The sequence below is a fragment of the Podarcis pityusensis genome (assembly GCF_964106645.2).
Source record: "Podarcis pityusensis genome assembly, chromosome: 5".
In the NCBI taxonomy this organism is placed as follows: Eukaryota; Metazoa; Chordata; class Lepidosauria; order Squamata; family Lacertidae; genus Podarcis; species Podarcis pityusensis.
Genome location: NC_138032.1, coordinates 89,867,393 through 90,007,096, shown reverse-complemented (window position 1 = coordinate 90,007,096; position 139,704 = coordinate 89,867,393). Strand labels below are relative to the sequence as shown.

The following is a 139,704-nucleotide window of genomic DNA, read 5'->3' as shown; positions in this document are numbered from 1 at the left end:
GTCAGAAGATGCAAGTCAGACAACTGTTGATAAGTTTGGCTGTCTGTGTTTGGTCTAGACAGCTCGTTTTGCGTTGGAAAAAGCCTTGCTTGGACAGACGGCAACGACGGGCTGTTTTCGAAACGCGCAGCTAGAAAAGGAGGAAAAGGACGGACGAGCCTGCTCAGGGATCGCTTGCAAGACACGGTGCATTTTAAAGCAAGGCAGCAAGGCGAGAGAGGGATGGAGAGACGAATAGCACAGCTCAGCAACAAGGTTTCCCTCCCGTTAGGCGCCAGCTGAGTTGCACCGACGCGCTTTTACGCGACAAGCGGTTGGGGCAGCCGTTCTCCTCGGAGTCTCGCTGTCCCGTGCCAGGCAGGGTCTCCGAGAGAAAGCAGGCACGAGTCCGGCCACCTCCGCTCCGCCGAAATACGTCGAGTGCCAGAAAGTGGAAACCGGTTCTTTTCATATCCTGGTTGCCATCAGCTTTTCCGAAAGGGCGAATCGCGGGCAAGGAGAATCTGCGCTGGACTCCCCAGCCAGGCAAGCCATTTCGGGTTGGCTTTCCAGGGTCGGGGAACCGCCAGCCTGACTGTTAGGGTGGGGGAGTCGATCTAGTTTAGCTCAACAGAGACCCGAAAGCGGGTGGGAGTGACGAAGCCGCCGCCGCCGCTACCACGCTGCGTAATTCCGAAGGCTCCTATTTCTCAGGCATATCCAAGGCTATAAACTCCCCGGACGGGATTGGCACCGATGGCTCCCTGGTTTGGAAACAGATGCGGCTTTCCTTCCTTCTCTCTCTCTCTCTCTCTTGTCTGACACAGAGAGAGTAGATTTTATCCTAAGAACCCTAATAAAATAATCATAACTTCATTATGGCACTCTTCAGGCTTGCTTGTGTGTGTTTGCGTGTGTGTGTTTGTGTGAAGGTTGGATGCCTCGCTCTTCTGACTCCACGTCTCCCTCCTTCGCTTTTGCCCTTCGTTGCTGCTCGTAGTCTGCAAGTTCAGCGGATTCTGCCCAGGGGCTCCGAGTCCGCCCTGGATTCTGCGCGCCGAGAAACGAAAAAGGGCCCTCTCTAGGGTCCCATTCTAACCGGCTGGAGCTGCCTTTATGGCTTGCAGACGCGAGATAGAGAGCGCAGAGATGGCCTGTCATATAAAAGAGATCAACTTACTTACATTGCGCGTGAGATAATCGAGGGCTTGTTGCAAAGAAAGGGAAAACAAAGCACCCTTGGGAGAACAGGGCTTTAGAGAGCTTCACCCTCTGTCTGTCCCCCAGGGCCACCCCAGCGCCTCTTTCATTTGGGTATGAAACCGGACCCATCCCCTCCATCCACGAAAGCATGTTGCAGGTTCAGCACCAGGGACAGCGGCCTCGTCGGTTCACGATCGCCGGCTTTGAAGACGACTTATCTCCGCGCAATTCGGTGCATCCTGGCGTAGGAGCAAGTGCCACTGGCCTCAGTGAGGCTTACTTTCGAGTAAGCACAAATATGTCAAAGGCCTTCGCAGTTAGGTTTCCCCCACCCGCCGCCTACTACCCCGAGAAAAAGAGAGACCCGTCTTATCTGGCGCCTTGAGTGCCTTTCCAAGTTAAACGACGGCCAGGGAAACGGGTGGCTTGGATTTCACGAAGTTTGTCCTTCGGAGGGTCAATGCGACCCTCTGGTTTGGTCGAGAGAGGAGGTGGTTCGCCTCCGCGGCCCGTCTCGGCTCGTTTACATTGGAGCGGAATTGACAGCAGGCTGCCCCGGCCGCGGTTGCGCAGGCAAACCGAACTCCCCGTCTAAAAACAGAGAAGCGGGCGGCCAGGACTGTGTTCTGTGGAGCCCCCGCCCAAGTAAGTGTGCGTGGAGGGAAGAGAGGAAATGCTTCCATTCAGGACGCATTCTTAGTCGTATACCCTGGACTGGAGACTTTCCTAACTCCCTGAACCTGGTATAAAATCTGAGCCAGTATAAAAAGCATTACGCGTGTGTGTTTGTGTGTAGCAGGACAGCCGCTCTTGGATGGCAGAGAGCCGTGTGGCGGAGGTGCGGAGTGAGTCACCCATTTCATCCGGCGCTGGGACACCTGCTTTGTAGAAGAGGAAGAACCATTGGATTCAGTTTGGGTGTCCAGTTTGGGTGTCTCTGGGTCCAACGCCTGCATGACAGTTGTGCCTGCTCGCTCCAGCAGGTCTAGATTTCAAAAGACATTTCAGGCACAGATTTCAATCTTTGCCAACTTTGTCTGGACCAAGCGAATTTGACGCCAGTGCTGGGGGTTTGGGGGGGGGGGATTTGTTTCCTCTCTCCTTTCTTTCCTGATGATCTAGCAACCCGTCCTGACACCCAGTTGTCTCTGAGAACCAGCAGCGAAGAGGTTACATTTCATCTCAACCCATGTGCAGTAAAAGGCATTTTCCAATTAGTCAAATTTGCAGATTTGTCCCGGTTGGACTCTCTTATAATTTATAACGCAAAAGTGTTCTTTCTTTATCTAAAGACCAAGGTGACTGTTCTCCATTTCCTCTAACCTCTTTTACACTTGATGTTCGCCAGACTCATAATGTTAATTGGCTTCATGTACGGATCATCAGTTTAATGAAGGAATAAATCCTATGGTTTATTCTTTATGTCCCTCTGTTTTAACAGTGATTGCTTTAATGAAGGATGGGACAAGTTCGCCAATTAAAACGCGCGACAGTCGGTCTTGGGGACTCAACCGCAGATCTGGAAAGCGGAGACCCGGGAACCCGGGCAACTGCCTTCCCTTCCTGCAGGGAAATCGGGCCCAAGTTTTCGGCAAGCTGCAGACCCAGAGAGTGCCGGCAGTCCCAGCCACGCGACTCTTCCTTCTTCCCAGATCCGTGTTCCCACTCCTGAAGGTGACGCCTGAAACTCGGGCCCACCCGCAGCGCGTCACCACAAAGCCCAGGCCCTCTTGCCTTCAACAGACAACTTGGTGGTGCATTGCAGACGTTTATCGTTCTCCTTACCTATTGCTTATTGACAGCTGAGAACAGGAAAAGAGAACTGCGAGGAGCAATCGATGGATAGCTACAGTGAATCAATCTGCTCATCCCTTGCAAATTAACATGCAGGATTTTTTTATTTTAATCCCAATTCCGGCTTCGCTCCTGCAGGCACGCTGTATAAAAATATAGCAAACCAACAATCTGGTCATCGAGAGGAAAAATGGTTCCCTGCTTTCAGAAGATGCCCTGGCTCTGTCTGGCAAATCTCCAAGGCAAGGGAGGTCCTACACAGTCTGCAAGAAGGTTGCCCTCTGTGCTTCAAAATGGGCAGTGGATGGGAGCGTAAAGGCAGCTACTGCCGCAGCAAATCTATTTTAAAATGCTCTTGTAAGTGTGGCAGGGAGTTGTAGATATTGGTGGCCCCCTGAGGCATTCGCCCTGAGCTTCCGGGAGGAAGGGCGGGGTGTTTGTTTGTTTTTGTTTGAAGTCCAAACCAACAACAAAAATACTCAATAAAATCAGCAAAAGACCTTGCCTTATACAGGATTGGAATGTGTGTGCCCTGTGACGTGTAACATTTTCTTATTTATATAATGGGCCACAGCAGGCAAAGGAATCAATCCTTAGTTATCAGTACAAATCCACAGGAGGCACAAGGACATGTGGGAAAGGAGCAAGTGTATTTTTAAGGCAAAGTAAAGTGCTATCTGCTTTAAATTGCCAAAACAATTAATAAATCCCACTTTGCTGATATAATAGACTTATAAAACACCTAACACATGGGCGTAGCCAGGGGGCAATAAATAAATAAAATCAAGTAATAAATCAAGTAAATAAATAAAAATACTTAAAGTAGAAATCATCAGAATATTTGAAATTGAAATGCTCACCGCGGTTACTTGGATGATGCTGCGGCGTGTTCTAGTGATGCAACGGAGTGATAGGCGTGGCTTCCATGAACTGACCAAGCGCATCACAGGTAGCTCCATTCTGGAACAGGACAGGTGGGTGAACTGCCCCTCCAACATAAATCCTAGCTACGCCCATGACCTACCATTTTCTAAGTTCTGTATGCATACTGTATTAAAAGATAAGACACTCACTGTCCACAGGCTCACAATCTTATAGGCAGGATACAAAAGGAAATAGGAATGGGGAGGGAAGAGGAAAGCCACTGGCAGTTCTCAGAATGTGCTGTTCACTACGTCTGTTTGTGGACCACTTCGGCAGTGTTGGATGTCATAAAACAAAGCTTTACGGCTTGTTTTCACCAGAAGAGAATCTGATCCATTGCTTCTTTCAGAGACTTGCATAGCCTACAAAGATTTTCAGAGACTTATAAGACTTATGTTTATTTGGTTTGATGTTTTCAGGAGAATCTATCCAGAGTACATATTATGTGACTGTCAGAGATTTATAAGATTTCTGTTTATTTGGTTTTGCAGAGAGTGCATATTTCATATATTTCATACTGTTCAATGTTCTGTATAGATTATATAAAGTTTATACAGTGGTACCTCGGGTTAAGAACTTAATTCGTTCTGGAGGTCCATTCTTAACCTGAAACTGTTCTTAACCTGAGGTACCGCTTTAGCTAATGGGGCCTCCTGCTGCCGCTGTGCGATTTCTGTTCTCACCCTGAAGCAAAGTTCTTAACCCGAGGTACTATTTCTGGGTTAGCGGAGTCTGTAACCTGAAGCATCTGTAACCCGAGGTACCACTGTATTGACATCACATTGTTGTACTTGGTCATCGTGTTGCCTTGGATATCACTGATAATTGTTAGCAACACAGGGGTTTAACCGTTCTGGAACAGGACAGGTGCGTTAACTGCCCCTCCAACATAAATCCTGGCTACGCCCATGACCTACCATTTTCTAAGTTCTGTATGCATACTGTATTAAAAGATAAGACACTCGCTGTCCACAGGCTCACAATCTGATAGGCAGGATACAAAAGGAAATAGTTATGGGGAGGGAAGATGAAAGCCACTGAATGGTGGCAGCTCTCAGAATGTGTTTCTTTTTGTTTCTGAAGTCCCAGGAGGTATGCTATCCAGTCACTTGATTAATTGGTTAGACTGTTAAAAGGAAAAGCGTTGACTTATAGGGCTGCCATCCTATACAAAGCTCCATTGAGCACAGTGGTTAAACCTACAAAAGGCTGCAATGCACAGCCGAACTCTATGCACACTCAACTCCTGCTAAGACTACAGGCATTTACACCTGAGAAAACATGGATAGGATCAGACTCTGCTGCTGTAATTGTAAACACAGTTAATTGGAAGTAAGTCCCAATTAAATCAATAGGGAGGAATGGGCCACAAAATATTCAATAGGCTGTATAATCGGAGTTTCTAAAACTACTTGTTGATAGCACTGCATGAATCTTTAAATCAGTTAACTAAACATCTCACTGTTCGTCAAAGAATGTTAGCTATGAATTTCCCCCAAAAAAACCCTCACAAAACAATTGTTTCATCTCTGGGAAAAGGCCCAGAACTGTAGATTGTTGATTCTGCACTGAGCTCAGGGTAGATGCGAGTGTTATAGAAACAAAAGAGATTATGAAATCCTATTTACAACCATCACCAGAGGAGAGAGTCTTTCAGCTGCCAACACCTCCCTCTCTGCAGCACTTCCAAAGGGCTCACTGTGCTGCCGCAAACCATTTCATTATTCATATATATATTTGATACTGATGTTACTTTATTTTTCATATTATGAAACTCTTTACTGAATCACATTTTTATAAGGGGATATCAGAGGTGGTGGTTGCTGATTTATTTCCTTTTTGAGTCCATGCTTTTGCCATGTTTGTTTTACCAGGCTCTCTGAGGGTGAAGCTAGTTGCATCTCCTCCAACTCCAATTGCATAATATCCTAATGGAACATTTGGCAGCCGCTTGTTCTATTGTTCTGGATACTTTTCCACTTGTTCAGCCTGGGAATGCGGACGAGATCTCGGAAGTGTGAGACCAGCTATCTTTATTCTTGACGCTTGCCAATCCTTGAATATCAATGTAGCCTAGCAGTTGTAGGTAGACTTCTGTTTAATAAACTCTTGGGATGAAATCCCACTGTGTTGTAGAATCTCCAGCCAGTTTCATGTGGGAATGTTCAGGGATGCAGGAGAGGATATATTGTCTGATTATATCCTTATCCAACTTTTGTTAACAAGTTCCACAATTTCAGCAGAGTAACATTCCCCTTATTTTAAACTTTGCAACGAATGCATTTGTTCAGGCTTGCTAAAGCCTCTATAATAACTGTTCTGGTATTTTCCCCTTATTCCCTCATAAAATATAAGAGACGACACAATCTTTTACAAAAGTATAAAAAAGATCACAATCAGATCCCAGAAGGCAGACTTAGCTTAATGAAGTAACATACACTTGGAATCTATCTCATAAGAAGACAGTCCCTTTGTCCTCTCTTGGCTGGAAGCCAAGAGGGCATCTTTGGCTTAGTAGATGTTGTTTCTTCGATGCATGTGGAGAAACAGAGAGAGATGGCTGCCCTGCCCTGTGCTTTTGTCGTTACCTGCACAGGTGAGGCCACACCCACCTCCAGTCACATGCAGAGGAAGTCTGTCCCAGCCCAGAAGGAAATAGAAAGTTTACCTGCTGGCTGGACAAACATTCCTCCCCATGTGCAAACATGTTCACTCTAGGAATGTTGTACAGTACTTGACTGCTCTTGTGTTTCACATCCCACATTTCAAACATGCCAAGTGGTGATGACTTGACTCCAAGAGTTATTGGATAAAATTAATATCCAAGATCCATTTCAATCCAGCTTCAGACCTGGTTTCGGATAGACGCATCTTTGATTGGTTTGTCAAGTGACCTATGTCGGAAACTGGACTGCAACAGTGTGTCCATATTGGACCTCTTAGTTGTAATCAATACTCCAGGAGTGCCTCTACTTCGGACAAAGACTGAAACCCAAACTGAAGCAGGCTGCTTTGGAGCAAGTCAAGCTTTTGTCCAAGGAGAATCAAGGATTTTGCCAAAGCGGCTCCAAGTTGTGGGATGTAACATCACCGTAGCAGTCAAGTACAACATTTCATGTTTGCCCAGAGTGGACACGCAGGGGACTGCTACTCTAGCCAGGAGGACTTCCTGTGACACCTGGTTTGGAGCATCCTTCCCCTGCATGTGACCAGGTAGATGGGCGTGACCCTGGAGACCCCATAAAAGGTCTGGTCATGCAGTCATCTTCCTCTTGATCTTCTTCCTCCTCCTCCTTCTCCTCTTCTTTTTCTTTGCTTTATACTATCTTGATGCTTTTGCTGTCTTCTGGCTCTCATCCCATATGGGATGAACCCTCACTCTCTTCTGTAACTACAAGCTAAAAAGCCTGCCTTCAGGATCATACCATGAACTGAATGTAAATAAACTTCTTGTTACTTTTAAGAGAAGACTGCTGGGTCTTTATTCTTTTTAAGAGGGAATAAAAGGGGAATTTACCAGGAATAATCCAATCTGGGCAAGCCAGACTAGATTGCTTAACTCAAGAGATTCAAATGAATCTACCAACTACAGTGGAACCTCGAGTCGCGGATGTAATCCGTCTCAGAGGCATGCCCGCAACTCGAAGCATTTGCATCCAGAAGCCCCGCGTCTATGCACAGCACAATTTGGTGCTTCTGTGCATGCCGTTCCAGTATTTCCAGGTTGCCGCAGGACGCAACGTGAAAAGATGTAACCTGAAGCAGACGCTTCCTGCAATGTACAGGAGAATGTACGCTGCTACCAGCTCACTAGCATGAGTGAGGAAGAATAATATTGAATCAATATATCCTCTCCTACTATCCACAAAAGGGACGCGGGTGGCGCTGTGGGTTAAACCACAGAGCCTAGGACTTGCCAATCAGAAGCTCAGCGGTTCAAATCCCCGCCACGGGGTGAGCTCCTGTTGTTCGGTCCCTGCTCCTGCCAACCTAGCAGTTCGAAAGCATGTCAAAGTGCAAGTAGATAAATAGGTACCGCTCCGGCGGGAAGGTAAACGGCATTTCCCTGCGCTGCTCTGGTTCGCCAGAAGCAGCTTAGTCATGCTGGCCACATGACCCGGAAGCTGTACGCCGGCTCCCTCGGCCAATAAAGCGAGATGAGCGCCGCTACCCCAGAGTCAGTCATGACTGGACCTAATGGTCAGGGGTCCCTTTACCTTTACCTTACTATCCACAACATTCCCACAAAAGTGAATGGGACTGATCTCAAAGCTGCAGGTTTGTCTTTCTTATCAATAAAACAAAATTGGTGTGATGCAAGCAATTTATTATTATGGAAGTTTGGTCTAGAGAAAAAAGTTTGAGAACTGCTGCTCTAGCCCCTTGAACAATTTGTGTGGTTGTTCTCTGCCTCTTCTCCTGTACTTCAATAGCCTGCTAAGCTCCTACAGGTAACCAGACCTTCACAACTGCCCTGCTATAGCATCTGTATACAACGAGAGTACTAGCAACAAAAGTTGTCTCTTATTACTGCCTCCATCCCCAAAAAGCTGACTTTTGCTTAATTGTTATTCTAATTACAAGACCTAGAGTAGTTATTTTCTCCCCCTTCAGCAGTATTATGGACCTCATTTCCCTACACAGTCCAGGATAAACAATTCCAATATATTTTGTTTTAATTATTAGTGTTTAATGGGCCATAATGAGATGATGTTGAGTGGTGCAGGGGGAAAAAGAAAGTAATTTACAGTGTGCTGCTGATCCTTAGAACTTTGCCATGAATATTTCACCCATGGTGGGAGAGCAGAGGATGTCATTCTTGCTGTAGTGTCTGCTTTTACCGAAATAGGTGTATGCATCTTTCAAAATATGCATTTTGTCGCCCTCCCCGATTAAGCTTTAGTGTGTTATTTTTAAAAAAATAATATTTTATTCTTTTTTCCATGTAGAAAGTTATATTTGTTACTCAACAATTATATTCCAATTCAGCAAAATTAGTGATTTTCTGCTCACCTGACATCAATGTTTATAACCCAAATTACATACAATTGCATTTTAAGCTTCCTTCTTGTCTAATTTCATCCCCTCTAACATGTTTCCAAATATGTTCTGCTGTTTTCTTCCACTTCAAATCCCGCTGTGGTCTTCGCGTATGGGACATGACTTTTTATATAGACTAGAAAGGGTTTCCTGTCTTCTTTAAAAGATTCTAAATCGTCTCTCTTATCAGTGCCGTCAATTTTGCCATCTCTGCATATTCCAAGATTTTCACCAACCATTCTTCCTTTGAGGGTTGTTCGCTCCTCCTTCCATTTCTGTGTCTAGAGAAGTCTTGCTGCAGTAGTTACATCACAGCTGTCAACTTACAGATTTGAAAATAAGGGACCAGCAGCCTCGAAAATAAGGGATCAACAGCCAAAATAAGGGATTTTGTGAGCACAGGTATGTTTAACTTCTGAGCCCCTCTGAGCCAAAGGCAGAAAGCCCAGCCAGCAGCCAAACGAAGCCTCAAGCGGTGGTTCCCACAGCGCAGCAACCCGGCAAAGGGGATGCAGCAAGGAAAACCACTGTTACCTCTCCGCTGGGAAGCGCTGAGCAAAGGCGAGTCCCCAGGCAACGCGGCTGATTTGATCGGCACAAGGCATGCAAGCTCCACCCCCCAGTCGTTCTTAGACTCCTTTTTGGGTGAGCAACGCAGCCAAGCAACACAGTTGGAGCCTCCCTCCTCCCTGGCCGGCAGGGAGGGAGGGAGGGAGAGAAGCTGCTTCTTTTGAAACCCGGGAAATTTAAGGGACATCATCAATAAGGGACAGCAGCGGGACATGGCACTGGGATAAGGGACTTTCCCGCCAAATAAGGGACGGTTGACAGCTATGAGTTACATACATAAATACCATTGAGGCATTCTTTTTCATTTCGCTGTCTAGTATCCCCAGCAGGAAAAATTCTGACCTCTTGGGAAAGGCACTTAATTTCTCCCCTTAATTTCATTATAGCTAATGTCCCAAAAGTCCTTCTCCTTCCTGCAGTTCCACCACATATAATAGAATTACCTCTCACAGTCCTTATATTTCCAAAATTTGTTTGATACGTTTTTGTACATTTGAGCTAGCTTCCTTGGGGTTAAATACCATCGATGCATAATCTTGTAAGCTTTAGCATGTTATCTGCTAAAAGCATACAATATGAAGGGGCTGTAAGAGTGGTCCTATTCTTTTCCATGCTACCCTCAAATAATAGTAATAATAGTAATAATAATAATAATAATAATAATAGTAATAATAGTAATAATAGTAATAATAGTAATAATAATAGTAATAATTCCATATTCTGGCAGAAGGAAACTGAAATTCAGCATTCAAAAGACACTGTGCAAATCAACACAAACTGTGTGAATGTCTTCTGCATGCATTTGTTCTATTTTTGAGCATTATTCTGAACATGATCTTAGGTTTTCGCAACTGAGAAGGAACGATACCGTGGCACAAAAAGAGTGATCTGCTTTTCTAGATGATGTGATTTTTTGCAGGGAGATTGGGAACGGGATGAGACATTATTCCAGCCAGGGCTTCCGCTGAAGTGGATCAGAACTGAAAACCACTAAACTGAATTAGTGGGCAATGGGAGCTTTCTTCAGCGACGCTTCCATGGCATGTCAAAGCAACATGCGACATGGAGTGCCACAGGCTGGTGCCCACTAGATCTAGTGGATCTCTTAAGAAGTCACAGGGGTGTGGCCAAAGAGAGGTCACAGGGGCATGCAAAGTTCTGGGTTTCTCTGTATTCTCCTTCCTTGCAAAGATATTGGTGGACACTTTGCTGTTCTACAAAGCCAGTGTGGTGTAGTGGTTAAGAGTGGTAGACTCGTAATCTGGTGAACCGGGTTCACTTCCCCGCTCCTCCACATGCAGCTGCAGGGTGACCTTGGGCTAGTCCCACTTCTCTGAAGTCTCTCAGCCCCACTCACCTCACAGAGTGTTTGTTGTGGGGGAGGAAGGGAAAGGAGAATGTTAGCCGCTTTGAGACTCCTTCGGGTAGTGATAAAGCGGGATATCAAATCCAAACTCTTCTTCTTCTTCTTCTTCTTCTTCAAACTAGCATGCAACTAAACTGAAAAATATCAGGGATGCCTGCTGTTATAGCTGCTTCTTCACTGGGAGAAAAGAGTAGTCTCTACCTGTTGTTTCTCCCCCTATCCTCCTTCTTTGCAAAGAAACAATGGGCATTTAAACACTGCAGTTTTGTTAATACTTATCAATAAAGCGTCTTATCTTGGTTCAGGAGGGAGCCCTGCTGTCACAACTTTTAGTGTGGATTCATGACATAATTGGTCCACGTTTACCTTTATATCCCATCCATGGCCTCGGTCCAGTATACCTGAAGGAGCGTCTCCACCCCCAGCGTTCTACTCGGACACTGAGGTCCAGCTCCGAGGGCCTTCTGGCGGTTCCCTCACTGCAAGAAGCCAAGTTACAGGGAACCAGGCAGAGGGCCTTCTCAGTAGTGGTGCCTGCCCTGTAGAACGCCCTCCCATCAGAAGGTCGCGGTTCGAATCCCTGCGACGGGGTGAGCTCCCCTTGCTCAGTCCCTGCTCCTGCCCACCTAGCAGTTCGAAAGCACGTCAAAGTGCAAGTAGATAAATAGGTACCACTCTGGCGGGAAGGTAAACAGCGTTTCCGTGCGCTGCTCTGTTTCACCAGAAGCGGCTCAGTCATGCTGGACACATGACCTGGAAGCTGTACGCCGGCTCCCTCGGCCAATAAAGCGAGATGAGTGCCGCAACCCCAGAGTCGGTCACGACTGGACCTAATGGTCAGCGGTCCCTTTACCTTTATCTGTGGTTTTAATGTATCCATGTGGGGCTTTTGGTCTGTGTGTCTGGTTGGTTGTAAGTTGCTTTGGGTTGCCCTGGCCAACTAAGAAACTTAACAAATAATAATAATCCTTCAAAGAAGAAGAGGATGGAGTTTGTGCTCCCCTCTTTCCCCCCATTTGATTCCCAAAGCAACACTGGAAGGTGGATTAGGCTGAGAGATAGTGATTGGCTTCATGGCTGAGCAAAAAAATGTGTGTCTTCTTGGCCCAGTGCCAACCCTCAAATTAGTTTTCCACATTTGTTCTTTGATTTCAGATGTGCTATATGAAGGCATTTCTCCTCTTATCTTTCAGATTTCTTCTGTGATTCCCAAAATCCACCCACATCTTTCCCATACCAAAGCTTAGAGCTTGGGTAAGAAACTGTTAAATTTGATTACACATTTTATCTGGGTTGGCTTTGGATGGTGGCAGAGATTTCTACTTGATCCATCTAATCTTGCAAATTGTTTGTAATGATCTCCTTAATTCTTGCGATTTCTTGACTTTTCAGTCTCTTAAGAAATTATTGTTAGCCTTTATTAAGGTAAACCAACAAATTAACATCATGATGATGATGATAGTGTTAATATGATTAACATACATGTAAATAGAAGATGCAGCAATTGCCCTAAACTCGGATGGCTTTGTAATATAAATAGACAAATTCATGGATAGATTTGTGGAGGCTGCAGTTATGACTAAGTCCTTTCTCTGCCACTGGAGGAGAGCATGCCTCTGAATTTGCTGGAAATCACAAGCGCTGTTGCACTTATATCCTACTTATGAACTTCCCTTAGGCATCTGATTAGCTCCATTGAGAACAGGATGTTGGACTCAATGGGTCTTTGGTTTGACCCAGCAACACTCTTCTTACATTCGCATTGCAGCCAGTAATAATAATAATAATAATAAATTTTATTTATATCCCGCCCTCCCCAGCCGAAGCCGGGCTCAGGGCGGCTAACAACACTAAAATAGTGCAACATTATAAAAACATCAAAGAATTAATTAAAATCAAAATTGATGGCAACCATAAACTAAAGTATTGTAAAGATTGCCAAAGGAGGGAGTCAGGCTGCACCCTGACCAAAGGCCTGGTGGAACAGCTCTGTCTTGCAGGCCCTGCGGAAAGATGTCAAGTCCTGGAGGGCCCTTGTCTCTTGTGACAGAGCGTTCCACCAGGATGGAGCCGCAGCCGAAAAAGCCCTGGCTCTAGTTGAGGCCAGCCTAACCTCTCTGAGGCCTGGGACCTTCAAGATGTTTTTATTTGAAGACCGTAAGTTCCTCTGTGGGGCATACCAGGAGAGGCGGTCCCGTAGATACGAGGGTCCTAGGCCGTATAGGGCTTTGAAGGTAATATTATTGTAGCCGAGAACACAATGCCACAGACAGGAGACATTAATTGAGGATGGCAAACTTCATTCTAATCACCTGGTGCAAATTCCTTGGTACTACACTTTGGTGCTGTGGGTTAAACCACAGAGCCTAGGACTTGCCGATCAGAAGCTCGGCGGTTCCAATCCCCGCGACGGAGTGAGCTCCCGTTGCTCGGTCCCTGCTCCTGCCAACCTAGCAATTCAAAAGCACATCAAAGTACAAGTAGATAAATAGGTACTGCTCCGGCGGGAAGGTAAACAGTGTTTCTGTGCGCTGCTCTGGTTCGCCAGAAGCGGCTTAGTCCTGCTGGCCACATGACCCGGAAGCTGAACGCCAGCTCCCTCGGCCAATAAAGCGAGATGAGCGCCGCAACCCCAGAGTCGGCCACGACTGGACCTTATGGTCAGGGGTCCCTTTACCTTTACCTTTTCTGAACTTCGCATGTTGATGCCACCCATGAAATCATGTCCTGGAAAAGATCTGATACGTGCTCTAATTTTCGTGGAAACACAGTACCATCGCCGTAGCGGTTCAGTGTCTCAGACTGCAGACCCTTGGGATGCTTCAACCATTAGTGTTAGATCCTCCCTTTTCTGCCTGGCAATTCCTCGGCCATCTGTCGGAGAACTTGGAATGCATCCAGCCGATTCTGCAGGGAGATGCCACAGAAGCGATTCCTGCGGACGGATCAACTGGGCAAAGTCTGATCTGTCCAGGGATGGCCCAAGACATTTTGCTGCCCGAGGTGATTTCAAGCACAGAAGCCAACTGAATTTTACTTCAAGCGGTGATGGGATAATGTCCTCTAGAACACCTGAGCCAAATTAGGAGACGCGGGACAGGCCATGTGGCAATGTAAGAGAACAGCTGGGAGAATCAGGCGAACGGCTGGGGGCTCCCGTTGTCCCTGTGCCAAATTTGCCACCCAAGACAGTAGCTTCATTTGGCCTAATGGCAAGAGTAGCTCTGGGTCACCTAGTGCGTTCCTCATCTCATTACTGAAGGTGAGCTTATCATGGTCCCACATTGCTTTGAATATTCTGAATTCACTACAGAGCACAATTGTGTAGCTCTCAAGTAATAATGTACAGCTTACATTTCCCCGTTTGCTTTTGATCCTTCGCATGGTTATGTCTGAGCTTTACCAGTACCAACGATCTTTTGAACTTCCTCAAAAGCTCTGAGTAGCACTCCAGTTTAGTCTTATTAGTCGGAAGGGACCCTGAGAATCATCAGGTTTTAGTCCACCCATCTGCAGTGCAGGAATATGCAGCTGTCCCATATTTTCCTTCAGAAGCAGTGAGATTACGCACAGCAGATAGAAGGTCCAAGCTTTTATTCAAAGTATTGAACTTGCCTCAATTTTTTTTACAAGTTTTCTTGTACATTTCCCGCAAGAGATCAAATTGATGGCATTTCTAGATGAGTAACCACTTTGTGGCTCCTGAGATCTCAGTTGCAGGATATGCCGATGCAGTTTGCAGTTGGGGGTTGGCAAAGTTTTTGTGGCTTGGGCTGGTTCACGGTCCTGCAGATGCCACAGTGGGCTGGAGTGCGCATGCATGCACAAACGCTATTTCCAGCACTCCTTCCAGCGTGGAGGAGGCATGCGCAGCTTTGAATTGGCTGGAGGAGCTTCCTGCAGCCAATGAGAAGCCAGCCAGTGTCGTGGAAGGCGGTCCCCGCTGTTCCATGCCGGTGTAGCATGGCGCATGGGAGCCAACCCGGTGGCCAGCGGGGGTCGCTGAGCGGGTGGCGGGGGTCCATGGGCCACTTGTGGCCCATGGGCCTTAGGTTGCCGACCCCTGGTATATGTTAAGGGGAATTTTAGCTCAAGCAGCTACTGTGCATAACAGCTAGCCATTGTGCACATAATCCTTCCATGAAGAGGGAATCATTTCCCAGTAAATATACATAATCTCCAACAGATCTTGGGACATGTCCATACACCAACTCGATTTTGTACATTCTCTTTGGGAAATAAGCATAACCTCCAAGAGGGTTTGGGGAATGTGTTTAAATCGAGTGCATTTTGCATATTCTCCAAGCAATATGTACATTATACAGTCATTATGCACTGTCTCCAGGAAACATGTTTTTTTTTTTTTTTCAATTTCTTGTTCAGAAATGTGCAATTTGTACTCCCCAGGCTACCTCTTCTGGCCCACTGCCTAATCTTACATCCTCTCCCACTGATCAGCCAAGCAGCAAGTTTATTTGGGCTTCCAAATAAAGAGAAACCTTTTATGCAGCCCCCTTTTCACCCTCTCAGCTGCTGAACAACATAGTGGGGGCAGGTTGCAGGGAGAGGGACATTTTCAACAGCTTAGGAAAAAGCTCAATAGCACCATGTATTGACCAAACTGCGGGAGGCAGTGGAAGACGGGAGTGCCTGGTATGCTCTGGTCCATGGGGTCACGAAGAGTCGGAGACGACTAAACGACTAAACAACAACAACAACAATTTGGCTTCAGAGAAATACTATAAAGTGTTTATTTCTAGGAAATCTGGCTACTGCTTTAGAAGTAATGTCCATCTCAGTTTGGATCTGGGACTTCCAGCTTATTGGCCACAAGACAAGCGTTTACATATTTATAGGAATAAACTTGTTCTAACTAGCTTATGATCAGTGATGGAGGTAGAGTGCCCCAGGTCTATCAGTGTTTTGCAGGAAGGATTAAATGCATATGAGGAAACTTAGGTTGCAGTTAAAGGGCTTTGCTGCCTTAGCAGAACAAATCTACTTATTAAAAAAAAAACAACCTGGACTTTTTGCTGTTAGGAAAGTGATGAAGAAATGCATTGAAAATTGTAGAACGAGCAAATGATTACAGGAAGAGGTATGAACACTGGGAGTGCTGGCTGACAACCCACATGGAACCAGGTGGTTTCCTTATAACCTTGCTAGATAATCAGTTTATTGCACAATGAATACACAATCATGACTAATCTGGGATCCAGCTGTCATCCACGAAGGTGGAACTTCTGTTGCAAGGAGCAGGATATTGCATTTTCCTCGCACTCAAGGCTGCAATCAATTGTTACTGGAAACACGTCATTCTTTCCCCAACTCAAAAAGCTTAGCGATGGAGAAGTGGATGCTTAATTCAGATTTGGGAAAGGGAGCCTCACTCTGAAATTCAGCCAGCGCGTCACTCGTCCCACAGCTCTGAGCCTTTGTCCCCTGCGTTCGGCTAGTCCGTGATGTCGACAGCATCAAAGAGAATTCACGGTATTATGAGGACAGCTTTGGTAATGTTGCAGTGAAAGGAAACGAGGCTGCCATCGTGAGTAGCAACGGAACTGAAGATTCACCATGCTATTCAATGGAACCTGTGCTAGAGAAGAAACTAAAAAATTTAAGTTTCTTCTCCCATTAGATGTTTAGGGGTATGCATACCCCAGCACCCCCCCCCCCCGAGAAAAAAGCATTGCACACTACTAAGGGTCTGCATTGGAGACTTAATAGTTAGGGAAAGAGAGATGCATTTATACTATGCATTAATTTTATTGTCATTGTTTTCTGGTCTTATTATTGCTATAAATTTCTATACTATTGTAAGCCTTCTTGTAACACAGGTTGTTGTTTTTTTTAAAAAAGGCATGATATGTGTAGAGTACAGGGTCAGATTTAAGGTGCTGGTTTTGACCTTTAAAGCCCTTCACGGCCTAGGACCCTCGTACCTATGGGACCGCCTCTCCCGGTATGCCCCACGGAGGACCTTCAGGTCCATAAATAGCAACACCCTAGTGGTCCCGGGCCCTAAGGAAGTTAGATTAGCTTCAACCAGAGCCAGGGCCTTTTCAACTCTGGCTCCGGCCTGGTGGAACGCTCTGCCTCATGAGACCAGGGCCCTACAGGATCTGATTTCTTTCCGCAGGGCCTATAAGACAGAGTTGTTCTGCCTGGCCTTTGGCTTGGAGCCAATTTGATTCCCTCCCCCTCTTTCTTTCTCCTCCTGTGTTGAGGCTGTCATTTTAATATTTTAATGTTTCAGTATTTTAATTTTGTATTTTAATCTTGTTTTTAAGTTGTATTAATTCAACTTGTTTTTATTCTTGCTTGTTAGCCGCCCTGAGCCCAGCCTATTACTATTATTATAATATAAATCTATTCAATAAAGAAAGAAAGAAAGAAAGAAAGAAAGAAAGAAAGAAAGAAAGAAAAAATAAGGTTTAAGTGTGCTCACTGAATGATGAGCTACTTGCCTGGTGAGAAGACTGCTGACATCACAAGAGGTCTAGGTAGATCCAAGAGTGCTAGAATCAGTGGCCTCTCTATATAACAGTGGGCAAATGAAGTGAAGGAGTATTGGAAGCCCAGTTCGGGTTGCCATGTAGGTTGCTGAAATGAAAGGTATCCAAGTGTTTTTGGAAATCCTTTTTTCCCCCACGTGTAGGGCTGCTTTAACAAGAAAATCTGCAATCATGGTGTTTGGAGGAAGGGCTTTGGTATGATCAACTACGGGGGAACATTTTGGAACAAAGTGAAACACATGGATTCCTCTTAAATCATAATGGAACTAGATGTCTTATACTTGAAATCCAAAAGGCTGTAGAGCACCTTTTAATTTGGCAGGGTGAAGAAGGTGACTGGTGAGGAGGGCACCTGGTTTAGGGTGATTCAGCCCTTTAGATTCCGTTCTAATCTAACCTGACCCCCAAGTGCTTGAAGCAGGAAATCCAGAAATAAAGCGCTCTCAACTGATGGTTCTACTTCAAGACTTCCTGCAGTGGAGAACACATCACCCTCAAGGGCTAGGCAATTGTTTCCATTGTTGAACTGCTCTTAATCATCAATATTTATCTGAAGATTCAACTGATACCTGCCCTCCTATAACTTAAACCATTCGATCTAGTTCTCTCCTTGGGTGCAGTTGAGAACAAATCTTTGCCCTCTTCTGTGCGACAGCCTTCAGGTATTTGAAGAATGCTCTCGTCTTCCACCTATGAAGTCATTGGTGAAATTTGGGTAATATAGTTGGTGACTGTGTAACGTTACTGTTGCTGTTGATTTTATCCATGCATATGGATAACTGTCCTTAAAATGGAAATACTGAAGGGCAGTGTATGATTTTTTTAAAAAATTACATTGCTGTGAAGGAAAAGTAGGGTGGGAGCAGGAGATAAGCTCATTGAGTCTTTAACTGCACCTTGCATAAAGCTCAGAGACAGACACTATCAGATGTATATTTGACCAAAATGGATAGATAATCATCAAATTCAAGGTGATCTTTTAGCTGAATGACAAACAGGACAGTGACTTATAAAGTAGATTTATTTGTTGTAGGTGCAACTTATTTTATCACAAGTTGTAACTAAAGAGCTACATGACTGTAGAAGTGCTTATTGTTACCAACTGCTTCAGTGTTAGTGGAGTATATGGTAGATCTTGATATTTTTGGCACACAAAATATTTTTGATATTTTGTTTTTCTGCATACAAAAGCCAGTGTTGACATATCTCAATCAACGGAGTACCGCTAAGCACAAAAATCCCAACAAAATGAATTGTCCATGTTCTTGTCTCAGGATCTTCCGTGGTTTATTTCTCTTATTGCCGGAATTCCGCAACTGAGAGAGTAATAACATCAGACCGACCACACGCATTGCTACCAACACCAGGAATCATGTCCATTCTTTACTCAAAGGAATTGATGAAGACCGTCAGTTACTAAGGTTGCCTTATTGCAGGGCAAACAATAAATCACTAAACTTTTAAAAAATCTTTTTCTGGCGTACTGTGCTTCAGGTTGCACTTATTATCATCTGCCCATAACTCGTGGAGTAAGAAATGCGCAAGTTCCCAATAAAACCATACCCCCCCAAAAGAAAAAGGTGGCATTGGATGAGGCACCCTGTACAAGCTTGTCTCAATCATATTCATTTAGTAACCAAAGAGAGAATCATGACTTTTCTCTAGCCAAGCCTATGGCTTCCAGTCACTGCAGCAAGATAGGCAGTCGAATGAATAATAATAAGAAGAAGAGTTTGGATTTGATATCCCGCCTTTCACTCCCTTTAAGGAGTCTCAAAGCGGCTAACATTCTCCTTTCCATTCCTCCCCCACAACAAACACTCTGTGAGGTGAGTGGGGCTGAGAGACTTCAAAGAAGTGTGACTGGCCCAAGGTCACCCAGCAGCTGCATGTGGAGGAGCGGAGACACGAACCCGGTTCCCCAGATTACGAGACTACCGCTCTTAACCACTACACCACACTGAATAACACCAAGAAACCCCTAACCGAGTGTGTGAGAACTTCTGATATAGAGGGAGACCTGCCCCTCCATCATTGCTAACACCCAAATAGGATGCTGAGTCCCAGATCTAGACCAGTTAAAATCTGGCAGTAGAAGAAGTTATCATATACAGATCACTTCCGAAGAGTATACAGTGCATATATATCTCAGGATCAAATGCAATTATTCTTAACATTGTTCATCACTGTGATTACGCACCTGGTACCCACCTAAGATGTCATCACGTGCAATACACATTCGGACCAACAGCTTGTGCTTTCTGATTTTTATGGCGTAGGTTATCAGAAAGCGGAATGGAAATCCAGTTATAAATCAAGTATTTTGAGTCCCAGTCGTGTTCTTTTGCAAAAAAACCACTGGGCTGCTAGTGATGCCTTTCGAGGTAGACGGCATTTCGTGTGTGAAACAGTATATAAAGGTATTGAAAGCAGAGCACCAGGCACCAACCAGCTCACTACATAGGATGAGCACAGCATCACTTTAAAAGCTGACTGCAAAAAGCGTCGGATGGACAGCATACACCCAGCAATAATATGTCAGGTAAACTCTGGTTTTAAGTTCCAGAGTCCTTCCCCGCTTGGCCTCCTATAAAAAGTGCAGAGGTTTCTCAGGAGCTCTCGAAAGACCGAGGACTGTTCCACAGTCAGTTTTGATTCAAACTCCTGCAGTATTTCCTGAGTGCTGGCTTGACCAGGCACCCGGGCCTGGAAAGCCAAGAAGTTCCGGACGTCCATTAGTAACTCCTGATGTTCTGTAGCTACAGAGGGTGCAGCTGCTACCTGGGGAAGATTCTCCTCCGTTTGACTGTCAGCTGTCTGGGGTACAGTCAGATGGTTTCTTTCCCTCATTTTAGCTAGCAGAGATGATGAGTCCATAGCGTTTGAAGAAGACTCTCCTGCTTCCACCCTTCCATCAAAGTGAGCGGGAGAAATATTTCTGCTTTTATTCTCTTCTCTCCTTTTCTCTAGATCCTGCAAACAGAAATGGGAAAATACTGAAGGAAGCTCTCATATACACAGAACCTCGTCCCCTTGTGAAAAACAGCAGTTTATAGCAAGAAGAACAACAAAAATCTTCTGTAGATGGCGAACTGCCAAGGAAGTGTGAGCCCAGAAGTTTACAGGTTCATCTTTCCTTGGTCACAAAATCTCTGTGGCTTTATAGCTTAGTGATCAAGTAGCGGAAAGGCCAGTGTCACACCAGCCCTGTTTTACACTATCAATTCAAGTCATATTGGACCTATCAAAAATCTAGACAAAATATATATTTAGGAAAGCATTTTCAAAACGGCAAAGGAGGTGATGATAATTTGCCAATGCAATGGGAACCGGTTGAAATTACAGACACACAAGATGCTTTTGTGAGAAGGTTTTGGGTAGCTTTTCATTTGTACAAGTTTGAACACTTATGGTGCCTTCTGTCTGCACAATGGCTAATCTGGATCCAGCCAATTGTGATTTGAAAACACACAATTCTAATTTCCTTATTATTTCCATATATACACAGAAATTGTTTGTGTGTGTACGCGCGTGTACATGTACACATCATTACATTGCTGTATAATGAATGTAATTTATAATAATTATTTGTAGCATATTTTATCATCTCTCTGGAATATCAAATTACATATTCTGTGCTTCACTGGAAAGCTATGGTTTTTTTAAATTGAACAGTAACAGATTTGTTTTGTTAGCGCAAGTGTTAGCACTGAACACTGACAAATATATCAAACGACATCACATTAAAGTGGCAATCACTTTGCAAAGGGTGATATTTGTCTACATTTTGATAGCTTCAATGGATTATATAACACAGGCATGGCTTCTTTTGCACTTAGTTTGACATAAAACTGCATTTTTACTTGTCTCAATCTCAGCTCCAGCTGCACAACTGCAAGGAAGGAATAATGCTCCTGTTTTTAAGTTTAACTCAGATAGATTGACCAGTCAACATGCAAATGATGATCTCTGCTGGGAGCTTTCAAGCTGTGGAATCATGTTGTAGGCTTGTCATATGAAGTGCTTATGAAATACCTTGCATTTCTTTCCTGGAGATGGGGAGGAGATAGACTCTGTCACCAAGGTTGGGTTCCTCTTCTGACCAAATCTGCTTCTGAAACATACCAAAGAATTGCACACAATTTCTTTGCAAATGTATACCTGTGATAAGATAGATAACTGCAAGGGAATGCAGAGACCTTTTTCCACCTGCGAATAACGTTCTGGGGACCGCATGCTCATGGTGGGTGAAGCCAGAGGCAAAAGTGAATACAGCTGGAAGATGTGACTTTTACTTTGTACACTAGGTTACATTCCAGCCATGTGAAGGCCAGAGGTTTCCACAAACCTATAGGCATCTTTCCACACACAACCCGACAATCAAGAGGCATTATCCTAGCTCAAGGACACATTTCAGCCAGACAAAGAGCTCAGTATACCTGAAGGAGCGTCTCCACCCCCATCGCTAAACCTGGACACTCAGGTCCTCCTCCCGAGGGTCTTCTGCTGTTCCCCTCATTGCAAGAAGTGAAGTTACAAGGAACCAGGCAGAGGGCCAACTCGGCAGTGGCAGCCTCCCTGTGATACGCCCTCCCTCCAGATGAAAAGGAGATAAAGAACTATACAACTTTTAGAAGACATCTGAAGGCAGCCCTGTTTCGGGAAGTTTTTAATGTTTGATTTTATGTTTTAATATATGCTATAAGCTGCCAGGAGTGGCTGGGGCAACCTAGACAGATGGGTGGGGTATTATTATTACGTAAAGGTAAAGGGACCCTTGACCATTAGGTCCAGTCGTGGCCGACTCTGGGGTTGCGGCGCTCATCTCGCTTCATTGGCCAAGGGAGCCGGAGTACAGCTTCCGGGTCATGTGGCCAGCATGACTAAGTCGCTTCTGGCAAACCAGAGCAGCGCACGGAAACACAGTTTACCTTCCCGCCAGAGCAGTACCTATTTATCTGCTTGCACTTTGACGTGTTTTCGAACTGCTAGGTTGGCAGGAGCAGGGACCGAGCAACGGGAGCTCACCCTGTCGCAGGGATTCGAACCGCCGACCTTCTGATCGGCAAATCCTAGGCTCTGTGGTTTAACCCACAGCGCCACCCACGTCCCTATTATTATTATTATCAAATAGGCTGCAAAACAGCTCAGCTCAGGACAGCTTCAGAGCACCTTGCAACTGTTCCTCTTAGGCACAAGCCCAGCTCCATGCTGCTCTGTGGGAGATTATGAGGGCTGAAGCAGAGAATCCAGGCAGTAAAATGAGTTTAAAATTTGATCGCCCATTTACCTTTCTCCTCTTGGTGTAATGGTACCGGAAGTATACAGTCGTATCTTGGCTGTCGAACGGAATCCGTTCCGGAAGTCAGTTTGACTTCTGAAAACATTCGACAACCAAGGCGCAGCTTCCAGTTGACTGCAGGAGCTTCCTGCATGCAATCGGAAGCTGCGTCAGACATTTGGCTTCCAAAGAATGTTCGCAAACCGGAACACTCACTTCCGGGTTTGCGGCGTTTGGGAGCCAAAATGTTTGACTCCCAAGGTGTTCGGCTTCCAAGATGCGACTGTACTTCAAATATAAAGATAAAGGTAAAGGGACCCCTGACCATTAGGTCCAGTCGTGACCAATTCTGGGGTTGCGGCGCTCATCTTGCTTTATTGGCCGAGGGAGCCGGCGTACAGCTTCCGGGTCATGTGGCCAGCAGGACTAAGCCGCTTCTGGCGAACCAGAGCAGCGCACGGAAACGCCGTTTACCTTCCCGCCAAACCGGTACCTATTTATCTACTTGAACTTTGACGTGCTTTCGAACTGCTAGGTTGGCAGGAGCTGGGACCGAGCAACGGGAGCTCACCCCGTCGCGGGGATTCGAACCGCTGACCTTCTGATCGGCAAGTCCTAGGCTCTGTGGTTTAACCCACAGCGCCACCCACATCCCATGTACTTCAAATATACAAACGAGTAAAAGTCAATGAATCTGAAAGTGGCGCCATAGACATTACTTTGTTCTTGCTGGAAAACCAGCAGAAGTGGCTCCCTGGTATCGCTGCCGAGAGATCTTCAGCACTCTGAGTGCATCCTGAGCAACACGATTGGCTTCTGCTTCCACCAGCACGTAATCCGGACTGGAGGCTTCCATAATGGCATCGTGCTTCATTACACTGTGTATTCCTGGGAGAAAGGAGGAACATGGCTTGCTTTAAAAAAGAGAAAGCACATTTTGCAAGACCAATGGAGGGGCTTAGGCATAGGTGGTGCCAGGGGGGCAGGGAGCAAGCCCCCAAACAAGGGAAACGATTTATAATGAATTGAAAAAAATGTTGAAATATACATTTATAATAGGCCTTTCTTCTTGGAATAACAGGTTTGGAATTGCCCAAGAAAGATGTTAAATTATTTTTGTATGCTACAACTGCTGCTCATATTTTGTTAGATAAAAAGTGGAAAACCAAAGAATTACCAACAATAGAAGAATGGCAGATGAAGATGATGGATTTTTCAGAGCTAGCCGACCTAACCAGAAGAGTCCGCGACCAGAAGGAGGAGGAGTATCAGGAAGAGTGGAATAAATTTAATGATTATCTAGTTAAATTTCTTAAGTTAAATTAACTGAAAATAGCTTGCAGATACTTAATTGGCTTAGGATTTTATTTATGTTAAGTGATGAATTAATATGTTTAACTGCATAAGGTGAAGATTTAAAGATGTAAATGTTTAAGTTAAATTTCATAAGAATTGGGATTTGGAAAACCGTTAAAAGGACATGCAATGAAATTCAATCAAGGGGAAGCGAGGAAGTCACCTAACAAAGTCAATAAGTGTAATTTTCAATAAGGCTATGATTTATGTTTGTCTTGTGTGTTTGTTTGTTTATAATATTGTGAAAACTAATAAATTTTTTTGGGGGGAAAACAAACAAACAAGGAGCTCTTGCCCCACCATTTGCCCCCCATTTCTGAACCTCTGTCATTAATATATGCTGCAATTTCTCTCTTTAGCCCACTTAGAAATATACTTTGCCCCTTCTGTGCACTCCCAGGAATTTCTTTCTGGTGCAGCCACAGGACTAAGCTTACAGTAATCCTTGAGACATTTTTCAATCTAAAACAACAGCTCTAAGTGCTAAAGATTAGCACTCTACAATACCACGATTAACAAAACAGAAGAGATAAGTACAACAACTAAACAACTTTGCTGAAGATTTCCCGTATCTCTTTTACGGGAAGAAAAACTTTTGCTCAATGACCCTAGCCTAGCATGGAAGGTCCCTGAAACTCCCCAAATATTACCAAATGATTTCTACCTAGACTATTTGTCATGGGGTGATAAATATGTAAGAGAGGGTAGATGAAATAACATCCTAGTAATTACCACGCCAGCCTTGATCCAAAGCATCTAATTAACAGATAATTAATATCTGAGAGGTAGTGTTGATTGGCTGTAGTGGAATTTGTTTTTGTGTGTGAGTGTGTTTGGATCAGGTTAGCCAGATTGATTTGTATGCTGTTGGCGGGTTCTTGTTGTCTTGTTGGGCTGTGTATGTGATAAAGGGTAACCATACTAGGGTGAAGGCGCCTTCTTCTATTTGTCCCCATGTCAGTTTCAGTTTGTTGGTTAGTTTTTCTAATAAGGCTGTTTCCCATACTATTTGATACCATTGGTCTATGCTTACTCCTGACAGGTCGTTCCAGTGTCTGGCTATGATGATTCTGGATGCTGAAAGTAGGTGGGTTATGAGTTCTTTGTGTTGTGAGTGGGCATTATTGTCTTGGAAGATGTTTAGTAGGGCCAGTTCTGGGGTGACTTCTAATCTCAGGGGGTTCTTAAAGTATCCTGGGTCCACGTTGTTCAGGGCTTTGTCTATTAATACAAGAACCTCGAACCTCGCTGGTAACATCTGGCAGTGCAGATGTTTTAGCAGAGGTGGCACACGCTGCCATCCGCAATGGGCCTTCTGGGCTTGCGCCAGGCTAAATACTGCACAAGGAGAGAGTTACCTGATTTTTTGAAAAGCTTCTCCAAAACATAATCCTCGACTTTCTTGGGATGCTTCCCTTCCTCGCTGTCCTCCTTTCGGTACTTTCTCTGCTTCACAAGGTGAGGAATCCGCTGACCCTCAAATCTGGCATCCCGAGAACGTTCCCGCTTCCGTGGCCTGTGCTTGTGATGTTTCGTTTTTGAGGTGTGCTTGCTGCAATTATTCTCCGGTTCCTCATTCCCATCCTGCGCCTGGCAATGGCTATTTTTCTCATGTACGAGATCATGCCGACTTTCAACAAATACGCTTGTATCACCAACGGGAAAGGAATTGAAACATGCCATGTTCTCGGGCGCTTCTTTCTTCTCCAACTGCGCTCCCTCATCACCTGATCCTAAAGGTTTCTCTTCCACTCCGCTCAATGGATCTGTAGGAGCAGCTGCCGTCATCCGAGCATCGCTTTTGGGAGGACTGCAAATCCGAGGAGACTCTTCTGTGCTGCACTTGACTGTTTCATCTGGTTCTGCTGCTGTAGTAGGTGAACTTACATGCTGTCTTTCCGAGAAGGAATCTGGAAGCCTGGTGCTTGTGGGCGATGTACGCCCTGCAAGGCGGTGCCGTCGCTTAGAAGCACCAGGTAAGTTCACAGCTTTACGCTTTAACTGCCATTTGGGTGTTGGAACATCAGAGCCAGTGCCTGAAACAAATTACACAGAAAATCACTGGCTGTTGCTATCCCATGTTTTGTTGTGCAGATGCTACAATTCCTCATCAGACATACCTGCAAATATAGCGCTGGTTTCGGTCCCTTGTGCCCCATCTGGGCTGCTCAACGTAAAGAGTTCATAGAGGTCGTTCGATTTGAAGAAGCGCCTCTGCTTCGGATCTTTCAACACTCTATTCGTTAGAAACTGTTTGAAGATTTGTCTGGAAAAAAGCACAGAATTTTGTGTTAAGATATGCATAGCTTTCTGTTCAAAGCACTAAACTTAACAATGCAAATTTTACCCCAGGGAAAAATTACACAGTGCAGCATGCTTCACACGGATTCTCCGAGTTGTTTTGGTAATTTTTAAGCAATCCACAAACTGCTAACCAAATGAGTTTACTGCACTTAATCTCATGACACACCAAAGATATATCCCACGAGACACTGTTTATCCACAGCAGAAAATACAAACAAAAAGGAAATCCCCATAAAAGAGGAGGAAGGGGGAAAGAAAGCTAAATCCAGTAAGAACTTTGGCAGAGGGTCCAACAAGCTATAATAAAAGTTGCTTCAGTTCCTGAAGGCAAGACAGATGGTAATATTAAAAGAAAAACTCGAGGGGAGTGAGAATATGGAACTGAGGGGAACTATGCTCGTCATTAAGCCTATCAATGATAACTTTTAACACTAAATTCACACTAGTCACCCACATAGTACCTGCTTCAGGGGCTTCCTGATACAGAGCCAACATTTTTCTGGTACATTTGCATCCCAGCATCTCATAATAAAAGAACCAGCCTACAGAGGGCAAGTGTGATGATCTTAAAAGCTTAGAGGCTGGTTAGAATAAAAACAACTTCTTCGGGACTTGAACCTATGTCACCTGTGTCAAACCTACAAGCTGTGGCTGTGCACTGGCCTGACTTAGATGTCACAGCCAAACCATGGATAGGACACCAGGAATATGCTGCAGAACGTATTGCTTTTCTTTTCTTTACACCACATCAGTGAGGCCAAGAGAGGGGTCCTGTCATCTGGGCAGCCCAGGACCTCCATACTGCTAACGTAGCAGTTTGACTTCACCCCTGGAGGTGCACTCCACTGAGGGATGCCAACAACAGCAATACGGCTCCTCCTCAGCTTCCAGGTTCATGATAATTCTATTTAGATATTTCTATTTACAAACTATGGTTGTTACTGAGCATAATTCGCAGATATTACGGTTTGAGATAGGTCCCTAATTCTGGCTTGGAAGTGATCTATGCTCCATACAAACTTACAGCAGATTCCCAGTTACTGAACCATTGTTTTGCTCAGGATGTCTAATGCCTTATTTCAGGCACAAGCAGCTCCCGCCCTACTGGAAGTGGCTACCAAATGTTATTCTCTACTGTCAGAAAAAGCTTCCTAAGGCGTGTCGGATGGAAGAAGCTAGATCCACGGATACAGGTTTGTGTCAGTATTTACAGAACCAGGGCATGCAAACTTTTGTTACGCTATACTGCCAGCCTTTAAAGTGTTGATCCGTTCTGGGATAGGGTGGGGTGGTTTTGAAGGAAGGAAGGAAGGAAGGAAGGAAGGAAGGAAGGAAGGAAAGAAAGAAAGAAAGAAAGAAAGAAAGAACACCTTTTCTCTTTCCCATGTCTCCAAAGACCTTCCTTTGTGTGTGATGTGCTTTGTGTTCAGCCCCCAAACTGAACATTTTTTAGCTATGTAGTAGCTGCATGGTGACAGCAGCCATGAAATTAAAAGATGCCTGTTTCTTGGGAGGAAAGCAATGACAAACCTAGACAGCATCTTAAAAAGCAGAGACATCACCTTGCCGACAAAGGTCTGTATAGTTAAAACTATGGTTTTCCCAGTAGTGATGTATGGAAGTGAGAGCTGGACCATAAAGAAGGCTGATCGCCAAAGAATTGATGCTTTTGAATTATGGTGCTGCTGGAGGAGACTCTTGAGAGTCCCATGGATTGCAAAAAGATCAAACCTATCCATTCTGAAGGAAATCAGCCCTGAGTGCTCACTGGAAGGACAGATCCTGAGGCTGAGGCTCCAAGACTTTGGCCACCTCATGAGAAGAGAAGACTCCCTGGAAAAGACCCTGATGTTGGGAAAGATGGAGGGCACAAGGAGAAGGGGACGACAGAGGACGAGATGGTTGGACAGTGTTCTCGAAGCTACCAGCATGAGTTTGACTAAACTGTGGGAGGCAGTGGAAGTGCCTGGCGTGCTCTGGTCCATGGGGTCACGAAGAGTCGGACACAACTAAACGACTAAACAACAAGAAGTAGCTGCATTCACTAAGATATACACAAGCAGCATGCACTTCCAAGTAGCCCCTGTCCTGCCACTGAGCTCCTTGCTTAGCACAAATGGTGACACACAAGCCAGGACATACCCCTTTCCCCCAGCCCTCCCATCCAGGGCTGGAATTTCTCCTTGCACACGTTGTCGTGTTGCACATGTTGTCGGCATGGGCTGAAAAAGCACACGATGCAGCAAAACGGCTGAAGCTAAGCAGGTTTGAGCCTGGTTAGTGCCTGGATGGGAGGCTGCCTGAGAACCCTTTGTATACCGCTTTAAGTTTCACAGCAGGGGGGAAAAATGGCAAAATACAAATAAATGCTGTTCTTCAGAGCTGCACCTGGTGAAACACTAGCAAGTCAATGCGAGTGTGCCACTCACCTGTGGTAAATCTTTTCTTCGATAGTACCAGCAGTAAGAAGTCTGTACACGGTTACTTCTCTCATTTGGCCTATTCTCCAAGCACGTTCGCGAGCCTAGAATACAAAGAAGTGTTTTGCAAATGGCATTTTCAGACACAAAATTCCGGGAGCCAGACCTAATTAAAAACCTTAACTAATGTGCTTAAAAGCAGCCACATTGCTGCCTTTAGAAAAAGAAGCAGACATGTGACCCCAAATTCAGATCAATACTGCAGAGGAAGGTGTGTTCATCCTTCCCGCTTTGCTGCCTTCCTACCCCAAACCTTCTAAATAGCATGTAACTTGCTCGAAGGAGCAAGGCCAAACATCTGCAAAGTTCAAGTGCTAAGAAGAGCATGTAACAGAGCCAATTTTTGGCATGAAAATAGTTCAGGGGGAGAGGATTAAATCCTGCTCCATCCGCACTGTGATTAAAAACTAGACCAGGATTCCCACAGCTACGTTTTCTAAAGGAAGAGATGTGAGTGGTTCTAAGCACATTTGGCTAAAAACATCTTCAACATGGATGTGCAGACTGGAAAGCCACAGCAGTTAAACATCCTGAGCCTTGCATGCTTCTGAATGGTCAAAGTTAAGACATCCTGGCTCAAAGCAGATGTTGAACTGTACATCTCAGATTTAATATTCTTTTCCATGAAACCTACCTGAGTGTCTGTGCTGGGATTCCAGTCGGGGTCATAAATAATCACTCTGTCTGCACCCGTCAAGTTAATACCAAGCCCACCGACTCGAGTGGTAAGTAGGAATACAAATAAGGATTCGTCCTGTAAATACATACACCACAAGGTACATTTAGGAAAAGTTTTAAAATGCGTTTGCAGGTCTTTCCAGCCTATGGATGCGGTGAACGTGCTTCTTGGCTGCCCAAGGCTGTAAAATCCTAAACGTTTTTACTTGGGAACAACTTCCACTAAAATAAAGCTAAAACTAACTTATGCCTGTGATTCACATATAACAAACATAGTTATTTGCATGTGCGTTGGAAGGAGCAAAGCCAAACATCTGCAAACTTCAAGTGCTAAGAATTATTATAAGCTGATCAAATAATTGTTGTGACATGGCAACCATTAGAAGTGAACAGAATAGGTTGAAGGAAAACCTTTATTCATTGTTCCGTCTGAACTGTGAAAATAAATTTAAACCCTGCCAGGCTTGAAATTCAAAGGGTGGGTGGGTAATTTATGCAGTTTTAAAAACTATTTAGGAGCTATGGAAGTGATAAATAATAATCACAGTACAGTGGTACCGTAGTTCTCAAACTTAATCCGTTCCGGGAGTCCGTCTGACTCCCGAAACTGTTTGCAAACCAAGGCGCAGCATCCGATTGGCTGCAGGAGCTTCCTGCACTCAATTGGAAGCCGCGTCGGATGCTTGGCTACTGCAAAATGTTCGCAAACTGGAACACTTCTGGGTTTGCAGTGTTTGGGAGCCGATTTGTTCGACAACTAAGCTGTTTGAGAACCAAGGTACCACTGTAACTTTAATTTTAAATATTGGTGCATCTTCGAATCTCATCCTTTCCCGTTATGTAGCAGCAGCAACAACAACAGCAGCAATAACAATAATAGTTATTATCGGAATCTGGTAAATGTTTTATTATTTTGAGTAATCCCTCATTCAAAATATGTTGGGAATGTTGCACCTGTGTGTAGTTCCAGAAGTTTCCAACAAGTCTTTTCATCTGAGTCTTGCTCTTCTTGTTAACCCTTACCAAACTGAATGCTAAATTCCATGCTTCTCCAATGAAGATCAGAGACCACCTGGCTGATCCAGAGTTTCTTACCTCATTAAATCTTGTAATAAGGGGTTGCCTTGATGCCACTGTTGTGGTGCCATCCATCTTGAGATAGGAATAGCTTCTCTGCTTTAGAAACGCTTCGAGAATGTGCAGCATCTGAAAAATTGAGGGGGGAAAGATTTATGCTGAGCAGGAAAACAAAATCAAAACAGTCACTGTACAGCATAAAACTAATGGCAGAAATCATGATGATGATGACTTATTAAATGTCTATACTGCCACTCGTCCGAAGATCACAAGGTGGTTTACAATATAAAAACAGAAAAATACATTTAAACACTTCTCTCGTACAGAAATTGTTTCTGCCTACTCATGCCTAATAAATTCACAGCAGGTTCTGAGTAGGACATTTTTCAGCCACAAATTAAAATTCAGGTCTAACCAAAGTTGGTATGTGCAACTGAAATTAGAGTAGGGAATGCTCTTACTAAAGTACCAAAACCTGATTTTATTTATTATCTATGGACTTAAAAATGGAAGATTCACTTTTACTCCTAATTTTTTTAAAAATTCCAGTTAATCCAATTAATAGCTATCTTATTTAGGTATATTAAAGGCTTGGTGCTACCGGATGTCAGGGAAATTGTTCAATATATATTGACAGTGGCATGAGCAACTATCTGTTATAATTTGGGGGGGGGGGGAGGGAGAAGGACTCCAACACTGGAATGGTAAAACTGATCAACAGAGTCATAAAAGCAAGGCAATCTTATCTCTTTGTTGAAAAATCTAGTTTTCATCATTGAAAACAGGTGTAAGAAGTGCAAGAAAATGTAAATCCACACACATTGTTGAGAAGATTGTGAAATATTTTATGTATTGGAAGCAATTGGCATATGCATTTCTATTTGAATTCTTTAGGTGGTTATATGTTGGAAATTTGCATCTATTTATCTACTACGTATCTTGCTAAATTGTACCCTGTTATTTTTATTTTTCTCAATACAGAGGCAAAGGACCCCTGACCGTTAAGTTCAGTCGCAGATGACTCTGGGGTTGCGGCGCTCATCTCGCTTTATTGGCCGAGGGAGCTGGTGTTTGTCCGCAGCTTCCAGGTCATGTGGCCAGCATGGCTAAGCTGCTTCTGGTGAACCAGAACACCATTTACCTTCCCGCTGGAGCAGTACCTATTTAGCTACTTGCACTTTGACGTGCTTTCGAACTGCTAGGTTGGCAGGAGCAGGGACCGAACAATGGAAGCTCACCCCGTTGCGGGGATTCGAACCGCCGACCTTCTGATCGGCAAGCCCTAGGCTCTGTGGTTTAGACCACAGCGCCAATCACACCTCGGTTTAAGAACAGCCCTGTTTACGAACTATTCAGTATACGAACTCCGCAAAACCGGAAGTAGTGTTCTGGTTAGTGAACTTTACCTCGGTTTACAAATGGAAGGCCTCATTAGGGAAAGCACGCCTTGGTTTAAGAACAGCTTTGGTTTAAGAACGGACTTTCGGAACAGACTAAGTTTGTAAACCGAGGTACCACTGTATTGTTATCATGTATTTATTTGAAAATATAAAGAAAAATGCATGTGCATATTCCCCAGGCATGTCGATCAGAACTACACAGAACCTTGCCCCTTGGCTTTAAAACATTGCTTTCTGGGAGGATTCTGCAGGCAACTTTCTAGCGTGCAGCGTCAGGTCACAGCTGTGGACTTGAGACAGAGAAGATGCAAAGCGTGACTTACCTGCCGAGACTGAGTAAAGAGAAGTACTCTGTGGCCTTGCTTGTGCCATATTTTCAGCAGAGACTCTACAACTATCATTTTCCCGGAACGCTTCCAGAATCCAAAATGGTCTTCTTCCTTCAATTCTTCATCAGGGACACCCTTCAAAATTTTAGGACCACCGGAAAAGAGGTCTGGGTGGTTGCAGATCTTTCTCAGGGCCACCAATCCGGAAAAAATCTACACGGAGGACAGCCAAATGTTTATTCTCTGCATGTTCAGGTCCTTCCACATTTAAGCCAGCATAACAGATCAGAATGAAAGCAAGCAGCCACTGGAAGAAGGTTTTCAACAAGAGACTAGGGCTCTTATATCGTAACATATCACCAGCTAAACTTTGCAGTATATTATGGTATCTGGGAGGAGGAAAGAAAGTGGGGAGGGAAAAGGCAGCTGCTGGCCACGCAGACGATTGGTGTCACTGTGCGCAACTTCTGCTTCTTCCTGGTGAGCCTGGGCAGGCAGTGCTGCCCGGGGCGGAGCCTATAAGCCTGAGTAACACATGGCATGGCACTGCGGAGCTGCCCATCTCCCTGGAACCGCCAGCTGTGGCTCGTCCTGACGACAGCCGCTTGCTGCTTAAGAAGTGGCTACCGGGAGCCACCATTCTGCTTGGTGCAAGGAGGGAGGAGGCGAAATGGAAGCAAGAAGAAATTCCGACGAAAGAAGAATGGCAGACGAAATTAATGGACTATGCAGAATTGGACAAAATGACAGGAAGGATTCGAAACCTGCGGGACCAGAGATTTACAGAAGATTGGAAGAAGTATATGAATTATTTGAAGAGCAATTGTAATCAACATATTACACTAGTAGGACTACAAGAAGTTTTGTAAGGAGAAATATACGAAGTGTTACAAAGTAGAAAAAGATAGAGATATTGGTTATGAGTTTGAAATGTAATAGGGAAGATAAGAAATGCATACAGAGAGATTAGATTGGAAAATTTTCAGACAGGATTGATGGAAGTCAAAAAATTGAATAAGATGTAAAAGTATGTTTAATTACTGTTGAAAATGATATGTTTTAAAAAAAACTAATAAAATTTTATATATATATGTATATTAAAAAAAGGAGGGAGGGAGGAGGCAGCCTGCCAGTGCTCGCACAGCCAGAAAAAGATACGAAGGTGCTGGCAGGCTGGCAGGCAAGCACCGCTCCCAAGGCTGGTAGCTGTGCCGCAGAGGGCGAGTGGGCAACATCAGGTGGCCTATTGAAGTGCGCAACGCTGCTGGCAGAAGCAGGGACTTGCGATACATTGCCGGATTGGAAATTCTGAAATCGCTCTCACAATTTTAACCTTAAACCGGTTTCAGGCAATGCACTGATACATCTCCCAGGCCTACGAGAGACGTTTATTTCTCCCTCAATAAAACTACTATAATTATCATGCCAAGTAAGTTATTCACTGCCAAAGGTACTGGCTGCAGAATTCCCTCTTTCAATTCCACCACCACTCCTCTGCTTCTCTTCCTACAGTGCTTGTTTTCACTGAGACATATGAACTACCGTATTTTTCGCTCTATAACACGCACCCGACCATAACACGCACGTAGTTTTTAGAGGAGGAAAATCCGTAGGCATGCCACCCGTAGGCATTCCCTCCATAACACGCACAGACATTTCCCCTTACTTTCTAGGAGAAAAAAAGTGAGTGTTATGGTGCAAAAAATATGGTATATGAAAATGCAGCTCCTTAGACTGAAGACGTTGGCCAGCCTGAATTTAAAGGACTTCTTTGAAAACTATAAAGGTAAATATGCTATGTTGTCAGTTCTGTTAACTTCTCATGCCTACTAACTAACCCTCTGCTAGTGCTCTGCTAAGCTGTTTGACAGCAAATGGAAAAGATGAACTTATTCCTTTCGTGCTATCCGGCATGCCAATTCCTTTCTTTGCACTGACCTGCATGTCTCCATTGAGAATCTGATAAACCTCTTTGGAATCAATAAACGTTTTGTATACTTGGTGCTGCTCATCTGTCAAACGGCAAAACAGTACCTAAAAAAGAGACACTGCAGACATTATTACATGTAGAAAGTATGGAGCTATACTTAACATGAATGAAAAATACAGATCTTTCCCCAAGGAGCTCACGATCTATGAACTGGCATAGGTTTTGCTTTTATCGCAGGGATTAGCATCTCTGTGGAGACTTTCCCAGCCCCTGGGCTCATCATCTGTTAAAAGTCACGAGTCACAGCCACAACATAGAATTTCCTCACCCTTGGTCCTCAAGGGGAAATCTTACTTAATTCTATATTGTGAGTTCTGCAGAGTTCTCCTGCTTGCTAATATCAGCCTGTGCTGCAACACAGTTATACATAATTTATTTCGTGTTCTTAAAGTACCCAAATAAGCTTAGATCCGACAAGAAAATAAATATTGCAAAAAACAACAACATCTTTCTCAGGGCGGAGTAAGGGGAAGTTCCATCGTTAGAAGCAGACGTCTGTTGCATGAATGGAACAGCAGCATTGGATACAACCCAAATCTTTTACTATGAGGTCAGAATTCATTAAATTGGTGGAAGTGTGTCACAAGGAAGCATCAGGAAAGCAAGTGGGGCAAAGTACTATGGTTATCCTTGTGACTTCCCACCGTAGACACGCAGTGAGCTGCTCAAAGCATAACTTCACATGTAGAAGAAGAAGAGGAGTTTGGATTTGGTATCCCGCCTTTCACTCCCTTTAAGGAGTCTCAAAGCGGCTAACATTCTCCTTTCCCTTCCTCCCCCACAACAAACACTCTGTGAGGTGAGTGGGGCTGAGAGACTTCAAAGAAGACACGAGCCCGGTTCCCCAGATTACGAGACTACCACTCTTAACCACTACACCACACTGGCTCTCAGATAATTTTGTAGCCTCTCAGATAAATTTTGGGGTGCAAAATTTTGGGGTGCAAAATATAGAGTCAAACAATACCTGCTCATTTTTCTCCGGTAGTGACAGGCTCATTTTAACATCCGCCTTCATTCTCCGCAACAGATAGGGATTAATTGTGTCCCGTAAAATGCAAGCACACTTATATGCTGTTTTTACCTTTTGAAAGGGAAAAAACAACACCAATGCTATTTTATTAATCATACTTGCTTTCCACATTTTACCCCAAACTTCTCACTAAGAGCTCAGCATAATACGCATGAGGCTTATTCCATTTTATCCTCTCGCAAAAACAACTGTGACGTGGGATAGGCTCAAAGTACGCTGACCCAAAGGTTACCTGTTAGGTTTCATGATTGACTAGAAATCCTAACCCTGGTTCTCCTGGTCTGTCCAACACTCCAACCAGTGCACCACACTGAATATTTATTTTAATGTACTTTGGAAGATAAAATACTTCACCGGTTAGTGAAAACTTTGGGTAGGTTATCATGCTGATATTTTGCACACTTATTATGTCTGTTTGCATGTACATTAAAAAAAAACTCATACGGGCACCAGCTGCATCTAAACCAGTGATTCCCAATCTTCTTTGGGCCATGCCCCACCTAAGCATCTCTAAATTCCTGATCCACCCTCACCCCTGACATATAATTCTTCTTATTCAAAAAGTGAACTCCTATTCACGTGGAGGAAGCCTAAAAGGCCATTAACTGTTGCCCACCTTAAAAATCAAATTGCCCCCCTGTGGGGGTTGGGAACCACAGATCTAAACTAACAGCAAATCATTCTCCATTCACTTTAAAATTAGTTGGTGGAATTTATTTGACATAAAAATAAAAACTACATAGAATTGCAGCAAACCCCACTTGAACATGTGCCATTCCCTCCAGCAGTGCAGTGGGGTGCCTATCAATCTGGAATCAAAATAGGGTCACCCAAAAATAAGGTAGGAAGTTCACTATATTCAGGAGAAGCCCAAGGCAGGACAAATTACACAAGTTTGTGAGTTAAAAGTGAGGAGCGTGGACATTCGGAAAACAACCAAAAATGGCCTGGTAGTAATATGTGAGTTTACAAAGAGGGATTGGGGGTGGGGAAGTGTCTAAAGAATTCAAAATCAGCAGACTCGGTGAGTCTACCAATCAAGTCTATAACTGTGAGCAATCTGAGAAACTAAATGAAGCTAAGTGAAGTTGAAAACCCCTCTCCTGCCCTCAGAGGGAAAAAGAATATTAACTCCACCGGACATCATTTTAAAAAGGACTTTGGTGTGACTACAAACTGTGTTCAGAAACAGTCTGTCAAGTGACGTGGGCCATGCTGTTAAGAGTAAAAGTTCAACGCTCCCCTGGCAAAACCTCTCCTTCGAAGCACGTGAGTGATTGCTTGGATACTGGTCACTGCGCCTGAGATACCCTGCTATAGAATCTGTCTTTGTATATTATGCTATCCAGTAATTCTCTTGCATTTCTTCATGTACTTAAATGGTGGATGGCCTTATGTGGTCAGTTTGGAATTAACAAGGCTCTCCATATCATCCTGCTCATTCATTTAGATCAATAGGGGAGGCCTCCTGTGGTTCTATCATCAGATGACGTTTGTGGGACAGCAGTGTGGGACGGGGTCTTCTTGATGGTGGCACCATCTCTGAAATGCATCCTTCTGGGGTTCATCTGGCACAAACATCATTTACCTTTTCAGTAGCAAATGAAGATGTACCTGTTTGCTCAGCTCTTTGGCAGGGGGTGAGGTAAGACATTCAGTCACTATGTTATGATGGCTCAATGTTTTTTTTAGTGCCTATTAGCACTTTTGTTAATTTTTACCTGATTTTTGTATTTTGTATGCAATAGTTTTTACTGTCTGTTATATGTAAACTCAGCCTTGGATTGTCTGATGAAGGGCACAATTAGGAATCCAGTAAATAATAGTAGTAATAGCATGTCTTCATTAGCCAGAGATCTAAGTCTTATTTAATTAGTTTTGAATTGTGGTTTTATTCTGCACAATTTTTAGGATTCTCTTTGTTGTTTACTGTTTTATTTTTTTAATGTTAACTGTCCAGGAGATGATAGGACATTTAGTGACTGTGTTAGAACATGGCCTGGAACTGAGCTTTTTTCAATTTTCTGAGAATTGCATCCTTTACCTGAACTGGAGAGGCATTGGAATAGCCTCCCATGGTTATTGGAACAGAAAATTGCTCCATGAAGACAGGAAGTGTCCCTAGTTTTCCTGGAAATACGAAGTCAAAGAGGGACCACAGCTCTTTTAGGTTGTTTTGCATAGGTGATCCAGACAAGATGATTCGATGAGGAGTGCAGAACTGTAAATGCAGGGAGAAGCATATTCATGTCATAATAAAACACAGAAAAGTGCAAATTCCACCAGCAATTTACACATGCCACGAAGTCTTTGAAACATGGCCTAAGCGTGAAGTAAGCGTTAAGATCAAGTTTATCACTAATTTAACCAATCGAAATGCTTTTGTTTTTAAAGATTCTTACCTGTTTGCAAGCAACCGTGACTGCAGCATTTGGATTCCGAATTTTATGTCCCTCATCTAGAATCACATAATGCCAACCGTAACCGTGGATGTTATCTTGCAGCATGCGAATGTAAGAGTAGGAGGTTATCAGAATGCCACTACATGCTACAATTTCCTGAATCAGTTTTACCTGCAAAGAGAACAATACGTTGTCAATTACCGAAACTATGAGAGTCCGTAAAGAAAGTACTGTTTTGGATAATCAGTGTCCCAGGCAGCACTAACACGGCAACACTTGTCACAGGACTTAAGCGCGCGTTAAAATAAACACGTTTCATTCCAATATTGCAAGGGGGGAAATAGCAAGTCCCGAAAAGCCAAATCTAGGACAGAACAATCCTCCATTCCAAGGTATGAGTTAAGGCACTAACAAATTCAATTGTATCTCTTCCCCTTCCCTAAAAAAAGCATGTAAGTTAAGACATCCACTTTGGCTTCAGCATCATGTATGCAAGTAAGGATACTGGGCTGCCTCACATAGAGTTGAGCGAGTCACAGTAGGGAACTACAAAGCACTGATAATGCACTATGAATATAGCAGAGCAGCAAATTGAGAACTTGCTGTGCTACATGAACTTGATTTGCTGCTGTGTCACTATCACCTCTTCCTCCCCTTACAACTTCCTGAGGAACGAACAGACTAGGACTTGAATTTTTTTTTTTAATGTCTTTTTTAACAGAAAGGAAAAAAACATATTTATTTTAAAAGGAGACTAACTTTCATGAATAGTTATTGAATCTGATACCGCTAGAAAAGATCTCTAATGCCAAATGTCTATTTTTGTAAGGAATCGTATTTCCAAAAGGAGAAAGTATGATCACTAGTTAATGAAATTAACAGATTCAGTTTACTATGGAGGTAAAAAACAGACTCTCTTGCCCCTATAGTAAAATCTGATATTTTTAAGCCCCCACTGCAACCCACATTCATTGCATCTATTTCCTAGCAATGGTCTACTGCAGAATACTACAGGCATCTCTACTCAAACACTTAAGACAAATCATCTCAGGCGATTTCAAATTAAAAGCTTGTAAAATATGTAACCTCTCCTAGATTTTGCAATTAATAGGGTATGTCTGCAATTAGCCTGACTTACAGAAGGCTGCTGCAATGTTGTCATTAAAAGATGTTTTGTGAAAGTGCTCCTGTTATTATGGGGGCTCAGGAGACCAATCCCTCCTAGAGGGCAAACAGTGTAGTGGTAGAAAACAACAGCCATAAATCACACTGTCAGGCAGCAGAGAGAACAGGAGTAAAAACACAAGGCACATGAAGGCCATTCACTGTAGACACAGCACAGCAGAGTCCTACTCAGGATTTACTGAACCTGTAATTAATTAAAATTTCCTTCAAGCCAAATCTTTTATTAAACAAGGATTTGTGCTGACAATGAAGGAAAAACACAGAAAGGCAATTCATCACCGACCACTTCCCCCAGTTCAGGTTAAGGTAATGTAAGCTTTGCCACACGAAAGTCTGTTGAGTTCTGTAAAGGGAAAGGGATTTGCAGAGCTCAGGGGGACCTCGTGGTCCACCCCGACAGAACTCTCCGATAATTTATAAGCATATTCAATGTTGTGCTCTAAGGACGCGTCTGCTTCCGCATTTCATTTCATCGTTGCCCGTTTCTACCCAGGAACTGACCGGCAAACACATACCTTCCTCCTAACATCACAGGCGAGGGCTTTTAATACTTTCTTCTCTTAAAATTCAATTTCCACAACTACAGCCTTTTACAGACATTTCAATCACTTCTGACACAGAAAAGCAGGATGGGATAAGTCTAAGCATTATGAAGTAGCCAGAATCTGGGATGGAAAAACAGTCAGGTTTTCAGCTTCTATCGTCAGGTTAAATGAGGATGGCAGCTAAAATCGCAGGTGCGCGGGTGAAAGCCAGAGCAATCCCATAAATGCTTTAACTTTTGTAATGAGACATATGGTTTTGTGGGAAAGGGGGCAAAGGTTTGGTGCCCTAATTCCCCCTCTACCTTACTGAATAAATGCTTTTTAGCATGAGTTTATTTTGAACCTTCTTCCACCACCGCACCCCAAGACATAAGGAAGAGCTCCTAGGCTACCTAGTAATAACTGCGACAGCATATACTAAACTCTGCAGAGCGAAAGGGTCAACGTAGTAGGTGTGCTATTCTAAAATCTGTTTTGTCAAGAAAAATAAAGGGCTGAAGAAATACTGCACATGCTACTCTAACTTCAGCTCTGCTTTAGAGAGAGGGCTACTGAGAGAAGGAACTGCTTAACTTTACATCAATATGCCTTCTGGCACTGAAATTGTGCCAGCCTTATGCCTCAACTCTGCACTTAATGAAGTTTCTGCAAAGGGATTTATGCACTTTGGGAGCAGATACGAATGGTGAGAGAACAAAACAGAGGTCAAGGATTTCACAGAGATGTGTGCTACTAAATGAGAAGTGCCACCCTACGGTGCCACAGTATCCTCTATCCACTCTTCCTCCGACTTCTGTCGTAGTGACATCTCTTTTCTCAGCCTCCTTCTACTGCTTAGCCTGACCTCTTCCGAGCTGTTCAGATAGTAAGCTCCCTTTGTAACCTTATGTCCATATTCTGCTGGTGCCCAGATCAGGAGGGCACCATACTCACAATCCTTTCTGCAGCTCAGGTTTCCCCAAACTTGGGTCCCCAGCTCTTTCTGGACTACAATTTCCATCACTTCTGATCACTGGTCCTGCTAGCTAGGGGTGATGGGAGTTGTAGTCCAAAAACGGCTGGAGACCCAAAGTTTGGGAAACCCTGCTATAGCTAAACAGAATATTGGCCCCTTTTGAAAGTGGGTGGGAAGGGGCTTCAGATAATAATGAGAACAAACAGCTTTAAGCTCAGGAATCAACACATATGACATTTCGAGAACTGAATACTCACAAACAGCTAATGCTGCTGAATTATCAGAGAGAAGTCCTGTCCGTTTTAAGACCCAGTTGGGGTGGCTGCTGGGAGCAACGGCTTGGGTAAATAGGATTGGGTATATGCAGTGCTATTTTCCTAGAAAAATAGGCGCTTGAATTCACCATGAACGCCCACCTCATTCTCTAAGAATAGCAATGGTACCCACCTGAAAGGTGCTGGAACCCATCTGAGAGGTGCCAGAACTGAGTTCCGGCTGAAAAAATCAGGGGTAGCCAATGGGGGCACCTTCCAGATTTTGTTGCACTCCAACTCCCACGAGTTGCACCAGCATGATCAACAGTCAGGGAGTTATAGTCTGGCAATACCTGGAGTGTTACATCTTCCCCACCTCTGATTTCAGTGAAGCTAGTGGGCAAAACCCTCCGTGGCCTTTGAGAGCCTTACAGGAGGCTTGTTTCTATGCTTGTGGCACATATTTACAAGTATGTAAACAATATACTGGTGTGCGCTCGTAAATGGAACATGGAATCTTTGTGCTGTCTACAATTTTCTCAACAGAATCTTGAGAAGCTTCCCCTACCGTAGTTCAGTAAATTCCCAGCTCTTGGGCATGCCAACAAACCGTGTCCGTAGAACATTGGAGAATATTTACAGGGACTGGTGAACAGCCCCCTGCTCTCTTCAGTATTCAATTCTTTGGGTCCTATCCAATGCTGGCGCAGCAGACTTCCACTTGTGCAATGGAATTCCCCCTACTGCCCCCGTGCGCAATGCTCCAGAGGATCAGAGGACCCTACGGAGAAGATTTTGATGGCGCATGGGGAGAGAAATGGAAGGGAAGTCTGTTGTGCGATTGGGACTGTGTATACATGGCATTAGATACAACCCTTTGTGGGGCAAAACTACCCTAAGGGAGTTCTGTGAGTATTTGCAATGAATGCTCACAAAACCAAGATGGCATATGTTTAATTAAACCCCGTTCCCAGCCACTTCCTCCAGCTTCACAAACAACTCTCCCGCTCCCCCATCCCTTACCACTGCGGAGGGATAACCAACAGCTGGAGGGAGCTTAGTTTGCCCTGTCATTTTACTCTGGAAGTGTTTGGGCTTAGAAGAATCGTTCCCCACTCCCCCCGGAAAAAAGCCACAATTCCTGTGATCATCAAATGTGATGCTTAAGTTCTGGAATTAAGTGGTTGGCCAGCTGGTTGACTAGCCCACCTGTCTGGTTTTCAGCTTGGCTCACTCCCGCTGCCAGCTAACCTCCTAACAGTACAGTTGTCTTGTTTAGTTTTAACTTGCAAAAGGGCAGTAGCGATGGAGGAAAATTGCAGGTGAGAAGACGAGGGGTCCGGGTGTGTTTAAATAAACAATAATCTTTGCAGATGAGCTGTTGTGCAGGTTTCGGTGCTTCCCGGATAAAACGAGATCCTCGGAGGCGACAACACCAACTTAGCTACACCTCAGAAAACTATCAGCACAATTTATCAGACTGATCCATTTGTGTATATATCGCAACACGTCACTCCAAGCTTCACCATGGGCTTAGTGCGGATGTGCGAGCTCCCGGAGTGGAGACTCCAGCCGCTTCGCTGCTGTGTATCATTCGCCCCAGGCTCATGTTTTCGATCTCTCCAGACTAATAAATAAGTTATTAGTCTAGGTAAATAATTATGATGTGCAATAGTATCATGGAAACACCACCGACGCTGATCACTATATGCGGCAATGATTCTCAATAACAGAGTGGAGCTTTTGCTCTTACAGCCCCTACTTTGTGGAATGCACTTCATCACGTTATCAGACAGACGCCGACAATTTTGTGCTTATACCTGCTTCAAACTTTTATGCTTACCCGGGCATTTCCAGAAGGATGATATCAGCTACGAGAGTGCAATTTTGTTGGACCCGCTTTTCATTATATTTAACGCTGCACGTGATTTTGTATTTTTATCTTGCATGCCACTTTTGAGATCTTTCTGGAATATGAAGTGGCCCATAACCGTTCTAGATAAATAAACAAGATGCTCAAGAGCCCAAGAGTTCACCCAGGCGTCTGCAACGTTGCCCCCAAACTCACAAGATTTCCTGGGCAAGTGCTCCCTGAAGACGGGAAGACCCTGGTAAAGTCTGCAAGGGGCATGGGAATGGTGAGATCAAGGGAATGGTGCCAAGTCCAGCTGCACAGGGAAGGCCAGCCTAACTAATCACTGATCTAAGGGCTGAACTGCAGAAAGCATGTACGCATGTGCAACAGAAGCTAGGGCAATTCCAAGTGGAGAAGCAGCAGGGAGAGGGAGAAAAGAGCAAGCTTGGGGTTGTTGTTTTTTAGAAAAATAACCCCAGGCAGGACACCTTGCTGCAACAAGTTCCATAGAAAACTATTTGCTGGGGCACCCAACTCACAGACCTTGGTGCTGAACGAAAGCAGACACTGATATAAAAGTAGCAACCCTATAAGTATCTTTAAAAAGGTGGCCTTTGTGTATGACGGAACCTATAGCAGAGGTGCTAAGCCCTCTGTGCTGTATTTGTCCTTAAATTCTTCGGGTGGAGGGAGGAGTGGGAGGGTATAAAAATGGAGGCCCTGATGGGCTGGGCTTTCACTGATGCTGAATCGCTGCACCATACAGCTCGCTCAATGTCACACAGCAACAAAAACTCTCAAGGTGTTTCATGGGGGAAAACATGCGTTCCATTTAACACTGCGAGGGAGGGAGCAAAGCTAAAACTTCAAGGGTTATCTTCAGTACTGGCAACAAAATTCTCACGAGACTTTTGAAAGAAAGAAGTGCAAACTGTTCCTATTCAGCAGAGAAAGGTCTGAATTTGCAGCATCCTGAATGAGCAGGTACCTTTTTATTGGTGTAAGAGCCCGTGTCATGTAGAATTGCAACTCTAAACGGAGGCCACCAAGTATGAAACTCCTTCACCCACTGATGCATCACTGTGGTTGGGCACACAATCACTGTTGGACCCAGCCCTTGGAACCTAGAAGAGATCACAAGATGACAGCACTGTGAAAGAAGCAGCATGCGTTATGAGAGCTATCAGAACAACTGTATTCAAGTTAGAAATGAAGAGTTGGACTCTACAATTCCATGATTTTATGAAATGGGTGCAAAACTATGAGATTAAATGGCAGGATGCCACTGTAGAAGACAATGGAAAGGGGGATGCTAAGGAGTTGGAGTCATTAACAGCCACAGCGCTAAATGAAATGTTTTGGGGAAGTTATACTAGCTTTCCTCTTCCAACCAGTTAAACCAGTAAAACACAGAAACACCAGAGGACTGCAGGTTAAATTTAGAGAACCAGGCTGATCCCAATTTTAAAATAATGCCTGCAAGAGCCAGTGGCAGGGGGCGATCGTGGTAGAGAAATAAAAGCAACAGCATATGAAGGGATGTACCAGATAAAGTTACTAGGAATAATTACCAGCACAGGAAAAAATGCCACAAACTCAATCCAGTCTACCGTCTGTGCAACAACCACAAAGAGAGGAAACTCAGTAAGGCATAACAGTCTGGAATAGCCTTGTGCATAGAAGGTACTACATGCATCAATCAGGCTTCTATGTGCCTTCTACATGCCACACAGTCTGCAAGTCAAGGAATCCAAATCCGGGCAGGATCTTACCTTATTTAGACTAAGGCTTGGATACACTAAGCAACAGCCCTGGTTGTTCACTTAATTCTCCACACAGCAGCATAAGTAACAGCTTCTTGGGGGCTGCTGGGAACCCCTTTTGTTGCAGCCAGGGGCACCTGAATCAGCAAGCGAATTTGCGAATGCCCATTAGGGCTTCCAGGGGCCGCAAGACATTTTCCCCTGACTGTTCCGATTGCTGGATTGATAACTACAGATACTTGAGGTTCCAGGGGAATGGGATGGGAGGAGGAAGACAACAAGGAGCAGGTTGTATAAAAAAAAGAAAGCGGGAACTCCCTCTACTTGAACGTGGGTTGTCTGTGCTGACCCAAGGAAGGATCTTGCAAGAATGTTTCCTTGCTCACTCTTGACTCTCAATTCCAGCATCCCAAAGAAGACTGTGACTGCCTATGAAAGTAGTCCACTGGTCTCTTGCCAGAGCAAATATTTTAATGTAAAAACGTAATAAGTTGACCTAAAGGTATTACCCCTAATTGAAAATTCCATACTGTGTAAACTATCAATATTAACATAATTGAATTGGTAAGCAATCCATTTGTGCTCTATAACCTTAAGACATAGTATTGACCCAAAATAACTGGCGAGGCTCATCTGCAAAATGAAGCATCAATGCCTGGAATTCATTAAGAGTGTTACATGTTTAATTTTTCCTGCCCTCCAGCTCCATTGTCTCGTAAAAAAATTTCCTTTGATGTCCCCCGCTAAAAGAATTAAAGGAATATTGTAATTGAAATGCCATTAATAATTCACGGGGCCCTCCTCCACGGCAATACATCCAATGAAATATTCATCGAGCTCCACAGACTGACAGTCTGCGGAAGAGCACTTGCCTGTAATTTGAACCACGCGTCCTGATCTTGCTGTAGCTCAGACCTGCCAAGAAAGCAATTATCTGGATGGTCTTGCCCAATCCCATCTCGTCTCCCAGAATTCCTCCCACCTGCTGGCAGTGCAATTCCCAGAGCCACCCAACACCTGTCTGCTGGTACCTGCAAGTAAAAGGGCAAAATCAGATGGCAAACAAGAGATCACAACAGGACAAACACATGAATTAGTCATTTGCAACGCTCAGAAGCTAGTTACCGTAACATGCTGCAGCATGTGTTTTACATGAAGGCTGTATTTACAGCGTCATGCATTTTTTATGCCTTTGGACATTGGATGTGAGGAACTCGCTCTTTGTGCAATGTTAAAAGTACATCTAATTAAACCGGGACGTGATAATTGGAGGGTGTTTTATTTCGTTTTGTATAAATATTGCTAGAACGGCCCCTTCTGGTTCTTCAGAACAGTAAGTGCAATTGTTTCCGCAGCCCAACATATAGGAGGACTGTTAAATCACAGTGGAACGTGGCAGAGTGGTTCCATGCCCAGGAGCCCAACAGCTAGTGCTGAAAAGGAACAAAAAGTAAACAATGGCTACAAACTAAGAGGGAAGTTTTAAAAATAATAGTAATCCCTTTGCCAGTGAAAACTTATCAGGCTGTTCTTGCTAAATTACACAAGTTACAAATTGCAAAAACACAGAATCATAGAATTGATGAGTTGGAAGGGACCCTGGGTGGGGGGGTCATCTAGTCCAATCCCCAGCCAAGCAGGAATATGCAGCCGTTCCATACAGGGATTGAACCTGCAACCTTGGCATTATCAGCACCACGCTCTAAGCAGCTGAACTATCCAGGCTAATTTTTGTCTCTCCCTATTTGGAAGTAGGAGGATGGGCTATGCTTTGGGCACAGTTCACCAGCAACTTCTCTTTACGTAAGCAGCATTGAGATAAAAGATAGCTGTCAAACCAAGATGAAAGGGGTTGGGAGCAGGGGAAGGGCTGTCCTTCAGGGATGGATACAGCAAATACAAACAACGATACGGCTTAGGTCAGATTAGGAGTACAAAAACAACGGCTGCAAGCTGCCTGCTAGTATGTTTAGGGGTGGTTTTCAACCAAGAATGTAAAATTCTGCCAAAACAAAAAGTTTTGCGGGAAGAATCTCCTTTGTTCAGAGGAATAGTTGGATAAATGCGTGAAAGATGACTGTATACTGTAATTCCATCTCATGCCTCAACTGGGTGGTCAGTGAGGTCAGAAAGAGATTGTGGTCCCCCAAAAGCACTCCAATTGGGAGGAGGAACACATTTCTATCAGGTTAGATTAGCGAGTGATCCCTAGGGGTCTTCAGCCATCTGTAGTGTGTGGAGAACGTCTGGCTCACTCGCTAATCTATCCCCAGGGCTTTAAGGCAGGTTGCACACATGAGACATGATCTAAATTTGGGCTTATAAAAGAATCTCTCTCTCTCACCACCTTCTCTCATCTGAGGATGCTGACTCCTCACAAAAAGCTCACCAAATTCTTCAGCTCAACTGAAAAGCCTATTGTTTATTTAAAACCATTGCTCTCTTTCTCCTACTGACAGTTGGAAGGGTGCCTTTTGTAGATTCCTACTCGCATCCCTCAACAAGCTAGTTTCTTAACATTTTCACTTCACTAGGCACAAGGACACAGGAGACCACTCTCCCCCCGATATTGCAAAACAAAGCATTTCTTCACATGGGGTGTGGGGTGTACAATGCTGAGCAACCAGTGTGATTGCTAGAGGAGCAGGTAAGTGTGGCAGAGTCTTTCCTCTCCCTTCGGATGGCATCTGCCGAACAGATGGCAACAGTGAGTTCTTGCCGAGAGTGAGCAAGGCACAGGAGTCCTTGCTCATTTCATTCTCTGCAACGTATCATAACCAAGAAGCTAAACTCATGCAAGGGAGAGAAGACCAGCAGCAAGCAGAGCATCATGGGAAGGGATATAGCCCATCTCTCCTCACATACCAGATGGACTCCAACACTGAGCTCTGGGCCTGCCATTCTAGCCCTAGATGCAGAGAAAAGCCTAAAAAAAGAATAGACCAAATTCTTCATTTAAACACCCAATAGGACCTACCAGAGTCACATACACAAGTTTTGGTCTCTTCCTCATGGTCTCTTGTAGCTCTCTACATCCTATGACTTAAAGTGCCTCTTAACTGCATAGAATTTAGCATATTTCATAGTCTTTTCAGAGAGACACAGTAGGTTGCAACTGGTATAGATCTCTAGTCTATTAATACTTGATATACGAACAGAATGCTTGAAAGTTGGGAGGAGAAATGGCCGAGCCGCTTTCTACTCTCCCATTTCTAGCTTCTCTTTTCCAAATATGTTTTTGAAACTGCAAAGCACAGAAACTAAAATGGGAGTTTTCAGGACTGCCCTCATTCAACTTCAGCGAAAACAAACCCTAGAAAAGGATAAAGTTTTCAGAAGACCTGCTGAGAAAAATTAAGAGCCAGGAACAAACTAACTGGGAGTTGATCAATCGGCATCGGGATTCACTGCTGCCATCTTTGCGCTCCAGTGTGGTCAGAGGAGCCTCTAATGCTTAATGATGGCAACCTCCCTTTCCTGCTGGGGAGATCTCATCTTTTAAATTGCATGTCAGACAAATCATTCAGCTCAATTGATCTTTTTAACCACTCAGGAAGTTTTGCCAGCTGACTCATGCTTGCAAGGGGATACCCTTCATTAGGGACGGCTATCATGCCAAGACTCATATTTAGTTGCCCGTCTTGGTTGAATTCTCTTTGGGTTTCTCTAATCATAGATCCATTTTTAGATTATGGTTACAACAGCGTAACACACCCTTAAGTCCACCAGCAGTTGGTGAGGAACCTGTTAACCAAGCTGTGAGTTCCAGGGAAGCAATAAACACTTCTCGTGGACTGTCTCACCAGAGTGGTGCATGCTCTAGTTATCTTCCGCTTGGACTACTGCAATGCACTCTACATGGGGCTACCTTTGAAGATGACCCGGAAACTACAACGAATCCAGAATGCGGCAGCTAGACTGGTGACTGGGGGCGGCACCGAGACCACATAACACCGGTCTTGAAAGACCTACATTGGCTCCCAGGACGTTTCCGAGCACAATTCAAAGTGTTGGTGTTGACTTTTAAAGTCCTAAACGGCCTCGCCCCAGTATACCTGAAGGAGCGTCTCCACCCCCATCGTTCTGCCCGGACGCTGAGGTCCAGCGCCAAGGGCCTTCTGGCGGTTCCCTCATTGCGAGAAGCAAAGCTACAGGGAACCAGGCAGAGGGCCTTCTCGGTAGTGGCACCCGCCCTGTGGAACGCCCTCCCATCAGATGTCAAAGAGATAAACAACTACCTGACATTCAGAAGACATCTTAAGGCAGCCCTGTTCAGGGAAGCTTTAATGTGTGACATCTTAGTGTATTTTTGGTCTTTGTGGAAGCCGGCCAGAGTGGCTGGGGAAACCCAGCCAGATGGGCGGGGTACAAATAAATTATTATTATTATTATTATTATTATTATTATTATTATCTCAAGACCACCATGCTCAATGAAGTGTTACAGCCAGGCAGCTCACAAGCTACGCTGCTTGAATCATTTGCTAAAGGACTGAATGGAAAGACTAACGGCATGAATGGAGTGATCTCTCTGCTTTACACACTGACTATGCTTGTGTAGGATGGACACATGCCTATGCAGTTTTGGCAGCTACAACACAACACAAATGTATAACCACAATGGAATTCAAGTTCTTCAGTTGACTGCAGAATGCCATAATACACTTGAGCTACTCGGTTTACTCTTAACTTTTCCAGTTTGTACTGATACATTAGCAAACCCCTTATAGCAATGAATTGTTGTTCGCTACTTTAATATACATACTTGAAAAGTTTTTTGAAAAGGAAACCTGGAACTCTAAAACCCTCAGCAAATTCAGCATCGCTATCATCCGAATCTTCCCCCGCCTTCTGCCGCTCCTCTCTGTCTTTCAGTTGTTGCTTGTGCCACCTCCTGAAATTACAAGAAGAATCACCATTTAATCGCCAGTGTTAGTTTAGGCAGCTAGGAGAGAACAGAAAACAAATCTGAAAAGTAGCTATTGTGGTCCAGCAGACAGTGTGTTGTTTTTGACATAAGAAACCTGGGCTCAAATTCCAGCTGAGCTTAAGTGCTTATGCCTTGGGCAAGGTAAAGCACTCTCTGGCTGGCTTTCCTACAGGAGGGATATACAGAAGTGAGAAAGACTATAAGGCACTCTACGAAGTAGTGCTCTGCAAATTGCAGGCTTCCTGTGGGCACTCTACAAAGTAGTGCTCTACAAATTGCCGGCTTCCTGCAGGTATCTGGTTGGCCACTGTGAGAACAGCATGCTGCACTAGACGGGCCTTTGGCTGGATTCAGCAGGTTTATGTGTTTAAATTTAGAAACATAAGAAAAAATGGGTGGTTGGGGGAAAGAGGGAGAACATGCTTTTATAATACAGTATCTGGATACAAAAGATGTTTGCAAGACATTTCACACGGTTAACTGAATCACTAAACCCAACCAAAGTTCAAGGCAAATTAAATGTCGGCATAAAAACTTTTATCAACCTATTGCGCACACTGCTATACGGCCTTTAGAAGACATTTGTTATCGGAAAAATAGGATCATTCTGTAAAACAGGATGACAACATGAGACAGCAAGAGAGAGCATGCGATGATTTAAGATGGCAGTGCGAATCCACACCCGCTAACTTCAATGGGAGGTGATCAATCCATTGTACATTTCAGCCCCACCCTTACCAAAACTTTCTGTGTCCTGCGTACTTTTCCCAGCTGGAGCCTGTACCCAGTAGAAAAAGGTGGGTGGAGGGAAGAGTGGGAGACACTTACTTCAAACTAACACTATTTCATTATACAGAAGGGAATTTCTCAGGGAGCACCACCATGAACAAGGCATGTCGTTTCCCTCCAAGATATATTCCCTACAGATTAGAAACAGAAATTCATCTGGAGCAACCAGATTCAGAAGAGTTGAAAGCAGCTTATGAGCTTTTGCTTTTTTTCTTCTTTTCTTTTTTTGCTACATCCCCACCTTTGGTAAAACATTATTTTTAAATGTTTTGGAAAACAATTCAAAAGCTTCTGATATTTGTTTGCCAGAATTAAGCAGGAAATGTGTAAACAACCTGATCAGCAATCCTTCTTTCAGATTACCTGCAGCTTGTCTGAAGGCAGATACATTTAATATGACTTTCCCAAGCAAAATAAAAATAAACCATTTGCAAAATGTTGACAGAAGTTCCAGTCTCTGCTATAGCAGACAAGGGTTCAGACACTGTCAAATACCCTAAACTCTAGCCTAGAGATGGGAAATCCATGGCCTTCAGTATGTTACACTATAAAGCTGATCATTTTCCATATCGGCAATGCTGATTGGGGCCGATTGGAGTTGTAGTCCAACAACATGGGAGACCGGATGCTCCTGTTCTAGTTAAGAAAAGCATAGTCAAGAGAGAATAAAGTTGCTCCAAAAGACTCTGCCAAAGAGTGATTCAAATTCATTTTCTAAGAGGAAAACGGGTACTATGTCTGTGTATGAGCTGAGTTGTAATGCTGGTGGTAAGGTAAGGAGCACCCCAGTTGCAACAAAACTTGTCTCTCTCCTGTATTCTCCCACAACTTTTAAACAATTTAAGATTTAATTACAGAACTGCAGAGTTGGGAGGAAGGTGCTACGAGGGTCAACAAGTCCAACCCCCTGCAACACAAGAATCTTTGTGCCCAATGTGGAACTTGAACCCATGTTCCTGAGATGAAGAGTCATGTTCTACCAACTGAGCTATCCAAACGCTTGGGAAAGGGCTAAAGATTTGTGGTAGCAGACATGCTTGTGCGCAGAACATCCCTGATTCAAGCCCCAGTGTCGCCAGGTAGGACTGTATTGTCATCGCTCGCCGGCAGTGGCACTCGACTTGGTTTAAGACAGCCTCCCAGTCAGACTTGGTTTAAGACAGCCTCCTATGCGTTCCCCCTTGCTAGTTCTGTTTAGTTCTGTTTATGGATTCCATACTGCTTTTTAAGGATTTTATGCTGGTTCTATGGTAACTGTTGTGCCAGCGCTGCTTCTGAATTTATTTAGCTGAGTGTTGATTGTTTATAAACGCTTTACTGTTTTTAATTTGTCAGTTGGTATGTAAAATGGCAAGGAGCAAGAAATAATATTTCACACATTTCGCATGCCCAGCTAAAGGTATCATTTGTGAAGCTGGCAACCATTTTTCCACCACCTGAAAAGCTTACCTGTTTGCCAAATGTCTGAACGAAATCCGCCAAGCAAAAAGAAAAGGCGAAGGAGCATTTAGCAAACTGTACTCAAGTGTTGTATGGCCACGACAAAGAGCCATCAATACCAACAAATAAAGAGGTAAAGGATAAATAGTGAATATTGCTGCTATTTCCAGGTTTTGCGATGGCAATAAAGTCACTGATAAAACAATTGATACATCAACTAAAACCCAATGGAAGCATATTAAAGTGCGCAATTAAAAGCTCTGATTTATTACTTGTTAGCAAACTATTTTATTTTGTGCAAGAGATGCAAGCAGGATTAGTGAATCATTTATGTTTTTACAAGGATTTTGAGTGCTTCCAAATGTCTACTTCCTCTAGCAAATCGACCCTAGTGCATTTGCAGGAGACTGGAATACTGACAGGCTGTCATGCTAGACACCCATAAGCTAAACATCAACAGCAGCTAACAGAACGGGGAGTGCTGCGGGTCCAAACGTATTGGGACGCAAAATCAGCATAGGTTGATACCACTGTGAAACAAGGCATTTATTTATTTATTTAACTAACTAACTAACTAACTAACTAACTAACTAACTAGTTACGGAGCCACCAAACCACTGTGATGAGAGCTATCTCCTTTTGTGAAGTATTCATCTAGCTCCGTTATCACATGCTGAAGGGCTTTCGCATCACCCTGCAGCAGTGGTGAACTTTCCTTTGGCCTAAGGGATGCATCCCTGCTTGGCCAACCCTCTGCAGGCATGGCCAAACTCAGCCCTCCAGATGTTTTGGGATTACAATTCCCATCATCCTTGACCACTGGTCCTGTTAGCTAGGGATGATGGGAGTTGTAGTCCCCAAACATCTGGAGAGAAAAGTTTGGCCACACCTGCTCTAGGGGACATACACCAGAGGTGTACATGGTCACCCACATGCACACAGAATTCTCTCAGCAATTAAGCTTGAACACTTTAGCTTTTCTTTCCAAGCCTAATTGCCAGATTACTTTCCCCCGCCGCACTCTCAAGAAAGGCTGCCCTATGACCTGTTCTCCAGTTTCCCGATACGTTTGAACCAAGCGAGTTTGTTGGCTCTTTGGTTCAGCTTTAAGAAATTGTAAGCATCGGCTTAAAATGCTTGGATTTGGATTTAACTTTAACCAGGCCATGTCTACAAATGGAAACCTACAATATTAAGAATTAAAATGATAATTGATCATCGATGCAGGAAAGCTGGGCTGAAGTCCTCTTTGGACAATAATGCATCACTTTGGGAATAACAGGCCTCCTTGGGTCCAATAATCCTTACTGGATCAATGCCTTATTCTTGCTCTCCCTGCCGTGATTCCATATCCTTTTAATTAATGCAGGTGGTTTAATTAATGAAGGATGGAATTTAGACACGAGTTCATTTTCCATTTACTGCATTCTCTTGCTAGAAGATGTGATGCCTGAAAGTGGACAAAAGTTGAAAAGGGTTTTCATGAACCTTGGAGTCAACGCAACATAAAACCTATAGGTTGTCTTGTTAACGCCAGAGTAATTTGAGTTCATCCATCTTTAAACATGGGCTTATGAAAACATTTTTTAAAATTTATTATTACATTTATATCAAGCCCTTCCTCCAAGGAGCTCCAGATGACTTACACAGTTCTTCCCCCCCTCCCCATTTGAACAAAAGTGCAGCCAGGCACTTCAAACATGTAGCTCACAACAGATCACAATCTGATTTTTCCAAACATATTCAGGAACCAAGCTGGGTATTTAATATAGTTTGTGTTTCTGAAGCATAATATATTTTCCATTTCAGACAGCCAAGATTCCCTTAATGATCATTCTCATTTTGTAAATTGAGAGAATGAGTTACTCTTCCGATCTGGCTTTTTATGAGTTGTGTGGGGGTTGCTCTAACCGCTGCCTCCTCGGCAGATTAAACATATGCCATTAGAGTTACAAGTCTCAGTGAGCAGAGCCAGGATGACGCGGAGGATTAGGCATCTACACCAAAATCAAGTTCCTTATCAGTGAACTGTCTTTTCCTGTTTCATCAGACAACGGGCCACGCCATGAGGAGCTCCTTGCTCTGCCCAGCTGGAGGCAGGACCTGTTTTAATTTGGACATAATTTGACCAAGAGGCTGGGCTAGAAAGGCACCTCTCTTCCTAATGAAACTATTGGAGGAAAAATGTGGTCCTTCAAGGTGGAAGTTGGAATCCAGTGCCACCAGCCATTCACAGGTAATAATAATAATAATAATATTAATAATTTTTATTTATACCCCGCCCTCTCCAGCCAAGGCTGGGCTCAGGGCGGCTAACAAGCAAGAATAAAAACAAGTTGAATGAATACAACTTAAAAACAAGATTAAAATACAAACATTAAAATACTGAAACGTTAAAATATTTAAATGCAGCCTCATCACAGGAGGAGAAAGGAAAAAGAAAGAGGGGGAGGGAATCAAACTGGCTCCAAGCCAAAGGCCAGACGGAACAACTCTGTCTTACAGGCCCTGCGGAAAGAAATCAGATCCTGCAGGGCCCTGGTCTCATGAGACAGAGCATTCCACCAGGCTGGAGCCAGTGTTGAAAAGGCCCTGGCTCTGGGTGAAGCTAATCTAACTTCCTTGGGGCCCGAGACCACTAGGGTGTTGCTATTTATGGACCTTGAGGCTCTCCGTGGGGCATACTGGGAGAGGCGGTCCCATAGGTACGAGGGTCCTAGGCCGTGAAGGGCTTTAAAGGTCAAAACCAGCACCTTAAATCTGACCCTGTACTCCATCGGGAGCCAGTGCAGCTGGAAAAGCACTGGGTGAATATGCTCCCATGGCAGAGACCCCGTGAGGAGCCTCGCTGCTGCATTCTGAACCCGCTGGAGTTTCTGAGACAGCTTAAAGGGCAGCCCCGCGTAGAGCGAATTACAGTAGTCAAGCCGGGAGGTGACCGTCACATGGATCACTATGGTAGAGAAACACTGTCTCTTCTCAGTGGCATTTGGTGGTCCAAATAAAATTAGCTCCCCACACATATAAGGGGGTGGGGTTGATGTACCATTTGGATTCATGGCTAAATAACGTATTTTTCATCCAAGGATCTCAAGGTGTTCTCCCCGCTCTTCAGTTAATCCCTACAACATCCCTGGGAGGTAAATTTGGGCTGGGAGGCAGTGACTAGTCGAAGGTCACCCAGAGAGCTTCATAGCTGGGTAGAGATTTGAACTGTGATCTCCCAGGTCCTAGTCTGACCCTCTAAACAGTAGACCACACACTTTGGCAAAAAGATGGATCAGCAGAACAACTGCAACAAAATCCAATCAAAGGGGTGAAAAACCACTGGCCCTCGGGCACTTTCTCATCTGTTTCGCAGCATGACCTTATTCCCCCAAACTTCCCCCCACTGCAATTAGACTTGAACAAATTGGTTGGTTTTTTCCAAGATCAAATGCAGCGTTAGGAAACCTTTGGAGGGATAGGCATTCCCCGGACATGGCCAAACCCGTGCCACAATTTGGATGGAAATATTAGGCTTGAAGAAACTAGCTTGAAGAATCTAGCTTCAAACTAGATTCCCACTTTTGCACCTGGCTGCACCCACCACTGATATGAACCCCCTGGAAATTTAAAGAGTTTCCCTATGCCTGATGTAAGTCACAGTTTATCTTATTTTAATTTTCAGCCACCCTGATCTAAAAGCAACACATCTCACATAATAACAAAGTTACGCTCGCATGTGATAAATAAGCATGCCTATTGAAATCATTGGGACGGGTCCAGACTTGGCCTTTTGCAAAGCGGAAAGGCTCACTTTGTTTGCAGAAGAGACTGAGATCCAGCAGAGGCTTCTGCTGGAGGAAAGAGGGACGCCATTTTTGATAATTCCTCTTCAGACTCCAGCATCACTTCCCACATCGTTTGGGACAGTCACCAACCTTCTGGGGCTGCTTTTCAGGGGTGGAATCAACCCATGGTCGCAACTGCTACTAGGCGTTTTGGTTAACGCTGCTTTTATGTTTTACTTGTCCAATCTACTGCTATTATGACCTTGTTCTTACGACGTCCATTTCATTATATTGGAATTTTCAATGGTTTTACTGGCAGGCATTTTGGAAATTCTTGCGCACAATAAAGTGGGTTATGAATATTAGAATTTTTTTTTTAAAAAAAACTGCAGTACTTAAGGCAACGGCATTCAAACCAATCTAATATGCAGCCTCCAATTTCCCATCCACACTTGGGCATACTAAGAGAAGTAAACTGCCTCCCTTGCTCTCATACCTTTCTTCCTAAAATGAGGGCTCCCTCTCCCTCGGAACGATCTGCCACAGAAAAATGACAAGGCAGAACTACTACAGAGTCCCCCTGTTTGCACGTTCTCCCCCTGGAATCACAAACTTTTAATTGGCCTTGTGCTTCAGATGTTCAGAGGAGAATCACAGCTGGCTCACTGTCAAGCTTTACAAGCGTAATATTTTCACCTTGATGCAGGACCATCTCCCAGATACAATCTTGAAAGCTTCACTGTGGAAAGAAAACTCATTTTCTGCCTCTTGAAGTACGTGGGACTCCCCACACAGCAAAATGCTCCATCGAGCAATCCAGGAGGACTGCATCCATCATTTGGGGGTGAAACTTGCCAGACACTCATCCAGTTGTTTTTATAAACAACTATAACTGACAAGGAATAAGATGCAAGTGTAAGCAAATGCTGTTCCTTTAGCAAATTCACTCCACATTATCTCCTAGCAGCATTTCCCACGGTACAGATCACCTGGGGAATGCAAGTACAAGAACGTCAATGTGGGCAGCTGCAGTTTAACAGCTACAATAACTAGAGCTATGAAATTTTAGGAGATATGATGTTTTGGTGGCAATTACAATTATTGATATTTCTAAAATTCATTTAGGCTTTTATTGTAACTTAAGCAACTGCAGGAAATGTATGACTTTAGCAGGGATAAATTGTTACGATCTTAACGTTATTAAAAAACTTGTCTGGATGGATTTAAATTGTGAATCATATTAAAACTTTCAATCAAAATAAATTACTCTTGATGAAAACTCTGAATTAAAAATGATTTAATATTGAGCTAAGTCAATGGAAAAAAGTTGAGCTTCATTCAATAAAATGGCAAATATTTTACAGATTAATACATTTATTAATTCTTTAGTCCATCTCTCAGAAAGGCTATTATTTCTCCAGCCAAAAGGAATCAGTTGGGTTGTTCTCCTCGGGGGCCTAGATTAGGAGAATATGGTTTTTCTTTTAAATAGTTTCAGAGGTCTCACAATTCTGCTTTCTACCAGCCCAACAATGGGCCAATTTTGGAATAAAAATTATTCCGTGACGAGGTAGATTAGTTTTCAAAACAACAACAACATGTGGTTTATTTTAAATTAAGTCTTTTGATTTAAAAAAACAAGTGCATTCACTTTCATTTTTCTAAAAGACAAATCCTTTGAGTAAGCTCAGCTTATCCAGCACAACAGACTTCATGCCACTACTGAGTGGTATGGCACCACAATCACCTAATAGTGGAGCTGCACAACTAACACTGGCTGCAAATCACTACAAGCACTTATGCTAAGACTTTTTGAAGCAATCAATCAATCAATCAATCAATGGAATAGAGAGAAGCAGCAAAATAGAGAGAAGCAGTCAAAGAAAGGCCCCTAAACAGAACAGCCTTTACCCTGTTTGAAGATGAAATTCTGCCCACTGGGTACTGTACTTTGCACCACCATATTTAATGATATATGTTTACTTATAGAGTACCCTGTTAGTCATTCATACATTACAATATCCATGCTTTTTTGCACTGACTGGGCATATACATCTAATTATTTCATTGGGATAAAAAGAGCTCTCCAAGAAAAAAATGAAACCACAACATATTCTGATATTAAGGATCTTCTGTTCTGTTCCCCAGCTGTTCTAAAATGTAGGAGGCATACAACAGTCTAGTTTTTGTATGTATTAAAAAAAACAACTGGAATTGCCACTAGAAATATTTGGGTGGGTGTTGTTGTTTTTTACTAACCTTAACCTTTGTTTATAGTAATCTTCATTGCCGTCATCTCTACATTTTTTAATTCTCCTTTTCCCAGCAATATCATCATCCTCCTCTTCATCAGAGCTTGGGAAAAAGTCATCATCCCCAACATCTTCTTGAAATTCGTGTGTTAACGAAAATCTCTTTCTCCTTGGCAGAGGTTTCACTTCGTAATCATCGCCATCATCTTCTCGAAAAAATTCATCTTCCCCATCCAGACTGCCAAGCTCTTCTTCATCAGGCCTGTATTCCGACTCCTCACTGTCCTCCTGTTGCTCCTCTCCCTGTATCTCACTGCCCTTAGGAAGTCTGGCCTTGGCCTGAATCTTAAGAACGTGGTTCTGAAGCTTTCTCATGTGCTTCTTCAAACGGCTGTCCGTTTTGGGCCGGCTTTTACTCTCGGTTCCTTTGCCCTTTATGGGACATACTGGAGTTTTGATCAGATTCTTCTGCAAAGGAGCTTTCTTCTTGGTCCCCTTACGAACTGAAGGCCTCTTCCTTTCAAATGAGAGTTTTGCTTGATCTGCCAAGTATTTTTCAAAACCAGCTCCTTCATCTAACATTATCCGACGGGGCTTCTTCTCTTGGCTCTGGAGTATCTTTGTTCCAAATGGAGTCATCTGACCAGTTCGGATGAGGTTCTCCCATTCAGTTTCCTGGGCTGGCATAAGCATGCTCCCAAAGGATGAGGGACCAGGTTCTACAAAACACAAAACTCCCCAAAGATTAAAAAGATCTATACATGACTTCTTCCCCTCCAACAGAAACATATACAGTGGTACCTCAGGTTACAGACGCTTCAGGTTACAGACTCCGCTAACCCAGAAATAGTATCTCAGGTTAAGAACTTTGCTTCAGGATGAGAACAGAAATCGTGCGGCGGCAGCAGTGGGAGGCCCCATTAGCTAAAGTGGTACCTCAGGTTAAGAACAGTTTCAGGTTAAGAACAGACCTCCAGAACGAATTAAGTTCTTAACCCAAGGTACCACTGTATGTGAAAAAGACAAGCGCACCCATTTATCTCAGTGTGAAACAATCTTCAGGATAAAGCTATTATCCTGAGAGTTCAAATGAACAGATCTGTTATATCCTTGTGCTTTATAGGAGGAACACAGGGCAGAGAGGTGGGAAAACTATAAATGTAAAGAAAGTCAATGCACAAAATGGCCAGAAACCAACATGGAGACTTGACAAAAGGGGGGAGAGAAAGAAAGAGAATGGAGAAAAAATAGCAATAGGCGCAGACAGACAGGTGGCTCTTACAGATGCTTAAATGAAAGAAGCTATAGGACTGAAAGTGGGAGAAGACAGACATCTAGGGGTCATCATTGTAAAAGTGTTACCAGAAGCCAAATAACCTATTTGGAGAACATGGTGAGATAATACAGCATAGAACATGGGTAGGCAAACTAAGGCCCGGGGGCCAGATCCGGCCCTATCGCCTTCTAAATCCGGCCCACAGACAGCCCGGGAATCAGCGTGTTTTTACATGAGTAGAATGTGTCCTTTTATTTAAAATGCATCTCTGGGTTATTTCGTTCTTTTTTTCCCTTTCAAAATATAGTCCGCCCCCCCAAGGTCTGAGGGACAGTGGACCAGCCCCCTGCTGAAAAAGTTTGCTGACCCCTGGCATAGAAGAAACAGAAGACCAAAAAAATGTCTTTGGGCTCAGTTCCTGAAGTTGGGGTCAGCTCCCTCCCACTGAGGGAGACCATCCACAGATTTGGGTGCACGGCCATCAATATGCAGTTAACAAGCAGAAATATTTCTATTTTTTGTCTAATACCAAGAAAGCTGCTGATACCCTAAATTCTGGGGGAATAATGGGCTGGATGAGGGTCAATTAATTGAAGCTTAATCCAGAAAAGGCAGAAGTGCTTCTGGCCAGGAGAGAAATGGACTCTGTTAGAAGGATTCAACAAGTTTTGAATGTGCTAGTATGCCCCTTGAAGAAACAGGCTTACAGTCTGGGGGTGTGCCTGGATTTGACTTTGGATTTGTATGCCCTGGCTGAGGCTAGGAGCACTTTTGCCCAACTTATGCTGGTGTACAAGATGCACATGTTCCTGAATCGAACCTGGCCATGATAGCACACATCTTAGTTACTTCTAAACTGGATTACGGTAATGTAGCCCAGAGGGAAGTCAACCTGGAAAGGCAGCCCATCTAGGAGAAGGAAATCTCTCATCCTAAGCCTCCACTGCTTTGCGGGATATCTTTGGGAGAAGAAAAGAGTAAACCCTACACAAATCCGAAGTGGAGACCCTAAGGCGGTTAGATGGAGCCTTGTATGCCTCCAGCAACTCCTGCAGCTAAGCTGGTGCCAAACATATTTCTCTGATTTTCTTTGAACTGCATCAGCGAAGCTGAATGGGGGATCAATCTCTGCGTAGCTCAGGACCTCCATACACACTGTTCCGGGAGGTCACTTCAGTGCTGCTAATGCAGCCATTTGACTTCACTTCCGGAGGTACATTCCATTGTCTCTTGAGACAGACAGATGCCAACAATGTAGTCTACACTGGACTTACTTTCAAGGGTCCTAGAGAGGTTTCCATTGGTACAGAATGCAGTAGCTAGGATGTCAATAGGTGCTTGCCCTCAGGACCATGTGACCCCTACTCTGCAACAACTGTACTAGTTGCCAATTTGTTTCAGAGCACAATTAAAGGTGTTGATGTAGCTTTAAAGCCCTAAATGGCTTGGGTTCAGGTTATTTTGAGGACTGTCTCCTCCTGTATCAGCCTGCCCACCCCCTAAGATCCAGTAGAGAGGCCCTTCGGTGGGTTCCAACTGTGATGGGCACATGATTAGGAGAGACAAGGCCATTTTGGTGGCTGCACTGAGACCACCTGATGAGGTACATTTGGCCTTTCCTATTCCATCTTCTCCTGTTTGGTGAAGACTTTTCTGTTCTGACAAACTTGTCTTGCTGTGCAGATTGTCTTTTCTGTGGTGTTTTTATCTGCTGAACTCAACTCTTTTTAATATGTGTTTTTTATTGTTTTTGTATAATGAGATTGTAACATTTTTATTGCTGTAAATCAGTATGAGTGATGCATATGAATGAGAAGGGTGGCATACATCCTATTAAAAAATGAATAAAAATAAAAGGAGCATGAGAAACCTCAGTAGAATGCTTTCAACAGAGCAGAAAGAGAAAATGGAAAGGACTGACAAGACATAAGGGCAAAACTTCCAATATCTTTGCAAAACTTCAGTTCTCTAATTTAATAGCCTGATCAATGCATGCTCATTGATACTTAAAAGGTGGTAGACCGCAGCTGGAGCTGTGAGGAACAGAAAGTGACAGCTCTAAACAACAATGCAAAACATACTGTTGTGCTTGTGTTTACTGCATATAATTTTCTTTCCACATATTAAAAATTGTGAATGTTGATTGATTGAATTACATCTTTCAGTGAAATGCTATCATGGTGTTTGTCAACTTAAAACTTTTTTTTTTTTTTGCAGCTCAGCTAATTTGATTAACAGTTTCAATTTATTAAGAGCAAAGCTCTAGTGATTCTAAAGAACAATCATCCCTTCTGAACTGAACCAAGATTTATTTTCATCCATGAAGATTCCCACACGAGTGCTCAGATGAGCAATTCTGCAGGTGCAGAAAATTAAAACAGTGCTAAATCTCTCTAAAAAAACAACTCATTGAAGTTAATAAACTTCAGTAATAAACTTGGTGTATTTTTTCCAAGCATAATATTAAAAGTTGATTTCAAATAAAGGTATTATACCAAGATGACCCAAATAAATTATCATTTTCCTTACCGACATCTTCCTCAAAGTCCACACCATCTATTTCACCAGAAATTTCTTCTCCAAGAATTATTTGAAGGCGTCTTTGCTTTGCTTTGATTTTTTTCAACTGCTGCTCCTGAAATCATGAGAGAATAGAGTTAAAACAGACTAGCAAATTATCTGGGTTATATCCAGTTATTCATGCTGTGAGAAGACCTATTCAAATTAATGGGCTTAAACTGGTCATGTCCACTGAGTTCAATGGAGTATGACTTAGTAGGATTCAACCCTATATTCTCAACGATGACAACAAATAGCAAGACAGAATGTGAACAGTACTTGCTTCAGAAACATAATTTGTAAAGCTCACTTAAGTTTTCGTTCAATTCCCAAGGGGGAAGGAAAACAACAACATCTACTTCTCAGGTGAACAATTTGCATTTGATATGTATAACTGTAAAAAGAAATGTAAAAACATGTTTGCATGTTTTTACAAATAAAACAATTGCGATAACTACAAACACACAGAACCCTAAAATAATCCAAATTTTACTTAAAGCCAAGTTTAAAAAACCAAACTTTTAGAACCTGCTCAAATAAGATACAGTGGTACCTTGAGTTACATACGCTTCATGTTACAGATGCTTCAGGTTACAGACTCCGCTAACCCAGAAATAGTACCTTGGGTTAAGAACTTTGTTTCAGGATGAGAACAGAAATCATGCAGCAGCAGCAGCACGGCGGCAGCGGGAGGCCCCATTAGCTAAAGTGGTGCTTCAGGTTAAGAACAGTTTCAGGTTAAGAACAGACGTCTGGAACGAATTAAGTTCTTAACCCAAGGCACCACTGTATTATGTGTTTAGTGCAGCTTTGTCCAACCTGATGCCCGCCAGATGTTCTGGACTAAAACTTGTATCCGCACCAGGCAACATGGCTGGTGCTGATGGGAACTGTAATCCCAAACTTCTGGAGCGCACCAAGTATGGAAGGACTCGTCTAGGAAAACAGTATTCCATGACAGAAGACAGCCAAGAGAATGCCCCTCTTTCTACAAACCCATGAAGGATTTGTGGTTCGCAACTTCAACTTGAACCAAGCCCAGAAGGCAACACAGAGCCTGCACAGATGTTCCAGCACTGATACAATGGGTAGAATTCAATGTCATACTATGAGGAACATTCCATCTGTGCAAGCACTGCCACTTGCCAGATGGAACAATCCCCCAGTCCCCTACTGTTCTTGGGGCTCCCCCGACCCCAGTTCTGAGCCAATTTTGGTGGGTGCTGGGGGGATAGGATGGGGGAAGGCACTATTCCATCATTCCACAATTGGAAGTCCTTGGACTTAGGGGCAAATCAATCTATTTGTTGAATCTGAAGGAAATAGAAATAATCTGACAGGAGGAGTGAAAGGAAGAGTCTTCCCCTTCACCACTGATAACAAGTTTAAAGTACAAAACAGCTTAAGGGAACTGCAGCCTACACCTACAGCAGTTACAGTGGAACCTCATGTTACGGATGGAATCCATTCCATAGGCCCGTCCATAACACAGAACTGACGCAAGCCGAAGTGCCGCATCTGCGTGCGGAGCAATTTAGTGCTTATTGCGCATGCACGAGCGGCGAAACCCGGAAGTAACCCTTTCCTGCGGCAACCTGGAAGTACCAGAAAGGGGTTACTTCCAGGTTGCCACAGAACGCAACACGAAAACACGTAACCTGAAGCGGACACAACATGAAGTTGAAAAATAAAATAATCTGACTCATGAAGCCAGAACCAGCAAATTAGCTTCAGTGAGACTTGCACAGAGTTCTTTAAGATACTAACTTAAAAAAAAGATTTAAAGGTGATTTAACACACTTACAATTAGGAACTTCCAGTTACCTTGTTGTATTTTTGCCGCTTCACAGAATCTAGTTTTCTACTAATATCTTTATTAGTGGCAGCTTGTGGAGTAAATTGCTCAATAATTGTAGCGATTTGTTTCAAGGATGTTGTACATGACCTGAAAACACAAACCTAATCAACATCTATTGAACACCACTGAGTAGCTTCAAAAACTGAATACAGATAAAAGCATATTCAACGCAAACACTCGGGAATGTTTAAAACTGAAAACCCAATATTGTTTCTGTAAATAGTAGCTGAAAAATAGACGCTCACAAAACCTGCAACTTTGAAGATATGACCATCATATAACAATGGTCCCTAAACATTTTTACTGTGTAAGCAGGAGGAGGAGGAGACGCTTGGTCAATGAAATCTCACTAGAAATTATTTAGATTTATTTCAATTCTTGCTTTACATTCAGTATTTTAGAGAAAATTGAACACTGATCAGTGGTGCCTGCAAATCCCTGCATTTGTCCATGTGGCTTGATTTCAAACTGCACATGTAATGGAGAGCACTTCACCTGACATCAGGTGTGTTATGTACTGAAGTTCTCACCCTGGGCCAGCAGGGGGATACTGTAGATAGTTATGCAAATGAAGGATCAAAAGTGACGTTCAGTGATTGGATAGTTTTAGAAAATGGCAACAGTTACATTGTTCTGGAGCTCTATATAAGCAGGCTGACTGAGCTCCTCAGTTCAGTTCTGTTGCAGCTTACAAATAAAGAGCTGCTTTGGAAGAATCGCTGTGTCGTCTGATATGTTCGCCCACAACTTAACAAGGTGACTGACAGGTAGGCCGTCCTACCCACCTATCAAAACCGCTTGAGGAGTTGGGCGGGGAGTAAAAATCTGGCACTTCACCTGAAAAAGATTCCCCACTCCTGCTTTAGGGCATTAGCATGAAGAAGGAAGAGTAATAATTAAGGTGAAACAGAACTGCCAACCTTCCATATCCCAAGGCTCAAATCCTTCTCATACAAGAGAAAGCAGCTACAAATGCAATCTTGAGCCTACCAAAATTCATGACAAAGTATGCACTGACTTCAATGCAACACAACTGCAATCTAAAATTTTAGCAGCTGGCTGGTAATCATGCAAGCAACTAAGAAAGCAAAACATTTCTTCCTTTCTGTGAAACTGTGATGTTTTGGCAATGCTTTGTAAATCCACTAAAGGGGCACTGTTCAGATTTTCTTCTGCCAGCTCTGGTGTACAAGCTATTTCATAACCAGCCTGGAGAAGCTCCACTGGCTTACCTAGCATAAATGATCACCCAAATATTTCACCCAAATATTTCTCTGAGCTAGCTAACCAGAATGGTTGGGTTCTGAGTACTTGTGTAAATAAACCTGTTGACATTTAGTGGACTGAAATATATTTTGTAGTATGTTGGCAGATAACTAGGACAGGGCTTTTAGTTTACTTGATGAAATGTGTCCTAAGGCTTCTACAAATGTGCCATCAATAGGGTGGAATTCAATGTGGGCTATGCACACAGGGAACAAGGTCCATTCGTGCAACAGGACTTTCTTCCAACCCTCCAGAGCAGATTTAAGGGGTGTGGGGGCACAGCACAAAGAGAGGGAGAAGACTTCAGTCTGTGCATGCAAGACACAGTTCACAATTTCTACTCCCCATGATGCATATACCCTTCACCTTGAAGTAAAAAGAAGTAACTCAACTTACCTCAAGTCATCCTGTACAGACTGGTATTCTTTTTCTGCATCAGCAATTTGCACCGCCTTGTTTGCTTCATTTATTGCATTGTCTACCTGCTGAAGAACTCCTTGTTCCAATACATCCTGGTCATACACATCAACTTCCAGGTCTCTGAGTTCATCTGCCTGAGCACCACGTGCCACAGACTGGATTTGCTGCCTGTCGATGAGCAGCAGCGGTCCCTTTCTCAGTGCTCCAGAAGACGTGCCTGCTACTGCAGGTAGCTTGCTTTCCAAGGCAAGAGCCTCCAGATGGTCTCCCATGTGACCTTCACTAGGAGGCAAAGCACCTCTTTGTTCAGCTTCCATTAGTCCTGTATTACCTGAATCACTCCCAATAGAAACATGATTCCCTCCTTCCGGCTGATGTTTTTCGGCAGGCATCTTCTGCTCATAAAAGAATTACAGTTTTAAGTTCTGAATCTTTTTGACTAGAAGCAGACAACCAATAAAAGTTCACCTTCAAGCAGGATCTCAAATTGGTCCCATTTTCTTGGAGTGGATGGGTTAAGTCAAGGGGCTAGACAATACACCTTTCTTAAGCACCTTCAAGTATTTAATTTCAGCCCCCAAATCTCACCAAGAGCCGCTGTAGTATTGTAGAGCCTGACATTCAAACCCCTCACAGTGAATCTCATTGGATAAATCACCCATTCCCAAGCCTTGGTTCCCAGGGAAAACCTCTCATGCAGGTTCACCAAGAGGATGGCAGATGATAAGATTTCAGCAGACTTTTAATATATACATATAGTTTTAGTTCTGTGAATGATTAATCCTTTTCAAATGATTTCTTCTCCCATGCTTTCTTCAGCTGTTCTTATTTTTATCTCTGAGTCTCTATTGCAGTAAAAAGGTGGGGTATAAAACAAATATATAATAACAATTCCCTTGGCACAATAAAACTACCAACACCTGCCTTGGCAGTTATACAGCCCTCTGTATTTAACACAAGAGCTGTGGGCAATTCTATATAGCAAACACGAAAATAACTTTTGGTGCAGCAGCAGCAATTTAAAAAAACTCCTGCAAATGAAAACTCTCCCCCCCCCCCCAATTTAAACCCTGAATTTGCAGTCCCATGGGGAACAGTGGGAAGAAGTGAATACAGGCCGAGGTTGGGTGGCCATCTGTCATGAATGCTTCAGCTGAGGATCCTGATGACTCTCAAGATTGCTTCCAACTGTATGATTTTCCAACCCTGCTGATCTGCCCCTTGGCTAAGGGGTGCCCTCCTGCAAAGCCCTGGGCGGGGGAACAGGGAGAGGAGTGGGGAGAGGGAAGAGGAGAGGACGAAGAAGGGGATGGGAGGGGTGACAGCAGGCCTGGGCTATGTATCGACACATCACCCAGGACTGGTTTGAGGGCCAGGTGATGCTTGCATGCGCATGACTCCATCCTCTGCCAGCACCTGGAGGAACAAGCTGCATCAACACAGGGCCAGGCCTGACAGAGCTTGTCCCTCCCTCTGCTTTCCAACATTGCCATGTATGTGATGTTGGGCTGCTGTTGAAAAGCGGACATCACCCAGCCTTAGGTGAGAAGAGGCATGAAGTGGGAGAGGAGAGGGATGGAGGAGGAGGAAGTGCAGAAGGGAAGCCCTGTATCAGGAAGTTGTGTTGTTGTTTTTAATGCTTTAGTGTGTTCTGATATATGCTGTGAGCAGGGCCAGTTTTAGGTTTGATGCGGCCCTAAGCCACTGAAGGTAAAGGTGGGCCTTTATATGTCCAGCTGTCCTTTGTCAACAACAAACTGTCACTGTTTTTTGTGTTGAATATATGCTATATGGTAACTGATGGACCCCATAGGTATCTAAAGCCATTTGCCACTGTTGCTGTATGTAGGTTTTATTTTATTTATTTTTTATCTTATATTTTGGAAATGTACATCCAGGTTTTTTTTCCTTTAAATTTTTTGGGCCTCCCCAAGAGAGTGGGGCCCTAAGCTATAGCTTGTTTTAAGTAAAGGTAAAGGGACCCCTGACCATAGTAAGAGCTGTTCGACAGTGGAATTTGCTGCCAAGGAGTGTGGTGGAGTCTCCTTCTTTGGAGGTCTTTAAGCAGAGGCTTGACAACCGTATGTCAGGAGTGCTCTGATGGTGTTTCCTGCTTGGCAGGGGGTTGGACTTGATGGCCCTTGTGGTCTCTTTCAACTCTGATTCTATGATTCTATGACCATTAGGTCCAGTCGTGACCGACTCTGGGGTTGCGGCGCTCATCTCGCTTTATTGGCCGAGGGAACCGGCGTACAGCTTCCGGGTCATGTGGCCAGCATGACTAAGCCGCTTTTGGTGAACCAGAGCAGTGCACGGAAACGCTGTTTACCTTCCCGCCGGAGCGGTACCTATTTATCTACTTGCACTTTGACGTGCTTTCGAACTGCTAGGTTGGCAGGAGCAGGGACCGAGCAACGGGAGCGCACCCCGTCGTGGGGATTCGAACCACCGACCTTCTGATCGGCAAGTCCTAGGCTCTGTGGTTTAACCCACAGCACCACCCGCGTCCCTTATAGCTTGTTTAGCTTATACAGTCATACCTTGGGTTGAATACGCTTCAAGTTGAGCGCCTTCGAGTTGCGCTCCACGGCAACCTGGAAGTAACGGAGCGCATTCCTTCCGGGTTTCGTCGCTTGCGCATGCACAGACGCTCAAAATGACGTCACGCACATGTGCAGAAGCGGCGAAGAGCAACGCGCGCGTGCGCAGACGTGCCATCACTAGTTACATTTGCTTCTAGATGCGAACATGGCTCCGGAATGGATCCCGTTTGTATCTAGAGGTACCACTGTATGTAAATCTGGCACTGGTGGCGAGCAGACCAGAGTGTCTGGGGTGTAAACAATAAAATTATTATTAACATCAATATTATTAGGGCGAGTGGGAGGGGAGAGGACAAGTGGGGTTAAGGAGAAGGGTGGGGGAAGAGGAGAAGGGAGGGATAGAGGTAGAGGAGGGGAAGAGAAAGGAGATGGGGAGGAGGGAAAGGAAATGCTGAACTAATAAATTGAACTGGAAGACAAAAAAGGGAGGCATGAGGAGGTCCGGGAAACAAGTAAATGAAAGATAAGTGATGAAAAGATGGGATTGTGGTTTTTTTTTGTATTTTGTATTTTTCTTTTCTCTATTTTTCTTTTTCTTATCTATGTAACCTTTTTTTGAAACTTTAATAAATATCATTTTAAAAAAAAGAGAGAGAGAAAGGAGATGGGGAGATGAGCAGCGGTGGAGGGGGCCGGTTTAGGGACTCTTCCAACCGCCTCCCCCCCCCCCCCGCCCAGCCGTGGGCCCAATTTCTTCCCAACCGCCCCGCGCCTCAGACGCTGTGGCGACGAGGGCCTTCCCTCAGCGCCTACGAGCTCGGCCGCCATCCCACTCCAACCCACCCGGAGCCGCGCCAGGCCCCCCGAGCCCCACTCCCCCACCCCGGGGATGCGGAGGCCCTGGGAAGGCGCCCTCCTCCTCCTCCTCCTCCTCACCTGCCCCCTCACGGAACAACCGCGCGGGCCTGGCCAGCTCCGCTCCAAAGGTTGTCAAAGCGCACGGGCGGCGGGGGTGGGTTTGCGCACGCGCGCGCGGGCTGACGGACGGACGGAGGGAGGGCGGGGCGGGCTCCTGGCTCCGCCCCCTGCTTCCGGTTCGACCGCCCAGCTGCCCGGCACCGCGAAGGTATCATCTGGACCGCGCGGGCGTCTCCTCCGGTGGCGGCGCTTCTCGGTTGTGGCTATTGTGGCGGGGGCTTTTCGCTTTGGAACTGCCTGCAGGCCCCATCGCCGTGCAATTTTTGGGAGGCCTTAACTAGTTTTCTTTGATTTTTTTTAAAAATAATAATTATATATATTATTATATTATATATAATTATTATATACATATATATATATATTATACATATATATATATTATATATATATATATTATAAATAATATATATATATATTATAAATAATATATATATATATTATATTATAAATAATATATATATATATATATATTATATTATATACTATATATATATGCGCGCATTTTGTGTCATCATTCTGGGTTTGTTTGTTTTGTGAACCGCCTTGTGATTTTTGAGTGAAGGGCGGTCTACAGATATAAATAAGTACCCAGGTGCTTGGAAAGCTGAGGTGACTTCTAACCTGCTTTAGAATTTTAACTAAAGTTGGGCTGTATGTTTTTCTTCTTGATTCTACGGTTTTATCTTCTTTTTTGGTATGCCACTTTAAGTGTTGTTTTTTTTTTAACCCAATACATTTTAAGGTAAAGGTAAAGGGACCCCTGACTATTAGGTCCAGTCGTGACCAACTCTGGGGTTGCGGCGCTCCTCTCGCTTTATTGGCCGAGGGAGCCGGCGTACAGATTCCGGGTCATGTGGCCAGCATGACTAAGCCGCTTCTGGCGAAACCAGAGCAGCGCATGGAAACGCCGTTTATCTTCCCGCTGGAGCGGTACCTATTTATCTACTTGCACTTTGACGTGCTTTTGAACTGCTAGGTTGGCAGGAGCAGGGACCGAGCAACGGGAGCTCACCCCGTCGCGGGGTTTCGAACCATCGACCTCATCGCGGGGATTCAAACCAACAACCTCCTGATTGGCAAGTCCTAGGCTCTGTGGTTTAACCCACAGCGCCACCCGCTGTTTAGGAAACTAATAAAATGTGTCAGCCTTTAAAGGTGCCACAAGACTAACATGGCAACTGCACTTTCTCTCTACATATAGTCTAGTTGGCATCAGTGCTAGATTTTATATATGTGGTTAACTGTATGAAGGTCGTCATGGAAAGATACCTGTCTTGATTTTAGCCAGCAGGAAGAGTTTTCTAAACACCACGTGAATCAGTACTGTTGTTTTTTCTTCTGTTAGGCAAGGAAAATGATGTTCCTCTTATTTGCGTTGGGAGCCAGAAAATTAAGAGCCAAGTGTGTGAGCTCAGCTTGGAGTGTCTTTTATCTCTCGACAGCAAAGTTTCCCTTCCTGAATTCTTTAGTTTCATCTAGCAGCTGATAAATCTCACTCAGGTATACGGTTCCCAGCCTGCCTAGTTAGTATAATTACACCTCATTAAAAAAAGGCAGCATGGACTGGAAAGAAGTTCCAGATGCTAACTTTTGTGGTTGTGCAAGAACCAAGTACAATCAAAGAAACATGAAGGTTGGGTATCTTTCTTCTTTTTTTATAAATATTTTTATTGGTTTTTAACATACAAAATTATAAAACATACCACACAATTTATCACAAATACATTCTTATTGGACTTCTCTCAGCACCTCTGATAATCCTCCGTCTTAATCACTTCTTATGCATTTCCTAACTTAATATTGCCTTTATATCTCTTAACATATCTCTTCTCCATTTTTACAATATTTCTAATATTATTCCTCACAGAACTTCTTGCAAACCTACAAACGTCGTCTGGTTATCACAAATACTTTTCAAATAATCCGTAAATTTACTCCAGTAAATTTCTGGTCCCACCAGTTTCGGATCCTCCCCTTTAGTTTGTCAAGTTCCGCATAGTCCATTAATTTCATCCTCCATTCTTCCATTGTTGGTAATTCTTCTTGCCTCCATTTTTGGGCCAATAGTATTCTTGCTGCTGTTACTGCATATAGAAAAAACATCTTTTCTGATAGGGTTGTATTGCCTTCAGCATTGACTTGCTGGATAGCATCATAGAGTTGGAAGAAAACTCTAACCCAGTCCCCTGCTGATGCTGAAATCCTGCTGCTACACCATCCTTGATAGGTGCCTTTCCAGCCTCTGCTTAAACCGTATTTTTCGCACCATAGGACGCACTGGACAATAGGACGCACTTTGTTTTAGAGGGGGGAGAACAAGAAAAAAGAAATCTCCCCCTCTCTGCCCAGCGCCCCTTCAGCGAAGTGGCAGGAGGCGCAGCGCAGAGAGGGGGAGAACTTTCCTCCTCTTGTTTTCCCGATCTAAAACAAGGTGCCGTTTAAGGTGCGTTCAGGCGGCTACCTTGGAAGCCTGGAGAGCGAGAGGGGTCGGTGTGCACTGACCCCTCTCGCTCTCCAGGCTTCAGGTTCCTTTCGACCTGCTCTTTGGGGCTGGCGGGGGAAGCCCACCGCCAGCCCCAAAGAGCAGTTCAGGGAGCAGCGGAAAGGCGCAGCGGAGAGGCTCCTGCCATAGCCGTGCGTCACCTCTCCAGCCGGGAGAGGGTCGCTGGGCTATGGCTTCTTTAGCCCCGCGCGCGCTCTCCCGGCTGGAGAGGTGACGGGCGGCTATGGCAGGAGCTTCTATAGCCGCCCGTCACCTCTCCAGCAGCCCCGCGCGCGCTCTCCCGGCTGGAGAGGTGACGCGCGGCTATTGAGGCTCTTGCCATAGCCGCCCGTCACCTCTCCAGCCGGGAGAGCGCGCGCGGGGCTAAAGCAGCCCCCCGCGACCCTCTCCCGGCTGGAGAGGTGACGGGCGGCTATTGAGGCTCTTGCCATAGCCGCCCGTCACCTCTCCAGCCGGGAGAGCGCGCGCGGGGCTAAAGCAGCCCCCCGCGACCCTCTCCCGGCTGGAGAGGTGACGGGCGGCTATTGAGGCTCTTGCCATAGCCGCCCGTCACCTCTCCAGCCGGGAGAGCGCGCGCGGGGCTAAAGCAGCCCCCCGCGACCCTCTCCCGGCTGGAGAGGTGACGGGCGGCTATGGCAGGAGCTTCTATAGCCGCCCGTCACCTCTCCAGCCGGGAGAGCGTGCGGGGCTAAAGCAGCCCCCCGCGACCCTCTCCCGGCTGGAGAGGTGACGGGCGGCTATTGAGGCTCTTGCTTTAGCCCCGCGCGCGCTCTCCCAGCTGGAGAGGTGACCGGCGGCTATGGCAAGAGCCTCAATAGCCGCGCGTCACCTCTCCAGCCGGGAGAGGGTCGCGGGGCTATGGCGTCTTCGCTCCATAGGACGCACACACATTTTCCCTTCATTTTTGAAGGGAAAAAAGTGCGTCCTATAGAGCGAAAAATACGGTAAACCTTTTTCCAATGTTAAACAACTCATACCGGCAAGACCTTCTCCCTAACATTTAGTCTAAATCTCTTATTTTGCCATTCCTACCCTCGAGACGGAAACACCACCTATGTCATGGTCCTTCTGCCTCCTCGTCATCATTTGCTAACATTCCTCCGTCTTTTCCACTCTGCAGACCTACTGTTTCCTTGATGTTCCACTTGTTCTCAACATCTCCCACAAATCTGAGCTCATTCTGCTTACCAGCTTCTGCGGCTCATTTTTAGTTGTCCTTCAGTAGGAAGGAGTGACAGAGAAGTATCCCAGAACGCCGCAACATGGTGAAAGCTGATGTATCCAGTTAGGCAGAGAGGGCTGCCCTGTTGCTTGTCAAACACCTTGCAACCTCCACCCCTGTGGAACATAGAACTATCTTATACAGAGTCAGACCATTGGTCTGTTTCCATACTGGCAGCATCTTTCCCACTCCTTGAGCTTGAGGTTGAACCTACAGCTAGTGCAGAATTCAGCAGCTCAACGGCCACTGTTGAAAGAATTGCACTGGCTGCCAGTTAGCTATTGTTAGTTCATAATTTCAGCATTCTAGCCTAAGGCCATGACAAACCTGTAGCAATAGTATTACTGAAATAATGCAGAACATGCATCTCTGCTCAGAAGCCGACATCCATGAAGTAAGAGAGAGAAGATACCAGAGAGACCAACAAGCTTAAATCTAGCTTGCTTTCAGATTAAGCCTCTGAATCACCAAAAACAATTGTTAGTGATTTTATCCAACTCCTTTTTTCTGATTGATTTATTTTTTAGCTAGTTCATAAAGCAGGGGCAGCAACCTTTTCCAGCTGTGGGATGGTCCACCATCCCCCAGACCGTGTGGGAGGCCAGACTATATGGGGGGGGGGGGGATGAACGAATTCCTATGCCCCACAAATAACTCAGAGATGCATTTTAAATAAAAAAAACACATTCTACTCATGTAAAAACACGCTTATTCCCGGACCGTCCACAGGCCGGATTGAGAAGGCGATTGGGCCGCATCCGGCCCCCAGGCCTTAGGTTGCCTACCCCTGGCATAGAGGGCCACTTTGTGCATTAAAAAAATAAAGGGACCCCTGACCATTAGGTCCAGTCGTGACCGACTCTGGGGTTGCGGCGCTCATCTCGCTTTATTGGCCAAGGGAGCCGGCGTACAGTCATGTGGCCAGCATGACTAAGCCGCTTCTGGCGAACCAGAGCAGCACACAGAAACGCCATTTACCTTCCCGCTGGAGCGGTACCTATTTATCTACTTGCAATTTGTGCTTTCAAACTGCTAGGTTGGCAGGAGCTGGGACCAAACAATGGGAGCTCACCCCGTCGCGGGGATTCGAACCGCCGACCTTCTGACTGGCAAGTCCTAGGCTCTGTGGTTTAACCTACAGCGCCACCCGCGTCCCTTACTTTGTGCATTATGAAGTTGTTATTGTCCCTCAAACCAAAGCATTTGTGTGCCATTTGCACGAACAGAAAATGATCTCTTGGGGCAAGCTAACAGATAATGAGTGATGTCTTCCACCTGAGGTTGACCACAAATACATGTCTGCATATGGGACCTTGTTGTAGCGGCCATCCAAGACTGCAGTGGGCATTACTTGGAAATGTAGCTCAATAAAGGCACTTCTGAAGGACACTAGCAAGAGTTTGCTAAGATAACTAGTACTAAAATGCTCTGTTCTCAGTGGATACCAGGGGGGAAATTTGGTGTTTCTAATTAGTTGTAGATCCCTTCTGGATTCTATCCAGAAGAGCCAGTCCCTTAGTTGATACTTACTCAAGGTCAATGCAGAGCTCAGTTCTGGAAAATAATAGTCCAATAGCAACTGGGATAAGTTCAACAGGCCGGTACAAAGCCCTAAACAGCTTGGGACCAGGATACCTAGAAGTGTGTCTGGTTCCTTTTACAGCCAACCAATCACACTGCTGTGCAGGAAAAGGTATTCTGCAAATACCATCTTAGAACGTCCATTCCATGCAGTGTCAAAATGGGGCATCTATTATGGTGGCACCTATGCTTTAAATGCCCTCCCATTACATTTCAGAGAGGCAAAACCTCTGTTGTCTTAAAACTCCCCACTTTCAGCAAGCATTCTAAAGGTAAAGGGACCCCTGACCATTAGGTCCAGTCGTGACCGACTCTGGGGTTGCGGCGCTCATCTCGCTTTATTGGCCGAGGAAGCCGGCGTTTGTCCGCAGACTGTTTTTCCGGGTCATGTGGCCAGCGTGACTAAGCCGCTTCTGGCGAACCAGGGCAGCACACAGAAACTCTGTTTACCTTCCCACCAGAGCGGTACCTATTTATCTACTTGCACTTTGACATGCTTTCGAACTGCTAGGTTGGCAGGAGCAGGGACCGAGCAATGGGAGCTCACCCCGTCATGGGGATTCGAACCGCCAACCTTCTGATTGGCAAGTCCTAGGCTCTGTGGTTTAACTCACAGCGCCACCCGCGTCCCAGCAAGCATTCTAGTTGGAGATGTTTTATCCCAGTTGGTCTCTGTAAATCATTAAAAAAAAAGCAACCATTTTAACTGCAGTGGTACCTCGGGTTAAGTACTTAATTCGTTCCAGAGGTCCGTTCTTAACCTGAAACTGTTCTTAACCTGAAGCACCACTTTAGCTAATGGGGCCTCCTGCTGCCGCCGTGCCGCCGGAGCCCGATTTCTGTTCTTATCCTGAAGCAAAGTTCTTAACCTGAAGCACTATTTCTGGGTTAGAAGAGTCTGTAACCTGAAGCGTATGTAACCTGAAGCGTATGTAACCTGAAGCGTATGTAACCCAAGGTACCACTGTATTCTGACATACACAATTGGTTTTGTATGATTTTATTGTATTGCGAAATCGCTTCATTTTGAGAGCAGCTCATTTATTCCTGCTCAGTGCTGATCTACACACACAACGCTAAAATTCTGATGAAATTAGATGACATCATTGATTGGTCACTTTTGTTTTTGGAAGGGGGGAGATTCTAGTGTGTGGCTTCATTGACAGAAGTGGGAGTTCTGGTCACAGCATTAATAAAACAGAGAAACCTTCTTGAGCCAGGAAGAGAAGCAACAAGTATGTCTCAGAGCTATGACAAAGTAATGAAGCTAATAAATCAAGGTAACAGAGACATTTAACTATACAGAAACAATTTGTTTGTTTGACAGGTGACGGTTGCTGCAGCTTCAGGTGCGGCTGGGAAATCAAACTCCTGTGCAAATTAGTTAAGGAATTGAAAGCATAAAGGTTGCTTCCGCAGTTGCATCTCAGTCTGGAACTGCTATCATTCATTCATTTTGTCCTCCTACCTCTTTTCAGCTCTTATTTGTGGCGATTTCCCCCACCCGTCCAATGTGGACAAAGTACTGTTGGGTTTTTCCAGAGCTTTTGTGCTGGTCCCAAGGGTTAACCGTGCAGCGAGGTCCGAGTCCAGTCCGAGGTCAAGGGTACGGTATGGAGGCTGTCCATCAAGGCTGAAGCGGGGTCCAAGGGAAGGAGTCGGGTGAGGTCAGGAACTCTGGCAGAAGAGCAGGACAGGGTGCAGACAGGAACATGCTACCAACAATGTTGCTCCCGCAACCTGGGACTGGGGCTGGCTGGCTTTTATCTGCCCCGAGGCATAGGGTGGTCCCGGTCCACAGGTGACTCATCTCTCCTGGCCTGGAGGCGAGCACTCCTCCTGCAGGAACTTAGTTCCCTCCACCTCTCTGCCCTGAGCCTCTGCAGCTCAGGAGAGGCTGGAGGGTTACCGGACCCAGAGGCAACCTCAGCTTCCCCTGACGGAGCTGAGAGTGGAGGACCTGCAGGCAATGGGACCTCCATCACCTCAGGGGCCAGAGCAGACTCAGCTGGTGCCTGCACCTGAGGATCCAGCACAGGTGAGGACCCTTCAGGCTCATGCCCCAGCCCCAGCTCAGCTGGTTCTGGAGGCAGGGACTCCTGTGCAGGCTGGGATTCCTCAGGTTCAGCCTCCAAGTCCGAATCCCAGGCCATCACAGCTTTTCATTAGGAAGACTTTCCTCTGGAGCTGGCAGGAATGAGCCAGCAGTAAATCACCCAAGCAAATTGGAGTTAACTCTTTGTTAGCACAAAAAAGGGGACCTGCACAGGTGTGTCGGGCCTAACTCATCAGGTCTTGCCCCCATGAAGCAGTTGTTGCGACTGAAGGTCCCCACGTCCCCACATGGCCTAAGTCCCGTCCTTTCCAGGGTTTTCTCCAAGCAATTGGAGACTGCACGTTCATGCCTGTCTTTGCTCCTCTCGCTTCATGCCAGTGTGGTGTCAAGAGCCAGTGTGGTGTAGTGGTTAAGAGCAGTAGACTCGTAATCTGGGGAACCAGGTTTGCTTCTCCGCTCCTCCACATGCAGCTGCTGGGTGACCTTGGGCTAGTCACACTTCTTTGAAGTCTCTCAGCCCCACTCACCTCACAGAGTGTTTGTTGTGGGGGAGGAAGGGAAAGGAGAATGTTAGCCGCTTTGAGATAAAGTGATAAAGCGGGATATCAAATCCAAACTCTTCTCTTCTTCTCTCTTCTGGTTCTGGGATACCAGCAGGTTGGGGGAGCCTGTCGCAGCAGGAGTGGGAGACACCTGTGCCTCTTCACCAGCTGGACTAATCTCTGCTTCTTGACCTCCCTCCTCCCACTCTCCTGTGACTGCTTCTGGTTCCATATTAAAAATCCCTATACAGATTAGAATCCCCCATTCGCCACCACTAGCCAGTTGCTCCCTTTCTTCCTCGGGACAATATGGTTGGATGAATGCAACGTGACCTTGAGCGTGTGCTCCTAATCTGATCACAGGACTAGCTGCGTAATAAAATTTACTGAGAGGAATGAAGCACAGTTTTCCATTGTGCATATTTGGTTTTGTTTTAGTCTCCCCTGTGTTCCAACCTATATCTTTTTTTAAAAAAAATTAATTTTTATTGGTTTTCCATACAGTTATACATTTTTATCCAAATTTCAACAAATTGTCTCTTTTTGAACTTCCTTCAGCGTCTCTGAGAATCATCCATATTTTATCTTTAATTACACATTCCCTTCTTTCGTATTGCCATTAAACTTCCCTTCCCCCACTATTCCATATTAACAATACTTCTCGATTTTTACAGTGCCTCTTGAAATCCCACTAACGTTGTGTTCACATCACATACATTTTTCAGATAATCTACAAACTTTCCCCAGTCTTCGATGAACTTTTGGTCTTTGGTATATCTAATTTTCCCAGTTAATTTGTCCAGTTCTGCGTAATCTATCAATTTCAGTCTCCATTCCTCTATCGTCGGTATTTCCTCTTGTTTCCATTTCTGGGCCAACAATATTCTGGCTGCCGTTACTGCATATTGAAAGAGTTTACAGTCTTTTCTTCTTATTTCTTTTCCTAAGATCCCTAAAAGAAAAGCCTCCGGTTTTTTTTACAAAAGTATATCTTAACATCTTTTTCATTTCATTGTATATCATTTCCCAAAAGCTTTTCACTTTCTTACATTCCCACCACACATGAAAGAATGTTCCTTCTTTTTCTTTACATTTCCAACATTTGTTGCACGTCTTATACATCTTTGCTAACTTTACTGGTGTAATGTACCATCTGTAAAACATTTTCATAACATTTTTTTTCAGTGCCGTACATGCAATAAATTTTATATTCTCTTTCCACAGTTTTTCCCACTCATCGAAATGTATATTGTACCCAAAATCTTTGGCCCATTGTATCATTACCGATTTAACCTCTTCGTCTTTCGTATACCATTCCAACAATATCTTGTACATTTTTGACAAAGTTTTACAATCATTGTTTATTATATCTACTTGAAATTTAGAATCTTTTTCTACATAACCTCTTTCTTTTAAATCTTTTTTAAACATTTCATTTACTTGAAAATAATGCAACCAATCATATACATGGTCTTTCACTTGTTCATATGGTTTCAATTTCCATTTTCCTCCTTCTTTAATTACCAGTTCTCCGTATGTACTCCATTTACCTCTCATATTAATTTTCTTAACACTCATAACCTCTAACGGAGAAAGCCAATGTGGGATTTTTGGTTCTAATATATTTTTATATCTATCCCATATTTCTATTAAAGAATTCCTGAAAATGTGACTTCCAAATCCTTTATGAACTTTCTTCTTGTCACACCATAGATACGCATGCCACCCAAATCTGTTATCAAAACCTTCAAGGTCTAATAGCTCCTTATTTTCTAGTTTAATCCATTCTTTTAACCAACATAGGCAAGCTGCTTCATAATATAGTTTCAAATCTGGCAGGGGTGTTCCAACCTATATCAGTTTGAAGACCGCATCTATTGAATTGACTACTAGTGAATTAATAGAAAAACAGGTGATGAGGTTGAATTTTGCATGTGTGTGAGATACATTCAAATAAATGGTGACCTACAGTCTCTGAGGCTTTAGGTCTGCTGCTGCTTGAAGGACATGGGATGACAGTGGCTTTGTACTTGTGTTTTTTTTAATTATGATTACAACTTTCTTAATATAAAACTAATATACTTATACGGTAAATAAGAGAAGCAAAGCAAAACAAAACAAAAATCTGCATACGACACATAAGTGGCCTATAATTTCCAGTTAGATGGACAGCAAATTATTATTTAAATGAACTCCTTCAACTCTTACTTCCTTGTGGTGTCATGGTTCCCCACACCCTTGTGGCAATGCCCAACTGTCCAAGGATATAGGGAGCAATGGGAGCTAGATGATTCTAAGCATCCTCCATCTCTGGTACAGCAAAAATTCTCAGGATTCCTTCTTGCCATCCCATCTCACAAAGTCTTTGTGACGAAGGGATCCAGGAAGCCTAACAGAAAGGACTAAAAGCCCTAGTCCGTGGTAGGTAGCAATAATGTCAGTAAAGGTAAAGGTAAAGGACCCCTGACAGTTAAGTCCAGGCACGAATGATTCTGGGGTTGCGGTGCTCATCTTGCTTTACTGGCCGAGGGAGCCGGCATTTGTCCACAGACAGTTTTTCCAGGTCCTGTGGCCAGCATGACTTAGCTGCTTCTGGCGAAAGCAGAGCAGCGCACAGAAACACTGTTTACCTTCCCGCCGGAGCGGTACCTATTTATCTACTTGCACTTTGACGTGCTTTCGAACTGCTGGGTTGGCAGAAGCTGGGACCGAGCAACAGGAGCTCACCCCGTCGCGGGGATTCGAACCGTCAACCTTCCGATCAGCAAGCCCTAGGCTCTGTGGTTTAGACCACGGCACAGCAAAGCCTAAGAATTTGATATGCTCCTGCCCCAATCCAGAGTCCAGTCCATTTTTATTTTTATTTTTTTGCAATGCCCAGCAGATTATGAAAAATAATCTGGCTAATCTGAATTAATACTTCCAGAGCACACTTGGGCAGATCTGCCCATTAATACTAGCAAACAATTTCCATCTAGGAGGAAGAATGTGCAGACTCACAATAACATTAAATAACAAGAAGAGCTGTTTTTTGGTATATTTTGTATTACAGTGTAGTGTATGCAATCATACCCTCTAACATTTCCCCAGTGAAAATAGAGACATTCTATTCCATACCCCCCCCAACATTTCTCTGATGAAAACAGGAGCTTCCTAAGGAAAAGTGGGATATTCCGGGATCAAATCAGAAACTGGGATGACTTCTGTAAATCCAGGACTGTCCCTGAAAAATAGGGACACTTGGAGGGTCTGTGCTATGTGCTGTGAAGATACTGTCCTTCAGCTATTTGCAATATCAGATACACAGTCCTATCCTACCTACTGAGAAGTAAGTCCTACTGAGTTCAGTGGGACATAATATGGGGTGGACAATACTAGGAGAGGAGAAGAAGGGGGTTTCTACAGTGGTACCTCGGGTTACATATGCTTCAGGTTACATACGCTTCAGGTTACAGACTCCACTAACCCAGAAATAATATCTCGGGTTAAGAACTTTGCTTCAGGATGAGAACAGAAATCGTGCTCCGGTGGCGCGGCAGCAGCAGGAGGCCCCATTAGCTAAAGTGGTGCTCAGGTTAGAACAGTTTCAGGTTAAGTACGGACCTCCAGAGCGAATTAAGTACTTAAACCGAGGTACCACTGTATTACACAGCGAAAACCCATTGTGTTAGTGGAACTGCTTTATTTGGATCCCACCCCAAGTGTGCAAAGGATGGCAGTCCAAAGGATTTAAATGGATTTCCTGAAAGAGTTAAAAGAAATTTGCGGCAACTGTTCTCATGATTTCCGTAGTCTTGCTTGTGAACCCTGCAGAGCCGTACCTTATTACAGCAGATTTCTGTACAGAGCAGGAAAGATTTCTCAAGGTGCTGTTTAAGACTTCCTGGTTTGTGCTGGCAAATTGTTAATCAGTCTCTGACAGCATAAATAAAATTAAAGGGTTTAATTAAAACTAATGAATGAGTGAACAGAGAATAGGCAGCATGTTCCACTGGCAGAACCTTGATGCTCTCAGTAATTAAAGTGTCACAGAGCAGGGGATGTCTTAGAAATGTCAGAACTGCAAAAGGAAAGATGCCCCAACTTCCAGAACAGCTTGAGGGTTCATGTAAACACTCAGTAATCACAAAAACCCAGTGGGAGCATTTCTTGCAAAAGTCCCGTCTCCGTAAAGGCAGAAGATGGTGAGCATTCTTCTGTTTTTCAGTGCCTATCCATTCTGTGAGGTAAAAATTCCTCGTGGCTCATAGATAATCACTATAATTCCTGATCTTGATGTTTGAGCATGGCTGCTGTCCGCCAAAAGGGCACCAAGCTTAGGGTAATTACAGAAGTCCTGTTAATTCCGGGACTGTCCCTGAAAAATAGGGACACTTGGAGGTTATGATACTGCTTTTGTTGTTGTTGTTTAGTCGTGTCCGACTCTTCGTGACCCCATGGACCAGAGCACGCCAGGCACTCCTGTCTTCAACTGCCTGCCGCAGTTTGGTCAAACTCATGCTGGTAGCTTTGAGAACACTGTCCAGCCATCTCGTCCTCTGTCGTCCCCTTCTCCTTGTGCCCTCCATCTTTCCCAACATCAGGGTCTTTTCCAGGGAGTCTCCTCTTCTCATGAGGTGGCCAAAGTATTGGAGCCTCAGCTTCACGATCTGTCCTTCCAGTGAGCACTCAGGACTGATTTCCTTCAGAATGGATCGGTTTGATCTTCTTGCAGTCCATGGGACTCTCAAGAGTCTCCTCCAGCACCACAATTCAAAAGCATCCATTCTTTGGCGATCAGCCTTCTTTATGGTCCAGCTCTCACTTCCATACATCACTACTGGGAAAACCATAGCTTTAACTATACGGACCTTTGTTGGCAAGGTGATGTCTCTGCTTTTTAAGATGCTGTCTAGGTTTGTCATTGCTTTTCTCCCAAGAAGCAGGCGTCTTTTAATTTCGTGACTGCTGTCACCATCTGCAGTGATCATGGAGCCCAAGAAAGTAAAATCTCTCACTGCCTCCATCTCTTCCCCTTCTATTTGCCAGGAGGTGATGGGACCAGCAGCCATCATCTTAGTTTTTTTGATGTTGAGCTTCAGACCATATTTTGCACTCTCCTCTACACTGCTTCTGTACCAGGATATAATAGTCCTTCTTATCAACTATGCCTCCCCTGGCTTTGCTGCTTATCTGAAGCCACTCTATTAATGTTTTCATATTGGGAAGATTTATGGGTACATCTGAAAACAATCCAGTCAGTTTTCATGTTAACTATCAGTTCAGTTTGCTGAAGTATTCATGCAGCCGACACCTTGGGCAACAAATCCATCTTGAAGTAAATTTTAGCAGGGAGTTGGGCCTCATCCTCGGCATCAGAGTCACAAAAAATTAATTCGGCCTCACCTTCCTCTCCCCCACTCCATTCGGCCTGCCCCCCACCCCACCCCCGATCCGATTCATAAGAGATTTGCACGCATCACCGATACAATTTACTCGCTGTGGAAAGAGAAACCTCAGCAACTCTACGAAGCAAAAGGCATTTTTAAGTGATCTGTGCTGAAGCAATTCCCTCCACAACAGGTATAAGCAAGCCCAAACTGATGCTTTCTACACAAATGATTATAAATAAAAGCCAAAATTTTGTCAAACTGATAGTGTAAGTGTAACATATGAGTCCCTTGGTATCGTTTGAAGGAAATTAACGTGGAGGGCCAAAGAGATGGAGTCTGCAGTATGCAATGCTCCAGAGGGTTGGCTGAGATTTTGTTCCTGGTGTAGCAGAAATAAATGCTCTTGGCAAACCTTAAGGGGGAAATAAGACATATATGTAAGTAAGATTAATCTGTAAAGCTGGCATCTATCATGAGTCATCTTTTACATTATAAGCCCCGGAATACACAAGTTGGTGCAGGCCAGATGTGTGCAACTGCAGGGCTAGGTTGAAAAACACCTGTGTCTCCTTACACCCAGGCAGCCCTGGGGAATATCTAAACATGAAAGAAAGCAGAGCATCCAGGAGAAGAGGGATATGTTCTCATGTTTGTGGGACTTATCAAAGGCACTGATTTAATGATAATAATACTTGAAATACTTACCTGGAGTTAGTTTTCCATGGTACTGCCTGCCCAACATCTCCATCAGAGTCTTCAGGCTGTGTAGATACCATTTTTTAAAACAAAGAAAGAAAGAAAGAAAGAAAGAAAGAAAGAAAGAAAGAAAGAAACCCAAAACCAGAATCCTGCATATGATATGTGGTGGAATTGTAAGGTAGTACTGTAAAAGGATTTGGGGAAATGATATATAATGAGTTGAAAAAATAACCTTTGCTTAAAAAAAACACACACCCTGAAGCCTTCCTTTTAGGAATTCTAGGTGCCGAAATCCCAAGGGAGCAGAAAATAATGTATGTGACCACAGCTGCGTGGATGTTATTGGCCCAGAGATGAAAAGAAGACTAAGTCCTTACCAGAGAAGAATGGCAGATGAAGTTGATGGACGATGCCAAAATGGCTAAAATGACCGGAAGAATCAGAAATCAGAAAGACCAAATTTTTTATAAGGAATGGGGAAAATTTATAACTTGTCTTAAAGACAGTTGTAAACAGTTAAAATCATTAGTAGGATTGGAATGTCACTTGTAGTTTAAGGGTGAATTTTGGATACAATGGAGATGTAAAAGATTTGGACTATCATAAAAGATGGCCAGTGGGCCCATCACCTTCTGGCAGTGTTCTCGAAGCTACGAACATGAGTTTGACCAAACTGCGGGAGGCAGTGGAAGACAGGAGTGCCTGGCGTGCTCTGGTGCATGGGGTCACGAAGAGGCAGACACGACTAAACGACTTAACAACAACAAAAAGATGCAGAAGGAAACGATTAATAACAGGACCCACAAAGGGAAGGATGGAAGTCCAGGAGATTCCTTGGAATCTTGTTTTTATGGTTTATGTTTGATATATCTCTGTAAAAGGCACAACGCGGCTGGGGATCTCCCTCTTTGCCGCTCATCAGCCGTTCCTGCTTTTCCCACCCTCCCACCCTATAAGGTTTCCGTTCCTTGACCTTGCTATGGACCTTCGTTGGTCGCTGTCGAGGGGCCTGGTAGGAATTTTTCCACTTGGCAAATTGGCACCAGCCACTTGTTTTTCCCCCACCTCGTAGCAAATTGTCACAACCTTCTGGGTATTGGTGGTTAGGCAATGGTATTGTTCTGTAAATGGAAGAGGGGAGGTAGCGCCATCACCCGCCCCGCATATTGAAGGGTAGTCTGTTAATGGGTTCCGGGGGGGGGGGGTAGGCCCTGTCCGAAGCCTAAGGAGGTTAGGGCCCAAGGCACGCCCCCTAGCAGTGACCCCGGGGGGAGTTCATAGTTGATGTACATCAGCAGAACTCCCCCTACTGGTGGTTAACCCTTCCCGGACTTCAAGCGGACGGGCCAAAGTCGGATATAGTCGGTTAGGACCAATGCCTAAGCTAGTACAGTGGTGCCTCGCAAGACGAATGCCTCGCAAGACGAAAAACGCGCAAGACGAAAGAGTTTTCCGTTTTTTGAGTCGTTCCGCAAGACAAATTTCCCTATGGGCTTGCTTCACAAGACGAAACGTCTTGCGAGTTCTTGCGAGTTTGTTTCCTTTTTCTTAAAGCCGCTAAGCCGCTAAGCCGTTAAAAGCCGCTAAGCCGTTAATAGCCGCTAATAGCCGTGCTTCGCAAGACGAAAAAACCGCAAGACGAAGAGACTCGCGGAACGGATTAATTTCGTCTTGCGAGGCACCACTATACCGCTCTTCACCTGTAACCAATAAAGTTGTGGCCTTTTTTAGCCCATTAACCTTAATAATTGTGTCATGTGTCATTATTTCCAACTTGGGGGGGGGGGGGTCGGGAACTTGCCATGCAACATGACCCAGGGAAGGAATGCAGTCTTTCCGGGCCTCGGTCTCTGGCCATGGATGGAAACTGTCCCCAGGCAGAATTTTAGAGGTGGAATGAATTCCAAGTACAACCCCCTAATTTGCAGGAATCTCAACTAGATTATCCCTGATCGATGGCCACCCAACCTCTGCTTAAAAACCTCCAAGGAAGGAGAGTCCACCACCTCCTGAGGGAGACCGTTCCACTATCCAACTGCTCTTGCTACCAGAAAGCTTTTCTCGATGTTTCGTCGGAGGATAAGGTTATCAGTTATCATTGGCTAGGGACGCGGGTGGTGCTGTGGGTTAAACCACTGAGATTGCCGATCAGAAGGTCAGCGGTTTGAATCCCCGCGACGGGGTGAGCTCCCGTTGCTCAGTCCCTGCTCCTGCCAACCCAGCAGTCAAAGTGCAAGTAGATAAATAGGTACCATTCCGGCGGGAAGGTAAATGGCGTTTCTGTACTCTGCTCTGGTTCGCCAGAAGCGGCTTAGTCATGCTGGCCACATGACCTGGAAGCTGTACGCCGGCTTCCTTGGCCAATAAAGCGAGATGAGCGCCACAACCCCAGAGTCGGCCACAACTGGACCTAATGGTCAGGGGTCCCTTTACCTTTACCTTTACCGTTATCTTTATCACTGGCTGTTACGTTTATGCTTTACCTCCACCATCAGAGACAGTATTTGAGAGAATGCTGCTGCACTCAGACCTTGCTTGTGGACAGGGGTGCCAACTTGAATAAAATAGGAGGGGCAGATAAGCTCCGCCCTACATGATTGATCACAAGACACACAATTTGAGCAGCAATGCCCATCAACTGGGGGAGGGGGCAGCCCTGAAGGGACCTTGGCCCCTAGGAGTTGGCTCCTATGTTTGAGGGCATCTGGATAGGAACAGGGTCTTTGGTTAGCCTTCGCCCAATCCAGCAGGTACTCTTTACGTTCTTAAAATGTTTTCTGTATAGCTGGACAGCTCAGTTGGGTAGATCGTGGGGCTGATAAGGCCAAGGTGGCAGGTTCGATCCCTGTATGGGACAGCTGCATATTCCTGTATTGCAGGAGGTTGGACTAGATGATCCTTAGGGTTCTTTCCAACTGTACGATTCTATCATTCCTGCAATTGTCTCACCAGCCATTTGCAGCTAAGAGTTCGTGCAGACTTCCTTTTGAGCCGTGTTTCTAGGCACAGATGTCCAGACTTTAAAGCTCCATGTCTGAGTGTGGTTGGTTGGTTTCTGAAATATACTGAGAGTCGAGAGTGGATTTCATGCTCTTTATTCAGCTCATAGCAGTGAGGAGGAATGAAAGTTCCCCCACAATATCTGCTTTAGCAGTTCGAAAGCACCCCTAAGTGCAAGTAGATAAATAGGGACCGCTTTATAGCGGGAAGGTAAATGGCGTTTCCGTGCGCTGCGCTGGTGCTGGCTCGCCAGAGCAGCTTCGTCACGCTAGCCACGTGACCCGGAAGTGTCTCCGGACAGCGCTGGCCCGCGGCCTCTTAAGTGAGATGGGCGCACAACCCTAGAGTCGGACATGACTGGCCCGTATGGGCAGGGGTACCTTTACCTTTTATACATTATTTACACAATGGGTCGCACGTGATTGGCTAATTCTGGGATTCTCCTGTAGGCCAATCAGGTTGTGGATTCACTTCCACCTGGAGCTGGATTGGGTGGCTCCTTAGGACCAATCATACTGCTGCATTCTTCTAGGACCAATTAGACTGCTGCATTCTGAATCCTATTGTTCTAGGATCAATCAGACTGCTGCATTTTGGATCCTATTGTTCTAGGACCAATCAGACTGCTGCATTTTGGATCGTATTCAACTCAGTACATAAGTTTCTTTCCTTTCCTTTCCCCTTCCTTCCTTCCTTCCTTCCTTCCTTCCAGCAGTTTCTCCAGGAAGACCTGTGTTTTACTGCTGATTGCTGTTTTCTCCAATTCAGCATTAAGATGTGGGTTTTCCCAGCCCTGAGTTACACCCCAAGCAATCTGCTGAAGTGGCCAAGGGACAGCAGAGTATCCTGCCAATCGTGTGTGTCTGTTAGCAGCCTGGACTCCCAGGCCAGAGGCCCCCCCCCCTTCCCTTGTCCACAAAGCTCTGCATTGTTTCACAACACAGACGTCCTGAACTCTGCAGCTGTCATAACACTCAGAAACTTCCCTTTCTTCCCAGACACAATTCCATGCAACTGGAGCGCCAGCCTTTATTTAGCACATTCTCTCCGGCCGCCCCAGAAGATGCTCATCTGTCTCACAAAATCCTCATGTTTTTCAGCACCGGCAACCACAATCCGGAGTGCCCCAATTTGTTTTCAAGACCTGGCGACCTTGGGAATATTGTAACCAGACACAAGGGTGCAAGCATCATCCTTCGGAGACCCTACCAGTGTCACCTCGCATTCCTTCCTGCCCCTCTTCTAGGATTAAATAACAGGATGATTTATCTCTCACCTAATTGGACTGGATTATTTGTCAGTTCCATTCTCATCTGGTTTGATTCCTTTCACCTTGTTTTCTTCCCACAGCACAGATGTGGATCAACAGCACTTCTAGTGATTTATTAAACACTGACGTATACAGCTCCCCAACTTGAAGGAGTCTGAGCACATTTTATTAATATTTAAGCATTTTTACACTTTGATATGGTTCCCAGGGCAGTTTGCAAAAAGGGCAAATCGTTAGAATGTAAATGCAAAAAAAAAAAAAAAAAATAAGGAAAATACCACCAATTATATTAAAACAGCAGGGTGTAGGGACGCGGGTGGCGCTGTGGGTTAAACCACAGAGCCTAGGACTTGCCGATCAGAAGCTCGGCGGTTCGAATCCCCGCAACAGGGTGAGCTCCCATTGCTTGGTCCCTGCTCCTGCCAACCTAGCAGTTCGAAAGCACATCAAAGTGCAAGTAGATAAATAGGTACCGCTTGGGCGGGAAGGTAAACGGCGTTTCCGTGCGCTGCTCTGGTTCGTCAGAAGCGGCTTAGTCATGCTGGCCACATGACCTGGAAGCTGTATGCCGGCTCCCTCGGCCAATAAAGCGAGATGAGCGCCACAACCCCAGAGTCGGTCACGACTGGACCTAATAGTCAGGGGTCCCTTTGCCTTTATAATGAAACAGCACATCATGGTCAGCAGGCATCAAACTGCAACTAGAAAGCTTAGGAAAATAAAGATGTATTTGCCTGGTGCCAAAAGGCCAATCAAGTAAGTCCCAGGAAAACTTCTCTGGGAAAAAGCAGTCTGCAACTGACCTCTCTTGGGCACCACCTGCCTCACCTCCCTGGCTGGGGTCTCCCACTGGAAGCCCTTCACTGAATATATGAATAGATACATATGGAGACAATTGGGTTTTTCCAAGTGCCCTGGTCCTAAGCCATGAAGGGATTTAAAGGTCAAAACCAGCACTTTGAAGTGAGCCAAGAAGCTGACAGAGAGCCAGGGCGGTTGGCAGCGCACACAGATGTAATATGATCCTAAAGCTCCATCCCAGTTAGGAACCGGGCAGCTGCATTCTGCGGTTAACTGCAGTTTCTGAACAGTCTTCAAAGGCAGCCCCATGTATAATGCACTACAGTAGTTTAACCTGAGGTTACAAGAGCATGGATAACAGTGTCTAGGAGTAGGCAACCTAAGGTCCGTGGGCCGGATGCGGCCCAATTGCCTTCTCAATCCTGCCCACAGACGGTCTAGGAATCAGCGTGTTTTTACATGAGTAGAATGTGCCCTTTTATTTAAAATGCATCTCTGGATTATTTGTGGGACCTGCCTGATGTTTTTACATGAGTAGAATGTATGCTTTTATTTAAAATGCATCTCTGGGTTATTTGTGGGGCATAGGAATTCGTTCATATTTTTTTCCAAAATATAGTCCGGCCCACCACATGGTCTGAGGGACGGTGGACCGGCCCACGGCTGAGAAAGGTTGCTGACCCCTGGTCTAGGAGATCTCTATCCAGACCAGGCTTCCTCAACCTCGGCCCTCCAGATGTTTTGAGACTACAGTTCCCATCATCCCTGACCACTGGTCCTGCTAGCTAGGGATCATGGAAGTTGTAGTCCCAAAACATCTGGAGGGCTGAGGTTAAGGAAGCCTGATCCAGACCCTCTCCTTCCCTAGAGAGAATGTTAGGTTGGAGCCGCCATTCCTCTCCACATGGCAGGAATTGTTTGAGCATTCAGCCACAAAACCCTTGATCTGGCCTGCAGTCTGGAGAGGCACAACCTACAAAGAGGTTTATGCCCTCAGCGAACAGACTCTCCAAGTGTCCCTATTTTCCAGGGGCAATTCTGGATTTACAGAAGCCATCCTGGTTTCTGATTTCATCCCGTAATGTCCCGTTTTTCCTTAGGACGTCGCTATTTTCATTGGAGGAATGTTGGAGGGTATGGAGTTATGCGACCCCTCAAACAATGGAGATAAGTAATTATACAACCTTCAGAAGACATCTGAAGGCAGCCCTGTACAGTGATACCTCGGGTTAAGAACTTAATTCATTCTGGAGGTCTATCCTTAACCTGAAACTGTTCTTAACCTGAGGTACCACTTTAGCTAATGGGGTCTCACGCCGCCGCCACGCAATTTCTGTTCTCATCCTGAAGAAAAGTTCTTAACCTGAGGTACTATTTCTGGGTTAGCGGAGTCTGTAACCTGAAGCGTCTGTAACCCGAAGCATCTGTAAACCAAAGTACCACTGTATAGGGAAGTTTTAAGCCATTAAAAAAAAAAAAAAAATTGTGTTTTTATGTATGTTGGAAGCTGCTCAGAGGGTGGGGTATAAATAATACAATTATTAGTATTATTGTAATTATTATGGAATAGGATGTCCCTATTTTTATCAGAGAAATGTTGGAGGGTATGAGCGAAGTCTGTGAGTGAATGTTGTGCTCACTTGGAACGACTTTTTCTTAAGTTTTCTCAGTTTTATTTCATCCAAAGCAGCCAAGGGAAACTGCGGCATGGACTGGAAATTTGTGCATGGAAGAGGAGCACTTGGTCTTCCCACAAAACCTTTCTTTCTCTTATCTATAACTCTTCTTCTTTTCTAAATTGCATTTTGCACTGCAGGGGGAAAGAAACAGTTCCTTGTATTTCCCCCCTTGCGGGGAAAGGGGGTCGCAGCTAGCCATGTGGGGAAGAAAATGGCTCCCTGGAGTTGTTTTGGTTAACAAAGGAAACCCTCAGCGAAAACGCTCACAATTGAGCTTTGTGTGTCGTCTGACCCTGAGAACCAGGCATTGCAGGAGGTCTATATGGGATTCCTATCAAGTGTGCAACGGGCTGTTGCCGCTAGGTGGGGGCCTTGCCTCAGCTGTCCACCAGTCCTCAAACAGCTGCTTGGAAAAGAGCTTTGTTCCATTTATGCCTGCAACATGTCTCCCTGAACCAACCTGAATGTGCTGCGTTGCCATACGGCTAATTATTCAACACGGACATCGCAGAGCCACTGGCAAACCGAGAGGGAGAAGGCAAACTCATGCTTAAGTGTCAAACCAGAGCTGTGGGTTAAACCACAGGGCCTAGGACTTGCCGATCAGAAGGTCGGCAGTTCAAATCCCCACAACGGGGTGAGCTCCCGTTGCTCAGTTTTTTCTCCCAGCGATGTTAATTCACTAGAACATGGTTCTTCTGTGCTTTTCATTCATACTCTGGGAAAATGTGGCGCCTCCTTTCTCTGATGGTTTCACACTCAGCACTCTGCCTGTGTTTCGGTTTGGGTGAACTGACATGGCTTATTCCTCATGGAGTCCATTATTCCTGCTTGGGAACTGCGCTTCCTGTGCAGGCCTGGGAATGGCCAACACCATACCCTCCCCAGCACTTCTCCGATGGAAATGGGGACGTACTAAGGCGGGTGGCACTGTGAGTTAAGCCACAGAGCCTACGACTTGCCAATCAGAAGGTTGGCGGTTTGAATCCCCGCAATGTGGTGAGCTCCCGTTGCTCGGTCCCTGCTCCTGCCAACCTAGCAGTTCGAAAGTACGTTAAAGTGCAAGTAGATAAATAGGTACCGCTCCGGCGGGAAGGTAAACGGCGTTTCCGTGCGCTGCTCTGGTTCGCCAGAAGCGGCTTAGTCATGCTGGCCACATGACCCGGAAGCTGTACGCCGGCTCCCTTGGCCAATAAAGAGAGACGAGCACCGCAACCCCAGAGTCGGTCACGACTGGACATAATGGTCAGGGGTCCCTTTACCTTTACCTTGATTTCATAATAACAATTCTAATATTTTTACCCTGCCCATCTGTCTTGGTTGCCCCATTCACTCTGGGCAGTTTCCAACTTGTATAAAAACATAATAAAACAATTAATAAACTTCCCTATACAGGTCCGCCTTCAGGTGACTTGTGGGTCAAGTAACTCCATACCCTCCTACATTTCTCCCATGAAACCACTGGGTTAAAGCTGACCGAAAGTCCAGAGGTAACATTATTACCAATTTACGATGGGGTGGAAGGTTCGCAGGCTGTGATGGACTTGCTCACAAATTTACTGACAGCTGCACGAATTATGATAGCTAGGAAGTGGAAGGGGCAAGCAGAATATAAAATGGAAGAATGATATAAAGATGTGTGGGGTATAGCTATCAATGATAAATTAACAAGTGCCGTTAAGGTAAGACAGGGAATATGCAGGAGAAATGATTTTGAGGAGATATGTAGGGTGTTTGTAGAATTTGTATTGTTAAAATGGAAAGGGATCAAACCATCGCAAGGGGTGTTGAAATTTTGGGGGGATGGATAGTTACAATGGAATGCTCTTGGTGGTGCGGTGCACATTTTTTATTCTTATTTATTTATGATTATTCCTTTGTCAAATAAAATTTTAAAAAAGACTTTGCACTAGTTTTGCTTTTAATAGCATAGGGCTACTGAGGTCCATGACACTATGATTTAGAAGTATAACAGGAAATGCTCCTGTCCTGAGTAAGGCTGTAAGATAAGAAGATCCCTGCTGGATCAAACCAAAGGCTCATCTAGATGAGCATCCCATTCTTAAGCTGGCCAACCGGATGCCTATGGGATGCTTGCAACCAGTAGTGGTCCCTGGTCCTGAATTGGGTAACTGTGCCCCTGAAGGACCAGGTGCGCAGCCTGGGAGTCATTTTGGACTCGCAGCTGTCCACAGAGGCGCAGATCAATTCTGTGTCCAGGGCAGCTGTTTACCAGCTCCATCTGGTATGCCGGCTGAGACCCTACCTGCCCGTGGACTGTCTTGCCAGAGTGGTACATGCTCTGGTTATCTCTCACTTGGACTACTGCAATGCACTCTATGTGGGGCTACCTTTGAAGGTGACCCGGAAACTACAACTAATCCAGAATGCGGCAGCTAGACTGGTGACTGGGAGCGGCCGCCGAGACCACATAACACTGGTCCTGAAAGACCTACATTGGCTCCCAGTACGTTTCCGAGCACAATTCAAAGTGTTGGTGCTGACCTTTAAAGCCCTAAACAGCCTTGGCCCAGTATACCTGAAGGAGCGTCTCCACCCCTATTGTTCAGCCCAGACATTGAGGTCCAGCGCCAAGGGCCTTCTGGCGGTTCCCTCACTGCAAGAAGCCAAGAACCAGGCAGAGGGCCTTCTCAGTAGTGGCACCCACCCTGTGGTACGCCCTCCCACCAGATGTCAAAGAGAACAACAGCTACTAGACTTTTAGAAGACATCTGAAGGCAGCCCTGTTTAGGGAAGCTTTTAATGTTTAATGGATTACTGTATTTTAATATTTTTTTGGAAGCCGCCCAGAGTGGCTGGGGAAGCCCAGCCAGATGGGCGGGGTATAAATAATAAATTATTACAATATTATTATTATTATTATAGAGCTCTCCTGCTGATGATCCTCAGCAACTCCGATTCAGAGGCATGACATGTTTGATGCTGGAGCCAACAAAGATTTCATGACTAATAGCGACTGAGAGCCTTATCTTCCATGAATTTGTCTAATCCCCTTAAAAGCTCTCCAAGTTGGCAGTCTTCAGTACATCTCCTGGTAGTGAATCCTAGAGTTCCACAATTCACTGTGCGCTTCCTTTCGTCTCTCCTGAATCTCCCACACATCAGCACCCGATGACTCTGGGTTCCTGTACGATGAAAGAAACTTCTCTCCACCCTCGTTTATACACTTCTGTAAAATGTCTCCCTCTCACTTTCCCCACCCGCCAAGTTAAAAATTCCAAATTGCTGTAACGGGGGGTGGAATAAAGATCTACACTGGGGACAAGGGTGGAAGGAGACCATCTAGAGGCTGCATTCAGGGGGATGGATCTTGTCTCCAAGGAGTGAGCGCATCTGTTGGAGCAGCAGCAGGGTTTCTTGGAGGTTAGATCCGCTGCTCCTATGTATCCTGACACCCGAGGTAGTTGCCTCACCTTGTCTCATGGGTAGGCTGGCCAGCTGGGAAAAGATAATCTCTGGCACCCCTCATGCTACCTATGTTGTCATGCACTCAGTGTTCATGGACCAAAGGCAGTACAGTGGTACCTCGGGTTACATACGCTTCAGGTTACAGACTCCGCTAACCCAGAAATAGTACCTCGGGTTAAGAACTTTGCTTCAGGATGAGAACAGAAATCGTGCTCCGGCGGTGCAGCGGCAGCGGGAGGCCCCGTTAGCTAAAGTGGTGCTTCAGGTTAAGAACAGTTTCAGGTTAAGAACGGACCTCCGGAACGAATTAAGTACTTAACCCGAGGTACCACTGTATAGAGGGATGCGGGTGGCATTGTGGGTTAAACCACAGAGCCTAGGACTTGCCGATCAGAAGGCCGGTGGTTCGAATCCCCGTGACGGGGTGAGCTCCCGTTGCTCGGTCCCTGCTCCTGTCAACCTAGCAGTTCGAAAGCACGTCAAAGTGCAAGTAGATAAATAGGTACCACTCCGGCGGGAAGGTAAACGGCGTTTCCGTGCGCTGCTCTAGTTCGCCAGAAGTGGCTTAGTCATACTGACCACTCAACCTGGAAGCTGTATGCCGGCTCCCTCGGCCAGTGAAGCGAGATGCGCGCCGCAACCCCAAGAGTCGGTCACGACTGGACCTAATGGTCAGGGGTCCCTTTACCTTTACCTTACCACTGTATAGGAGCAGGGTTTATCACCAAAGAATGTGCCATTGAAAGCAGTTTCCTGCCACACATTGCAGTTATTTGTGCCTTGCCCATTTGCTAAAGCAAAACGTTCTTCCTGACACCTTCCATTTCTGGGTGGAAAGAAAACGGACTGATCTTCAACCCCGACTACTTCCCTCTGCTTCCCAAACATGTGCATTCTTTTCTGTTTGGCAGGTCTCTTCTCGTACGCATCCAGGCCAATTTCCACCAGAAAATTGTACTCCGTCGCAGAGCTGCAGTGCGAAAGCAATCGCCCAAACTAACGGAAGGTGGTTGCCCCGTCGCTGGAATTCAGCCTCTTAACATTTGCCTTTGTTTACAAGCCGCGCAAAGTATGCCAAAGAGAGGCCTACCAGTTTTATGGGCACCGGTCAGCCACCAATGGGCAGAGACTCTGTAAACAGCCCATTTTGCATTAGAAGCCAACAGCTGGGTCTGATTAGGCTGCCTGAACTCCAGCATAGCCAGCGTGGAGTCTTGTCATGCAGCAAGAACTCAGGAAACTGCTGAGGAAACTGCCTGTGACTGCCGTTTAATGGGAGGTTGGTCAAGGAGCGGCTCAATGGAGGAAACGCTCAGAGTGCTTCTTTCCAAAGAGCACTGCAAAGTTTGATGTGATCTTCTAAATCAGAGGTTTTCAGCCTTTCTGAGTCCATGCTCCCTTGACCAACTACATTATTTTTTTGCTCCCTTGTGGGGTAGAAGAAGAAGAGTTTGGATTTGATGTCCCGCTTTATCACTACCCGAAAGAGTCTCAAAGCGGCTAACTTTCTGCTTTCCCTTCCTCCCCCACAACAAACACTCTGTGAGGTGAGTGGGGCTGAGAGACTTCAGAGAAGTGGGACTAGCCCATGGTCACCCAGCAGCTACATGTGGCGGAGTGGGAAAGCGAACCCGGTTCCCCAGATTACAAGTCTACCGCTCTTAACCACTACACCACACTGGTAACATTCTCCGAGCCTCAGAAGCCCAGTCATGTCACCCCTTGCCTGCAGAGCTGCCAACCCCTCACCCTTTTTCGAACACCCTCCCATGGGGAGTGTTCCCTCAGCCTCCTCTCCTCTCCCCTCTCCTTGGGAGTTCTCAGCAGCTGCCACTACCCCTGGTCTCTAAGCCACCCCACTCACCCCAAAGAGAGGTGCCTTCTCAAGCCACCCCCCCAGGGGCCTGGGAGGAGGATGTCCCCAGCTGTGGGAATGTTCAGGGAGGCAGGAGAGGATATATTGTTGATTAATATCCTTCCTAACTTGCACTAGCAAGTTCTATAACTTAGCAGAGTTTTACATTCCCCTTTTCAAACACACAGCAGATAGCTGGTTGCAGGCTTGTTTAAGCCTTTGACTATTAGGTTCATGGTAAGGTAAGGTAAAGGTAAAGGGACCCCGACCATTAGGTCTAGTTGTGACAGACTCTGGGGTTGCGGCGCTTATCTCGCTTTACTGTCCGAGGGAGCTGGTGTACAGCTTCCGGGTCACGTGGCCATCATGACTAAGCTGCTTCTGGCGAACCAGAGCAGCGCACGGAAACGCCGTTTACCATCCCGACGGAGCAGTACCTATTTATCTACTTGCACTTTTATGTGCTTTCGAACTGCTAGGTTGGCAGGAGCAGGGACTGAGCAACGGGAGCTCACCCCGTTGCGGGGATTCAAACTGCCGACCTTCTGATCGGCAAGTCCTAGGCTCTGTGGTTTAACCCACAGCGCCACCCGCACCCCCAGATTCCTGGTAAGTTCCCTTATATTCCTCTTAAAAGAATAAACATGCCACAATTTTATTTAAGATACAGTGGTACCTTGGGTTAAGAACTTAATTCGTTCCAGAGGCCTGTTCTTAACCTGAAACTGTTCTTAACCTGAGGTACCACTTTAGCTAATGGGGCCTCCTCCTGCTGCTGCTGCTGCGCCGCCGCCGCCGCACGATTTCTGTTCTTATCCTGAAGCAAAGTTCTTAACCCGAGGTACTATTTCTGGGTTAGCGGAGTCTGTAACCTGAAGCGTCTGTAACACGAGGTATAAAAGGGTAGTTTACTCACATCATCAGTTCACAGTTGGATCCCTGAAGGCAGACTTAGTTACAGATATACAGATACATGTGGATCTACCTCATATGGGGGGTTAATCCCACTGACTACAGACTGACAATCACTGCAGTTCACACGGCGAAAGGAAGATGGAGAAGAATGGAGGAGGGCTGCGGGCCTTGTGCTTTTGTTACCTGAACAGGTAAGGTCAAGCCCACCTCTAGTCACATGCAAGAGGAAGTATGTCCCAGCCCAGGAGGAAACGGGCAGTTTTCGACCGGCTGGTCCAAACATCCCCATGCATGTCCACTCTAGGAAAACAAGGAATGCTGTACTTGACTGCTACTTATGTATCACAGCCAACACCAGCCTTAGCGGCCCGACAGAGACTGGCCAAAGGTGAGGACAACACCTTACTCACTTTGGGAGGCAGCAGTGGCAGCAGCTTAAATTCAATCTTAAATTCAGTTCTCCACATTTCCACCACAATTTGGGTTGTTGTTGTTTTCTTTTTTTAAAAAAAAAGAAAAGTCCTAAAGAAAGTTAATCAACATTTGAATGCCCATTTCTTCTAATGCACACATTTTTGTATTCTTCTAATGCACACGTTTCTGCAAGGAGTTTACCTTAATATAATATATATGTTTACCATTATTATTATTATTATTATTATTATTATTATTATTCTGTTTTATCTGTGTTAGCTGCCTTGAGTCCTGGACTGGGGGGGGATATAAATGAATGCAAGAATAATAAGTTGCTTCACTCATAAAAATGACTCAAAGTGACTTAGAAACACAACATGCCATTTTGCACGCTTTCCCCCAGAGGACCAGGCAGAAAGAGTTATAAAATTACAAGGGTTTTTCTCTTTCCATCTGCCCCATGCTGCAAGAATTAGATCCCGTAACTATAGCAAGAGGTTTGCATCTCCTCCTGATAGCTTTGTAGATTTCCAAATTATGTACCTCCTTGCTGAGGAGAAGAGCTGGGGCTGACCAAGAAATTGCAGTGCAAATTTTATTTTTATTTTTCTTTGGCTTTTAATTTAAAATTGATTTGTGGGAGGAAAAGCCTAAATTAAAGTTGCTGAAAGGCCATGGGGGAGCTGTAAGAGGACCTTCATGTCTGAGCTCATATCTCTTTGGTCCCCGTTTGTGTGTATCTCATGAGTCTTTAATGTTTATTGCTGTTTATTTTTCATAGCCATGGCTTTATGTGGTTTTAATTATTAGCTTTTTTTCCAGAGGAGTCAAGAAGGGCCCGTTGGCTTCAAGGCTGGCTGCTGGGAACCTCAAGCTGGTTGTCTGCGTGCGCCTCTGCAATTGCGTGGCTCACCGTGGTTGCCTGGAGTCGCCATGTGAGGTTTCCAACCACGCCGACAACTCCTTGGCCAGTCACAAAAGAGAGGCAGCTGAAATTAATAAAACGTGTTTCACAAAAGCAATTTCCTTCGGGCCATCGCTGACCTCTCCCCTCAATTTATTTGAACTTTTGTCCTACCAAAGAAAGATATTAATTCTTAAAAATGTATCCTTCGCGATACAACTTTAGAAGAGCAGGGCTCTGAAATCTGAGAAGCAATGGGAATGCAAAGCCTGTAACCAGCAGACCAGTTGGCGTGATCGCCAAGGCGACTTGAAAAACAAAGAGGAGCAGGGGAGCATTAGGGCTCCTGATTAACATAAACATGGAAAGCAATTGACGAACATTGGGGTCCCAACACCTGCAAATAGGAAATGTCCAACTGTTGATCTTATGAACCATTGTACCAGCAAAAAAAAGTGCTTACGGTGCAGATTAATGACAGTCACGGCTGATGACACATCTCTTGTGCTGTGTTGGAGTTGCAAGCTGGTAGAAAAAGAAGCATCTTCCATTCCTAGAGGCAGCCTCTTCTGCCAAGCTAAGAATTCAAGAAGAGCCCAAAGGCTTGTCTAATCCACCATACAGGGGCTAACTAGATGCCAACGATTAGGGATGGAAGAGGGATCTGTTTTCAGTGGATTAATACACAGACATTTGCAGTTGTGGCTCAAGACAGCTTTGCTTGCATCATAGGATTGTAGAGTTGGGAAGGATCCAAACTCCTACAGTGCAAGAATCACAGCTAAAGAATTCCCAACTGGTGGCCATCCCAAACCTCCCTTTAAAAACTGCCAGTGAAGAAGAGTCCACTTCTCCCAGTTGGGTGCCATCTACAGATTCAAAGAGTGCCTCCTGCGTTCCTTCACCCAAGTCATCAGAAGATATAAAGATGTTGATCAACACCAGACCCAGGACAGAATCCTGCGGCAACCCACTGGTTACTTTTTTCCATTGGTGAGCACTCTTTGGCTTTCAGCCTTCAGCACACAGCTGTACGTGTCTATCTGTTCCAAAAAAAAAAAACCCCTGCTTTTTTAGGTCTTTCACACACACTCAAGCCCCTTATTACATCTTAGCTGAGTGGGATGGGATTTGTCACCTTCTTAGCTCTAATAGCAGTCAGCATTCAAAACACTAAAAAAGAGATTTCGTGCCATTTCCCAACTATTAACTCTGCCTGAAGAAACATCTATCAACCATGCTGGCTTGTTGTTGTTGTTTAGTTGTTTAGTCGTGTCCGACTCTTCATGACCCCATGGACCAGAGCACGCCAGGCACTCCTGTCTTCAGTCATTTTTGAGATTGCATCCCAGTACAGCTTTCGCCACTCTTTTGTTGACTATGAGGGCCACTCCATTTCTTTTACAGGATTCTTGCCCACAGTGGTAGATATGATGGTCATCCGAACTGAATTCACCCATTCCCATCCATTTTAGTTCACTGATGCCCAGGATGTCAATATTTATTCTTGCCACCTCATTTTTGACCACATCCAACTTACCCAGGTTCATGGTTCTTACATTCCAGGTTCCTATGCAATATTTTTCTTTACAGCATTGGTCTTGCCTTTCGCTTCCAGGCATATCCGCAACTGAGCGACCTTTCGGCTTTGGCCCAGCCGCTTCATCAGTTCTGAATCTACTTGTACTTGTCCTCCGCTCTTCCTCAGTAGCATGTTGGACACCTTCCGACCTGAGGGGCTCATCTTCCAGCGTCATAACTTTTATATGCCTGTTGTCTTTGTCCATGGAGTTTTCTTGGCAGGGATACTGGAGTGGCTTGCCGGTTCCTGCTCCAGCTGGATCACGTTTGGTCAAAACTCTCCACTATGACCTGTCCATCTCGGGTGCCCTGCTCGGCATAGTTCATAGCTTCTCTGAGTTATTCAAGCCCCTTCGTCACGGCAGGGCAAAGTGATCCATGAAGTGATCCAATCACAATGATCCATGAAGGGGCTTATTAACATGCAATCTGACCAAGGAAGGTCATCTAGAAACCATAATAAGATGATCCTGTATCTATCCTCACAGGGTGCCACATTTGCTCTACTAAGTGCGGGAGACCTCTTGGGAGTGATTGTGTCAACAAAAGATTAATTATCACATGATAATCTATTTTTCACACGTTCGTCTATTTTACAAACACACCGTTCATCACTTTCCCATTCAGAAACTCTTGCCTTTAACACCCACCCATCCATTTTCCTTCTCTGCCCTTTGTCTCAAGGTGGTACTGGAGGAATGGCGAGACCTACCTAAAGTGGTTAAACACCTCATCCAGGTGTTTATAGTCTACCAAAATCCAGAGTACTTTTGGACCATGAAATGCTTAAAGTCCCTCCAGCTACGGTTGCAGAGCGCATAAAAACGCCGTTTACCTTCCCACCACAGCGGTACCTCTTTATCTGGTGTGCGTTTGAACTGCTAGGTTGGCAGGAGCTGGGACAGAGCAATGGGAGCTCACCCCGTAGCAGGGATTTGAACCACCAACCTTCTGGTCGGCAAGCCCAAGAGGCTTAGTGGTTTAGACCCCTATTGGTTCAACCACATTCACACATCAGGTCCTGGGTGCCACTTAAAATTAAGTTACCACCCTTCTGGTTGGTTCCAACAGATATTGCTTTAGGGCATAGGTCATCTAGAGTCTTTAGAGGTTCTTCCTCTTTGTCATGACTGGAACACATATGGATCCATTCAACACAAGGGTAGTTGAAGTCACGTATCACCATCTCCTCCTTTGGATGCCTTCCTGATTTCATTCTTCATCTTGGATGTTTCCTTGGTTTCATTCTTCAGACCTTCATTCTCCACGGCAATAAGGGTGTTGTCACCCAAGGAATGGGGTGCTGCTATCACATTCCCAAGGGCTTCAACCACTAACCTCACTACCTCTTCAAGCCAGGTACCTTGGCCTCAGGGGAAGAGTCATATTCCCTGAGAGCTAGAACAGGCATAGGCAAACTCGGCCCTCCAGATGTTTTGGGACTACAATTCCCATCATCCCTAGCTAACAGGACCAGTGGTCAGGGATGATGGGAACTGTAGTCCCAAAATATTTGGAGGGCTAAGTTTGCCTATACCTGAGCTAGAAGCTCCTTCTACTGAGTTGTTCTTGTTGTTGTTTAGTCATTTAGTCATGTCCGACTCTTCGTAACCCCATGGACCAGAGCACGCCAGGCACTCCTGTCTTCCACTGCCTCCCGCAGTTTGGTCAAACTCATGTTTGTAGCTTCGAGAACACTGTCCAACCATCTCGTCCTCTATCGTCCCCTTCTCCTTGTGCCCTCCATCTTTCCCAACATCAGGGTCTTTTCCAGGGAGTCTTCTCTTCTCATGAGGTGGCCAAAGTACTGGAGCCTCAGCTTCAGGATCTGTCCTTCCAGTGAGCACTCAGGCAATCAGCCTTCTTTATGGTCCAGCTCTCACTTCCATACATCACTACTGAGTGCACACCCACAACTTCAGCTTAGCAGGCAGATAGTAATAAACGTAAAGCCCTGTGCAACACACTGGAGAGCTCTCACACTCATGCTGATTCTCTGCCTTCATAATGGGATTTCTGCTGAATGGGTTTGTTCATGTTTGTAGGATCAAAAGGGTAGAGTGACTGCATTGGCCACCTTACCCTGCTGCTCAACTCAGCCATCTACTTGGTTGTTTCCCTTGACACTTTGTCACTGGAATCAAGTTCTTTACTGTATGGGGCGGCCCCTCGTGCTCAAATAGCTGAACCATGATTTCCCTCGCTCCTGAGCCCCTCTAGGACATTCACGTTCATTTTCAACAGCCCTTTAACACAGCAAAACACTGCAACGCTGAAGCAGCAGCATTGTGTTTTGCAGCAATGTCACTGATGTATCAGTTAGTAGCCCACAATAGCAAGACTACACAGTGGTGGCGGCACCCAAACCATCTGATCTGGAGTTGCAATGGTATTCTGAGACCAGTTTTGCTTGCCTTCTTTGAAATTTGCTATAAGCTTTGGGATCCAGGTTTCATGACAGACTGGAAGGCTAAGTTATCTTAACTTAGGCTAAATTATCTTAATTAATCCAATGGGATTGCTTCCCACTGGATGCAATTTAAATTTTCCCCACCGCAAACACCTAGCTAGCTAGCTAGCTATATCTATCTATCTCTATCTATCTATCTATCATCTATCTATCATCTATCTATCATCTATCTATCTATCTATCTATCTATCTATCTATCTATATCTATCTATCATCCATCTATCATCTATCTATCTATCATCTATCTATCTATCTATCTATCTATCTATCTATCATCCATCTATCTATCTATCTATCTATCTATCTATCTATCTATCTATCATCCATCTATCTATATCTATCTATCTATCTATCTATCTATCTATCTATCTATCTATCTATATCTATCTATCTATCTATCATCCATCTATCATCTATCTATCTATCTATCTATCTATCTATCTATCTATCATCTATCATCTATCATCTATCATCTATCATCTATCATCTATCATCTATCTATCTATCTAATCTATCTATCTATCTATCTATCTATCATCCATCTATCATCTATCTATCTATCTATCTCTATCTATCTATCTATCTATCATCTATCTATCTATCTATCTATCTATCTATCTATCTATCATCTATCTATCTATCCATCTATCATCTATCATCTATCTATCTATCTATCTATCTATCATCTATCATCTATCTATCTATCTATCTATCTATCTAATCTATCTATCTATCTATCTATCTATCTATCTATCTATCAATCTATCATCTATCTATCTATCTATATCATCTATCTGATTTATATACCACCCTTACACAAACCACAGGGCAGTTTACAGCATTATTATTATTGCTAGATGTTAGTATAATATATCTTGCCTGGTGACACACAGATTGTCTTGCAGGTGACTTTTGGACAAAGGAGATTATCCAGAGTGTCTGGAGCTTTGTCACAGTCCAGGCAGCTTGCACATTAATGCCATTTCCAAGCAAGAGTGATTTTATTATTCCCAGATGTGCCTCCTTCTCTTCAGCTGCCTAAATATCGTGGTGGCATTTTTGTTTTCTTAGGAGCTGTTGGGGCAGAGGGTCAGCTTGAAAGGATTTGGAGTTGTAAGGAAAGCAATGTCTGGCTTCATGCCTCTCTCTTGGGTGCGATGATGGCGAAGGCCACAAGTAGCTTTTGCCCAAGTTTCCGAGTTATAACTGGCAGTTATGATTGATGGAGAAGAGGAAAGTGAGCCCACATGCAGTGAGGGAACGCTACTTGATAGGTGTGCCTGTGAAATGAGTTCAGTAGTTGGGGACTGGTCCCATGTCCTTTGTATATGACACCGCCACTGGTGTTGCCAGGAGACGACTTGTTTTGCACTTTTCTACAGCGAATCTCTCAGTGAGGCATCGTTTGGACTAGGCCATTGTGGCTTTCAGAATATTTTAGGGAAGAGCCACAGTAATCCTCTCCAGCTCTCTTTATAGGTTAGGAAAATATGGAGCACAAAGGCAGACAGGGAAGGTGGAAGGGGACTAGGTAAAGGTAAAGGGACCCCTGACCATTAGGTCCAGTCGTGGCCGACTCTGGGGTTGCGGCGCTCATCTCGCTTTATTGGCCAAGGGAGCCGGCGTACAGATTCCGGGTCATGTGGCCAGCATGACTAAGCCGCTTCTGGCGAACCAGAGCAGTGCACGGAAATGCTGTTTACCTTCCCACCGGAGTGGTACCTATTTATCTACTTGCACTTGGACGTGCTTTCGAACTGCTAGGTTGGCAGGAGCAGGGACTGAGCAACGGGAGCTCACCCCGTCACGGGGATTCAAACCGCCGACCTTCTGATTGGCAAGCCCTAGGCTCTGTGGTTTAACCCACAGCGCCACCCGAGTCCCTGGAAGGGACACAACATTCAGGGAAGTGCAGAGTTCAACGGATAGCTGTGGTTTGGTTTATATATTGTTACATTCGCTTTAAAATGTGATGCACTTTGAATCTCTTTCCCATCCCTAATGTTGTCCACTAGCACCATCCAGGCCTCAGCGTGCAATTGATCCCATAGGAGAAATACGACGACAGCTGGAACAGGTTGACACCTCTAAACAGATCAACAGATTGCTCAACTAGCAGCACTTTTGTCTTGTCTGGATTCAGTTTCAGCTTGAAAAATCACAATTGTACAAGTTGGACCCAGCAGAATATTGGATTGTTGGCAATTCCAGAACTCATGAATAAGGGGGGGGGGGTGGCAGAATTTCCTTTCCTCTTTTTGTATCCCCTGCTTGCCCCCTTCCCCTTGGATTTTCAGTCTTTCTTTTCGTCACTGCAGTTTGAAAATGGGAGTGGGGGGGACTTACACTGAAGATTCAGTTCCATTTCACTTGAGAGGGTTCAAAATGAGGTTATGCAAGTCTATCCATTCATGTTTCTAGACCTCTGGCCTGCTGTCTGCCTCTGTGGGAGTGTCGGAGCCTCCCAGTACATTACCAGGGATGGGAGAGAGAAAAATGTGTTCCATCGTGGACTTTGATGCCGAGACAAAATCCAAATCCTGAAAGTGGGGGGAAGACACGCACAAAATTCAGTGGAAGCATCAATCTTTTTTGACGCGTGTAGCAGAAAGAATAAATAATAAGTTGCAGTTGATCCAGGACCACACCAAGCAGAACAGCTTGGCTCTAATCTGTAAAATCCAGCCAGCAATACATTCTGGCACACCCATGTAGTTTCAAAATGTACATTACTTCACGCCCAATTCGTAAGAGGGAGGCTCTGTATTCCTTCCAACAGGGGGAGGCATTGGTTGCACAGAGATGTTTGTGAATGGCATTGTGGTGAGAATGATATGTTGGTCCATTCGAAAACATCTAAAAGCCACAGCAGGAAAATACTTCCCCCCTCCCCGCTTGGAAGCTGCTACCAAATAACTGTTACTTTAATTTCCCATTTTATCCCCCTTTATCCTTGCCAGTAAACCCTGAACATTTCTGGAAGCTGAATTCTATTTTGACAATAGAGCATCACTCCCATTTTTGTCCCTAGCCATGCATTTTGAGAAGTGTATCTGTTTCCCAGTGCTATTTTCCTGTCAATTTTTATTTCTCTCCGTTTCTCATTTTCCAACCTTAAGTTTATGGGTTGTTGTTGTTTTTTTAAGTCCTCAAGAATATTTGTCAGCGTTTTTATACAACGTTCTCCTAACCGACACACGTTCGCAAGCAATTGTGCCTAATGCAACGCATTTTTCTATGTTATTTTCATTCAAACATGCTTTCGTACGCACACTTTCCCCTAACATACAAAAGAAAAAAGCGTGTATTTTTGGTTTGGAGAACAGCACCTCGAAATTTGGAGGAGTGTGGATTTCGAAGGGTAGCTGTGTTTCAGTTGGCATACTGCTTCAGGAAGGATGAATTACCGTATTTTTTGCTCTATAAGACTCACTTTTTCCCTCCTAAAAAGTAAGGGGAAATGTGTGTGCGTCTTATGGAGCGAATGCAGGCTGCGCAGCTGTCCCAGAAGCCAGAACAGCAAGAGGGATTGCTGCTTTCACTGCGTAGCGATCCCTCTTTCTGTTCTGGCTTCTGAGATTCAGAATATTTTTTTTCTTGTTTTCCTCCTCCAAAAACTAGGTGCGTCTTGTGGTCTGGTGCGTCTTATAGAGCGAAAAATACGGTACGTAAGTTCACACCAAGAGGAGAACTGAACCCCATCTCCTGTAATGTGTAAAGCGACAAACATTATTTAACAAATGCTTTATAGCAAAGATGCCAGCTGTTTATGTACTCCCTGCCTACTGGGGAGGCTTATGAAACATGCTGCTTCAACCACATTCTTGTAGCAAAGAGCAGCTGTCTTGACAGCAAGAAGGGAGGGAAAGGAAAGTGGGAAAGGCTCACCCCTCCTTTCGTCTTTGAACACGGCAGTTTGTCAAATCAAACTGCGGCCAAGCAGGGCTTAAGGGGTGAAGCTTTCCCAGAGAAATGTTTTGGGAAGAGGCTGCCAGATTCTCATGTCCTTGCTTGCTGCTACTACACACCACATGTAACTGAGCGCAAAATGGAGCGGCCCAAAGTGTCTTTTTCTTTAGTAGGAAACATTTTTCCTTTCGAGAAAATGAATTGTTCATGCCCATGTTTTTCCTCCGTCTGGAATTTTAAAACGAGGAATAACCAAGTTTGGGAGTTTGTTATCAAACCAAACATACTGCTTCTCTCAGGTTATATTTCAGACCTCCTGCAGCTGTTTGTAATGGACAAAGGTTGGCACCTTGATTTTGCACCCCAGCCATAGCTGTCAACTTACAGATTTGAAAATAAGGGACCAGCAGCCTCGAAAATAAGGAATCAGCAGCCAAAATAAGGGATTTTGGCTTAGCTTATACATCAATCCACCGCTGATGGAGCCATGCTGCTTGGGCTGCGACTGACTGTGTTTTGCAGGGGGTTGGACTAGATGATCCTAAGGGTCTACAACTCTGACCAAAGAAGAGTGGCAGACAAAACTGATGAACGACGCCCAGATGGCAAAGCTTACAGGCAGAATTAGAAACCAGGAAGAGGACCTCTTTAATAAAGAACGGGGAAAGTTTATAATTTATTTAAAAAGCTATTGTCAAGACTTACATACATTGGTAGGATTGACAGAAAACTTGTAGTAAAAATTTGAACTATGGATGGACAAATGATTTATAAAAATAGAGATATGAAAGGGATGCAGAGGGGGAAATCACTACATTAAGATGCTGCACTGGTTGGAGGGGATGCTAAGCAGCACGGTGGGGCTGCCATTGTCCTGGTGCGAGGAGTTCCATTGGCTCTTCCCCACCCAAGAGAGAGGGAGGGAGACTCTTGCCCACACCGCCCGTGAGCCCGGCATGAAGTGGTTGCAGCGCCACCATGGCCGCTGAAGCTCCACCCTTCTGCGTCCCTCCCCATCCCCTCCTCTTCCTCCTCCCTCAGGCCGCCTCCTCAGCTGCCGCCTCTAGCTTCCCCTGGCAGTGAGGCGGAAGTCTCGCAAGAGGGGGCTGCCTGCCCGCCCGCCGCCACCTGTCTCCTCACAACGCGCCCCTGAGGGGGGGAAAGGGAGAGACGGAGACGCGGCAGCTCATGCGTGCGCTCTCTCTCGCGGTGGAGGACCCCAACCACTGCTTCCCTCCCAAACCGGGTGAGCATGAAACCCGGGAAATTTAAGGGACATCATCAATAAGGGACAGCAGCGGGACATGGCACTGGGATAAGGGAGTTTCCCGCCAAATAAGGGACGGTTGACAGCTATGACCCCAGCATCTGGTGTGAGAGAAGGTGGAGAGGAAGCAAAGAGGAGGAAACATATCTCATTGGCTAAACGTAATGGAAGTTTGGGAACACATGGTTCTTTTTCCTCCTCTGTTCTCACCTTGCCCTTTTCCTTTCCTACGACTTAAACAAAACTAATACTCCTTTCCCATTGTCCCATTTTGCTTAGGACAGACGTGAGGATCATAGGGCCAGAGGCTGCTGTATTACAGCTCCAAGCATCCCTGGCCATTGGCTATTCTACCTGGGACTGATGGGAGTTAGAGGGTCTAAGAACATCTGGAGGACCACAGACTTCCTGCCCTACACTTGAGCGATTGGGGTCATAGATGCAGAGCCCTCCCTGAAGAACACCTGCCTGCAGGATTTCCCTTTGTTGCCATCGCTGTTTAGGAGCAAAGGAACCAAGATGCACATTTGGTCATCAGCCAAGGAGAGAAAGCATCACTGGAAACAGTTGACTGAAAACATCTGGCTACTGAGCCTGGAAGCCTGTTTCAGGGTGGGTGGGTGGGTGTTTTGGCCATGCTATGAGCTTGGTAGGGACGCGAGTGGCGCTGTGGGTTAAACCACAGAGCCTAGGACTTGCTGATCAGAAGGTCGGCGGTTCAAATCCCCGCGAGGGGGTGAGCTTCCGTTGCTCAGTCCCTGCTCCTGCCAACCTAGCAGTTCGAAAGCACATCAAAGTGCAAGTAGATAAATAGGTACCACTCTGGCGGGAAGGTCAACGGCATTTCTGTGTGCTGCTCTGGTTCGCCAGAAGCGGCTTAGTCATGCTGGCCACATGACCTGGAAGCTGTATGCCAGCTCCCTTGGCCAATAAAGCGAGATGAGCGCCGCAACCCCAAAGTCGGTCACGACTGGACCTAACGGTCCATCGCGGGTCGCGATTCGGCACTTCTGCGCAAAGTGCGATTTAGCGCTTCTGCACATGCACAAGCGCCAAAACCCGGAAGTAACCCGTTGCGGTACTTCTGGGTTCGGCGTGGTGCGCAACCCGAAATCGCGCAACCCGAACCGTCTGTAACCCGAGGTATGACTGTACCGTGAACTGCTTTGAGAACTGCAATGTATGATAAGCAGTATACAAACATTGCCAAATAAAGATGGCATAAAGGTAAAGGTAAAGGTACCCCTGACCATTAGGTCCAGTCGTGACCGACTCTGGGGTTGCGGTGCTCATCTCGCTTTATTGGCCAAGGAAGCCGGCGTACAGCTTCCAGGTCATGTGGCCAGCATGACTAAGCCACTTCTGGCAAACCAGAGCAGCGCACGGAAACGCCGTTTACCTTCCCGCCGGAGCGGTACCTATTTATCTACTTGCACTCTGACGTGCTTTTGAACTGCTAGGTTGGCAGGAGCAGGGGCCGAGCAACGGGAGCTCACCTAGTCATGGGGATTCGAACCGCCGACCTTCCAATCGGCAAGTCCTAGGCTCTGTGGTTTAACACGCCACCCGTGTCCCAAAGATGGCATACCCTCCAGCATATCTCTGATGAAAATCAGGACATCCCATTCCATAATGATAATTTTACTATTTATACCACCCCACATCTTACTGGGTTGCCCCAGCCACTCTGGGCAGTTTCCAGCATGTATAAAAACATAATAAAACACTGAACATTTTAAAAAACCAAAAACCGTCCCTTTGCAGGATTGCCTACAGACGGCTCTTGGGGTTGGATAACTCCATACCCTCCAACATTTCTCCGATGAAAATAGGGACATCCTAAGGAAAAGTAGGACATTCCAGAATCAAATCAGAAACAGGGACGGCTTCTCGAAATCAGGGAAAGTGTCCCTGGGAAATAGGGACTCTTGGGGGGTCTGAGATGGCAGGGAGACGCTTGGGTGCATTTTGAGTTTGACATCTTAACGGTCGGGGCCTATTCTGGATCCTAGCCAAAAGGAAGTTGTGTTGGATTGAGGACAGCAATACTTGGGTCTTCCACCGCATACAAATAGTAGCAAACAATATTTGGACCACGTCCACACCAAAAGTCATTGTTAGCTTACAATTCAGGAGCAAAAGAGAACCCGTTAGTTGTTGCTATTTAAAATGGAATGCCAGTGAAACTGCTGCAAAGTCAGGATGAAAAAGAGCCTGTGATTAATGCACGGGCAGGAAGTATGGGGGAGATTAACAAAGGATTTGTTAGCAACTGGACTGAGCGGCCAGGCCAAAAGCCCCACCCACTTGGCTTATTCATTCCTGCTGAGGAAGAGCTTCCCACCAAAACATGTTGATACCTTTCAGGATTCGGAACTGCTCAGAGACACCAAGTCTGCTGGAGATGCAAGCTTCTTTTCTTCTCAAGGTCTTTCCGCATAATATTTAGGCTCTAAAAGACCTGGATATCTGGGAGTGGGGAGAAGGACATTTGAAAGCCAGTGTGGTTTAGTGGTTAGAGTGTTGGACTAAGACCCGGGAGACCAGGGTTCAAATCCCCACTGGGTGATCTTGGGCCAGTCACATGCCTCACAGAATTGCCGTGAGGGTAAAAGTTAGAGGGAGGAGAACTATGTATACTACCTTAAGCGCCTTAGAGGAAAGGTGGTGTTAAGTTGTGGGTGAACATATCAGACGACACAGCGATTCTTCAAACAGCTTTTGTTTATTCACAGGCCAGAACAGAACTGAACTGAAGGGTTCAGCCAGCCTGCTTATATAGAGCTCCACTAGAACGCAACAGTAACCATTTTCTGTAACTATCCAATCACTGAACGTCACTTTCAATCCCTTATTTGCATATGTGGACCTGAGTGAAAACTATCTACAGTATCCCCCTGCTGGCCCAGGGTGAGAACTTCAGTACATAACAGGTGGGATACGAGCATAACAAAATAAATACATTTCTCAGTTGTGAGCATTAGCTACTGAGCCACAAGAGTCAGATTGTAACAGTGCACACACATGGGGAGAGGTTTCGCCAAAAATAAAAAATCCCAAACCAAGTGAAGCTACTGAGGGCAGAACTTTGATATGTGGGCCTACCCAAACCAAACCCTCGCATATTGGTGCTTGGCAAGTGATGGCTGCACATCAATGGAAGGGTCGGTGACTCAGGTGAGCTTGACCTCCATTATTTTCTGCAGAGAAAGGAACCTCTACTGTAGGCTGAGAACGTCTTCTGCCCTCTTCAATCTTTCCATTTCTGGTCTTTCTCATAGGCGCCAGCTCCAGGGGGTCACAGCTCTTTGGGCCCCCTCAATCTCTCTTTTGAAGGGGCTGGTCCCTCATTGTTGAGGCTGAATGCAGATCTGGGTGCCATGCGACGTCAGGAAGTTGTGCAACGGCAGGACATCGTGTCAGGCTCCCTCAATGTACTTCAGAATAATGGCGCCTCTTTGTGGAGTAACACCCAAATTGGACTACATGTAAAGTGCATGAGGGACGCGGGTGATGCTGTGGTCTAAACCACTGAGCCTTGGGCTTGCCGATCGGAAAGTTGGCAGTTTGAATCCCCGCAATGGGGTGAGCTCCCCTTGTTCAGTCCCTGCTCCTGCCAACCTAGCAGTTGAAAGCACGTCAAAGTGCAAGTAGATAAATAGGTACCACTCCAGTGGGAAGGTAAACAATGTTTCTGTGCACTGCTCTGGTTTCGCCAGAAGCGGCTTAGTCATGCTGGCCACATGACCCAGAAAAACTGTCTGCGGACAAACGTCAGCTCCCTCGGCCAGTAAAGCGAGATGAGCGCCGCGACCCCAGAGTCGTTCATGACTGGACTTAACAGTCAGGGGTCCTTTACCTTTAAAGTGCATGAATGTCAATTTTGGGTTCTCCCAGTTTCTCATTTTTCCAGTCTTCAACTCAGCCTGCCATCGCTGCGTCAATATGAGATTATTTTTGTTTTTAAAAAGTCCTCGTGAAAATACACCAACCCTTTAGTGTGTACTTCTCTTGATAGGCACAGTTTTTGTGAGGAATTTCCCATAAGACAATGCGTTTGTGTATATAACTTTCTCAGACCTGTGTATTTTAATGAAAACTTTCCCTTAATGGACAAGTTCTTGTAGACATCATTTGGTTGCAGAACTGCAAAATTATGAAAACTGAATTTTCCAGTCTAGTTGCATATCCATTTGCCTTTTGTTGCAGGAAGTCTGAATTAGGCAGGTTCTCACTGAATGCAAACCAAGCCATTTTTCTCTCTCATACCTTGGTAGGGAATGGTTATATGTTGGCCTCCATTCATCATAAGGGTGAGTTTGCTGCAGGCCCCTACTTTTGAATCTCCACAGATTTTATTTTTCCCTTTTCTTTTTTTAGCAGCTGTGAGGCGTTGTGGGAGTGGAAGGTAAAGTCCATCTGGTTTTATTTTTAAACCCTAAATCTGGAGGGAAAAGTAGTCTTGTTTTGGAACGAGATACTTTTTCCATTTCTAATGCAAACAGAAGTGTTGGGGCCATTCTCCAGCCCCTTTCTGTCTTTTCCCATCCCTACCCTTCTCTATCTCCTGCCCACCACTTTCAAGACCATTAATGAATTTTGAAGAAAGCTTGAAGTCAATGCTGGCATCAGAGTGGGGCAAGGGAACACGCCAACCCACCTGAATGTTGATTCACGTCATCTACCCATTAAAAAGGGACGCGGGTGGCACTGTGGGTTAAACCACAGAGCCTAGGACTTGCCGATCAGAAGGTCGGCAGTTCGAATCCCCGTGAAGGGGTGAGCTCCCATTGCTTGGCCCCTGCTCCTGCCAACCTAGCAGTTCGAAAGCACACCAGTGCAAGTAGATAAATAGGTACCGCTGTGGCGGGAAGGTAAACAGCGTTTCCGTGCGCTGCTCTGGTTCGCCAGAAGCGGCTTAGTCATGCTGGCCACATGACCCAGAAGCTGTACGCCGGCTCCCTCGGCCAATAAAGCGAGATGAGCGCTGCAACCCCAGAGTCGGTCACGACTGGACCTAATGGTCAGGGGTCCCTTTACCTTTACCTTACCCATTAAAAACAGACAGACATTTACTTTTGATGACACACTTTCTTTCTAAAGTGATTTTCTTTTTTTAGGACAATTTATGGCTTTACAAAAATCAATTCACACTGAACGCAACCTACCAAACTCTGGACCCTCCCACCCCTCACAGTGCCAAAAAGATAAATAAATGTATAAATAAAGGACCTATCCATGTGATGCTGATACAAATCCCCACAACAGAACAATAGAACAATACCCCAATCTCCTCCCTGTACTATTTCTTTCCCCCTTCTCTTCCCCCAACCCTAAAATGTCCATGTCTCATACTGAATATAAACGAACTCCGAGAAAGACTCTATGAATCGAAAGTGGAGACGCTATATGTACTTTCCCATTTATAACACAAGAAAATCTTCAGTAAAACTAATTTTAAAAACCAACAAACACTGGTTCACTCCCCCAGAGTGGTACTGCCCCATTATCTGTGCAGAACCTGCTCAAACCTTTCATCCTCCTTTGGCAGCGTGAATTTTTCAAAAGGCATTTCACTCTTATTCAAGGCTACATCACCCTGGAGACAGAGAAAACCCACCTTTATTAAGACAGGGAGCATGCCAGGGTTCCTGAAGGAGATAAGGAGCAGCTTATTTAAAGAAGCTGTTTGTTATAAGTAGGTGAAAACCTTCTGAACTTGAATCACTGTATATCTTAAATTTCATGCCCTTACGTCCGATGCTAATGTTTTATAGGCGTTCAAATGCATAGAGGCTTTTGAACTTGGCAACAGGTTTATAAAAGGGAGCTATAAAAGGCAGCTTAAAATGTGGCCATGTTGTTGTTCTTCCCGATTTGGATCTGGCAAGAAAAGCCACTTTTTCGTGTGTGTTTTTTGGTTCGGCCTTGACCAAAGTTTTTTTTTCTTGCAGGCCTCTGGGAAATAGAGAAATTGTTTTCTGGCCTTAGCTTTCATTAATTGGAGAGGAGATAATGGATTGAGGGCACTTGTCTTAGCAAGCAGCGGCTCATATCTCATGACCAGTATGTCAGCAAGCCTAATTAACAGGAATCATGCACCTATGATGTACATGAAATGTTCAAGCCATCAAGTTATCAAGCAATCTTTTTACAATTGGATTTTCTCCAAAAACTCACAAATCCAATAGCCTCTGTGGTTGATTACCAGGGTGGGGGAAAGAGAAACACTTTCTAATTTGGAGAATGGGCATTTTTTCCGATTCTTTGTAAACAAGCCGCTTGAGGATTCTGGCCTCCAAATTCCTATTTGGATAGCGCTCTAGACAGAGCGAGAGTCGGAACTGGAATACACCTGACTTTCTGTAAATATTTAAGGCTCGTGGAAAACTCATCAGTTGTCAGGCAGGCAGGAAGAATATAGGTCTTGCAGGCATATATGCTTGGTTGACAGTCATATACAATCAATTACGGGCACGCACACAAAACTAGCCTGTTTCAACAGACCATAATAACTTGTGCTGCGATTATACATGCTGAGCCTGTACATTTCCCTAGGTAGGCAAACTAAGGCCCAGAGGCAGGATCCGACCCAATTGCTTTCTAAATCCAGCCCATGGACAGTCCGGGAATCAGCATGTTTTTACATGAGTAGAATGTGTGATTTTATTTAAAATGCATGTCTGGGTTATTTGTGGAGCATAGGAATTCCCCCCCCCAAAAATATAGTCCAGCCCCCCACAAGGTCTGAGGGACAGTGGACTGGCCCCCTGCTGAAAAAGTTTGCTGATCCCTGCCCAAAGAGGAGACAGTATGCCTCTCTTAGTAACTCCATTTTTCTGGGAGTAAGCTCCACTGAATTCACACACCCCGTTTTCTAACCCACGACCTCCCACCCGCAATCCAGGCCCAGGTGTGGAAAAGGGAATTTCAGCAGATGGGGGGGGGGAATCCCTCCTCCAGCTGTGTGTCACTAGGCCAGAGACCAAAGGGGTTAGGATTTCAGGGTGGATGACGTACAATGGTACATCGGATTACAGATGCTTCAGGTTACATAAGCTTCAGGTTACAGACTCTGCTAACCCAGAAATATTACCTCGGATTAAGAACTTTGCTTCAGGATGAGAACAGAAATCATGCTCCGAGGGCGCGGCAGCAGCAAGAGGCCCCATTAGCTAAAGTGGTGCTTCAGGTTAAGAACAGTTTCAGGTTAAGTACGGACCTCCGGAACGAATTAAGTACGTAACCAGAGGTACCACTGTAGGTTGTGCAGCAAAACAGATCTTCGGGTGAAGGGTGGAATACAAATTTAATAAACAAAATAAAAACGGAACTTTGAACTGCAGGGAAATACTCCATGACTTACTTATGGGCAGCACAGTGCACACTGAACTTGCTCATGCTAGTACAAATTATGCTATTTCTGTCTCTGTCGGGTCTATGCAACTATGTCTATGCAACTCTGTTGGGTTGCATCTTTCTGACAAATCATGTCCTCTCCTCCAAATCATGGAGAGCCACGTGTTGTGGTGAGATCACCCAACTGCCTTCTTCTTGCTGGGGCGGGCCCATGTGGATGACCCCCTCACCTCATTGGTTGCCTCTTTGTTACTGGGGAAAATTTTCTGTCGGTTGGGGTTTGATTGGCAACTAAGTGGCTATTTAAGGGGCTGCATGAGGCGAAGTACTTTCTCTTCCGCATCGTGCAGCTGATCTACCTCCCTCCCTCCCTATAATCTATGGTTGTGTTTTTGACCTTGCTATGCCTGTCTAGGGGTCGTCTTTTTCTGGAGCAGGGGCCCGGTAGGAATTTTGCCACTTGGCTGATTGGCTGGTGCCATTTGGTTTTTGCCTACCGTGTAGGAAATCGTCACAACTTGTAAGGTTGCGGTTAGGCATTGGTTCATTCTTTGGTGGAGGGGATTATGGATTGGCTGTGCCTGCCCCTCATTTTTGTTGCTGCTGCAAGGGAATTCCGTTAAAGGAATCCAGGGGCTCAATTTGCTCTGTCCGATTCCCTCTCAGGGGTAGGGCCATGCCAGAGTTCCTGGGAGCATCTGGGGTGAACTAAGAGGTGGAAATCTGCTCTGTGCTCCCAGTATGTTTTCCCTTACTGACCTCTGGAGGTTCCAGCTTGTGATGGCCTGGGATTCGGACTCGGAGGCTGAACCTGAGGAATCCCAGCCTGCACAGGAGTCCCCGCCTCCAGAACCAGCTGAGCCGGAGCTGGGGCATGAGCCTGAAGGGTCCTCACCTGTGCTGGATCCTCAGGTGCAGGCACCAGCTGAGTCTGCTCTGGCCCCTGAGGTGATGGAGGTCCCATTGCCTGCAGGTCCTCCACTCTCAGCTCCGTCAGGGGAAGAGGAGGTTGCCTCTGGGTCTGGTAACCCTCCAGCCTCTCCTGAGCTACAGAGGCACAGGGCAGAGAGGTGGAGGGAACTAAGTTCCCGCAGGAGGAGTGCTTGCCTCCAGGCCAGGAGAGGCGAGTCACCTGTGGCCCAGGACCACCCTATGCCTCGGGGCAGATAAAAGCCAGCCAGCCCCAGTCCCAGGTTGCGGGAGCAAAATTGTTGTTAGTCTGTTCCTGCCTGCACCCTGTCCTGCTCTTCTGCCATAGTTCCTGACCTCACCCTGCCTTGGACCCCGCTTCAGCTTTGACGGACAGCCTCCATACCGCACCCTCGACCTCAGACTGGACTCGGACCTCACTGCACGGTTAACCCTCAGGACCAGCACACAGTTGTCAGTCCTGTTCCTGCCAGTGCAGGTTCAGGTAGTCCGAACCAATGCCCAAGCAACCACTCACATGCTGTAATTAATAAAGCTGTGGCCAAATTAATGCCAAAAATCTTAAACAAATATTCTGTGTCCTGTGTGATTTATTTTGGAGGGGGTTTGGGGGGTCTTCACACACAACCCTGCCTTCTGTTCTGAACATAGCTGTCAACTTACAGATTTGAAAATAAGGGACCAGCAGCCTTGAAAATAAGGGACCAGCAGCCAAAATAAGGGACCTGCAGCCTCACCTGTTCCAGGCACTCCAGTCTTCCTGTCCTCCTGCAGTCTGGTCAAACTCATGCTTGTAGCTTCAAGAACACTGTCCAACCAACTTTGTAACCAGAGGTTCAACTGAATAGAATCTGAATCACATGCACCACAAGGCCTATGCAGCCTCAACTTAAGATGGCTACCTGGCCTGGCTTTGCGCTGCAAAGTTTGCAGCAGCACGTGCAACAAAATGGCGTCCAGCATTCAAAAAACCCCTCAGCTTGCATTAACTAGCCACACACAAGGCATGCAAGCTCCGCCCCCCAGTCGTTCTTAGACTTCTTATTGGGTGAGCAACACAGCCAAGCAACAAAGTTGGGGCCTCCCTCCTCCCTGGCCGGCAGGGAGGGAGGGAGAGGAGCTGCTTCCTTTGAAATTTAAGGGACATAATTTAAGGGACATTTAAGGGACATCTATCAATAAGGGACAGCAGCGGGACATGGTGCTGGAATAAGGGACTGTCCCTTCAAATAAGGGACACTTGACAGCTATGGTTTTGAAGGCAGAACAGTGGGGAATCTTATGCAATATGATTCCATAGCATTCAGCTGACCTTAGGACATGTGAACTGCAGTTTAGTGAGTCCTGAGACCAGATAATAAGCGTTCGATGAAATAAGGCAGAGGAAGCAAATTCAAAGGAAAGAACAGAATGCCAGAGTTCTATTCATTGGAACTCACAAAACCCCCAATTATACGGGAGTTTCTCAATACTTTCTATATACTTACATCATTAGATTAAAATGGAACTCCCATGCATTTTGGGGGAGATGTTTACACTAAAGTATTATACCTATTTTCCCTTCTAAGGGCAAAATTTACCATTTCCTTCCTGTTTCATGGGGAAGCCTTCCTGAAATCTAATTGGAAAATTAATTCTTTGAATGTACAGTGTAAATATAGTTCCTAACCGAAGAGGTCTGTGCAACTGAAGTCACCCTCAAAGTACAATGGTTATTGTATCCTATGAATGAGGGGAATGTGTTATCACGAGGCCAGGTCTGCAGTCAAGGTGCTCCAGAAACCATCTTCCAACTGGCTCATGGCAAAAATTCCAGCACTCCCCAGAGTGGTCCAGATGAGGGTGGTTTTTGCTTGGAGTCGTCGGGGAAGCCTCCACTTAGTCTGCTGGAAATGCCAAATGTGCGTACAAAACAATCCGACATTGTTTCATTGTTTCCTGAAACCGAAAATCCTGACCTCATTTATTGTCCTGATCTAATTTTGCAGTGTTTTCAAACATTCACTCAAGGGCAAAACTCTCATGGAGAATGAAGTCGTGTTCGTTGTTGATGTGTGCTTTCAGTGCAACCTTGTGCTCTTATCTCTCCATCTCCTCATGGCTAAATTCAAAGGGTTCTGTCCAGTGTTAGTCCTGCTCAGAGGAGACCCATTGCAATCAACTTGAGTGCATTGATTTCGACGGGTCTGCCCCAAGGAGGGCTTTGTTGGATCAGGTATCTCCCAAAGCGTCCCTCAAAAACGTCTTCTTTTGTAACATGAGATCACAATGGGACCCATTTTGTCTCTCTGAAATGGACTGGAGAAGCCTCCGCAGCACAAACAGCTTGCAGCTTTCTCTCGAGGTGAGTGCAAAATCCTGGTGTCTTCCAAGCGAAAAAGAAAACCAGGCTTAAGTGGCCTCTCTGTTCCACAATCGCTCCAAAAATTGGGAGGGACTGTGTCATGGTGGAGGCGCTCTGTGGTTGCTCCCCTTTAAGTCACCACATGAATAGACAGAACTACCCAAAGCTGGGAATGCTCACTGGGGTTGGGTTCATTCTGAGTAGTGGGGACTCACTTGAAATCATGAGTAAGCATGAGGGAGCAATAGAGTTCGATTCACATTTAGAATAATATTTATTTATTTATACCCCACCCATCTGGCTGGGTTTCCCCAGCCACTTTGGGTGGCTCCCAACAGAATACTAAAAAACCTGATAAAATATCAAACATTAAAAACATCCCTAAACAGGGCTGCCTTCAGATGTCTTCTAAAAGTCAGATAGTTGTTTATTTCCTTGACATCTGGTGGGAGGGCGTTCCACAGGGCAGGCGCCACTACCTAGAAGGCCCTCTGCCTAGTTCCCTGTAATCTCACAACTCGCAGGGAGAGAACCACCAGAAGGCCCTCGGCGCTGGATCTCAATGTCTGGGCTGAATGATGGGGGTGGAGACGCTTCTTCAGGTATACTGGGCTGAGCTTTAAAGGTCAGCACCAACTGACCTTTGAAGTGTGCTCGCAAATGTACTGGGAGCCAATGCAGGTCTTTCAGGACCAGTGTTATGTGGTCTTGGTGGCCGCTCCTAGTCACCTGTTCAGCTGCCGCATTCTGGATTAGTTGTAGTTTCTGAGTCACCTTCAAAGGTAGCCCCACGTAGAGTACATTGCAGTAGTCCAAGTGGGAGATAACTAGAGCATGCACCACTCTAGCAAGACAGTCTGTAGGCAGGTAGGGTCTCAGCCTGCGGACCAGATGGAGCTGGTAGACAGCTGCCTTGGACACAGAATTGACCTGCGCCTCCATTTTATGGTGAGCCTCTCATTTCTCGAAACTATAAGAGAACTGAGACACAGAACCACCCCCTGAAATTCACACTTCTCCAAATTTTGGGGGGAAGTGTTCAGTGTGTGTGTGTGTGTGTGTGTGTGTGTGTGTGTGTGACCATAACATATAAAATTCCATATACCGTATTTTTTGCTCTATAAGACTCACTTTTTCCCTTCTAAAAAGTAAGGGGAAATGTGTGTGTGTTTTATGGAGCGAATGCAGGCTGTGCAGCTATCCCAGAAACCAGGACAGCAAGAGGGATTGCTACTTTCACTGCGCAGCAATCCCTCTTGCTGTTCTGGTTTCTGAGATTCAGAATATTTTTTTTCTTGTTTTCCTCCTCCAAAAACTAGGTGTGTCTTGTGATCTGGTGCGTCTTATAGAGCGAAAAATACGTATATGGGGAAATTGCCTGCAAAAATCTGTACATGGCTGGTCAATGCTTGGGTGGGTAGAGGCCGGAGCAAGTGAGGATGAGTTCTCCTCTTTTTGCTTCTGGGAACACAACTTCTGAGAAGAGGCAGAACTGGATCCAGACTAAAAGGTTGCTCCTTTTTGCCTTTTTATCATTCCGTTCCATTTCATGGGAAGTTCTTTTTCGCAACGTTAGAATTCCCTGCTGTGAGGTTTTGAAGAAATGTTAAAAATGCATTGACCACCGCTTATGTTGAAACAGAAACCACACTATAGCTAGTGGCAAGCAGCTTCAGTCAACCACAGCAAGAACTTTCAACATGCAGGAACCAACGGATCTTTCCACTAGCACAGGGTGAAGTTCACGGCCAAAGTCAGCGAATTCTTAAAAGAAAGTCCTAGAGACATTTACAAGGACAATACAACGTGTCCCCCAGATTCACCATTATATTCTGAACGGGTGGGGACATCTCAGGAGAGAACATATTAGGCAACCAGTTTACAACAGGCCTGTTGTTGTTTAGTCGTTTAGTCGTGTCCGACTCTTCGTGACCCCATGGACCAGAGCACGCCAGGCACTCCTGTCTTCCACTGCCTCCCGCAGTTTGGTCAAACTCATGCTGGTAGCTTCGAGAACACTGTCCAACCATCTCGTCCTCTGTCATCCCCTTCTCCTTGTGCCCTCCATCTTTCCCAGCATCAGGGTCTTTTCCAGGAAGTCTTCCCTTCTCATGAGGTGGCCAAAGTATTGGAGCCTCAGCTTCATGATCTGTCCTTCCAGTGAGCACTCAGGGCTGATTTCCTTAAGAATGGAGAGGTTTGATCTTCTTGCAGTCCATGGGACTCTCAAGAGTCTCCTCCAGCACCAGAATTCAAAAGCATCAATTCTTCGGCGATCAGCCTTCTTTATGGTCCAGCTCTCACTTCCATACATCACTACTGGGAAAACCATAGCTTTTACTATATGGACCTTTGTTGGCAAGGTGATGTCTCTACTTTTTAAGTTGCTGTCTAGGTTTGTCATTGCTTTTCTCCCAAGAAGCAGGCGTCTTTTAATTTTGTGACTGCTGTCACCATCTGCAGTGATCATGGAGCCCAAGAAAGTAAAATCTCTCACTACCTCCATTTCTTCCCCTTCTATTTGCCAGGAGGTGGCAAATAGGCCTAGGCAACCAGAAAAACATCAGCCCCCAGGTGACCTTTCAACATGACTGCAGAATCTTCTCCACAACTGCACATCAGTTTGCTATAATCAAACATGAAGAAAACAAAAACACAAAAACTACCTTGAAGCCTTCCTTTTAGGGCTTATAGGGGCAGAAGACCTCAAAAAGACAATTACCGGTACATTATTTAGGTACATTACGAGAGCAGCAAGGATTATATATGCTCAAAAATGAAAGGAGGAAGAAATTCCCACAAAAGAAGAATGGATAAGTAAGGCAGGCATAGGCAAACTCGGCCCTCCAGATGTTTTGGGACTACAACTCCCATCATCCCTAGCTAACAGGATGATGATGGGATGATGGGAATTGTAGTCCCGAAACATCTGGAGGGCCGTGTTTGCCTAGGCCTAAAGTAAGGTGGTGGACTATGCAGAAATGTCAATGTTAACAGCTAAAGTAATAGAACCCAATGATGACAATTTTGTGGAAGAATAGAAGCCTTTCTCGGACTATTTAAAGGAATATTATAGTTTGATGAATTTGCAAACAGGATTCGAAGTATGAGCAACAGAAAGGATTAGAACTTACTGTAATATTGTTATGACAAAAGAGACAGAAGACGGTGAAGCAAAGGGGAAGAAAACAAAATCACTATGGAAAACAGGATGGGAAGTCAACAAAAAAAAACAAAATTATGAATTGGAGTGTATATGTAGAAACTTTTTTCTTGAAACTTAATAAAACATATTTTTTAAAAACTTCAGATCAATATCCGATTTTTTTTAAGTTCTCATGAAATGCTGCAGAATTTTGTTGTGAAATTATCCTAATATTTTTTTCCAAATAGAATGCATTTTTGTATGTTGTTTTCACCGATATATGAATTTCTATGCATACATGACCTCCGTTTATGCATTTCTGTACACATTACTCTGTTGCAGAACCGCACTGCAAAGTTTGGAGACGTGAGAATTCTTAAGACCGGTTGCTTTTTTTCGGTTCACATATTGTTACAGAACCTCTTACTGGGGTAAGTTTTCCTGTGAATGCAAACTGAATGGAATTTCACTTCCACCCCTCTCTTTGGTTGAAAAATATTCTCCACCCCTAGTGTAAGGACACCTCAGATTCCAGGCTTCCCTGCCCCATTCTCTTCCCTTGGCAGAGGAGGAAACTCCCCAGCTGGTCTGTGCTTTAGAGTCCTGCCAGGGAATGCTACAAAACCCTACATTGTTTTTGAAGTTTAGTGTATAGTACATAAAGTTATATATAGTTACAAGCCAAGCAAGCTGTTACGTGATCTGAAAAATCTGGAGTCTTAATCCTTAACAAGATGCCATTTCTCTTTTGAAAAGTTCCTCTATTGATGGTACAAAACCCTGCTGATAAGCTAATTAATACCAGAATCCTAACCACTCTCTTTTAAACCCTACTGAATTCAGTGGGGATCACTGTAAGTGGGGTTAAAATTACAGCCTGCATTGCTACCCGCCGTGTAAAACCTATACAGTGGTGCCCCGCAAGACGAATGCCTCGCAAGACGGAAAACCCACTAGAGGAAAGGGTTTTCCGTTTTTCAATGCGCTTCGCAGGACGAATTTCCTTATGGGCTTGCTTCGCAAGACGAAAATGTCTTGCGAGTCATGAGATTTTTTTCCGCTCCCCCCCCCTTTTTCTAAGCCGCTAAGCCTTTAATAGCCTTTTAGCAGCTAAGCCGCTAAGCCTTTAATAGCCGCTAAACCGCTAATAGCACTAAGCCGCTAAGCCGCTAATAGGGTTGCTTCGCAAGACGAAAAAACCGCTAGACGAAGATACTCGCGGAACGGATTAATTTCGTCTTGCGAGGCATCACTGTATTCAGTAACCAAGGTTCAGTGATCAACACACTTGTTTTAAATTCAAGTGTAAAGGCCTTGGTCCAATGAAACAAATATGGAAAATTAACACAGCTTAATAAAGCGATTGCTTAGCAAAGCAAGCTCATTAAAGGGAATCCCTAGATTCAAAAAGGAAGACCAAACTCTGTGTGAATGGGGCAGCTAGTCATGTGCGAAGCACGGAGGGGGTATTAAAGGGAAGGGTGAAAACCAGCCTCTTGTTCTGTTCTGCCGCCCATACAATTTTCCGCAAATCTGGCCAGAATTATAAGTGAAATGAGTGGTAAGAAACAGACATCAGTGATACATCACCCTGAGTAAGCTGGCCAAAATGTATAGATGCCAGGACAAATTATGTTGGAAATGTAAGATGAAGGAAGGGAACTTCCTACACATGTGGTGGTCCTGTGCTAAGGTTAAGGCCTTCTGGGACATTATCTACAATGAATTAAAAAAAATACTAAAATATAACTTTAGCAAAAAACCGGAGGCATTTCTATTAATGCTAACTGAAGAAGAAATTAATAAAAAAGATGTAAATTTATTTATGTATGCCACAACGGCAGCGAGAATCCTCTTGGCTCAAAGGTGGAAGCAGCAAGAAATCCCTACATTGGAAGATTGGAGAATAAAAATGGTAGAATTTGTGGAGTTGGTGAAGCTGACGGGGAGAATCAGGAATTGGCCCAAAGAAAAATATCAAAAGGACTGGAGCAAATTTATTTATTACTTGAAAGAAAATTGTATTCCTTTAAAAACGTTTGTAGCATTAATGTAAAACGTTTTGTAATGTGAAATTATGATGCTGATTTATAAATAAGAATGTGATTTTTTAAGGTGATTATAAGGTAAAGAAGTGATTATAGGAATGCGAAAGATATGTTATAGGCTATAGGGATGTCAGAAAGAGAGGTAGAAGGAAGTCAAAGCCCACTTTGAGCAAATAAGATGTTGTGAATATGTGTATTGAATTAAAATGAAATATGTAAAAACTCAATAAAAATTATGTTAAAAAAAAAGAAACAGACATCAGTGAAACAAAGGGAGGCAAGAAGAGTGAGTCCACTCCGTTTTAAGTATAGAACAGACCATGCCTACAACTTTGTATGTGAACAAGGCAGCCGTGTGCATATAATACATGTGGCTGATTTATCACGCAGTGCCTAGTCCATTTCTCTTTGAGCTGCTCTTTTAAAGGTAACTAGGCGTTTTGGTCATTTCTCTGCTCTCTGCCCGGTAGTTAGTCTGGAATGCAACAGAATCAACCGCAGCGAATGAAACAAAAGCCATTCAATTTCATCAGGACCCAATTCACAGGCCTTTGGAGAGCAGCTATCTAGTCAATGTGGCTGGGTTCCCCAGCAATCTCTGAAGCCTGAAAAGCTGAATATGTTACAAAGGCAAGACTTGTTTGTCCAATCGCTATGAAATTTGCCACGGAAAATCCGCCTGGGGAAATGTATGGCATGGCCATATTTCAAACAAATATTTGCATCCTTTGGCATTTATTTTCTTTCTTTCTTTTTCATTTTGTTTAATTGATTTTCCCCAAAAAATTTAGACAAACAAGCAAACATACATCTTAGCTGTACTTAATCCAATCTTAGTAACATTGTTGAGTGACTTCCTCGAATCCCCCTGGTTGAGTTTCAGTGTATATCATTGTAACAGTTTTCCAAAACCAATTTTCTCCTAAAATTAACTTAATCACTTAACATCTTTCTTTCTTTTCATTTTAACTTTAAACATACTATTCTCTAACATTACATATTTAAATCCTAAGCCTATATGGTATTTGCAAGTTTTTCCAATTAAGTTATTTTAGCATATTTAACTAAATAGTCTTTGAATTTCATCCATTCCTCCTGGTACTCCTCCTCCTTCTGGTCGCGGACTCTTGCAGTCAGGTTGGCTAGCTCCGAAAAGTCTATCATCTTCATCTGCCCTTCATCCACTGTTGGGACTTCTTAGTGTTTTCCAATTCTTAGCTAACAAAATTCTAGCTGCAGCTGTAGCATATAAAAACAGTCTAACATCTATCTTGGGCAATTCAAAACCTGTTATTCCAAGAAGAAAGGCCTCTGGTTTCTTAATAAATGTATATTTCTACATTTTTTTCAATTCATTATAAATCTTCTCCCAGAAGTCTTTCACCTTGGGGCGAGTCTACCACATATGATAAAAGGTACCTTCTTTTTCTTTACATTTCCACATTTATTTTCTTATATAAGCCTTATATCACACAAAATATTATCCACCTCCAATGATCTTCGTTCTGAAACCAAACCCTTTCAGTGTAAAAACCAGGCCCTACTTTCAGCATTTATTTTCTTATAGTGGATAACAGGTGGATAATATATTGTGTGATATAAGGCTTATTTACAATTATGAATGGGCTGAGCACGAGATGTGAGATTCACAGCATTAACACCCCACCAGATCTTGCCTACCAAACCATAGCACTAGGTTGACATATTGTCATAGAGAGAGAATCACACATCCCTACCTCTTTCCAGCTCAGTTAAAAAAAACAAGACTGCCAGGCAACCGCTTGGAGATTTTCAAAATATTAAGTGGCTTATAAATGCTTTTGAATTTATAAGCCACTTAATATTTTGAATGAATGAATGTTGACAACACCGGAGGTGTGGCTTTCTCCTTAGTAAAGGCAAGGTCCTTGGTCACACACAGGGTTTCCCAAACTTGGATCGCCAGATCTTTTTTTGGACTACAGTTCCCATCATCCATTACCACTGGTAGGGATGATGGGAGTTGTAGTCCAAAAATGGCTGGAAACCCTGCTCTAGATACATCAAGATAACCATCAGCAGTCCAGCTTGTTCCATTAATGCTCTTTTCACCAAACCTCAGGGTTCTAGGGGACTTCCTCAGATTACATCCAGACTCACCCCACAAATTTTCAGTCGTATCAAAGAAAACATGGCCTGATGTTTTTTCTCACTCCTAACCTATGGGAAGATTTGTGGATTTTGCTTTATTTGTTTATTTAAAATGCAAGCCCTGATTTTCCCCTTCGCAAAGTAGCTTACATAGAAAAAGCAAGCCAAAAGCAACAATAACAATGATAACGCACAAAAATTATAAAACTTTATAACACAAGTTGCTGACTTGGTTTTAGTTTTAACAAAGCTAGAAAGAGCAGCACGAAGTAAAAACGCAAAGAGCAGCCCCTCCCAAAAAACCAATACCCTAAAGAAGCAACAGAATCGAAAGCTTATTTAAAAAGAAAAGTTGTCAAGTGCTGGAACACAAATAACTTATCCTCTTGGGTTTAAATGTGAATTTGGCAGACCTAAACAACAAATGTGTCTCCATCCCATCTAGTTTCACCTTTAGCATGTAGAGAGTTTTCAAGAAAGTTATATACTGTATCAGACTTCAGATATTTATTCATTTAAAATATGTCTGACCTGCCCTTCACTATTTTATGCAAACACCAGCATGGGATATGGATCATAAAATAAAAAACTAACCCACTGAAATCATATAAAGGAAACAATAAAGCACTCCACCTAATACAACTGGAGGCAGCTTTTAAAAACAGAGCAAACTAAAGAGCCGCAAACGTAAAAAGCTTAAAATGCCGAAGCAAGTAGATAAGTTTTACTACATCTTTTATTGGTAAGGGGTCTTATTCCTTCTCCCCATGCTGGCCCCCTACCTTTTTGTTTAACATCCAGCCCGAGGAAGGGTTCTGTGTAACGAGAAAGCTAGCTCACTGCTTTGTGACTTTTAGCTGGTACCAACAAAAGGATACTGATTCTGTTGTTTTGGGGGGTTGTTTCCCTGTCCCCTCATTTGCTGTCCTGGCTGACTCCATGTTTTGTTCCGTGTTTTGATAAAGCAGACCTTCGAAGTGTCCCTATTTCCCAGGGACAGTCCTGGATTTACAGAAGCCGTCCTGGTTTCTGGTTTGATCCGGGAAGTTCCCGCTTTACCTCAGGACGTCCCTATTTTCATCGGAGAAATGTTGGAGGGTATGGCATGTCCCAAACGAAACGAAAAACACTCAAGGGATTCTGGAGAGCAGCAACAACTGAACAGCATCTCTGATGGGGAAGAAGCCTGCAAACCTATTGCTTTAACATACCCTCCAACATTTCTCCAATGAGAATAGGGACGTCCTATTCCACAATAAAGTGACGCGGGTGGCGCTGTGGGTTAAACCACAGATCCTAGGACTTGCTGATCAGAAGGTCGGCGGTTCGAATCCCCGCGACGGGGTGAGCTCCCATTGCTCGGTCCCTGCTCCTGCCAACCTAGCAGTTCAAAAGCACACCAGTGCAAGTAGATAAATAGGTACCACTCTGGCAAGAAGGTAAACGACGTTTCCGTGCACTGCTCTGGTTCACCAGAAGCGGCTTAGTCATGCTGGCCACATGACCCGGAAGCTGTACGCTGGCTCCCTCGGCCAATAAAGCGAGATGAGCGCTGCAACCCCAGAGTCGGTCACAACTGGACCTAATGGTCAGGGGTCCCTTTACCTTTACCTTTATTTCATAATAACTGTTCTAATATTTTTACCCTGCCCATCTGTCTTGGTTGCCCCATTCACTCTGGGCAGTTTCCAACTTCTATAAAAACATAATAAAACAATTAATAAACTTCCCTATACAGGTCCGCCTTCAGATGACTTGTGGGTCAGGTAACTCCATACCCTCCTACATTTCTCCAATGAAAACAGGGATATCTTACCATACCCTCCAACGTTTCTCTGGTAAAAATAGGGACGTCCTAAGGAAAAGCAGACATCACCAACAAAGGTCCGTATAGTAAAAGCTATGGTTTTCCCAGTAGTGATGTATGGAAGTGAGAGCTGGACCATAAAGAAGGCTGAGCTCCGAAGAATTGATGCTTTTGAATTATGGTGCTGGAGGAGACTCTTGAGAGTCCCACGGACTCTCAAGAAGATCAAACCTATCCATACTGAAGGAAATCAGCCCTGAGTGCTCACTGGAAGGACAGATTGTGAAGCTGAGGCTCCAGTACTTTGGCCACCTCATGAGAAGAGAAGACTCCCTGGAAAAGACCCTGATGTTGGGAAAGATGGAGGGCACAAGAAGGGGATGACAGAGGATGAGATGGTTGGACAGTGTTCTTGAAGCTACCAGCATGAGTTTGACCAAACTGCGGGAGGCAGTGGAAGACAGGAGTGCCTGGCGTGCTCTGGTCCAGGGGGTCACAAAGAGTCGGACATGACTAAACGACTAAACAACAACAAGGAAAAGCAGGACATTCTGGGATCAAATCAGAAACCGGGACGGCTTCTGTGAATCCAGGACCGTCCCTAGAAAACAGGGACACTTGGAGGGCCTGCTCTAATATTCTCACCCCACATTTTCCAGCACAATGTGTGAACGTAAGCGCTTTCCTGGGGCTCCGTCCTTACCTCAGCACGCCGTGGAAAAGTGACAGAGCTTGGCCGAAGCAGCAAGTAGTGTTGGATGCATGTTGGAAGAGCAGCCAGCTGCTTCGAAGGGGCCTCAGCTGGCTGCAGGTAAGGAAACGAAACTGAACGTTGGCGGCCCGAGGAAGTGCAGACAGTTCAAGGCCCATTTAAAATACAAATATGAGCTCAACACTACAAGACCCCCGTGGGCCTCTGGTTTCAAATCCTCAAGTGTTACCATGGGAACCACCCTGCACAGCCAAGTACCTCAAATTAATTTGACTGGTGGGAAAAGGGAGCAAAGGGCTGGCTTGGAAGGGCCTCATAACTGACAGGATGCTCAGAATTCTTATTTAGATGGCTGGTTCCTTAACATTTCACAAATTAAATGCAGGCTGAGATATTTTACGCGGCAAAACAAGAAACGTCACAGTAGATGGAGAAGGGGTGTGTGTGTGTGCACAAAACCACTGGGAATTTAGCGATAGTATAGTAAAATCTTTGGCTCCACTCTCTGTATTAGGGCTGCCCAAGGTAACTGAAGGAGCCTTCAGCTGTGAGGAGAGAGATCTTGAGGCTTTCCACCAGGAGGCGCTGTGCGATATTTAGATTCCCCTCTGCGAAATGAAAGTATTAAATTGCAAGGGAAATTCCAAGGCAGCAAAGGGAGGTCAAGCAACACGAAAGTAACAATGGTTTTTATTACTCCGGAAGTGCCAGATTCCATCGCCATGTGAACAACTGTGTGTTCATGGCTGCAGTGTGGTGGCTGAGCTATGAAATGTCAGGCTTCTACCTCACATCGCTCATGAATTTGTTGGCACTGGGAGACCTTACATAGGCAAGCTCTTCTCTCAGCCCTTCATATACAATGTCGATATAACACTGACCTACCTTACAGGGGTGTTGTAAGGGTTACTGTGATAGGTGGAGTGCACTGAACGCTCAAAAGTGCCGCATACATGCCAACAATCGATAAATATGTTAGTTTTTTAAGCAGTCACAAGACTCTTTGTTGTAATCTTTGTAGCGGCAGTAGGCTGACAGTACCTGCTCCTTTCACTCAAACCAAACAGACCATTACAGTGGTACCTCTGATTACGTACTTAATTCGTTCTGGAGGTCCGTACTTAACCTGAAACTGTTCTTAACCTGAAGCACCACTTTAGCTAATGGGGCCTCCTGCTGCTGCTGCGTCGCCGGAGCACAATTTCTGTTCTCATCCTGAAGCAAAGTACTTAACCTGAAACACTATTTCTGGGTTAGCGGAGTCTGTAACCTGAAGCGTATGTAAACTGAAGCGTATGTAATCTGAGGCAGTGGCGTAGCGTGGGGGGTGCAGGGGGGGCCGACCGCACCGGGCGCAACATCTGGGGGTTAGGGTTAGGGGGCGCAAATCCACGGGTTAGGGGGCGCAAATTACTTGCCTTGCCCCGGGTGCTGACAACCCACGCTACGCCACTGACCTGAGGTACCACTGTTTCCTCAGCAAGATAAAACATTCACATCCCATTTTCAAAGCCAGCCCACAGCGAGGAATTGGTTGTGAAGAAAGAGTTGTTGTGAATCGGCGACTCGTTTGAAAGCGATGAAAGTATTTGCCTTCCACAGGAACCCTGAAAATCAAAATCTTCAAAATGGTTCCTTCCTTGTGCTAATTTCTAATCCAGAAATGAGTTGTGGTGAGTTCTGTATGTTTTGAACTCAGCTAGAAAATACAATATTCTGATGTGACTCGTTTTTTACTTTACTAAGGTTGCTTCACTACCATTTTAACCGAGCTGGAAGGCAAGTAAATCATGGAAGAGAAATGTAGGGGGCCTTAATGAAATCCTCTAGGCCTGACTGTCTGTCCCAGTTTCCATATAACATACCCTCCGACTCCTCCTTAGTTGCATGCAAATGGTAGAACTAAGTTCTCAAGAGCATCAACGATATGTGTCTGTGCTTGTCATGAAACAAATAGACAAACAAACAGCAAAATGCTGCCGCAACAACATTTCCCAGTTCACTACACTCATGATACCACCTCCCCTATACTGGGCACACCCAGTATCAATTTAGATAGTGTGTGGATGACACACAAGGGCAGGGATGCCCAGTGGGTTTTGGTCTCACAGCTGTCCATGGAGGTGCAGGTCAATTCTGTGTCCAGGGTTGCTGTCTACCAGCTCCATCTGGTCTGCAGGCTGAGACCCTCCCTGCCCGCAGACTGTCTCGCCAGAGTGGTGCATGCTCTAGTTATCTCCTGCTTGGACTACTGCAATGCGCTCTACATGGGGCTACCTTTGAAGGTGACTTGGAAACTACAACTAATCCAGAATGAGGCAGCTAGACTGGTGACTGGGAGTGGCCGCCGAGACCACATAACACCGGTCCTGAAAGACCTACATTGGCTCCCAGTACGTTTGTGAGCACAATTCAAAGTGTTGGTGCTGACCTTTAAAGCCCTAAACGGCCTCGGCCCAGTATACCTGAAGGAGCATCTCCACCGTCATCATTCAGCCCGGACACTGAGGTCCAGCTCCGAGGGCCTTCTGGCAGTTCCCTCAGTGCGAGAAGTGAGGTTATAGGGAACAAGGCCTTCTCAGTAGTGGTGCCTGTCCTGTGGAATGCCCTCCCACCAGATGTCAAGGAAATAAGCAACTATTAGACTTTTAGAAGACATCTGAAGGCATGTCTAATGTTTGACCATTTTTAATGTGCTGTAAACTGCCCTAGCCCGATAGGTGGGGTATAGATAATAAAATTATTATTATTCCTTTAATAACCAGTCAAGCTCCCCTTGTCCAGAGAAATCTCTGCACCAGACTGTCTCCATAACTGTGACAAAATGATATTCACAGTTGCCTTGCCTTGCCTTCCCCCAAGTTGTCTGTCCTCCTACAACTCCCTTAAAAGGGAATTTTAAGAAGTTTGCTCACCGCATATCCCCCTAGCTGGACCTTCATGTAACAAAGTGGTCAACAAGCACGAGGTCCAAATATTTATCTTGCGCCAGTGGTTCAGACTCTGCAGAACAACCAGCCCAAGACACAGGAACTTCTCTGTGGTCCTTGACGACCTCATGTGTCCTCCTGCTCCTTCCACTGCTGGAGTTCTAGGAACTGAACTCGGGTTTGGGGGGGGATGTGGCATGATTCCCTGTGAGACATTGTAGTGGGGGGAAAGGCAGCCCTCTGGACTGCTGATGGTCGCTTTGTGTCATAACCCGTGGCCAAGAAGCAATTCAGCTTAGGAAAGAACAGCTGCTTCCCTCCTTTCTTACCGCAGCTCTTACATAACCTTAGAGCAATTCAGCCCAAAGCTTTCGCTTCCTTCCATGTAGCAAGCAGCTCTCATTTTGCCTGGCATGACACCACGAGCCTTTGTGTTGAACTCGATTGTATGTGCTCAGGGAATGTGGGATTCTGTACATCTCTTGAGGGGTTTGGCTCCACTCACAGCTGAAACACGGCCCCACAACAGCTTTCGGTCAGGATACTGTGGCCCTCATCCCAGCTGGGCCTTCTCCGTGGTGGCTCCGCAGTTGCAGAATTTCCAGAATCTCCTTGCTATCATTTTGCCAGGTTCTTGAGAGCCAGCGTGGTGTAGTGGTTAAGAGCGGTAGTCTTGTAATCTGGGGAACCGGGTTCGCGTCTCCGCTCCTCCACATGCAGCTGCTGGGTGACCTTGGGCCAGTCACACTTCTCTGAAGTCTCTCAACCCCACTCACCTCACAGAGTGTTTGTTGTGGGGGAGGAAGGGAAAGGAGAATTTAGCCGCTTTGAGACTCCTTAAAGGGAGTGAAAGGCGGGATATCAAATCCAAACTCCTCTTCTTCTTCTTCTTCTTCTTCTTCTTCTTCTTCTTCTTCTTAGCAACATTTTTTTTGCAGCTGCTTTTAGTGAGGATATGTAAGTCGTAGGGTTCCAACTGTTTTAATTGAGCCGGCTGGCTGATGGAATTGGGTTAGAAGAAGTGAAATCTTTTGCTACTGCTGTTATTACTGGCGCATCGCTTGATATTTTACATAACATTACATTGTGTTTGTATGTCGTAAGCCACTGTGGGAAGATGGCATAACTTGAATGGCAGCATGTGAATTCCTAAAGCAAAAATAAAATAATGTATAGTAACATAAAACAACAAGATTTCCCACCCCTGATGTACAGAATTGTGCTGTACGTACAACTAGCTTGGTCTGTATTTATCCCAACATATTTTGTTTTTCTTAAAAAATAATCTTTCCCCCCTTTTTAAACATTTACAGTGGTGCCCCGCAAGACGAATGCCTCGTAAGACGAAAAACTCGCTAGACGAAAGGGTTTTGCGTTTTTTTGAGTCGTTCCGCAAGACAAATTTCCCTATGGGCTTGCTTCGCAAGACAAAACGTCTTGCGAGTTCTTGCGAGTTTGTTTCCTTTTTCTTAAAGCCGCTAAGCCGCTAAGCCGTTAATAGCCGCTAAGCCGCTAAGCCGCTAATAGCCGTGCTTCGCAAGACGAAAAAACCGCAAGACGAAGAGACTCGCAGAATGGATTAATTTCGTCTTGCGAGGCACCACTGTAGTTTTTAGATTAAGTTTTGTGATGGTATTGATTTTGTTTCTTCTTGTTTCTTGTTTGTTATGATTGAATGGTAGGACCTAAATATTACACAAGAGGAGCCTGTGCATGACGCAAGTATTAGGCTGTTACCACACACACAAGAAAGAGTGGCATCTTAGATGAGCCTTTCCCAACCTGCTGGGCTTTGAATATTGTTGGACTCCATCTGCCTCAGTGAGCATGGATGTTGACAAGGGTGATGGGCAGCTGCAGCTCAGCAACCTCTGGAGACAGTGCTGGATTTACATATAAGCTAAACAAGCTATAAGGGATGCGGGTGGTGCTGTGGGTTAAACCACAGAGCCTAGGACTTGCCGATCAGAAGGTCGGCAGTTCAAATCCCCACGACGGGGTGAGCTCCCGTTGCTCGGCCCCTGCTCCTGCCAACCTAGCAGTTCGAAAGCACATCAAAGTGCAAGTAGATAAATAGGTACCGCTTCAGCGGGAAAGTAAACGGTGTTTCCGTGCGCTGCTCTGGTTCGCCAGAAGCGGCTTAGTCATGCTGGCCACATGACCCGGAAGCTGAACGCTGGCTCCCTCGGCTAATAAAGCAAGATGAGCGCCGCAACCCCAGAGTCGGTCATGACTGGACCTAATGGTCCCTTTACCTTTAAACATGCTATAGCTTAGGGCCCCACTCTCTTGGGGGCCCCCAAAAAATTAAAGGAAAAGAAACCTGGATGTACATTTCCAAAATATAAGATAAAAAACAAATAAAATAAAACCTACATACAGCAACAGTGTTTTGTGTTGTGTAGGCTCCTGTGATGTAAGTCATGGGCCCTGCCTGCTAGCCTGCTCCCTAATATATCACTGGTTTGCTCATTTCTATATATAGGGTGCCTACATTCTGCATGGACTGGTTGCATGGCAACATGTGCAAATGGCTTTAGATACCTATTAGGCCCAGAAATGACCATATAGCATATGTTCAACACAAAAAACAGTGGCAATTTGTTGTTGACAAGGGACAGCTGGGCATATAAAGGGCCCCATTACCTTCAGTAGCTTAGGGCCTCATCAAATCTAAATCCAGCCCTGTCTGGAGAACACGACAGGCTCTGGAAGGCTGCATTAGATTAAGAGCTCAGCTACACTACTGCTTGGTCTGTACCTAGAAAACACAAGATTTCTGCTTGTCCCATGTTTTCTAGGCACAGGTCCAAGCGGTTTCTCATTCGCCCCGCAGCTTTCCCCAGGAAAACCTGCTCTTTACCTCTGACTCAGAACAAACAGCAATCCGCAGAAAATGGAATTGCTGTTTGTTTCGATTCAACGCTAAAGAGCGGGTTTTCCCAGGAGAAAGTGGCAGAGCAAAGAGAAGTGTGGATGAGTCCTGGCAGTTCAATTGTGCTACAAGTCTCTGTTGCCTAAGCCCGTTTTGTGGATTAGAGCACAGCTCATGGAATCATAGAACTGTAGACTTGGAAGGAGAGTCCACAGCCTCCCAAGGAAAACCATTCGGCCATCAAGCAGCTGTTACTGCCAAAAAGTTCTTCCTGATGTTTCGTCGGAATCTCCTTCCTTGTAACTGGAAGCCTGTGGTTTGATTCCTACCCTCCAGAGCAGGAGGGAACAAGCTTGCTCCCTCCTCCATGTGACAGCCCTTGAGATATTTGAAGATGGCTATCATCTCTCCTCTCAGTCACCTCTTTCCCAGGCTAAACATACCCAGCTCCTTCAACCATCCCTCAAAAGGCTTCAAATCATCTGATGCCCTTCTTCTTTTCCTGCCATTCACAGTACAAGGGCACACTTTCATACTTTGGGGGTTGTGTTTCGGGGGCTTCCTAGTTTTCTCCTTTGCGTGTTTAGACCCAGAGACCTCCCCCCCTAAATAAATTCACTCTTGACTCAAATTTTGGTTTGGTTTTTGGCAGAATTTAGGCCACAACTTTATTGATTACAGAAAGTGACTGGTTGCATAGGCTCTGGTTCAATTAGCTCCCTGCCATGCAGGTAGCGCTGACCCAGGGCACCAGCCTAGGTCAGCTTAGGGTGAACACCTGGATAAGCGGAAAGCTGGGAACAGGCTAACTCCGCCACCCAAATGTCCCCCTGGACTCAGGCACAACCCCCTCACAGGGGTTGACCAAACCATCGAGTCCCTGGATTCCTTTAACGGAATATCCTTCACATCCCTATCTGCTGATCCGGAGCCTATCTGCAACCTTACAAGTTGTGATGATTTGCCACACGGCAGGCGAAACCCAAATGGCAACAGCCAATCAGCCAAGTGGGGAAATTCCTACTGTGCCCCTGTCCCAACGACAGACGACACACGACCGCATAGCAAGGTCAATCGCACAATGCCCTAAAAGTAGGGAGAGGTGGGAGGGTGTTCCAAATGCACACGACAAAAGAGGAAGCTCTGGGTCACGCGCATGGGCATAAATAGGTCCCTCGAACCATTTGGACTGAGTCCCATTGGCCAGATTGCACCCAGCTACGAGGGACCTACCAATCGGGTGTTGTGGCTGACAAGTCGTACGCACCCACAACACAGGGTGTCGGTTGTCCAGGTATCACCGCAATATGTGCCCTCTTTAAGGGAGGACCTGATTAATGTCAAAAGGAGGAATATTGCTTTCGCTCAAGGCCATAGAGTCTGAAACAAGTTTTCTTGTAAGGCAGTCTGGAAGATCTTAATTCTTGGAAGTCTGAAATATATTCAGGGACACTTTCTTTGCATTCTTTGCACAGCAGTTTCCTATCACACAGAAAGATCAAGTGACACATCGTAGCTACAGACAGAAGAAAGATGGGATATATAAAGCTGTTTTTCTAAGGACTTTTTTGTGTGAGTGGCTTTGCTGGATTTCAAAACTAATTTTGGTCTCTCCCTCCCACAAGTCCTCATAGAAAGGAGAGTCCCAAATTAGTATAATTGGTTTAAAATTCCACACACAGCTCTGTCTTTAGAGCTCCTATGGCTTCGCAGTCCAGGTATGCACACAATCGTTGGCCACTGGCTGAAAGTCTACATCACAAATACAGGATCCGTGCACATTTCCCACATGCTTCAAGCAGCCTTTCGACTTAAAAGTCCCTAGTCACCTGGCAACTTTATCTGGTTTGACATTTATTCAACACCCTTTTTCTTAAAAAAAAGGATGCAGTATACATGATAAAATGAATTCATATTTCCGGAGTAAAAAAGGGAAGACTGTGGGACAATAGATTTATTGAAATGTATCAGCAGTCTGATGCCAGATGTGAAAGGATCTCAGCTAACTGTCAGGGGCCCCAATCCAGAGCTTCCCCACCCCATTCAATGGCAGCAGCGTTGTGGCAGGCAGCAGCAACACTGAACCATCCATCCTTTTTATTTTCTCACTGTAGAATAAACCATCCTCATATAACCAGCATGCTTGAGCCTAATTAATGCACGAAGGGGTTAATGTTATAGAGTAAGCTGTCCAGCCAGGCTCAGCTTTTGTCACTTCCCCTCACCTTGGGAGGAAATAGGTAACCAAGCCTTTGTCCCATCCCTCTATATATGAACTTTGGTGTGAGGATCTCTGAGCTACTCCCTCCAGCCACATGGCTTTTGACCGGGCTCTTTTGTTTCAGATGAGAATGGAGTCTGAAACTAATGTTTCCCTATATATATATAGTGTAGGAACATTTACCATTTTGTTACTATGCCTGTGCAATTTTTTGGACTGTTGTGTGGAAAAACACATGAATCTGGCCTTTGGAGTGTTTGTAAGTAAACCATTTTATAACTCACCAAACGTGTGTTCTGCATCCAGGTGGAAATTCCCTTAACGTGGCAACTTACAATCGGAAGTGAGATACTATGGAAATAACTATTAACAGTGATATTTTGAAGTTCACTGGAAAGGAGATATTTAAAGGTTTTGCAGTCTATATTTCCACACTTTTCTTTGCTGCATGTTTTGCCATGTCAAATCTCTGCTGGAGTTCTCTGACCAAAGACTGCTTGCCCCAAACTTGGATCTTGGATTCCAAAGACTTTCCAACACCCACACCATCCTGAGATAGGCATTGTGAGAACATCTGAATGCTGTCTTCCTGTCTTCCTCCTGCTGCCCCTCAGAATGAGTCAAGAACTGAAACACTGCTGGGATTGGGTCCCTTGAAGGTTGCTGAACCATGCCAGGGCTGGTTTGAATGTTATAAAGGTAAAGGTAAAGGGACCCCTGACCGTTAGGTCCTGTCGTGGCCAACTCTGGGGTTGCGGCGCTCATCTCGCTTTATTGGCTGAGGGAGCCGGCGTACAGCTTCCAGGTCATGTAGCCAGCATGACTAAGCCGCTTCTGGCAAACCAGAGCAGCGCACGGAAACGCCGTTTACCTTCCTGCCGGAGCAGTACCTATTTATCTACTTGTACTTTGACGTGCTTTCGAACTGCTAGGTGGGCAGGAGCAGGGACCGAGCAACGGGAGCTCACCCCGTCACTGGGATTCGAACCGCCGACCTACTGATTGGCAAGTCCTAGGCTCTGTGGTTTAACCCACAGCACCACCCGCGTCCCTTGAATGTTATAGGGTGTTGCTTAAAAAACTAATGCAAGTTATTAGGGTGGCTTTTGTTGATATAGGATATGTCTACCTGGGTATTTTGTTTGTAAAATGAGTATTACATAGGAAAAACATTTAATGATTTATTTGTATGTTTTGCTAATACATTAAAAAAAACCTTAACACTGCTCCAGGCAGAGCAGCTTCTCATAAAAAGAGAGGAAGAACCGGTCACTTCCTTATTTGAGCAAGCCATGAGGACCACGCAGATTTCTGAGCATAACTCTTTGTTTTTATCAGCACTTGTCAGCTGGGACAAAATGACCCTGAGTCCTTGACCGATGCTAACTAATACGGAAAGCCATTTAGCAAGAACCAAAATGCTATGTTGACTCTCAAAACATTTCAGCGTGGGGCAGAAGGAGGCATAACTTATCTGTTGCAAGAGGACATGTTTTCCTTTTAGCAAATAAAAGACAAAGTAATTGACAAATTTCGGCAGTACGAGTGAGAAGCCAGCAACCCACAATGTTGTGCAATGGGAATAATAGCCTGACGCTCTGAGTGGAGCAAAAGTTCAGGCCATCTTACTTTTGGTTTCCAGCCCCATAGTTGTGGGAAAGGACTCTTATTGGCCTTGCTCTGATGAGGGTCTGAAATTGATGTTATTACAGAGCCTTCGCCAGATCTGTCTATTTTTGTCTTTCAGCAACAATAAAGTATCTTATTCCTCAGCCCCAATGAATCTGGCAACACGTGGGGAGTAATAAATAAGGGGAATGTTCATAACTGCTGTTACTGCTGACACGGCCAGTTTTTCTTTTTTTCTAATGAGCCAAATGAGCACAGTCTGTGTTTGCTGCATATGTATAAGAAAAATACACCGCCGTCCCTCTGGGGGTCAGGAGAGACCTCTAATACGAAACACATTTTGGAAGCCGGCAACGCAGTTATTTTGACTACACGAGTTTACAATTCATGGGCAATGTACAGTTTTGTTTTGCTTTGAATTAGCTGTTTTATACAAGTCTCGTACTAACTCGGGAGCACTGCTTGATGCATCTTTTTGCACTGGTAGCATGAGGCACTTGTCCTTCGCTCTCATATTTGTGCATGCACGTTCCCAAATTCCACTTCTTAAATGGCGATGCACGCTTTAAAAAACGGCTTTCTTTTTTGTTTCGCTGACCTAGAATTAAGTTATAAAGCAAAATGGAGTTTCGATTTGAGGACTAACCTGGCGTGGGAGTTCCATCTCATGGACCCATACTTCCCTTATTCTAACTTCTTCATCTTAAAAAAGTGGGGTGCCTTCCCCCCCCTCTCTGCAAGAGCCCATGAGGGTCAAGGCATTCACACGGAGTCTGTGTTCCTTTGGAGAATTGAGACACTGCGGAGACTGCTGTAGCTTTAAGAAATATGGTTTCTTCACCTATTTAGACCTTCAGTCTGCATAGAGGGAGTCCAGATCTTATGGCATTGTTATTTCAAGAGGGGCTTGTCCCCCACAGCAGTGCAGCCATGGAGTCCAAGGCATCTCTCCCAGCCAGACTTCAGCCAGCCTGCCCAAGATGGATCCCAGTCTTTCTTCTTCTTCTTCTTCTTCTTCTTCTTCTTCTTCTTCTTCTTCTTCCCTGAATACCTTGCTAAAACCTCTCTTTTCCTGTCACTTCAAACAAACATGGTGGCAACATCTGTCTCTGCAGGCCACAGAATTCATCTCTGATTGCCCATCAACCTCTTTTGTCATGTCAACAGTTGCTCTTTCCTAAGCCAGTCAGGCTGGTTTGCATAAGCTAGCCTAGGGATTCCTTGCCTGACACAGCTCTGCAGTTTGCACTTTCATCCCGGTTAATCAAAATCCTACACTTTATTGTTTTCCAGGGTTTGGCGGGAGTGCTCCCCCACAAATCTATAAAAATAGTTTCCTGTCTAAACTGCTTCTGCATTCTGGAGGGGTGAGGAGGAACCCTGAGTATGAGAGGAGGAGTTCTCGCTTTTGCTCTGCCCTGTGCGTATCTTACCCTTCCTGCCTGAATCCTCTGCCTCTTCCCCAAACAAAACGGAATGGTGTCATCCACACAGGTGCATGATGAGGTTGCTGCTGCTGGGGTGCCCTGGAACGTCCCCCCTGTGCAGCAAGTAATGCAAGCAGGCAGGATGGCTGGGACCCAGCACCACTTCAGAGTTGTCCTCCCAGCCCATGCTCCACCATGTGATGCTTGCCTCGGAGTGAGCAAAATCTGTGGCAGCATCATTCCTCCTGCCTGCGACAGTGAAGCTGTGTTTGAGCTCGGTGGGGGGAGAACGCAACTGGCCAACATGTCATGCCACCACTGCCCCTTCTGCACCTGGTGCACAGGTAAAAAAAAAAGTAAAGGACCCCTGGATGATTAAGTTCAGTCAAAGGCGACTATAAGGTTGCGGCGCTCGTCTCACTCTCAGGCCGAGGGAGCTGGCGTTTATCCACAGACAGCTTTCTGGGTCATGTGGCCAGCATGACTAAACTGCTTCTGGTGCAACGGGACACCATGGCGGAAATCAGAGCGCACGGAAATGCCGTTTACTTTCCCGCCACAGTGGTACCTATTTATCTATTTGCACTGGCGTGCTTTCGAACTGCTAGGTTGGCAGGAGCTGGGACCGAGCAACGGGAGCTCACCCGTTGTGGGGATCGAACCGCCGACCTTCTGATCAGCAAGTCCAAAAGGCTCAGTGGTTGAGACCACAGCGCCACCTACGTCCCTACCTGCATGGTTGCTGGCAGCATGACTGTGTGATGCTGACGATAAATGACAAAATGTGTATTGTGTGTTGCTTACATAGCAGCACCGTTGTCCAGTCAAAGACAGCGAGGCAAAAGGTAAAAGTCAAAGACAGTACTCTGTCAAGAACTTGCTGCAAGACAGACCCAAAAAAGAAAATAACAGAACACCTCTAGTCATCACATACAGCTCCCAAGTTAAAACAGTACAATGCATCATCAGAGATCTACAACCTCTCCTGGACAATGACAGCTCTCTTTCTCAAGCTCTGGGAGGAAGACCTTTCATTGCCTACAGACAGCCACCCAATCTTAAACAACTCCTAACCCACAATAATACTACAACCAGACTTAACACGGACACTGGCACCAGAGCCTGCAATAAACCCAGATGCCAACTTTGCTGCCACATACACCCGGACAACACCATTACTGGCCCCAACAACATCACACATACCATCTCGGGACTATTCAATTGCTCATCATCTAACATTGTGTATGGCATCAAATGCCAACAGTGTCCTTCAGCTCTCTATATTGGACAAACAGGCCAAACCTTACGCCAAAGAATAAATGGACATAAATCTGACATCAAGAATCACAAAACAGAGAAACCAGTAGGAGAACACTTCAATCTCCCAGGACATTCTATACAAGATCTCAAAGTAGCTGTTTTACTACAAAGGAATTTCAGAAATAGACTGGAAAGAGAAGCTGCTGAATTGCAACTCATTACCAAACTTAAAACCATGGAGAGACCTGGTTTGAACAAAGACATTGGATTCTTATCCCATTATACATGACTAAGCCATTTCTCACCTTCTCACCCCTTGCCTTTTCCTGTAAGACCTATTACAGTCGTTAAGAGTCGTCAGCAGGCTCATCTCAGCTATCTGCCAATCTCCCATTCCCACCACCCTTCTGAGTAATACCCCTCCCCACCTTCTCACTATATAGAAGGATCTGGCAACTTCTGTTTCAGTGTATCTGAAGAAGTGTGCTTGCACACGAAAGCTCATACCAAGAACTAACTTAGTTGGTCTTAAAGGTGCTACTGGAAGGATTTTTTTTATTAGTACTCTGTGTGTGTGCTTGTGTGAAAAAGATGTGTGCATCTACACACAAACACAAATAATAATGTTAACAATAGTTAATAAAGCACACTGTGGTGTGATGATGAGTACCGATCTGGACTTTTTACATTGCTTTTTCGACTAGATCGTGGCTTCGCTACAGCTGGTGAAATTTGGTGGCGTCTCCCATTATGAACTATCTTTGACCCCGGCACCAGCTCTTGTTGTAAGAATGTCTAGGATGGTATGAATAAATAAATATCCTGACTTCCTAATATTGAATGTAAAGATCAACATACTGATTCTGTGTTAATGGCCATTTTTAATTGGACCCTCCTGTAACAAAGAACCACACTCCAGACAGACAATGACGTCATCTATTCTAGATGACTCGCGATCCAGGAAACACTGAGATTGGAGTGTCTGGGTAAATCCTTTTCCTTCGGAGCTATGAGTCACAGCAGAGCTCCCTCTCCTCCCAGGGGGCACCTTATTTGC

The 139,704-nt window shown here is 45.0% G+C and overlaps 1 protein-coding gene across 1 annotated transcript; it reads right to left on the bottom strand.

Annotated features, from left to right (window-relative positions):
• Positions 1-18,394: 18,394 nt before the first annotated feature.
• Positions 18,395-68,419, bottom strand: ERCC6 (ERCC excision repair 6, chromatin remodeling factor). The gene is made up of 21 exons (XM_081005414.1): positions 68,320-68,419; positions 64,817-65,235; positions 63,121-63,241; positions 61,267-61,372; positions 57,469-58,180; positions 49,043-49,171; positions 45,151-45,309; positions 43,504-43,639; positions 37,722-37,892; positions 37,364-37,540; positions 35,254-35,370; positions 34,235-34,330; positions 32,291-32,509; positions 30,586-30,696; positions 29,447-29,566; positions 28,762-28,856; positions 26,149-26,294; positions 25,387-26,064; positions 23,392-23,560; positions 21,427-21,505; positions 18,395-20,364 (listed from the first exon to the last, which is right to left on the bottom strand). Exons 2-21 carry the CDS (start codon positions 65,230-65,232, stop codon positions 19,930-19,932), a joined length of 4,392 nt encoding a protein of 1,463 aa, XP_080861540.1. The 5' UTR covers positions 65,233-65,235; positions 68,320-68,419; the 3' UTR covers positions 18,395-19,929.
• Between the last annotated feature and the right edge of the window lie 71,285 nt (positions 68,420-139,704).

Excerpts from the sequence above, each read along its gene's own strand:
- ERCC6 (XM_081005414.1), bottom strand. The coding sequence starts at position 65,232 with ATGCCTGCCGAAAAACATCAGCCGGAAGGAGGGAATCATGTTTCTATT. Across the intron at positions 63,242-64,816 it reads TCTGTACAGGATGACTTGAG|GTCATGTACAACATCCTTGA; the intron begins GTAAGTTGAGTT and ends TTGTGTTTTCAG. Across the intron at positions 43,640-45,150 it reads ACGCGTGGTTCAAATTACAG|GTTCCAAGGGCTGGGTCCAA; the intron begins GCAAGTGCTCTT and ends GATCTCTTCTAG.